The 118,643-nt window shown below is 46.8% G+C and overlaps 2 protein-coding genes and 1 pseudogene across 8 annotated transcripts; 1 reads left to right on the forward strand and 2 right to left on the reverse strand.

The window, feature by feature from the left end:
• The first annotated feature begins 20,563 nt into the window (after positions 1-20,563).
• LOC116236337 (bis(5'-adenosyl)-triphosphatase ENPP4) lies at positions 20,564-25,799 on the forward strand. 4 transcript variants are annotated; one of them, XM_031604938.2, is made up of 4 exons: positions 20,564-20,618; positions 21,155-22,016; positions 22,782-22,955; positions 25,186-25,799. In XM_031604938.2, exons 2-4 carry the CDS (start codon positions 21,197-21,199, stop codon positions 25,551-25,553), a joined length of 1,362 nt encoding a protein of 453 aa, XP_031460798.2. In that variant the 5' UTR covers positions 20,564-20,618; positions 21,155-21,196; the 3' UTR covers positions 25,554-25,799. The 4 variants fall into 4 exon arrangements, with proteins under 4 accessions (XP_031460798.2, XP_031460797.2, XP_089992779.1 ...); XM_031604937.2 differs by having other exon boundaries at positions 20,573-20,709; XM_090136653.1 differs by having other exon boundaries at positions 20,611-20,684.
• Positions 25,800-29,174: 3,375 nt separating this feature from the next.
• On the reverse strand, positions 29,175-31,246 carry LOC149919274 (ectonucleotide pyrophosphatase/phosphodiesterase family member 5-like; annotated as a pseudogene). The gene is made up of 2 exons (XR_016464858.1): positions 30,778-31,246; positions 29,175-30,052 (listed from the first exon to the last, which is right to left on the reverse strand). The product of XR_016464858.1 is annotated as an ectonucleotide pyrophosphatase/phosphodiesterase family member 5-like (transcript).
• A 3,410-nt stretch (positions 31,247-34,656) lies between these two features.
• Positions 34,657-115,429, reverse strand: RCAN2 (regulator of calcineurin 2). Of its 3 annotated transcripts, none has more exons than XM_031604935.2 (5): positions 115,277-115,429; positions 106,802-107,028; positions 47,786-47,959; positions 45,598-45,769; positions 34,657-36,812 (listed from the first exon to the last, which is right to left on the reverse strand). In XM_031604935.2, exons 2-5 carry the CDS (start codon positions 107,024-107,026, stop codon positions 36,652-36,654), a joined length of 732 nt encoding a protein of 243 aa, XP_031460795.1. In that variant the 5' UTR covers positions 107,027-107,028; positions 115,277-115,429; the 3' UTR covers positions 34,657-36,651. The 3 variants fall into 3 exon arrangements, with proteins under 3 accessions (XP_031460795.1, XP_031460796.1, XP_089992790.1); XM_031604936.2 differs by lacking the exon at positions 115,277-115,429 and adding an exon at positions 114,837-114,857; XM_090136664.1 differs by lacking the exons at positions 106,802-107,028; positions 115,277-115,429 and adding an exon at positions 69,005-69,375.
• Positions 115,430-118,643: the final 3,214 nt, after the last annotated feature.

Here is a 118,643-nt window from a genome sequence, read left to right on the forward strand (position 1 = left end):
AAATAATTCGTACACTCTCATTTTACTGCGAAGAATGAGCCGCTCCGCTTGGCCTATCGCTTTCTTGCAAGTCAGAGGCAGTGCAGGCTTTGAGTTACCCACAAGAACATGATGTACTGAATTCTGAACTCTCCATAGGCCAGGTCACTATAGTTTGAGGCTTATGAGCGATATAAATATGAGCACATCACGGCATGAATAAATGAGGACAGCCATCAGAAAAGGAGCCGTCACCTCCCCACGTAAGACCTCTATTGTAGGTGCCCCGACACACTATCAGCTTTCACTGCCCTGATCCAGCCTCACTTCCAGCAAAGATTTGTCCCCAGGGGGTGATGCAGAGGCCAAGCATCCCGTGTACCTCTATCGTGGAGCTCTCACCAAGAGGTATGGGTTCTGAATTATGGTCATTTGCAACTGCGTTCACTGTGTGTGGCTATCTTTGATGCAGCACTCGTTTAACAAATGGGAGCGACTTTGAAGCCAAAATTAAAAGGGATTAATTGAATAATTTTGATTTTCTTTTGAATTATATATCTCTGTCAAGATCTTGCTTGACCTTCAGAGACATCCACAAGGATTTGTCTCAGATACTTGGGGTCAGTCTGTGCTCCCCTTTGCTGCACAAGACGTGCAGGGATGTATGAAGTGCTTCTTAGCCTCCAAGCAGGGCTGGCTGAGCAGACATTTCCGCCAGCCCCAGGGATGCACAATGCCTCAACACTTGTTGGTTTGGCAGAACGAGGAGGAGTGGTGATTTTGTTCCCTCTTCTACGTCGTGCCATGCTCAAGGATATAGAATCATGGAGGCATTCTGGTTGGAAGGGACCTCCAAGATCCCCAAGCCCAACCCCAGCCACCCCACTGCCCACATCCCCCAGTGCCACATCTCCAAGGTCCTGGCAGCCCTATGGGGAGGTACCCCCAGCACTCCCTGTGCCATTGCCCCATTGCTCCTTCTGAGAACAAATTGCTCCTGATATCCAACATGGAACAGAAGGCGGCGATACAACAGCTGTGCAGCCTGAGTGTCCCAAGAAATGGATGTGATGGCAAAATCTGAGCCAGAAAAACTTGGCAGGCCCCTTAAATGTCGATTTTCAGATCTCTGACTGTGCATCCACCCCCCAGGCACTATAAACCCTATGTAGCCATAGGCTGCAGCAGCTCTCCTTTTACCAGACGATGGAGATGCACGAGTGCAGCTCCAATGGCTGCTCACCAGGAAGGGTGGATGCCTCACCACTTTGCTCTGCAGAGCAAGTTCTAGGCCAGGAGTACCACGTGATTTTTCTATATAATTACATTTTCACATGGATTCAGTATCAAACCTCGCTGCAACATTAATAAATGTTAACAGCTTCGAGAGAAAAACTCACTGCTGTTCAGTGTGAGGAGGGATTTCATTATGGATAATTATCTCAGCACTTGCATTCAGGCAGCCACAGCGAACCACTCGCAGGGAAAGAGCTCTTAAAATGTACAGAACCATCTCCTAACACTGCATTCAGTAAAAAGGCTTTGAGGGGACAGAGGTCTCTGCATTTTCTATCAGCCCCCAAATCACTGTTTCAATTCAAATCAAGAGATTTTTCTGAATGGGACTGGGAGAGCTCTGCAAGTGGCACTGCGGGGGATGCAGTGGAGAGCATCACAGATTGCCCACAACTGTGGGCTCTGTGTAACACAGCAGATGAAAGGAATGGAGACATCCTTGGCCCCTGTTTTTCAAAATGAATCCTCTGTAATATTACGTGTTGTGGAGAGATACAGCACCAGGTGAGCCATATACCCACTGCTGTTGACTCACTGATGTCGTTGAATGAAAACTGTGTGATTTTACTTACAGCTGCAGCAGAGCAAACAGCACATATCTCCGCCTTCATTTCCAAGTGCTCAAGTGTGTATATGGTAAATAAGCATTTAGGTTATTTCTGCTCACTTCTTGGTGTGCTTCTTGTCAGAAATTACGTCTAAATTAACTATAATGTGAAGCAGATCTACACAGCCAGGATGAAATCCCCCAAAGCGAAGGGTTGGCACACAGCACTGCTCCAATCCCTATTAATGCATTATTCGTGCAGAGAAAAAGTTCAAAATGCCACGTACACACAGATCTCAGGCTGGGTTTCCACTCTTCCCAGTAAACAAGGCCCAAAGATGGCACAATTGCTGCTGATTCCTTTGGAGACGTTTGTGCCTCGCTCTGATGTTTAGTGAACAATTTGGCTGAGAGCAGAAATTGCCTTCTGTGTCGATGCACTTTATTTCTGCAAGGCGAGGCCTCCGCACCTTGCTTTCAGATTGTCCATGACTCAGAGCAGCTCCCATGGTTGGAACACTGCTGTTAGAGGCATTCAGCTGTGCCAGCCAAACCCAATGTGCTCCAAGTGTGCACCATCAGGCTGAAGAGCGGGGCTTGTGGCTGTTGGCTCCGTGCTAAAGCCATCCTTAGATCCCAGTGAACAGTATGGGCAGATTCACAGCTCTGTAGCAGCAAATGTAAGCAGAGGCAGAGCCATATGCTGACCTTAAGCCTTGCAGCACAGTCTGCAACCCTCCTGTCCTCCCCGGGAAATTGCCCTCATTCATTTTTCATTTCACCTTTTGGTACTTCTGGGCTAAAGTTTCCATCAAGTTTGCCAGTGACCAAGCTCACTTACCTGGAGCTGTTATTAAAAGAAGGGTGGTTTGGTTTTTGTTTCCTTCAGTGCAAGGGTTCAATGTCTTGAAGCACCTGACGTTGGCTTGGTTAGATCTCATTTTCATTTTTGCTTAAGACGATGTAAATGGAAGCGGTGTGGTCAGCTGGGCACAGACATGAACCCCTCTTCTGCAGCTGTGCTTACAGGTTGTTCACATTCCCTGGTGATAACTGCCACCATGCACAGGTTCTTAGAGCTTGTGAGGCCACATCCCTGCTGTGTGCAGGTCGCCAACCAGCAGCCCAGGCTGCCCAGAGCCACATCCAGCCTGGCCTTGAATGCCTCCATGGATGGGGCATCCACAACCTCCTTGGGCAACCTGTTCCAGTGCCTCACCACTCTCTGATGGTCCCTGGTCACTGCTGTGATAACTGGAAGCAACCCCATAGGTGACTGAATAGCCAAAGCCCAGAGCTGCCCTCACTGCTGTATCCTCAGTGACAATTATCATAGAATCACAGGAACATAAGATTGGAAAAGTCCTCTAAGATCACCAAGTCCCACCCCAACCCATCCCACTGTGCCCACTAACCACATCCCTAAGTGTCACATCTACCCTCTTACTGAACACCTTCAGGGATGATAGCTCCCAAGAGATCTACATTAGTTTGAAAAGTCTTAATGGGATATGGAGCCCTTATTGGGCAATTTCAATCCATCCTTGGCCAAGCTGCAAGTGAGAGCTTGATGCCAGAAAAAATATACATCAGGGTGTTCATGATGTGAGAAAACCCAAGCTCCCTGGAGAGAATGGCATCAGTAAGAGGCTCTCAGGTTCTCTCTCGGACTCACATTAACACAGCCCCTGTGTTGTGCTTAGAAAGGCAAAGAGTTCAGGAGCTGAAGCCAGGTGTGCTGCAAAGAAGGATGGGATGGGAGCTCCCACCAGCACTGCTCCTGCTGGCTCTTCACAGAAAATCTTTAATCTATGCAATTACCAAACCAGCATCCTCTGCAATTATCCTGTTTGCTATGAGTATCACTCAATTAAAAAATAAATTAAATGGTAATTGAATGTTCTTATGAAAGGGAAAGTGGCCAAGTGGTTATAAGTGACCTTTTCAGATAATTAAGTGTATCAAATCAGAGCTGAAGGCAAGTCAGCCAGGTCATCTGCCAGTGCTGCAGGATATGACAAAGCTATTATATGCCAGAAAAATAAAACAAAACCTATAATTACACTAAACAGGAATCCACCCATCCAAATTCCATAGTACAAAGCTGCTCCAAATCAAAGAGGAGAACTCACAGCAACCGAAATGAATGCATGAGGGAGTGGTTATTGATAGGGCTGATACTGCCACCTATTTTTAGGGCTCACTAATGCTCTCCCTGATGACACTGCTTTCGGTTCCATGCAACTTCTGCCAGAAGTTAGGAGAGTTTTCCTGCTTTTTGCAGGGTGCTTCGGGCACTCACAGGTTTACCTCGCAATGCATTCAGTGCTGAGGCCAATGTTCCTGTCCCAGTGCCTGCAGCTTGGAACAGAAGGCAGCCAAAGCCAGAAGGGGAAGTGCAGGCACACTGCCCCAGAGCAGCAGCGGGGCTAAGAGCAGAGTCCTGGACGCTGTATGAGAGCCCCATAAGGATGTTTGCTTCTCAGAGCACTCAGAATCCCACAGGCAGACTGTGCTCTTGATGCATACACGTACATCCTCGCACACAAATCCTCCAGACACGCTTCCAAAGACACACCAATGGCCACCTGCAGGACAGCCTGCCCTTGGACGCGATTTGTTATTTTGAAAACCAGAACGTGAGTCACGCATCCTGGTGTCCTTCTTTGACAAGTTAATTGTTAAGGGGAATTAAGCAGCACAAAGAGCTCCTCGGCGCTCAGGAGCAGCGTCTCCTCCCCGGCCACAGCAGCCCGGTGCTGCCTCGGCTTTTATACCCGACTATTTTTAGCTGTTATCAGCTGCAGTGCCCGGGGGCCAATCAGCACCCAGTGCCTCCAAGAACTCCTCTTGGTCCAAACTTCATTCTCTGCAATCTAGGGAGGAGCCCAGCGGCCGTGAATTCGCTGCCCTGAACTTTTGCAGGTAGTTGCACGCCAGGCACCTGTTACAGGAGGCTGACCCGGCAGAGACGCACCCTGCCCACGTTTGGTGCAAACAGCAAGAATTCGGCGTGCCTCATTCAGCCCAGCGAGGTATGCAGCCCTGCAGCGTGGCACAGAAATGAAACAGTCTCGGTGTGGTTTTTTTGTTGTTTCTTTTCAGCTGAGGTGCTCTTTGTTGTGTCATTTTGTAGCTATGCACAGTAACCAGGAACTGCTGCTTGCTGGCTAACAATCCATGCAGCCACGCAGGAGGAAGGCGAGTGCCTCCTCAGCACGGGCTTCTAATGGATTAGCTTAGTGCTTTTTTTCCAGAAGTAGGACATTGAAGTGACTTCAGGCTTTAAGAAATTATTGGTGGGGTTTTGCTGCTTCAACCATAGAAGCACAGAAGGGTTTGAGCAGGAAGGGCCCCCAGGCCATCATGCAGGCCTGCAGTGCACAGGACAGCACAGCTCCTCAGCGCTCAGAGCCCCGTCCCCTGGCCTTGGCTGTGTGCAGGACGGGGCAGCACCACCTCTGGGCACCCTGTGCAGGGCCTCACCGCCTCCCTGCAAGCAGCTCCTTCCTCACATCAACCCAAATCCGCCCTCCTTTAGTCTGACCCCGTTTCCCTGTTCACACAGACCTGATAAGAGTCCATCCCTTCTCTCATGCAGCCCTGCAGTGCTGCGGGCCGCCCTCAGCTCTCCCCACTTCTCCTCATGACCCCAGGGCCGTGTTTGTCTGCCACTTAGTGGCTGATCTAGAAATCTCACAACATCATCAAACGATTCACTTAGAAAATACCACTGAGATGATCCAGTCCAGCCACCAACCCACCACCACCACACCCCTTGTGAAAGACCAAGGAAAAACACGTTCTGTCTCTGCAGTGTGCTTGGAGTGCCTCCAACACCACTAAAACATTAGAGTGGTCACTTCCTTAGGAAGCCCGTGCTGTGTCCCAGGGTTAGCACCTGCCTTCTGTGCCCAAAGGAGAATCACTGAACCACAAAATCACCAAGGCTGGAAAACACCTCCAAGATCATCCAGTCCAACCATCCACCTGTCACCAATATTTCCCACCACACCACGTCCCTCAGTACATCTTCATCTTCCGTCTCAACATGGAAACAACAGGGACAGAAAGCAGTTCAGGTCGGCATTCAAGCAATTTTCTATCTGATAGAATCATGAAGAACATACTTCCATAATTTTATAAGGATGAATCCCCAACTCGAGGCAATCTCCAAACCGCACACACAGTGTACATGTCGAAGGATCTTAATATCCTGTTGGCACTGGTGTACTTCAATACTTCTCACAATTGCAGCATAGATTCTCAAACTATTTTCTCCAGAGCTTATCTGGAAAGGTTCCTGCTAACAGATGTTAAAATTAAGAAGGCAAACAAAATCTTTTTTAAGTTTAAATGATTTCATCTGCTGCTCTTGTTTAAAGAGGAGCTGGCAGCATGGTTGAGGCACCGACCGGCCACGTGCCATTTCTGCCCAACAAAGACCTTCATGCAGGGAGGGGCATCCAAAGTATCAGAGCTACAGATAAGGATCCGTATTTATGGAGTAGAACTGATCCATTCTGTGGGCCACAGATCAGTGCTCCCCTGGTGGCCAGGTTTTTGAATCGAATCCTTTTTTAAAAAAACCCAGAATGGCATCAGTGGAGGTGGACAGAGATTAAATATGCAGATATTCACAGATAGGATTCCACTTCCGTTTCCTTCCCAAGCAATCCCTAAGCTCAGGGATATAGCTGGAAGCATCCATGTGCAGTGCTAAGATCAACCTGAGTGCAATCATACAGATAAGGGAACAACTATCTAAATTTCAGTTAGGGATCCAGATAGAAGCCCTTTGGACTTGAGGAAGTCAAAGCTCAGGACCAGTGAGTGCACAACAGGATGGTGGAAATTAGAGTCACAGAATGACAGTGTCCTCAGCTGGAAGGGACCCATGAGGAACACTGAGTCCAACCCCTGGTTCTGCACATTACCACCCAAAACACAAACCACATTTCTGAGAGTGGTAGGCCCTCTGCAGGCAGATGAGGAACCATTATGAAGACGTTAGGGAAAAAAATATTGTTTCTGAAAGGAAAACAGGTGTCAGGAGAAGTGAAAACTGGTGAAAGGAACCAAGAAATTAATGGATTTCTGTTCGACTCTATTGTGTGTTTATGTGGGGCATTTCATTTCAAACAGAATGGTGTGTTTACTTCAATGATGGTAGGAATCTTAAAGAAGTTATTAAAAGAACCCTTTCTTGCTTCTTGTTTAGTCTGCCCACAGAAGCAGAAGCAACAGGGCACAGGATGCAGCTGTGAGAAGTGGCACCTTCCTGCAAAGAAGTGTGCAAAATGGATTTGCTTAGTTGGTCCAAAACCACCTCAGAAAGCCTGAGCCTAAACTGACCCAAAAGTGCTGACTGAAGGAAGGAATACTAGCAGGGCATGCTGGCATGAGAACAAGGATGTATTAGCTGCACATGAATATGCATCATTTGGAAATTAGATTAAGATGTCAAACCACAGAGCAGTGTCACTCTGAAACAGCCTTCCAACCCAAGTAGCAACACAGGTGGACCCTGTTCTGTGTATGAGTTATATATGACACGATGAGGCTGGCAGCGAGAGCCAAGGATGCAATTTCATGCCCTCGCAAGGTCAACTCTAGATCCATGAACTTCCCTTCAGTTTGCCAGGAGCCAACACAAATCCTCTTGGTGAACATGCAGATTTTCACCTTTCTGTGCCTCATTTGTACATACATATAATCAGGGAAGTAGTAATTTTCTCTTGGAAGACTTGCTCTGGAGTTTTACTTCCTCAACACTTGTGGGTTGGTTGGATGTGGCTGCATGGAAGCTGCAACAGAAACCCAATAAACTCCTCACTGAATATTCTGCTTTTGGACACTGCTTGCATGTACTGAACCCAGACCTGTGCACTAACCAATTTCCTTCTCATCTGTTTCTAATTGTATCAGACCGTCTTCATCAAGGTCACCAGTGCTTAGCAACACTATCAGAGATGTACCAGCAGTAAAACATCAACAACAGTTGTATCACTTCTGATATGAAAAAGTTCACCCATAGGTTCAGCTATCAAAACCAGATAACATGTCAATGACTCACTCTGGAGTGATATACTTCCTCCTAATTTTTCTCCCACAGAAGGTAGTTCCATATAGCTTTGCAGTAAATTCAGCTGGCTCTTCTTTTCTACTCCAGTAGGATGGAAAGTATAAAACAAACATAGTTGAAAGAATCATACATGGAGGTTGCTGTTAATTAAATAATAATAATAATAATAATAATAATAATAATAATAATAATAATAAAAAGATAAGAGTTGCCTACAGTTAAAAAGAAGAGTGTTGGTTCTTAGTGTTGGCAGTGAGCTGTTACCTGCGCACTGAATGGCTGAGCCGTCCAACATCCCAAATCTGCTCACTGTTGCACTTCAGCTGCTGCTGAGTGCAGTCACTGCAAGTGAGAAATGAAGTAGCCCGAATAAATCAGCCTGGACCTTGTTTCCAGACTGAAAAGGATAACAAATATCTCACCTAGTGGTACTCCTAATTTGTCATCCATGCCTTGTGTTTAAGCTGCTGCCGGTGGCATCCAGTCTCCATGATTCCAGCGACCACTCACTGTAGGCAGGGAAGGTTTATGACTTGGTTTGAGGGCCTGAGTCTAGATATCCAGAGCCCTTAGAGTGGCCCCAGGATAGCTGAGAAATCCATAAAGAGATATGGGAGAGGATGCATAGGAGATCTGTGGCCTTTTGCGCAGGAAGCTGGAGGTCAGGAAGGAAATCATAAGGCACCTCAACCAGCACCTGTGGTTGGAAAGCCTAATGAGATTGCTGACCAGTGGAGCCTATGGAACATGTAACCATATCCTACAGCTTGTGCCTACACCTGATCACACAGGTGGACATCCCATTGCACCATTTAATTAACTTTCTGTTGCAAAAGGAGCTTAGCAGTCAATAGCTTATAGGCACCTTAAGTCAGGTAGAGCCCAACCCAGCCCTCTGTATATGAAGAAAACAAGGAGCAAAGAGGAAAAACAGCTTTCTTCTCGTGGTTACCAAAATAATTTACACTTATCATCACCAGCTGCTCTGCAGGGACTACGTATTGCTTCATAGTTTGAAAACACTGGTCTCAGCAGAGCCAGTTTTTAGGGATCACTTCTGAAATAAACAATTACAAATAATACAAATCACTCCATCTTGGGCAGAAGTCATTCCATGTCTGGCAGTGCTGCTATGCAGATGTCAGGGATAGTATCAATACAACAGTAATCAATCTAAAATCAGTCTTCTCACGGGTAACAAAAGGAACAAAAATGGTTGGAAAGGAAAGAATAAAATGGGCTGGGATGACAATCTCTATTTTCTGAACATCTACAAGTGAGTCAAAAAAAAAGGAAAATACATGGAAAAAAAGCAAGCATGCAAATCTCTTTTTAATTTTCCCTTAGTGTGACCCACAAATCTGCACTGTATTTGCTCTTGCTGCAGTCACTGTGCAGTAACAGCTCCCAGTGTGGGTCCATATTTGGATCAGCTGCTACATGGCTGTGCCAGCTCCATCAATCAACACGAGCCAGCCCATGGCCCGTAGATCAGTAGGGAGAAAGCATCAGTGATAGTGTTTTTCACACTGCATTCATAGCACAGTAATTCTCTGCCTGCAAAACCCTACTGTTTTCATTGCACCAGATCTCAAGAGATCTGAGAGAAACCTGACACTCTCGAAGTCAAACATCAGGCACAAATGGGCAAAAGTGCTGCTCCATAGCTGTATGCAAACAGGAGAGCACTGAGTGGCTGTTACAATCCACTGGGAGAACAGCAGAAGATGAACTTGGTAATCCTACATGTTAGAGGACCAAAAAATATGCTAAAATATAGCACATAAAGCATCCTGGCTAGAGGGTTGGGTAAATGATGGGTTAAAGAAGCACTTTCTGCACTACTTTTCTTGACACTGCTAAATACAGTGCCTACACCTGAAAACCAGAGCAGAAGAAATGCATAGGTGCATGGGAGAAGGCCTGGAAGAGGTCAAAAAAGAAACAAACCAAAAAGCCCACAGCACACCAAATCACTCCAAGCCTACAAGTCATAGCTTGAAGACAGGCTGAAGGAACTGTAGTTGTTTTGCTTAGGAAAGGAAAAAAAAAGTGGAGGAAATTCACTATGTTTTCTAATACATAATAACCCATTTATTAAAAAAGAAAAATAGCATGATGGAGAACAATGGAATTCTAACAAAGGAAAATATTTTCCCCCACAGAATAATTAAGCATTCACATCATCACAGAATGGTTGAGCTTGGAAAGGACCTCTGGGTCCATCTGGTCCCAGTGCCCAGCACCACAGCCAGGGGCTGCGGGAGATCCCCAGTCAGGACCCCCTCAGCTCCCCACTCCCTGTGCCAGGGCAGCCCTTGGGCTCCACTTTGTGCCCCCTCCCAGCACAGCTGCTCCAGGCCCTCCATGCTCCTCCCCAGTACTCTCCCCAGTACCCCCATATCTCCAGTACTGGGAACACGGGCGCAGACTGATCAGCATAAGTGCTGAATCTGCATCTCTGAATGTTTTTGAAGTCATAAAAGCATCAGTTAGAGATAACCCAGATAAGACTGAAAACAGGAGGACATGTCATACCCTCGATATTCCAGAGTGGTGTTCATATGTTTCATTGCACTTATAAACTTTTTTACATTCACGAGACTATTTGCAAAGAAAAACATTCATTATTTCATTAAAAATAAAAAAAGAAGGTATCACTTTCAGATATTGGACCTCCATTAGTCACTTCCAGTGACGGCTCTATTAGCAGGAGCATGCTGCATCTTGATCTGTAAATCTGTCATAGGTGGAGAGCTCTGAAAATTGTTCTTGGATCACAAAAATACATTCGTCTAAATATTGAAAGTAATAAAAGGAAGACCTCTCTCAGAGATGAGCATATGAAGAAATTTTATTGCCATCATTTGAACTACAGATGTCATTTTCTCTATAGCGTTAATAACCATCACATTTGCACTGCTGGGTAATGAAACGTGGCAATAACTGAAACAGCCTAAGTAAGCCAGATCAAGTAGGAGAATAAAAGAATTATGGCAACAACCACAACACCTTCAGCATTTTGTCCTCCCACTTGAGCTGGAAGAAATCCAAGCACCTCCACGCAAGTATTCTCTTTCTGTGCCTTATTAAGGTTACTGATGTGAAGGACACAAGTTGATTGGGGGTCTTAGAAGCACTCAAGCTCTTACCTTTACAAACATGAAAATCTCGTAATCTTCCTCGAAGTTGTCGTTTTCTCCTATGTTACTGCCATGTGGGAACTTGAGGGAGGTTGGAGAGGTGGAAGTGCTCTGACTCCGACGCAGGTGGAAACCTGGAGGACAAAACCCGCTGCCCTCAAATGTCATGGGTTTGTCTTCCTGAGCTGGGCTCAACTGATCCACGTCCTGGTACGGGTGCTCATCTGCAGCACTGTGCTCAGAGGAAGAACTACTCTCCCCATCAGACCCGTGCTGAGAAGCCACAGAACTGCTGCGGCTGCCCTCGTTGCAATCTTGACTAAGATCCATCATCTCTGGGATAGTAGTGGTGGAAGAGGGAGAAGCTGGATCTTCCGGGACACGCTCATAAAGATGACCCCCTTTGTCTTCCTCAGAGTCTGGCATCTCATAGATATGGGTGTCGTTAATGTTTTGATTAATGTAAGTAGCGGTCTGATCTTCCATGACCACTGGCTGGTGAGTTTACCTTCCTTCTAGCACCTTAAAAGTCTGCAGCTGAAGTGAGATGTTGACAGATGTCTGTTCCTTAGGAGGAAGCAAGGTCTGTGCTACGCTTATTGAGCGTTCTGCTACACATGACAGATCTCCAACAATCATTTACTAAGAGCTTTAAATCAACAACTACGCTTCCACTGAAGTAACAGATAAGGTTGTCTCACTTTAACTCCTTTTTCAATCTGGCTGCTGGCAACTCTGTCTTAGGGATTATCATCACCTTTTGTTCTTTCTGGTCAAGCACAGTGGAGAAAAAGCTGAAGCATCTAACCATGTTAGAAAGCTATGGTAAAAAAATGTTTATTCTTTCTCTTGTGTAAAGAGATAGAAAGGCAGGTCTTACTCAGTTGCTCATCTTCTCAATACACAAAAGCCTAGAGTCAAAGAACAGGGAAAACAGTCTGAGCAGTAGAAGCAGTCTGCAACATTTCAATGGTTACTTACAGCATTATCCATCAACCATGAGGGATCATGATAAAAAAATACAAATTAAAAAAAAAAAAAAAAGCATCGTCCTTGAGCATCAAACTTTAATATTGCATTAATTTTGACTGCATTTATGTTATGAATCTCCACGTTCGCATGACATAGACCTGAGTTTCCAAAGTTGGATTAATTCCAGTTGAATTAAAACAGGGAGAGGGGGACGTTCTGCTGGCCCAGCACGGTGAGATTGGGATTCACTATAAATGTAATTCCCAAGCAGCTGCAGGTTGGATTGCTGAAGTAACAGAGAGTGGTCCTAGGTATTTAGGAGGACAGATCATGGCTCCAGTCATCTCCAGATGGAACCACCAGGGAACTCATCATGCTTCATGCCATGGAGTAGCAGCTGCTGCATGCCTGAAATTTATGGCTGCAGTTTATTGCCATTACTCTGACATTGAACTTTTAAAATCACTAATAAAGTTAAATATCGAAAGCAATATAATAACTAAGATTATTCAACCGAGATTCACCTGCTAAGACTCTCAGATCATCTGGAAAGTGCTAAATCACTCTCAGACTGGTGTTTAATTACTGTAACAGTGAGGAAAAACAGTAGAGCAAAATTTCAGTTCCCTACTGGTGCCACCAGGAAGGATATCAGATATTATTGAGATCTTTCAGCTCACACCTGCACAAGTCCTAAACGAGAGATTGTGAAACACGTGCTGGGAAGTCCAGATCGCAAACTTCCAGCAGCTTTTACAACCATCCCCCTAAATGACTGCTATCACAGTGCTTAGTGCATCAGTGGAACTGGCAGATGTAACCTTCCTGTGCTGAGATGCCTCTGGTCGCTTTATAGCCAGAAAGTGCTGCTTCAGCTAAAACAAAGGTTAAACTCTGGTTGCACTGAAGGATTCTTGCTATTAACTGAAAACAAACTTAGCAGTGTTACAGACAGAACTGTGTTACAAAACTCTGTCTAAATGTTGCCTGGTTGAGGATTGTATGGGATTCCCTTCTTGCAAAGCTTGCCGCAGGAAGCTGGAGCCCTGAGAACCCTGCTACACACAAATCCACTTCCCTTATCCAATAGAAGGGCCTGTTGACAGTGGGTTGAGTGAAACTGTGCAACAGAAGGAATCATAGAATCATAGAATGACTTGGGTTGCAAAGGCCCACAGTGCTTATTCAGTTCCAACCTCTTCTATGTGCAGGTCGCCAACCAGCAGCCCAGGCTGCCCAGAGCCACATCCAGCCTGGCCTTGAATGCCTGCAGGGATGGGGCATCCTGAAAGAGAAGGATGCCCTCCTTGGGCAGCCTGAAAGAGAAGGAAGAGCAATCCAGAGCACAGAACTACTCCCTGTGTAACAGGGAAGGAGTAAGAACTTAAATGAGAGCCACTGAAAGTTCTTCTGCCATAGAAGCTGCTCATGCACAGCAGACACACACGGAACAGAACAAAAGTACACCTCCTGCCTCTTCTGCTTTTCTCACTGAGCCCTTTAATCCAGTGTTAGCATGCCAAGTTCAAGCTGTAACTCAGGGAAAGACAAGCAGCAATGACAGCCAGCTCCTCTAAATCACCAGCAAGGCACAAAACTTTAATAACAACTTTACACGTTATTGAGCACTAACATTTCTTCACAATTCATAGCAACACACCTTCATTTCTGAATATTGTCAAGTGCAGTCTTGATAAGCATTTTCCACTGACTTGCAAGCCTTTCTCCTACAGGGCGTGCAGGGTTCAGTATTCTGGGATGAGCAAACTTCCCTTCTTTGTCACCCTGCTGGCAAGTCACCAAGGAGGAAAGGGATAAGGGCACTCTCATGCCTCCTTCGGAGCCAAGCAAAGAGCAAAGTACGGTTGTACAGCAGTGCATCAAATAACTTTTAATCCACAGAAACACTGGCAGGGTGCAGCAGCACCTGCTGGAGGGTACACAATATCACAGGCAAAACGCATCACAAAAGTGCAGCATGCAGGCATTATGGAAAATAAAAACACTGGAGTTGGTTTAATTAGTCAGAACTGTGAGTGAGCTGTGTTCCCTTTTCCCTCACATCCCCACCAGGAGCACAGGGCCAGGGGTTGCTCTGGTGACAACGATACAGCTCTGCAGTGAGCACAGCTGCAATTCTGCATTTAGACTGGTAGAAACCAGGTGCTTTTTGAGTCACAGAATCACAGAATCACAGAATGGCCAGGGTTGGAAGGGACCTCAAGGATCATGAAGCTCCAACCCCCCACCAATGCAGGGCCACCAACCTCCACATTTCAGAGCAGCCCAGGCTGCCCAGGGCCCCATCCAACCTGGCCTTGAACACCTCCAGTGATGGACGGGGCATCCACAGCCTCTCTGGGCAGCTGTTCCAGCTCCTCACCACTCTCACAGCAAACAACTTCCCCCTCACATCCAACCTCAGTCTTCCCTCCTTCAACTTCAAACCATTTCCCCTTGCCTTGTCATTATCTATCCTTTCAAAGAGTTGATTCCCCTCCTGTTTGTAGGCTCCCTTTAGGTACTGAAGGTTGCAATGAGCTCACCCTGCTGCCTTCTCTTCTCCAGGCTGAACAAGCCCAGCTCCTTCAGCCTGTCCTCATAGGGGAGGTGCTCCAGTCCCCTGATCATCTTTGTGGCCCTCCTCTGGACCCTCTCCAACAGCTCCCTGTCTTTTTTGTACTGTGGGCTCCACACTTGGATGCAGTATTCCAGATGGGGCCTCACAAGAGCAGAGTAGAGGGGAACAATCACCTCCCTGTCCCTGCTGGCCACCCCTCTGCTGATGGAGCCCAGGATCCCATTTGCCTTCCGAGCCGCAAGGGCACACTGCTGGCTCATATTAAGCTTTTCATCTATCAAGACCCCCAGGTCCTTCTCCACAGGGCTGCTCTCAAGGCCCGCTCCTTCCAGTCTGTACGGATGCCTGGGATTCCTCCGGCCCAAGTGCAAAACCCTGCACTTTGCTGTGTTGAACCTCATCAGGCTCACTTGGGTCCACCTTTCCAGCCTGTTGGGGTCCCTCTGAATGGCATCTCTTCCTTCCACCATGTCAACTGCACCACTTGGTGTCATCAACAAACTTGCTGATTCTGTCATCGATGTCATTGATAAAGATGTTAGAGTACCGGTCCCACCTGGACACAGAGCCATTGATGACCACCCTCTGTCTGCAGCCTTTCAACCAGTTTCTTATCCATCGAGTGGTCCACCCATCAAATCCACATCCCTCCAATTTGGAGATAAGGCTGTGGTGGGGGACCATGTCAAAGGCCTTGCTCAAGTCCAGGTAAATGACATTGGTTGCCTTTCCCTTGTCCACCAATGCCGTCACTCCATCACAGAAGGCCACCAGATTGGTCAAGCATGACCTTCCCCCAGTGAAGCCATGCTGACTATCTCAGATCACACACTCATTCTTCATGTGATCAAGCATGTCGTCCAGGATGATCTGTTCCATGATCTTCCCAGGCACAGAGGTGAGACTCACCGGCCTGTAGTTCCCAGGGTCCTCCTTGCTCCCTTTCTTGTAAATGGGAGTGACGTGACCATTCCTCCAGTCATCCGGGACCTCACCTGACAGCCAGCTCCTTCAGAACCCTGGGATGCATGCCATCCGGCCCCATAGACTTGTACACATTCAGCCTCATGAGGCGGACTCGGACCTGCTCTGTCCTCACAGTGGGGAGGGATTTACCACCCTGGTCTCCACCTAGAGGTTTAGGGATGCCGGGCTCAGGGACATGAGAAGTACTGAAATCCTGGCTGCCAGTGAAGACCGAGGCAAAGAAGTCACATTACAGAAAGAGTCACATTATAGGAATTCACTGCTGATTTACAACCACTGCATTTCAGCTGTAGGGAAGATGGAAGCCATCTTTTACTTTCTGCTTTCAGTTTTGTAATTCAGATAGTGTCATTTGTCACTAAGTGTACCACTGGTCCTCCTGTGAACCACCTGATAGTACTGGTTCCTTGTTTTGCAAGAACAGAAACAACTACCTAAAGCATAAGCACAAGTTATTGCCAGCCATTAAAATTTGGTAGGTCTCATTTTTAGAAACTTTGGTTTACTTAGCTTGTCTGTCTGTTGTAGCATCTAGATTAAGCTGATCACTGATTCTTTCTGTAGAACAGTAGTGGAATGAATGAGTTCAGATGGAGGAAATTCTGTAAATGGTCTTTATTACTGCAGCACTCACTTCCAGGAATCCTTTAGGCAGCAACTGAGGAGCCCAGTAGTAGGCATTAAACTCATCCCAGGAAGCCAGACTTGCTCTGCAGAGATGCAGAGTGCTCAGTGCAGAAGGCTAAACACACACAGATGCTGGTTAGCACTGAGGCTGTTTGCTCAGAACACCTTGCTTTTACCCCAGGGAGAAACCACATCCCAGGGACAGCATCTATAGATAAAGTAAAAGAAGTAACAAATCAGAATGCTGAAGCTACTGCTGAAATGGAATCTGCTCACATTGGAATCCAGAATGACAGAAATGAGCACCTCCAGCTTAAATTATTTTAAAATGCCAAGCTGAAGACCAGGTTAGAAAGAATTTCCCACTCCTATTCTAGACACCCCAACATTTTTCTATAGCACTGGAAGTTTCAAGAGATTCCTCACTCATCAGTTCCACAAGTAATTTCAATAACTAACAGTCGTGCTTAGAAACAAAGGAGAGTCTCAGCCAGAATTCTGCAGGAAGAGGATGGCTATCACCACAAGTTCAGTGCCTCCATCACTAAGATCCTTCAGTTCTATTTGCTCTCCATGAAGACACTCACACGGTCCAAGCAAGGAACATACAGATCGTTCCTAATGACCCAAACAAACTGGGTTGTCTTTGCTTGTTCTAGACAATCTTTTTCCAGCCATGGGAGAGACAAGAAAATGGAATAAAACAAAACAGAGTTCTTGGAAACAGCTGAACCTAAAATTGGATGATGGCAAACAGTGTTTTTTGGTTCACTGGGCCTCAGGGATCTTAGCATCTCCATGGGCATGGGCCCTTTGCACTTGACAGCACTCACTGCAAAACTCACCACTACTCCTGGCCATTCAGAATAGTGCTTTTACAAACATGCCCTTTATGAAAGCTCCAGCATGCCCAAAGCTTTGCAATTTGCAGTCCAAGAATAGCATCAGACCTGCTCCATGGGCTCACAGAGGAAGCTTGTTGATCGTTTGCAGACATATTACAAGGAAATTGCAACTTCATTTTCCCTCCTGATGTGCTATGTACTTGGAAAATAACAGCAAGCCAACTTTCTTGCAACATTTTTACACTCAGCTTGTACATAAAAGGGGTTAGCAGCATCTCATTAGTGGGGTACAAGAGGTTGCGTAGATATGCTGAAAAATTCTGGAGTGCATATAGAGTGAGTTCACCTTCTGAAACACGTGCTTCCTCTTGCTTTCATCTTAACTGCTGAGCTGTGCAGCCACAGCAGCATTCTACTTCAGGTCTCATAAGGAGACAAAACAGAGAGAAGCACTGCAGGAGGCAGTGTCTTGGCGGTGGCCTTTGGCCATCAGGTGTGATCACACTGAGTCACCACGGCAGGGCCTGCAGCAGCGTGTGTTGCTCAGCAGCACTGGGCTGTGTGGTTGGCAGGGCCACAGATACTTCTCCACAGGGAAATGGAAAAAGAATACCAGATTATTTTGCACCAGACACTCAATTTGTATATTATAAATGACTTGTAATTAAAAATAGCAGGTGTTATCAGCCAGCAGACATTTCTCATCCGCTGCAGGGCCTCAACAATTATCACTGATTTGGATGTTTCAAAGGCCTTCACAGTGGTCTTTGCGTTCCTTTTGTACCACTTTGCTCTCCAGCTCCATGGTTACATTGGAATACCTGACAGCCTGAGAAATATTGACTTTACATTCACAACAGCTCCAAGGAAAACATTTTTATTTGACTTTGGAGCCTGGCATCCTTTCAATGCCCTTGTTTACTCCAAAATGCTGTGCCTGCAGGAAGCCCAGCAGCCAGGCTGCAGTGGGGCTATGGAACAGCACCCAGGTATGGCCCCGTCACACAGGGATGGGTACTGAGCCATCAGCAGCTTGAGGGGATGTGAGGCTAAGGGCCCCGCGCTGTCTCTGGTCTCTGTGTACAGCCTGTCCTTCAGGTTGAATGGGCACCAGCAGCTGAGTCTTAACTGCATCCTCCTGTGGGTGGAATTCTGATGAAAGCAGGACGGTATCCAAAGGGAGGTGGGAGGCAAATGGACGAGGCCAGGCTCTTCCAGGTGGAGTGCAGCGATAGGACCAGGAGCAATGGCCTACAACTGGAACGTAGGAAGTTCTGTGCTAACGTGCAGAAGTTCTTCACAGTAAATGTGACGGAGCACTGGCACAGGCTGCCCAGAGAGGTGGAGGAGTCTCCTTCTATTGGAGATATTCAAGATCCACCTGGATGCCCACCTGTGTGACCTACCGTAAGGTACTGCTTTAACAGGGGGGTTGGACTCAATGATCTGCTGAGGTCCCTTCCAACCCCTGCAATTCTGTGATCTGTGATTCTTCACAACGATAAAAGGTGCACTGAAATACCAAGACTGATTAAAGAAGTGAGCCAGCCAAACGAAGCTCTGTCAAATGGATAACTGAGAAACGAATGGAAAAATACAGAAAAAGTGTTTCTCTTTCAATATTCAACTTAATATTGCTTAAGTTGCTTAACATAATGAAAATGCCCTTTTGGGGGGGGTTGGAGTTCCATGATCCTTGAGGTCTCTTCCAACCCAAGCCATTCTATGATTCTGTCAATGCCTGAACTATTCGAGTGCAACACATTGTCTCCACCTGAACAAAAGGAGTTGCTTTCCCCTCACATCACTACCAACAGGAGTGCAGATGCCCACCTGGAAGCTAGGCGTGCTTCCAAATCTCACCTCCGTCGTTCCTTAAACTCCTCTGACACAAACAAGTGCATCTCATGGCTCTTCTGCTCAGCTCTACTGCAGCAGCAAATTAAGAGGGCACTGGGCAGGATTTCACACAGGCTGCTGCTCAGAGCTACAGCCTACGCAGATGAACGTGGGGTGAAATACAGTACAGAGAGGGATTAAGGTGATGAAACCTCTTGGCAGTGCCCAGTGTTACTTCTCTTAATATAAGTATACACAGAAATCCACGCCTTGTAGGCATATGTTGCCAATGGAACCAGACCTGTCCTGAGGAAGCAATGAGGGAAGAGGTGCCCCAGAACCACAGAGATGTGGCACTGCGGGACACTGTCAGTAGGTATGGGGGGTTGGGTTGGGCCTGGGGATCACAGAGGTCCTTTCCAAGCAGAAAGGCTCCATGCCATGTGGTAACTGCTGCCAGCACAGCTCAGAAGCACAGAGATGGTACAGTGAGCTGCCTTTGGGAAGCATCAAACTGCACACAGTGAATACTGCAAACAGGTCTGAGAGCAGACAGGTAAGGGCAAAGGAGATCCTTTCACCTCAGAGGGCCCACTGGTTCAGGAAGCCCATTGCCAAAGGTAAGTAAGTTACCTTCGATGCCTAAAATCCTTGCATCTCGGAATAAATTTGTAACAAGACCTCAGTCCTCATTATACAAAACTAAATATAATTGGATTAAAAGCTACACTTTACGTTTTCCTATGAGCTTTAATTCACTCACAATAAGTGCTTTGAAGCAAACACAGTAAAGTCACTGCCAGAGGACCTTCCCCTCACACACACAGCCACGCGGGTACCAGCAGAGCTGGAGCAGCACGTACAGCACCCGGCTGGGCCTGTCTGACCCTCATGTCTGCCGTGGGGCTGTTTTGGATGAAATTGAAAATGGAGTTGTGATTTCAGCCCTGTTCTGTTAAAGGACTCGTTTTCCTTCTTGCACAGAGGTGATTTCATTGTTATTCAGTGCCAGTAACAAGACAGGTTTTGCAGAACTGCTGATCCCTTCTAGCAGACAGGCAGAGCTCACCCTGCTCCCAGCACAGAAATCACAGAACCACAGAATCACCGAGGTTGGAAAAGACGCACAGGATCACCCAGTCCGACCATCCTCCCATCACCAGCAGCTCTCACTAATCCATGTCCCTCAACACAACATCCAACCGTTCCTTGAACACCTCCAGGCTCGGTGACTCCACAGCTCCCTGTGCAGCCCATTCCAGTGCCTGCCCACCCTTTCAGAGGAGCAGCATTTCCTAACATCCAGCCTGAATCTCCCCTGGTGCAGCTTGGAGCCATTCCCTCCAGTCCTATCACTGGTACACGAGAGAAGAGGCCAACCCCCCTCATCACAACCTCCCTTCAGGAAGTTGTAGAGCGCAATGAGGTCTGCCCTGAGCCTCCCCTTCTCCACACTGAACAACCCCAGCTCTCTCAGCCGCTCCCCACCAGCCCTGTGCTGCAGACCCTCACCACGTTTCCCGCCCTCAGGCTCTAACGCCCCCCCGACCCTCCTCCCAATCCCCGCTCCCCACCCCGCACCACGCCCACTCAAACCGGAGCCAATCAGAGCCTCCGCCGGCGAGCGGCCCGGCCAATCGCAGCCCGCCGAGGCGGCGGCGGGGCCCGCCCACCACCTCTCGCCGCGGCCGTTGGGGTCGTGCGGCGGCGCTGCCGGGTGCGTGAGGGGGAGCGGGAGGGCGCGCGGCCTGCCGCCGTCCTGAGGGCTGCGCGCACCGCTCGGGTCGGGGCTCGTCCGTTTCCTGCGGGTTAGGCGGGCGGCACTGCGGGCCTGGCGCCGGCGGGGGAGGGCCGGGGGGTGAGGGCGAGGCTGTGCCCCGAGCTGTCGGAGGAGCGCGGGACGCCGCCGGGACGTGGGGCCGGCCGTGCCGTGTGGGGCCGTCCCGCTGCGCGGCCCCGCTGTGAGCGCGGCCTGTGTGAGGGGAGCGGGCGGGAAAGCAGAAGCTGGGGGGGGCGAGCTGCTGCCTGCAGCCGGGTGGGGAGAAGCGGGGGACGGCAGAGCAGCCGTTCCTCGCGTTCAGCCCGCTTTGAAGGCCGTCTCCGTGCCCGTCTGTTTCGATACCCAGCGGCCGTGCTGCGGAGCTGGCCGTTGGTCGTTGTTGGGTGGTTGTGCAGCAGTCGCTGTGAGGACGATGTAGCGCTGGTTGTGTTACGGCCCTTCTGAATTATGGCTCGTCTTTTTCACCTCCTCAGGTGCGTCGGATTAATTGCTGGAGGCGTCTTGAGGCTCCGAGGATGAACGTGCTGGTAGTGCTGCTTGTGTTTGCCATAGTCAGCTGCTGCAGTCGGTTGGGCAGCTCAGCCCCCAGGCTGCTCCTGGTGTCCTTTGATGGTTTCAGGGCTGATTACTTGGACACCTATGACCTTCCTCACCTTCGGGAGTTCATTGAGGATGGCGTGCTTGTAAAGCAGGTTACGAATGCTTTCATCACCAAGACTTTCCCAAACCATTACAGCATAGTGACGGGTTTGTATGAGGAAAGCCACGGCATCGTGGCTAACGACATGTATGATTCAGATGCCAAGAAAAAGTTCTCGCAGTTCAATGATTCGGATCCCTTCTGGTGGAACGAAGCGGTCCCAATCTGGGTGACAAATCAACAGCAGAGAAATGGGACGAGTGCTGCTGCCATGTGGCCCGGTACTGATGTGAGGATTAACAACACGACCCCTCACTTCTTCATGAAGTATAACTTTTCAGTGACGTTTGAGGAGAGAGTGGAGAAAATTGTGAAGTGGTTGAACAGCTCTGATCCTGTTGTCAATTTTGCTACGCTGTACTGGGAAGAACCAGATGTGAGCGGGCACAAGTATGGACCAGATGATACTGAGAACATGCGCCGAGTGTTAGAGCAAGTGGATCAGCACGTTGGTTTACTTACCAGTAAACTGAAGGCATCGGGTTTGTGGGACAGTATCAATGTCATAATAACAAGTGATCACGGGATGGCACAGTGCTCTCCAAAGAAGCTGATCATCCTGGACAACTGTATTGGTCGTGGTAACTATACTCTGATCGACAGGAGTCCAGTTGCTGCAGTGCTGCCAAAGAACAGTAGGTGGTAGTTTTTGAAGTCTTGTCATGCTGCTGTGGTTCGCTGTCTGTTTAGAAATTACTTTGTTTCGGCAATCAATGGGCTGAGGGGTTTCTTGATAATGGTGGTCATGGTGCAGCTTATAGAGAACAGAGCTAGGCACTTGGTGTGCCTGCTCCCTTGTTGCTCGTGTATTCTGTCCAGTTGAGGCTTGCAAGAAGCATGAAATAAGCCCACAGGGTTATTCAGAACAAAAAATGTTGTTGTCTAAAACCAACCTGGATTGCTGTACAACTTTTATTTTTGTGAATGAAGCTTTAGCTTCTGTATCTGGAGGTAGTCAGTAACAGGTGTGACTCATGATGCAGCTGGTCTCAGCTTCCTCAAAGTGCGGCCAGGCTGAAGCAATTAGAGCAAACAAAACCATTTATAGATCAACAGAAGGTTTTATGCTCACTGCTTTGGATAAAATATTGGCTACTATAGAGGATGATATGCTTTCTCTTGATTTCTCTGCTTGAACTTTGCACCTCACTCCCCCAGAAGCACAGGGTAAGCTGAATTGTAGGTTCTCAGCCCCAGACACAAAACACCTAACTTCATGGGGAGCAAGCTGTGATGTCCACATTGGTGCATGTAGCATTTCATGAGGGATGTGGAACAATCACTGCCTTGTAAAAAGTCATTGTTTGTGGAAAAAAAAATGAACCTCAGGTTTAATGACAGATAATTGCAGTAAAAAAGACCTCATTTCCAGTTGTTTCACATGCATTTTTTCTTGACAGATAAAAAATACGTGTACAACTTACTGAAACAGTGTGATGATCATCACATGAAAGTGTATCTCAAAGAAGAAATCCCAGACAGGTTTCATTATCGCCATAATAAGAGAATTCAGCCCATAATCCTGATTGCAGATGAAGGCTGGACAATTGTGCAGAATGAGGCCCCCTCAAAGCGTAAGTGGGATTTCCCCATCTGAGCTCACCTGACTTAACACTGGTAGAGGGTTTTGCTTTGACCCCAGCAACCCATGGGGTGCTCCTGGTTTAGCAAGTGGAGTCTGTGCTTCTTTAGGAACATCTCAGACAGCATTTCAGAGTGTTCTCAGCTGGAACCTGGGGGCTTCCAACTGCAAAGGAAGAAAGGGTTTATGTTGAATATCAAGAAGAACTTCTTTCTATAAAGAGTTGTTCGGCACTGCCATGGGCTGCCCAGGGAGGTGGTTGAGTCACCATCCCTGGATGTGTTTACAAACATTTGGATGTGGTGCTCAGGGCCGTGATTTAGCAGAGGGCTGTTAGAGTTGAGGTAGGATGGCTGGGTTGTGGTTGGACTCCATGATCTTTGAGGTCTTTTCCAACCTGAGCAGTTCTATGATTCCATGATTCATTCTATTGGCTGAAACACTTGGCCACACTCAACTTAATAGCCTGAGATGCACCTCTAGGTTTCCCTTGCATTTTAATATTTCACCAATGTGTTGTTTAAATGTTTATATATAAAATATACATATGAAGGAGGGGAGAAGAAATTAAAGAGTGGGGGCAGGCCTGGCTGCTGCCAGGACAGAGCACTGTGCAGTGCAGCTCTTGCTGCCTCCCCGCTGCCTGTGCCCATTGTTTGCACAAAGTACTGCTTGTGATGGAGGCATGTTTGTATTCCACTTCTCCCCAGCATCTGCCACTCGTCTTCCCACTGACATTTAAGGTGTTGAAGTGTTTTCCAATAGAGCTCTCTTCTGTTTTCGTGCTCAGATTCAATTTCACATACCTAAAAATAGCTGATAAATATAGAGAGATAAGTAACAGCGCTACATCAGTGCTCACTTCGTTGAAGTGAATCACTTTTCAAAACAGCTATGGCTTCCTAGAAACAGGAAGGGGAGGTATTGGCCTGCCTGGCTGTTTGTTGCCCTTCTGAAGTGACAGCACCAGCTCTGTGCCTAGCACTGTTAGCACACACCTGCACTCCTACTTCCTTAAAGCTCCACTGGAACATCGCTGTTCAAAACAAGTAAATCGCAGAAGGAAAAAGTCTAATCAAGAAATGTAGGAGTGCATTAAAACAAGTTACTGCACTGTATTTTGCTTTTAACTTTGCAGTAACTGATGTAAGGGTGGAAAATGATAAAAGGAGTACTGAATGTATACTGCAGTGGTGAGTGTGATCTAAAGCAATAGGAGTCTGACATTTCAGATGGAAAGCTTTTAATGAAGCACTTAAGGAGATGACCCACAGAACTGTTAGTAAGAAATGAGCCATGAACTGAGATGCAGTCACTCATATCCTGTGCTGAGCGTGCTATGTGAGATTTTTGGTACCTGGAACAGGTTCTGCAGGTGTGTTGTTATTAGGAAATTGGACCATAGCTGTTGATACTTTACCAAAAGTCACAGTGTTTCTTACAAATCTACCAGATGCCCAAGTACCAGCGACCTTGCAGCCACAAGGTTTTGCTAGATGTTTGGATCTTTATCCCCAGGCTGTTTCTTCTTGTGGTATGTAGGGATTTGTTTTGATATGCATTCACCTGGTGTACCTAATCTGATAAGCAGGATCAGATAATATACTTGAACTGAAAGCCATTAATGAGAAGGTGCCTGTCTTTCAGGAAGTGCCTGTTGGCAAAGGGGAGGGTCTTTCCAAAATCTAAGAAATGCAAACTTGTGTTCCAACTTGTGAGTGGTAACACCCTTTTCAGCTTTGGCAGGAATGGGAGGGGGAACAAAGGTTAGTTGGGGTTCCCTGAAGGAACATTGGTATGGGAAAAGCTGAAGGTTGATATGGGAAAAGACTGCTGGGAGGGGCTGGAAGAGGGAAGCTCTGGGTTTCATCAGTGTGTGATCTGAGTGCTGCCCTTAGAATCACAGAATGGCCTGGGTTGCAAAGGCCCACAGTGCTCCTCCAGTCCCAACCCCCTGCTGTGTGCAGGTCGCCAACCAGCAGCCCAGGCTGCCCAGAGCCACATCCAGCCTGGCCTTGGATGCCTGCAGGGATGGGGCATCCACAGCCTCCTTGGGCAACCTGTTCCAGTGCCTCACCACCCTCTGCCTGAAAAACTTCCTCCTAGTGTCTGCCTCAGCCCTTGGTTAATGTGCCTTGTGCAGTGGGGGATGAAGGGGGAGGGGAATACTCGACATGCAGACAGAAGCTGCAATGTTACCTCTTGAATTTGCATTTCTCCAGTAGGTGACCATGGTTATGACAACACTCTCCCAAGCATGCATCCATTCCTGGCTGCCCATGGGCCTGCTTTTCGTCGGGGTTACCAGCAGAGCATGATAAACAACGTTGATATTTACCCAATGATGTGCCACATCCTGGGACTGACACCGCAGCCGCACAACGGCACTCTCAGCCACACCAAGTGCCTGCTGGTTGACCAGTGGTGCATACACCTCCCAGAGGCTATTGGGATAGTGATTGGGGGGCTGTTGGTATTGACTACCTTCACCTGCATTGTAATAATCATCACAAAGAACAGAGTAGCTTCTCCACGTCCGTTTTCCCGGCTTCAGTTACAATCTGATGATGATGACCCTTTAATTGGATAGCGTGTGCTGAGCTGAGCTTGGCTTGCAAAAGTGATTTCAGCAAGCACGTCTGATCTTGCACTGCAGGGCATTCTTTGATGCACTTTAATGGTATCTGTGTAAAATACTGTACAGCCCAAACCTGCTAACTTCTCTGTGTGTGTGTTATCTGATTTGTAGTCCTATGAAAAGATGTTCAGAAATCCTCAACGGGTTATTTTCTGCTGGAGGAAGTGCTTAAGAAAATAAAGATGTTTAATTTTTCACTGGAGTTGTTGAATGCTTTTAAAATTAAATTCCAGAGCTTCTGCTTCTGAACCTATGAAAGGTGTTCTCAGACTGCTGAATGTGTGCCTACAACAAAAGTGTGTGCTGCCCTACCTACCAGCTTGTGCTGGCCATCAAGCAAAGACTCCAAGCTTTTATTTTAAACTGGCAACTTAAAGGGAAAGGTTAAACTTCAGAGATGAGATGATGATCTTTGTCTGCAGTGTCTGTTTGGCGTAGGTTCAAAGCTGTGGTGAAGACCAGTGCCAGTGGTTTTCTCCTTTTTGACTGTCAGGTCCAGCAAGTTCCCATACACAAAAATGAGTTTGATTTAGAAAGCCCTTGTGGTACCTCCTCTCTTAGTGAAGAAAGAATGTGAGGTTAAACTGTTAATACAAACCTCAAAATAGAACTGTGGACACCAAGTCCTTTTTCTATGTTTGACAGTTTGAAGAACCAATGAAATGAGAGAGCTGAAGTACATGCTAGTATGCAATGTGGTTTCTTGCTAAAACTGACTGAATTTGGTATTAACTGCAGACTGCCTCTTAGCACCTGAGCACATGGACCTTGCAGATTTGAAGTTGTTTGCATACAACAAGAGATCAGGTTGGCATAGAAGTGGCAGGCATGGCGAGACTGAACTGTGCCAGTCCCACTCTCACCAGCTGTTGGTGCAGGTGAGGAAATGAGGCCTTGGCCCATTGCTCCAGGTCACACCTTTGGAAGAGAATTGCTACAGCTCCTCGTAAACCCTTATTTCCTCCTCCCTCTATCACCAAGATTAACTTGCTTTACAGGGAAAGTTCTACTAAGTACTAAACAAGGAACAAAGTATTCTAATTGCATAGCTGATTATTTTCCATTCCAAACAAAGTACAGCATGTAAGAGCATTGGGAATTCTTTCTAGAGCAGCTCCTTGCTGCTGTGCAGCCATGGAAATGGTGAGCATCCCCTTCCACGTGTCCTTCCTGATTAGCCAAAGCTTCCTCCTCATATCCAACCTAAACCTCCCCCGTCTCACTTTAAAACCATTCCCCTTGTCCTATCACTACCCACCTCACAAACAGCCGTCCCCCCTCCTGTTTCTATGCTCCCTTCAAGTACTGAAGGCCACAATGAGGTCTCCCCACAGCCTTCTCCAAGCTAAACAAGCCCAGTTCCCTCAGCCTTTCCTCATAAGAGAGGTGTCCCAATCCCCCCAGGTTCTGTTATCACTCTTCTTTATCCTCTCAGGAAGTGCTCATCAGTGAGCTGCATCTCTTCAGGCCTCATGGATGTGGTCACCAACACACACAATGACCTCACCTCGCTAAGTTTAGCAGTTTAAGAGCAGTTCTCCTTCCCTTAGCAATACAGGGTGTTTCCTATTCCATCAGGAATAGGATCCATCGCATCCACCTCCATAAATAAAATATACAATTACTTAAGTAACTCCACATATTTGGCTTCATAGTGTTTTGTTGTTGTTTCTTCAGTAGCACTGGTTGAGGTTGGGATAAGAAGTACTGTGCAGGGTCTCTGACTCAGAAGATAAAGCAAAACACTGTGATGATGGAACACTGAGACTGAAAATGACTGGACTCAGTGCACACAGTTTCCCATCCGTTCTCAGCCACTGCTAAGGTTGGCTGAATGTTGTGGCTGTTTGTGATGTAATCTGTCAGGATTACGTCCTTGTTACAGACACTCATGTTGGGGTGAGCACTGGAGCTTCAGACACCTCCTCCAGTCTTCCTTCAAGCAAACAAGCAAAAAAAACCATCAAAAGGTACTATGGATAGCTTTACCAAAATCACCTCTAGTGTAAATACAGCCTTCAGGAGAAAGAGAAGCACAGAATGCATCTCTGCTGAGCACATTGCTAGTTTCTTCCTTCACAGTGCCAAAGGGAGATGGCGCATTGTGTCCTGGCATCTCTGAAAGCCTGAGCGAACACTTTCTGAGTGAGCCTGGCAATTTATCTTGCAGGAAGCAGCAGATATTTCACCTCATTTGAATCCCGATTTTCATCTTCAGGTGGCGAGTTTATCTAACTCAGAACTAGCTGGCTCATTGCTATGCTTCATTTATCATCACAGTGCAGAGTCCTGCTGCCTCGGGCTGAGCAGAAGCAGCTCCTGTTAACCCTTCAGCAGCCGCAGTCAGCCCACACGTCAGGAGGAGCTGTGCTGAGGTTGCAGATGCTGGGCTGGCAGCACGTGGCCGCCATCCACAGGACAGGTGGGGTGGGAGGTGCAGGTGGCACTTCAGACCGTGCCTGGTCACCAACTCTGCATATGCAATCATGAAACAGCACCACTCGCTCCTTTGTACTCTCAGGGTACTCCTTTCCCTTCCCTCATCATCTGCTGTGCGGCGAGCAACAAAACCCAGGGGCTGTACTAAACAAGCAGCTTCCACCCCCAGATTCCCATGTGCTCATCTCTGGCTCTGAGCTTTGCTTTCCAGCAGAAGTCTGTGTAACAACAAGCTGGAAAGCCAGCGAGCAGAAAGGAGGAGTCGGGACGTGCAGCCAGGAGCATGAAAACAAGTTAGGAACCTGTATCTTTGAGCATGTTTCTTCCTCCCTAACAGTGAAGCACAGGCACAGCACAGAAATCCTGCAGGAAAACAGAGAATAGCATTATGTTTCTGATCTGAAACTGAGAACTAAAGAGAATCACTGAACTTGGACAGGACAAATGGAATAACTGTTGGAAGAAAGCACGGGGTCGATGTACCTGAGCCCTTTCAGAGCTGAACAAGGCATGAAGCTTAGTGTTTTACAGAGGAGTCCTGGCTGGTGCTGCAGGAGGAAGCAATGTGAGCTGTACTCAAAGCTAATGTGTGCTTACTGTCATGTATAATAGTGATCTGAACTCCAGGAAAACAAGCTCAGAGAATCGGGTTACACATCAGTTCTCCCTCCTGTACCAGAGACGCTGAAGTTTCCTTTTACAGCAGCTCCTTCAGTTGGTAATGAGAGCATCCAGGCCAGCACTGCTGTCTGTGCTCGTGGGAAGGGCTGGCAGAGAGCTGCCCCATCCCTGGAGGTGTTCACGGCCAGGTTGGATGGGGCCCTGGGCTGCTCTGAAATGTGGAGGTTGGTGGCCCTGCATGCCTCAGGGGATGGAGCTTCATGGTCCTTTGGGTCCCTCCCAACCCAAAGCATTCTGTGATTTGTGTGATTACCCAGTAGCCACGCAGTCCCTATGGATTGCAGCTCCCCATCTGGCTTCAGGTTACTGAGTCACAAATCTCATTCTATCTACGGCTCGAGCATGCTGATAGAAGGCAAGATCTGCGACAGTCAGTAGCTACCCATGCAGAACACTGCTCAGCCCTGGTAACACTTTCAGACCATCCCACTGCCCGTAAGCACTAAAGGACACGGGGCAGTATTGCTCAACAAGACACAGATTTGCTCGCTGTCCATTTTAGCAATGTAACTCAGGCTCCTGACAGAGCCAGCACCCCTGTTAAGGCTGATGGCATCACCGCTGCTATGACAGATTCCATTCAGGAATGAAGTTCGTGCAGTTCTAATGCTCAGTTTCTTCTGAGGATTTCAGTGCTACAGCTCCAGCCTTCTGGCAGAACAGCTGCGTGGGACAGCCGAGGACTTTGCACAGCTCTCTGCTCACACATCCTGATGAAGCCCAGTGAGCCCTTCTGAGGACGACAGTGACATTCTGTGATCAGTGGTGGTTATGACATTTACCACATTGCACAGCTTCGTTTTCTGCTCTGATATCAGGTATCCCACCTTGTGATCCACAGCATGAACTGCCTGTTCCATAAGCAGACTTCTGGGCCCAGGACACGGCCCATCTTACCAGGCTGCTCCCAGCAGATTCATTGTATGCCATATCACATGTAGGAAGGACTTCAGTATTTTCAGATGCTTTCGAGGCCACACAGCCGCTCTGGTTTTCTGTCCTTCTCTCTGGTTTGTCACCCATGCTGGCATGGCTTCTTCCCAGCACTTGGAATTACAGACCCCCCTTCCCTGAATGGAGCTATGGGTGTTGTTCAAAGCCTCATTCACAACAGGATCACACACCTCATTGGCAACTGTGCCATGGCTTTCTGCACAGAGACCCATTGCACTGCACAGCAATGAGGAAATCCTCTGTTAAGAACACATCAGTGATCTGTTTAACAGCAACACCGCTTTCTGTGGCATAATGAAAATTCAGAGTCAAGACCGCAGTTGTAATCCCATTGAAATCCATCAGAAGAGATCACCAACACCTTGGGGAGGTCCTGCCTGCAGAGAGGAATCACAGAACGGTTTGGGTTGGAAGGGACCTCAAGGATTACAAAGCTTCAACCTCCCCTCCACAGGAGCCACCAACCTCCACATTTCAAAGCAGCCCAGGCTGCCCAGGGCCCCATCCAACCTGGCCTTGAACACCTGCAGGGATGGACGGGGCATCCACAGCCTCTCTGGGCAGCTGTTCCAGCACCTCACCACTCTCTGTGTGCAAACAACTTCCCCCTCACATCCAACTGAAATCTGCCCTCCCTCAACGTCAAACCATTTCCCTTGTCCTGCTGTTATCTCCCCTTTCCAAGAGCTGACTCCCCTCCTGTTACAGGCTCCCTGGGGCTGGAGGCAGTAAGCACATGGAATCACATGGCCAGGCCTCTGCAGGAGCAGCTCAGGGCTGTGCTGGGGCACCTGGCATCTGCAGAGGAAAGCCGGGTTCGATTGCGTTCACCTGCCTGACAAAGTCACAAGGATGAGCAGCTGAACTACTCCTCACGTGCTGCTCCTGCTTGCCCTCCACTCACAGGAAGGAGGCCATTCAGACGCCAACTGAGCTCTGTGACACCCTGCCCTCCTTCCTCTGCTTCCCCTCGCTCCCAACACGCAGCGCTGCTGCACTGACCCCACACCCCTCACACAGCCGTGTGCAGCTGGGCCCTACAGCCAGGCACCGCAGCTCCAGGCGGCTCCAGAGCACTGCGTGGGGAACTGAGGCTGCTCACAGCTGTGCGTGGACCATCGGTACGTGGAGCTCAGGGCCGTGATTTAGCGGAGGGCTGTTAGAGTCAGGGTAGGATGGCTGGGTTGTGGTTGGACTCGGTGATCTTTAAGGTCAACCTGAGCAGTTCTACGGTTCTATGATTCCATCACCCGTCCAACACCACAGCACACGTGTGCAGGGGCAGCAGCGTGGATACAGACAGCAAACCGAGCGGCAGATCTGTGCGCGGGATGCAGGAGGCGGAGAGCACAGAGCTGGACCTGGGGCGTTTGCTCCTTAGCTAAAAATCAGCATCCGTCCCAACGCCGTGAGCCGAGGGTTGCAGCATTCAGCGCCGCGATGAATCGCCGGAAGCCGCGCCGGGGCAGCCAGAGCGCAGCATTGGCGGGGCTGCTCCGAAAGTAACGCCTCCTATCTTCTGACGTCGGCCCACGGCGCCAGAGGCGGATGTTGGTGGGACGGGACGGGACGGGCCGAACCTCCGCACCGCCGTTCCGCTCCGCGCTGCCGCCGTGGGACCGCCGCGTCCCCGCCGTGACCCGCTGACTTTGCGGCGGCCCCGCCCTCTCCGCTCCCAGTGGACAGCGGCGCTGTCAATCAAAACTGGGTGCCGGGGGGGGGGGAGCGCCCCCTGCCGGCAATGGGACCCGCGCAGGTGCCACGAAACGCCTCGGGGTGACGGGGGGTGCGGGGGGTCCGTGCAGCCTGCGGGGGGCTGCGAGTCCAGTCACACAGTGCGAGGTTCTGAGCTCAGCCGTGCAGTGCGAGGTTCTGAGCGCAGGGTCCCGACCCCAGGAGCTGCACGGATCCATGCAGTCAGGGGGGCTGGAGAAACCCACTGAGACGCCCAGCCCACCCCCTGCGCCCTCTGACTGCATCCCCCCGGGCTCTGGGACACCTCTGGGGCCGGCGACCCCATCGCTGTCCTGAAAGGGGTGAGAAGAAAACCCATCTGGAACATCACGGCTGTACGCGGGATGTTACCGATGTTACGGGGCCGTGCCTTTAGGGCTGCCTGCGGGCACGCTGCCAGCTGGGCTGGGTGGGAGCTCCCAGTGAGGTTCACACACGGGATGAAGAACTGCTGATTCCACCCAGATGTTTAACGCTGTAATAGTTTCACTGCAGCGCAGCGCTAACGTGAGATCCGTACAAACCATGTGGTTACAAACAGCACTCGTTGTAATGCGCGCAGATACGGCACGTCTGGGGACGGGAGCCGTGTGTGCGGCACGCAGCACTGCAGGACCATCCCTGAGCAGAGCCTCATGGCCTCAGCTCTATGGCCGCACACCTGGCAGCTGGGAAATCCCACGGATCCCAGAAGATGCACTGAATCAAGAACAGCCCCGTTTTGGTGGGGTCTGCTTGTTTGCTCGTTCTCCTTGCAAACACAACTCGCTGCTCGACACTGCAGCGCTGCTGTAGGGGCTCCATCTGACAGCACACCGAGCAGCCGCGGTGCATTTCCCAAAGCTGAGGACAAGGGTCTGTGGCTGCAGGGCAGCAGGACCGCAGTGCCGTAGCACAGGGGATGCTGCTGGCTGCCATCGTGCCTGGCAGCAGGGAGCTGCACACCACCCCCAGCACCCAGCACAAAGCTGGTCTGTTTGCCTGCACCCAGTGGGTGCCGCAGCCACACACGTGCACAGGAATGCCCTCAAACAGAAGCCCTGGGGCCCACGTGGCCCCTGTTACGAAGCTGTAAGCCTGTAGGCTGAGCACACGGCAGGAAAACCCTCGCAGTGCAGAGCTGAGTGACCGCCACAAGGTGGAACACGGGACACTGACACAGCAAACACCCGCTGCTTCCAGTGCTTGGGAGGCACAGCACCAACTGATGCAAGGCGCCGTCAACAGCTGCTTTCCATCTGTCACAATTAACGGAACCTTTTCCTGGACGTTTCCTCCGCTGCTCCCCACCACGCCGGCACACACAGAACACAAAAACCATCGTTTGCCATATTTATTTATTTATTTTTAAACTAAGCTCTGAATTATACAAGTGTAAAAGTGGTTAATTAGCCCATAGCTTTTTCACACTCCTATAAAACATGACTAAATAGAATATCTCCAAAGTATGTACAGTATGATGGCAAAGCTGTCGTGCTCCGTCCCGGCGCTGTGCTCGGCCCTGCAGCTCACAGTGCTGTGCACAGAACAAGCAGTCATTTGGCAGAAGGTCCTTTCCTGCTGCTGGGGGACACCAGGACAAAACCACCTTCCATCTGCGCCACGTGTGAGCTGGTAAGTGTTAGGTCTGCAGTGCCATAAAGCACTTTGCAGTGACTGTGCCTGTACTCTCGTTACAGGAAGGGATGCTCTTGCTGTGTTTTCCTGCTGAAAATAATCACAGAATGACAGAATGGCCTGGGTTGCAAAGGCCCACAGTGCTCATCCAGTTCCAACCCCCTGCTGTGTGCAGGTCGCCAACCAGCAGCCCAGGCTGCCTGGATGCTGGATGTGTGTGCAAGTGTGTGCGCCTACACTGATAAGAAGGGGGCTGCTTTAGCGTAAGTACAAAAATCAAGGCCACAGAAATTCTCCATTCTTTTGACTTGAAGAAAAGCAGACCACAAGATGCTGTTTCCCCCCATGCTGTAACAGTGCTGGCAGCAGCGTGCAGCTCGCAGTGCTCCCAGGCAGCAGAGGGCCCCAGCACATCGCACACAGACTCAGGCTGTGCCACAGAGCAGCAGCAGCTCCTCCACATTCCCTTCTTGTTTGCAACGCTGCCCTGATGGCACCCCCTAACGCCCGCACAACTGATCCCTGATGACCAGGTGGAAGTGGGACAGATGGGACAGGTGCTGAGCACACTTACAACAGGCTCGGAACTGCATTTCTCCTTCCAGGCTTTAATGAACAGAACTGTGTTCCACCCCGTCCTGGGTGAGCACTCCAGAGTTAACGAAGAGCTGCCATTGCATTGGAGCTGCTCTTACACCTGCCTGCACATGCACTTACAGGAAAGAATGCTTGAGACCCAAAGCAGGACAGATTTATGTCTCTGGAGGCCAAATTCCATCGTTCACAACCAAATCTCTCCTAGCTTTGGGTACATGGATGTCATGGCTAAATTCAGCCTCCGACATTTTTAGGTGTAAAGACCTGAAGTATCAGCTCTGGGGCAGATCCCTGATCACTGACTGATTGCTGAGGACGTAGGCATGCCTTAGTTTCAGCAGGGATGGAATTGCTTTCTTCAGAGTGCCAGATATGATGCTGCGTTTTGGTTCTAGGAGATGCTGGCAACACCCCGATGGTCACAGCTGCTGCTAACGGTGCTGCACAGAGCTGAGGCTGTCCACAGCAAAGGGCCCAAAGAGCAGGGAGGGAACAGAGTGAGGACAGCTGACTTACAGTGGCCAAAGGGTATTCCATCCCATATGACACCACGTTAGGGAAGGAGTTTGGAAGAGGGTGGGAGCTCATCTGGCTCTCCTGCACTGCTGGGGTCGAGCTGGGCATCGTGGAGGTGGTGAGCAACTCCTGGTGCACCAGCTGTTACTACAGTCATACACACATACATGCAGTCCTAACTGTTTGCCTTTGCTCTACCTTAGTAAATAGCTTTATCTCAGCCCACGAGTTGTGCTTGGTTTGCTTTCCCCATTTTCTCCCCAGCCCACAGGGAAGGGAACAAGCGAATGAGCGCGCGGTGCTGAGCCACAGCTGGGGCAAACCATGAGAGGCCATGAACCCCTTCCATACAGCATGCATTGCCAACAAACCTCCAGCAAACCTCCCTGTTTATGCTGGTATTGAACCAGAGGAGGTCCGAAATCTGTATGTTCTCATAACAGTGTTGTTCCTCCTGAAATGTCACAGGTGGCCTCTGGTGGTACGTTCAATAGGAACAGCAGATTGGAGTCCCAGGGCAGCAAGTAACAATTATTTATTTCAATCAACTCTAAATGAATAATTGGAGTGACGCCTCTGAGGAGTTACTTGAAGACAACTTTACTCTGACATGAAGATACTAACGTCCATCTTCGCTCAGGCTCTGCTGCGTTCAGCGTGCTTCTCTGAGTGCCACTCACACGACGATGCCCACAGAGTACTGACAGTTACCACGTTAGAGATACAGACTACGATAAGCACTAATTTCAACAGGAACACCGAGGAGCTGTGGTGGTCAGAGGACAAAGTGGATGAGGATGGTGAATTCTTCCTTCTGAAGACGCCCTCTCCATCCACGTGAGGCTGGCACCTCCTGCTGTGGCCAACAGCAGGACCTGCCCTTCTGCCTGGAGGCACTGCAGAGCCCACAGCACAGGGCTGAGCCGGCCTCAGTGCAGCCCGTAGGCTCTCTGCTAACTCAGGGTGGAATGGAGCCCTCCCTTGGAAAGCTGAACGTTTGGTGTTACGAGAAGAAGCCTGATTGCACAGCCTAAGCTGACTTTTTAGATCCTGGAATGAGCTTCCAAGATTCATTCGCTTACTTTAAAGGATTTTAAACCATGGGATCTCACTGCGCCGTTTGTAGTCATTTTGGGGAGTACAGCTGCAGCTCATTAGCTCAAAAATCCCACTGTATCTTACACATATGCTCAATTTTCTGCAGTATTAATTCCAGTGGAACTACTCATGTGCATAAATTAAGCGCATGCTTAAGTATATGCAAAATCTGAGCTCAAATGGCTAGAAAATATCTTCTCAACATGACAAATACATATGAAAAAAGCCATCATGGAAGGTGTAGCAGACAGGGAGCCCAGCATCTGCCTGCTGTCAGCCACGGTGACACACAGAACAGTTTCTGTAACTCAGGATACATTGCAAGTGAAAGAAACATGCGGGACAGAGTGAAAAAAGGGGACTCGGTTGCATGCAGTCTAATTTCAAGTGTGTCATTATGGTCCTGTTTTCTTTGGCCTAAAAAAATAAAGTAAGAAAAAAACCAACAAAAGAACACCAACATCTCCTCACCTCCACAAACCAAACTGCATACAGCTCAAGGAGGGCTTTAAAGCACAGGAAAAGGAGGGTGAAAAGAACTGGATCTTAGGGATGTAATCAGTGAGACTCAGGCCCAACACACGGCCAGGAAAGCATTCAGCCTCCACCACTGCTGGAACTTACAGCAGTGACACAGAGCAACGAGCAGACAGGCTCTCCCTCCTCAAACTCAGAGAGAAGTACCACTCCTACCTTTATGGAAGATAGAATGACAGTCCTTCCTGCTCCTCGCACACATGGCTGATAGGCACGGAATGCTTCAGCAGCTGCCTCTCCCCTCAGCCCACCCATCTCCACGAGGGCACAGCTCAGTGCTGCTGAAGAGGGCATTTTCCTGTTGTCTCCTAAAAAGCTTGCAGGAATGGCATTCCTTACAGAAAATTCCAGAGGGGTGACAAGGCCACCAAGCTGCGAGGAGATTAGAAACAACGCATGGCCTTCCCTTTAAAGACAAGGAGGAAAGGGAAAGACTGAGGTCTGCAGGGAACCGAGGGCAGAGAAAGAGGCTCCTTGATGAAGGGCACAGCAAGCGTTCTGGGCGTTTGCATCTCAAGCCTATCAGCCCAGTCACCCACTGTGAAGGATCTCTCTGGTGGTGTTTCAGCATGCAAATTACAGCTGTGCAAAACCTCAGCCTGAAACCCTCCCTGCTTCAGCCTTGCTTTGTCCTTCCCAGCAAATCTATTAGTTGGTGTGTGATATGGTTACATATTACAAAGATCTTTTTTTTTTTTTTCCTAGCCCTTTTGTTACATAGGCTTGATTACTGCACAGGGATTTCAATGAGCTTATTGTCCTGGTACTCAAACGGCAACGTCTGCCTTCGAAAATAAAAAGAAGAAAAGAAAAAGAAAGCAAACAAAAAACCCAAGAGCTGTGCTGGAGGAGAGAAGGGCTGCTGCTGCCGGGAGGCTCAGTTAGATACAGGAGGTGGAAGGCCAGGGCGCCGAGTTTGAATGATTTTTGGCTTTGGAGAATTCTTTGGGTCCTCATCTTCTTCCATGTCACTGTCGCAGACGTGCACTACCACGCTGGGGGTGGATTCTGTTCCTGCATGTAGCTCGTATTTCTCTCCTGGAAGCAGAGAAAAATAGTTAGATGGGAGGAAAATGGCCTGAGTAGCAGTGCTGGCACTGCTGGACTTCCACATTATGGTAGGGCAGTGTGCACGTGCTGCTCCTACCTACAGTGAGAGATCTGGGTGGGCAGATTGCACCCACCATCACTGCAGGTTGTGGGGATCTGCCCCATGCATGGGCACTGCCTGAAGGGCATCATAAAGGCTGGCAACAGTAAGACCAATGCAGCAGAAAGGAGCCTAGGGGAAAGCAGTCAAGGGTGGATAGAGATAGGACAAGGGGGAAGGGTTTTGAAGTGAGACAGGGGAGGTTTAGGTTGGATATGAGGAGGAAGTTTTTCAGCCAGAGGGTGGTGAGGCACTGGAACAGGTTGCCCAAGGAGGCTGTGGATGCCCCATCCCTGCAGGCATTCAAGGCCAGGCTGGATGTGGCTCTGGGCAGCCTGGGCTGCTGGTTGGCGACCTGCACACAGCAGGGGGTTGGAACTGGAGGAGCACTGTGGGCCTTTGCAACCCAGACCATTCTACAGTTCTGTGATTCTATAATGGTGTTTTGAACCAGCACAAGTGACCAACAGAAATGCATGGAGAAGGAACATAGAATTTCATGGTTGAAAAGAGGGTCTAGAACTGAACCTCAACCACTGGGCTGAAGGTGTAAGTAAACCTGTGGGTGGGGTTTTTTTTCTTTCAAAGCCCCATTTGGAGATCCATTGGGCTCTGCAGCATGCCAGCTGCAGACAGAAACATCATACATATCTGAACAGGGATCTCCATACACTAAAAATAAAGCATCACATATCAGGTCCAGATGGACTTAGAAATTCAATGCTCTTTATGTGGGGCTCTAACAAATTCTGTCTCCAGAGGTAAGGTTACACTCTATAAATGCTTACCAGCAGGCTAAATGCTTAAGCAGTACATTAGATTTTCAAACTACCTACATTACTACTCCAAGTCTCTAGCTGGTGAAGAAGATGCAAATGTCTTCGGAAGAAATGGATTCAGTGAGGTTAACTACACAAGTACACAAGCAAACAAAGGAAAGTTAGGATCAGACGTAGGGCTTTCAGCCCTGCATTTGTTCAGCTGCCACTACAAGTGTTGGACTGTACACAACGTGTAAGGAACTGGTTATTACCTTACAAGGAATTAATTTAAGACTATAAAGAAAAAAGAAGTCCCAAGAGTGAGACTTCTGACAGAATGAATTGGTCTTTTAAAAGGGTCAGATACCTATTAGCAACACTAAAAACTAGCAGCCATTCCACATGTTGCACTGTCATACCTTTTACATTGGACTGTATGTCATCTCTCTCATCTCCGAGACCCACAAGCTGCCTTTACATTCAGACAGGATTAACAATGAGCACACATATACCTCACAGCTGGATCATCTTCCTAATGCTGCTCTAAAGCAGTGGGACATCATCTCTGGAGGTTTTCAAGACAAGGGGAGATGTGGCACAGAGGGACATGGTGCGGATGGGCTGGGGTTGGACTGGATGATGATCAAGGTGATCCTGAGCAGATATAGAGACTGGGAGGAGCAGTCCTTGAGAGCAGCCCTGCAGAGAAGGACCTGGGGGTCCTGATGGATGAAAAACTCAACATGAGCCAGCACTGTGCTCTTATAGCTCGGAAAGCAAATGGGATCCTGGGCTCCATCAGAAGAGGGGTGGCCAGCAGGGACAGGGAGGTGATTGTCCCTCTCTGCTCTGCTCTTGTGAGGCCCCATCTGTGTCCAGGTCTGAGGCCCCACGGCATGCAGGTCTGGGGGCCCAAATACAAGAAAGACAGAGATCTGTTGGAGAGGGTCCAGAGGAGGGCCACAAAGATGATCAGAGGGCTTGCAGCCTTCAATACCTAAAGGGAGCCTACAAACAGGAGGGGAGTCAACTCTTGGAAAGGGGAGATAACTGCAGGACAAGGGGAAATGGTTTGAAGTTGAGGGAGGGAAGATTTCAGTTGGATGTGAGGGGGAAGTTGTTTGCTGTGAGAGTGGTGAGGTGCTGGAACAGCTGCCCAGAGAGGCTGTGGATGCCCCGTCCATCCCTGGAGGATAATAAATGTGGTGGGGGGGTTGGAGCTTCATGATTCTTGAGGTTCCCTCCAACCCAAGTCATTCTGTGATTCTGTGATTCTATGATCTTAGTGGTCTTCTCCCACCTTCATCATTCTGTGATTCCAAAGCCACTGCACACTGCGTGCCAAATACTCTAAGAGGAAGGTGAGGTCCCAGTATCACTAGCTGACCTGCACTTAGGTGCAGTAGCTCCTAAATACCTGCATACCTAAATGCAGCACAACTGGCAGTGCTCGGTGTTGTACATTAGAAGAGAGATAGCAGTCCCTACCTCAAAGCACCCATAACTTGCTCGTGTTCTTAATTTGGACTTGTATTTATTCCCAGCTTAGTGGCAGAGCAGTTCATGTTAGGAAGATGGTGTGGGTTTGGTCCTGCACTGGCACACACGGTTCTGGGTCTGTCATCACATGCTATTTGTGCTGGAAAGTTCTGAGTCCAAATAAGAGTTGGCTGGCTTGGGACTAGAGCACATGCTGCATTTTTGCCTAAAAAACAGAAGGCAACTACTGAATAATGGCTACAAGTCTGACATCTTGCTGTGAGAAATATTTCACTGCTGTGATACCATTAATGTTGACATTTAACTGCTCTATTTTTGGCAGCCTTTCCTCTGAATCCAAATTGAGCAAAGCATTACAGGTCTTGCTGATAGGCTAAAATATAAAAAGAGAAATAGCTCGGTTGTGCTGCGCTGAGAAATTATATGGTTTTTCTTTGCCTATTTTCCCTGCGGGCTTCAGCTAATTTCTCAGCTCTGGGCTGACGTCAATGCTGCCAACCTGCACTGAAGGCCACATTGGTCACTGTCAGCTCCCAGCAGCTCTGCAGGGCTGTGCACACACAGCACTGGGCCTCTCCTACACCAACACCACCAAAGAAATCAGATTCACTGCCCCCTTCAAAGGTAATCATCCCAGTTCAAATGCCACATTCTTTTACTGCTCAAACCCTTCCCTGAAGGGCTCTTTGCACTGAAAAAGAACAGTGGAAATAAGCACAGACACGAGGAAAAATATTCAGATGCCCCTGGCACAAGTCACTGCAACAGCAATTAATGTCACTTTGCAAATCAAAATGTGATGCACTCATAAATTGGGTTTTAAGGCATACAGTTATTTCTGAGCATAAATGAGGTGCACACTCAGTTCTGTACTCACAGTTATTCATGCCTGCAGAACTGTGGCTCAAAATGCAGAAAACCTTTTTATGGTTGAGCTGGGAACAGGACAGGAGCAAAAGGGACTTCTATGGAGCTGTCCCTCGTTGTAAATCTAAGTGCTGGTTGCAGAAAAACACTCAGGTAATGGATACAAAACACAAATTCAATAGATACGGCCAGGTTATCCCTTCCCTCCCGTTGGTTGTGATTATTTCTTTAACACCACCGCCAGCATTAAAAACTTACCTAAATCCACAGCAGATAAGTTGGCAGAGGAATGTGTGAATTACTGCAATCAACTCAGCCTTATGAGATATGGGCTGTCCCAGCTAAGGGCAGCAAGATGGGTCAAGCAAGAGTGACCTTGCTTTGATGATGCATCTCTCATCTAATGAGGCTCTTTTGTCCAGCAAAGAGAATGTTCATATACTTAATAATGAAGAAAGGTAATGATGTTGTGCAGCTAACTCATCCCTGATTCTGCCACGCAGTCAGAGGTTAATGGGTTCAGAGCTGTGCTCTCCACGTTCAATGGCATTAGCATCAATAAAACACCCTCCATGTGTAGCCCTCCCATCCATGTGCTGTACAAATAGTGCGGGGTGGGCAGCAGAGAAGCGATACACCATGCCACGTGAGCCCTCCCCAGGGAGGAGGAGCTGCTCTCTGGGAGTGTCACTGATGGCACAGAACAGCCTGTCCCTCTGCTGGCAGAGAGAGTGCTTTCTGCATGGTCAGTGCAGCAGCTCTCATGTACACAGCCCCTGGCAAGGGGAGCGAAGGGCAGCAGGAGCCACAGAATGGATCACAGAGGATGGACAGAGCTGGAATTTTCCAGCTTTTCTGTATCGCCCATCTGTCTGCCCCTCCACCTCCCTTGAATCCCAGCTGGAAGCTATAGGAAGTGTTCTGTCTGGAAATACCTGGGGTGGGTGGTGTGCAGGTCCACGTGAGGTAGTTCTGGACAAGGCTTCCTGCTTTTCTCTGCTGCCCCTCTGAAGCAAAGAGGGCAGAGCAGTGCAGGAGCTATCACCTGTAACCCTTCAGAACACACACAGTGGAGACTTCATTGCCTGGCTGTGTGTATTTTGCATGAGTGTTTGTTTGAGGGCATTCAGGAGGGGCAGAGCCTGCTGGGATACCAATGGAGACTGGGAAATGTGGAGAGAACCAAAGCTGGGACCAGCTTGTCTGTAAGGGCTAATGGAGACAGTGCCTGGCCTGCACTAGCTTTCAGATGGGGACTGAGACTTTGAAGAGGAGTGCTTACAGAAGGCAGAATGATATGAGGGAGCACAGGGAGCAGTTCAGTACATCAGACTGCAGGTGGCAAGGGGAGGCTGGGGGGCACCTGCTCCATGCTGTGCTGCAAAAAGCCAGGCAGGGCAGTTGGTGGGAAGGGGACAGATCTGGGGATCTGAGATTTGAGGAGGAAGGCACAAAACAGAAGATCCACGTGGTTGTAGTTTGAGATACAAAGGCTGAGCTGTAAGGAGAAGCAGCACAGGCTGTGGAGAATTCGGGGTAACGGGTTTGATGGAAGCCAAACAATAGCAGTGGGGAAAGGAAGAAAGAAATGTGTGCATTGGGAGTGGGCAGGGATGGGGGTAGGACTGCTCCCCTGAGAGGAAAGGACTAACTGCAGTGCCAGGAAGGGGGCTTGTAAACCACTGCACTATCAAAGGGCAGAGCAAACCTAGAGGCCTTTTGTCCGTGAGGAGAAACTCTGGAATATACATTGCCCTGAAGACAGTTTTGCCTTCTTGCAAATATTTCTCCTATAAAATTATTTCCTGTATTCCTCAGTGGGATGTCACTGCTCCTCGTTAAAACCTGCCAGTACACGAAGGCCTAAATTAGCCAGCAGCTTGATGGGTTGCAAGTGCTCCTGAAGGAAAGAGCTGGGCCTGGAGGACCGTCAGCCAACCACACCCCCAGGTGTGCAACATTTTTGCATTTTCATCAGTGTTAACCTACTGGAAATTCTCTCAACAGAGGAATTGTTTTCACTAGAGATTAATGATCCCACTTCTTTATTTTTTATTTATATCATGATTCTTCTGTACTGAAGAAGTTGTAGGCTAGCAGTCACAACCAGGCACAGAGAAGGTTCCCACCTCACTGTCTGAGCTGCTGCATTCTGTTGGTATCTCTTTCAAAACTCTGCATCTGCAGAAAGTAAAAAAATACACGAAGCAACCAGGAACTAAATAAACGTGCTGAGATCTTCCCTAAGAATTAAGTGCACCCTCACTGAGCTCAGCGTAATGCAGGAAGAACAAAATCCAGCTTCCTAGGTGTGTAGGAAAAAGAAGTCCATCAGCCCAGTGAGATGCTAGGAAGGCACTGCTGCAGCCACAAGGCTGCAGAGAAACACCTGTCCCCAGATGGAGCTTGGACAATAACAACACACAGCCAATCTGCTAACTCATTTCTTAGCTATTCATTTCACTCTGGAGTGAATCTCCCACAGTGTGTACCTGAGGATGGTTCGAATCCACACTGCAGCTGCAGCCATTATGGCAGAGTGCTGGGAAAGGAGATGACATGTACATGTGGAAGGGGTAGGGCTGCATTGGCTGGGGTCCCAGTGCTGTGTCTTACTTTCCCAGCAAGGTAAACAAGCATGACTCACATGCACATAAAGGCACATAAAGAATCACAGAATCACAGAATGGCTTGGGTTGGAAGGGACCTCAAGGATCACGAAGCTCCAACCCCCTGCCACATGCAGGGCCACCAACCTCCACATTTCACAGCAGCCCAGGCTGCCCAGGGCCCCATCCAACCTGGCCTTGAACACCTCCAGGGATGGACGGGGCATCCACAGCCTCTCTGGGCAGCTGTTCCAGCACCTCACCACTCTCACAGCAAACAACTTCCCCCTGACATCCAACTGAAATCTGCCCTCCCTCAGCTTCAAACCATTTCCCCTTGTCCTGCTTTTTCTCCCCTTTCCAAGAGCTGACTCCCCTCCTGTTTGCAGGCTCCCTTTCGGTACTGAAGGCTGCAATGATTCACCCCGCAGCCTTCTTTTCTCCATGCTGAACAAGCCCAGCTCCCTCAGCCTGTCTTTATAGTGGAGGTGCTGCAGCCCTCTGATCATCTTCGTGGCTCCTCAGGACCCTCTCCAACAGCTCCCTCTCTTTCTTGTACTGGGGTCCCCAGACCTGGACACAGTACTTCAAATGGGGCCCCACGAGGGCAGAGCAGAGAGGGACAATCACCTCCCTGTTCCTGCTGGCCACCCCTCTTCTGATGGAGCCCAAGATACCATTTAATTTCCAATCTGCAAGAGCACACTGCTGGAAGCTGTTCATTATTTACATGCTTAATTGAGTTTTTCTGTCCTCGGGTATTAGTTTTTACCAAATCATAAAATCACAGAATCCTAGAATGGCCTGGGTTGCAAAGGCCCACAATGCTCATCCAGTTTCAACCCCCTGCTATGTGCAGGGTCGCCAACCAGCAGCCCAGGCTGCCCAGTAATCAGTGTATTTAAATCAATGTAGTTAATGTAATATTCCTCACAAGTCAGAGTCACAGAATTCTGGCTCTGGCTTATAGAAACAATGAGTCCTTTTTGCTAGTTAAGGCATAGTTAGACTTTTCATTGTGCTGCTGGAATGAAAAGTAAGTGTAAGTGCTGAGAGGAGCACAGCACTGCCTGCCGTCCAGCTGCGAGCTCCAGCAATGTGATCCTGAGAAAAGCTTTGCTGGGATTTGTTTTTCGGTGAAATGCTCAACATAGTGAACACACAACTGAGACCTGCAAAGCTATTTTAGAGCCACCACTGCAGTTAACTAGAATTGATCTCTCTCCCAAGAGCTAAAAATAGGAAGAAGAGCACACAGTGACTTCTGCTGCTGCTCCCTGCAGGCTCCTTCAATAAGGCTGGATCTGACCTTCACACAGAGAGTGGAGCAATGAGGGATATTTCACATCCCACTGCTCTAGAACAGGGATTGATTTATTGTCCAGATAACGAGGGGATTCGTTTTCATGTTTCTATTTATAACACTGCTGCATCAAAGGAAAAAAAAGGAGTTCTTGTTTTCCTTTTGTTCAGCAGTTTAGTGGCAGAGCATCAATTCTGGGAGTAATCATCTGCCACATAGGACTAAGAGTTAGACCTGCCAGCCCTTGTCAGTGGTCTTCCAACCAAAAGGAAATAAAATGCAGGAATCTCCCCTTGGATACATGCTGTCCCCCTGGGAGAGATCCCATGGGAAAACAAAGCCGGGTGGTCCTGCGAGCCTGCTGACCCAGAAGCAGCTCCCTGCACCCCACAGCCCTGGTACACTGCCAGCCAGGCAGTAACACTGAGCTCAGGGATGAGGTGCCTGCAGCGGGTGGCTGCTCTCACAACAAGAAAGCAGCAGCAGTAGAGCTGCAAGGATAACTTTCATATCCCACAAGGAATTCAAAACTGAACTCAACCAAATCTTCATGAGCTCTTCTCCCCAGCCCATAAAAACTGTTGTTAGATTTGATCTAAAGTGCACTGGCACGGGCTGCCAAGGAGGGGGTGGGTCAACAATTCTGGAGATGCTCCAGAGCCATGGAGAAATGGCACTGAGGGACGTGGGTTGGTGGAAGCATTGGTGGGAGGAGGATGGTTGGGCTGGATGACCTTGGAGGTCTTTTCTGACCTTGGTGACTGTATGGTTCTATTCTACTTCCACATGAAGGTAATTCAGCATGCCATTTTTCCTTATAGGTTATGAAGGTAAATTAGACTAATTTCTAAATGATATTTCTTAGGGCTGGAACTTGAACATTTTCCATTTTAAGAATTGTAAAAGGGATGCTCTAACAGCACTCGAAGAAAGCTCTCCATAAAGACTTGGTAATTAAATTGAAAAGTAAATATCTCCTGTGAAAAGTTCAAGCTTCATCAGGTAAGCATTTTCTAAAGTCACAGCACCTTTCAAAGATCCCAACCAGCTTCACACCTTATCAGCTGGTGAAGACGGGAAGACAGAATAAATCTGTCTGCATTATCCATTCATACCTATTTCACTTTTTAGAGACTACACCTAAATCACATTCCTTCTGCATAACATTTTCAACAGAAAACGAGCAGTCCTGACAGAGCATTCCTGCAGGGACAGGGGAATGGTGGTCCTCTGTCATCAAACTTGTTAACATGAGACATTCTCCACTCTGTTGGACATGCAGTGATGCTTAAATCATTGAAGGAGTTTGCATGTTGGAAAGCACTACTGAGCAAGTGTGATTTAAAGCAAATTCTCTTCAGGTTAACAGACAAGCGTTTGTTCAACCCCTGCACAAACCATCAGTTGTCTCATCTAAACATAAAAGCAAGCACAAGAATAAACTGTGCAAGCAAGCTTCCATCTGCTATTCAAACAACACGTTAAGCAAAGAACCAGTTGGCCCAAATCAGCTTAACTCCAAAGCTGTAACACAACTTACAGGTTTTATCCCAACTGCCTCTAGTTATTCTCTATGCTGCTATTTCTCATTTGCTTTTTCCAACAGATTTTCACAGAAGGACCACAGGCTTACCTGGTCCTAGCTTAGAAACTGCATAAAGGAGGTCGTAGTTGATGACAGGTGTTGCATCGTCTATGGGCTGCCACCCTACAGGTGGGGAGGCTGGAGGCGAGATGAGAAACTGTTTTGCAGGCTGTGGCGGAGCCAAATGAAGCTTGTCTCCATCTGTCTCAGAGGTCTGAATCTTTAAAGCATAACAAATACACTGTTTAGTTTAGGATGGGGACATGGAACGATTACTCAAACCATACACTTCCAATCCCAAGTGCCACCCAGGCGGGGTTTCAGCATCCGTCTCAGCAGACGAGGCCTGCAGATGGATCTGCTCTCACCCTTACAGATGGTTCCCCTGCAGTAGATAGGCTGTGGGGGGCTGTTATGTGAGCAGAGCTGCACTGTTTGTGCCTCCTGTATGTGTCCTCTGAGGATAAGTGCAAAGCTTTTTCTGTTTCCACAGCTGCTAAGTTCAGAGACTCGTGAAGCTCAACAGAGCTCTGCTGGTTTAAGGTCCTAACTAAAAGCAGATACAGATGAGAAACCACCAATTCCTGCACCAAGGCCTTGTCCGTAAGTTCAGAAAACTTTCCGAAGATTTGGTATATGGAGATGGAGTGATAAAGGAATCTATCATGTTCCTCAGTCATTTGCAAATCATTATACTCATTTTATTTCCATCCATCTTAAATTATCTAGTTTGATTCTTGCTTTTCTTTGGGGGGTGTTATTAAAGAAGCTTTGGCATAAATGAATTACACCACAGCTACAGCCATAGCTGAGCAACTTCATAATCAACTCAGAAGCAATACTCTGGATTCACATGAAAGCAAGTTCAAGATGAACACCCTGCTACATGTGAATGGATTTTGTGCTGCTCCACTCCACGCTCCCCAGTACTTCTAGTTCTGGAAGTGCTTATTTGTTCTGGCTCAGGTCCATACAAACACACGCTGCTCCAGACACTGTGCTGCTTCCAGTTATTCATTCCCTGGACACAACTAATAAGCTCTGAGATCACATGCACTGGAGAACATAGAGAAGATGGCTTCTAAATGGCTTTGCAGGAAACCAGTTTAGACATGGAGAGTAGTCACTATTATGCATGATTTTGTTTTTCTTGAGTTATCTTCCTGTTAACTTCTTGATCGTCCAGTTGGAGTGAAATAACTCCTGCCTGCCTACCAGCAGGTTTTGAAATCTTTCAGAAATAAATTCTGAGCCACATCTAGGAGATTAAGGCATGTAAAAGGGGATTGAGATAGATTTTCAACACCTGCATCCAACTGTAAGATCCTCTGAACTCACCCAACCCACTGTGAACACTGGGCTTTTTACAGCTGTAGTTTCCCACCTTCCTAAGAAGGTTCTGCTTCAGCCAAGGCTCAGATCAGCACTTATCCTGCCTCAGTTTAGAGATTCAGGAATTTATCTGCCTCTTAGTTTTAATTAAGATCTTCAAAACAGATCCTAGAAGCTCTGAAGGACTAACCTGGCAGCTCGAAGCACACGTGATTACTTCTAGGCACTAGTCAGTATCCCACAAACCACAGAGGCCATATGTTAACATATGTTTAGAAGAGATTCTCAGCTCAGGATGCTCAACCTCCGTCACCCTTCTGTGTCCCAGCTGGGAGATCTGGGCTCCTCTCCCGTGGCCAAGAAGAATGGAACCTTCCCCTCCCACTTCCATTAGATGGATCCAATCATGTCCCCAGGCTGGGACACTGCTCTCTCCCTCCTTTCTCCCTTTCACTTCAAATTAAGGAGGTTTTTATTTTGTTGTTGGATTGGGGTGGGGTTTTTTTGTTGTTGGGTTGTTTTGTTTGTTTGTTTTTAATAAAAATTCACATTCAGTAAGACTTTCTCCTTACTTCTGCCTAACTGTGGCTCAAGGTTCTGCTCTTTGGACCTTCTTCTTTCATGAACCATTATGGTTAGAGTGTTACCCACAGCATGCATCAAATATTGTACATCAGTTCTGAGCTGTGGCATTGTGCATTGAATGAGCAACCTGTGCTCCAAGTGATCTTTTCAGTTAACTGCAGACCAACTGGGCTGGCACAGCTCAGGCAACATAACGATGTTTGAGTAATGCTTTAGCAGAAATACTGGGCAAGGGAGAAACATCTCTTGTTTTGATTCAGCTTTATTGGACAGTATCTCTATAAAGGCCACACACACAGAAGTAGATAGATTTCATTACCTGCGCAAAATACAACTTTAACTTCTTTCCTCTGAACTGTGTTTCATGCAGCTCTATTCTGGCACGAGCAGCTGATTTGGGACTACTAAAATTTATCCGCACGCGTCTGAAGCTCTTAAACAGCTGGAATGTCACACAGTCGTCGTAGGCACGGAACAGGCCTTCAAATTTTTCCTGCAAGTGAAAAAGAAATAATGCTGAAGATTAAGTTTGTGTTGGGTGGCATCAGTCTGTGCTAAATCACGAGCTGGAACTCGGTGACAGCTGTTTAGGCAGCAGTGCTCCTGGGGGGTGGCTGCCCACTGAGGAGTAAAGGCTGCGCAAGAAGAAGCTATAGAAAGCACTGGTCTGACAGTGACAAAATCTGGAAAATACTGGGGGAAGGAGGCTTCAAATGGAGAGCCCACCAGCAATTAAACCTCTTGTGAGTGTTGAGCAAAACTGTGATAGCACAGCAACTTCCCAAACAAAGCTGCAATGGACATCCAAGTGGAAGTGCCAGGCAATGTGATCTCACTGGGACTGAGTAACAGCAGGGTCAGCAGACAAAGTCAGGCCTGCTGTAACTGAGGGTCACTTCCAAATCTATGCTGCTGGCACTGCGAATCATAGAACCATAGAATGGCCAGGGTTGGAAGGGACCTCAAGGATCACGAAGCTCCAACCCCCCACCACATGCAGGGCCACCAACCTCACATTTCATAGCAGCCCAGGCTGCCCAGGGCCCCATCCAACCTGGCCTTGAACACCTCCAGGGATGGATGGGGCATCCACAGCCTCTCCAGGTGTATTATGTTTTTCTGGATGTTCTATCATTTAACTACTTAGAGCACAGATGCACCTATTCCTCAGAAGTCACTGCAGCAGCAGGAAAAATAATTAGATAAAACTGAAAATAGTGACCTGTTCTAGGGTCCAACTTCAGGCTTAAGAATGTTTAGCTACAGAACAGTGTGTTCAAAAGCACCTGACATAAATATGAAGATTTTAGCGTTGCGTAGGGAGGTCTGAGATGGACAGAACTAGAAATGAGCAGAAAACTCAATTTATGTCATCTGATCTATTGATACTGTTCTCATCTGTTAATCTTCCAAGCAGGACCAAGAGCCCAAAATGCGTTAGGAAAACGTATCTGGAGCTGTGAAGCTGTACCTGGGACACTAACAGAGCGGTGGGAGCCCCATGTCAGCACAGTATGTTGTCTGACGAGTTAACCAGGAGAGCAGATCACAGCAAGGAGCATGAAACTGATGTGCATGTACCAGATCTCCTCTCATTCACTGCCAACTCTGTGGTCTTCTTCCCCAGAGCTGATATTCCATCTCTGGCATCCCTTCAAAAGAAGCTCCCCGTGGTCTATTAAGCTTTCATGATTTTCATTTCATTTTGCCTGACCTCACTCACCTCTTCCTCTCACCACAGAGGATAGCTGGGAGGAAACAAAGCGCTCGGTGGTTTGGCTGAGGGTGAATGAAGGCACACAGTAATGCCACAAACAACAGGAAGCTGATAGGTTTGCACAAGCAGGTCTAGTCCTATCACCTACCATTCAAACCGCCACCATTTCACACCTTGGTTTGACATGGGTTGTTTTGCTGCTTTTTTCTTTCAGTTTTGCACAATTCGATTTTCCTGAGCTGAAGTCTACCTCGAGTGGCATTTGTCTCAAGATCAGCCCAGAGCAGCAGCCCTCAGCCCTGCCATGCTGGGAGCTTTGGTCACAAAGGTGAAGGACCCAGGGAACAGGAGACCAGTGTGTGCAGAAGCCTGCAAGCTCTGCATCATCTACATAATTAGTAGCAGTGAGAAGCTAATTAAAGCTTACATCTGAAAGCTGCCTATTCTGTCTGTTTCACCCTTCTTAAGTAGTGTTGGTTCGTCCATTTTACAGCACCTTAAAGGAAACAAACACATGCAAACACACACAGGAGACAACCAGTGCACTACAACAGCAGTCACACTAGCTAAAAGTAAGCAGCAAGGAGAACATTTCCTTGCCCCCTGCAGCAGCTCTGCTTAACCACAGGTCAACAATGAGAAAAACATGAACTAGGGAAATATCTCTCCATTGCAACTGAACAAAGTAGGAAAACTATTTTCCCTTTACCAGCACAGCAGTGCTTCCTTGCACTGGGCCCTGAGCAGCCAGCCTATGGCAGGGTGAGATTGGGGAGCTTTAAGGTCCCCTCCAACCCAAGCCATCCTATGATTCTGTGGTCTCAAATGTGGGCCAAGGGCAGTGAGCAGAGCCAATGTTCTGGGCACAGCATTCTGAACAACACTGAGATCCATCAGGCACCACAAGAGACAGATGGGAGCACCTCCAAATCAAGCTGATTAAGGACCAGACACCAAGTAACACTGGGAGAACATTAAAGCACTGTGGACTTTATTCTGCTTGCTTTTCAGTTCAATATTGGTACAGCTTTAGAGATCTCATTTTGATTAACAGGCCCAAAAACACCAGGGAGGGAGGAGAGACTCAAGCCCTCTATTTGCTATTAACACAGAGCAGCCTACCCACAGTGCAGGCACATCTCCTGCACCCACTGAAACTGCACAGCACATTAAAAAGATCCACACGTCTGAGGTTTTTGCACATTTTCAGCTGATAATAATAATGACCTCAGCAGAGGTCATTAATCATCAGCGGCAGCTAATGGGCCTCAGCTGCATCTTGAGCCATCCCAGCTCCTCCCAGCTTGATATTAATTCCCAGGAAATGTCTTATGCCTTAATTGCTATGGCCTGTGACTTCTTATATCTGCTCAGGGTGCTTATTTGGATAAAAGTCTTTCAGAGCCATCCTGATCTATAAGAAAATGTACCACATATGCTTTAAAGACTTAAGCAAATTCTCTCCCTTTCAAGTTTGGTGGATAAATAATTCAAGGCCAACAATCATCTCAATCCAAGACTTTTAAAGTGCTCTTAGGATCCAGGATTGTTAAAAGGCTTTTAAGAAGTCTCTGAACTTCCAGTACACTTTCTAAACTTCTTGAAAAAAATAATACAAGAACATCCAAGTGGAAGTAGTGCTATTGCTGTACTGGAGTAGGAAGTGAGTGAAACAGCTTTACACAAAGCCATTACACCTCATTAAAATTACAGCTTTTGTTGCCTGAGTCCCAGAAGGGTTAAGCCAAATGGGAATAGGTTCAGATAAAGGCTACTAAGTTAAAAGAGCAACTCACTGAATAAGAAATTAAAAGGCTTGGCTTATTTAGCAAAGCAAATCCTGAGAGGAGACCTGACCGTCATCAGCAATTTACCAGAATGGCGCAGAGGGCAAAGAACAAGTACTGAAATGAAAGGCTGTGTTGGCATAAAGCAGGCAGAAAGGTTGCAAACATCAGGATAATGGCTCAGAAATGGCCTTCCAATTACAGCAGCAGCAGCAAAAGATATTTCTAGGACTGAATCTGGTTAGATTGTGTAAGGGACTGTGACAAAGTACTGGAAAACATGGCTGCCTGAATTAGAATTAGAATTAGAATGGGGCTCTGCCACAGCAAGTTCCTTCCAGCTCTACAGCCCTGTGATTTATTTCCAAACATTCCTTTCATGAATAGCTCCACTGCTATTGTGCTCATTCAGAACAGAAGCCAAGGCCTAATTCAAATCAATGGAAGTCTTTCCACAGACATCAGTGCACCTTGGATTGGAGCCCTAGAACTCAGCACACAAATGGCACGTTATTGTTCAGCGTGTTTGCACTCATTATCACCGCTGTTACACATTGGATTTAGGAGGTGGCTGTGATTGAAAACTTCAGTCTGATCCTTGTTCCTAGAGTTCTGTAGGCAAACAAGGCAAACATTTTTCAATTACTTCCATTCTTCATGTTCATTACATAAAAAAGAATCGCAGAACCATAGAATGGCCTGGGTTGCAAAGGCCCACAGTGCTCATCCAGCTCCAACCCCCTGCTGTGTGCAGGTCGCCAACCAGCAGCCCAGGCTGCCCAGAGCCACATCCAGCCTGGCCTTGAATGCCTGCAGGGATGGGGCATCCACAGCCTCCTTGGGCAACCTGTTCCAGTGCCTCACCACCCTCTGGCTGAAAAACTTCCTCCTCATATCCAACCTAAACCTCCCCTGTCTCACTTTAAAGCCCTTCCCCCTTGTCCTATCACCATGCACCCTCACAAACAGCCATTCCCTCTCCTGTTTATCCGCTCCCTTCAAGTACTGAAGGCCACACTGAGGTCTCCCCACAGCCTTCTCTTCTCCAAGCCATACAAGCCCAGTTCCCTCAGCCTTTCCTCACAGCAGAGCTGCTCCAGCCCTCTGACATCTCAGTGCCCTCCTCTGGCCCCGCTCCAAGAGCTCCACGTCCTTCCTGTGCTGGGAGCCCCAGGCCTGGATGCAGCACTGCAGATGGGGCCTCACAAGAGCCGAGCAGAGGGGGACAATCACCTCCCTGTCCCTGCTGGCCACTTGGCCAATCCAAGTAACTGATCTTGTATAACAACCAAGACATAACTTACAAGAACAAAATATGTTTCTCCTGAATTCTGTACTTGATATCAGTTTCCCCAGAAGAAACCAATCTCTCAGAACTCAATGCCTTCTGTCTCCACATAGCCACAGCAGTGCTAACACTGCACATCTCTTGATGGCTCAAGATGGAAGATGAAATTGGACAGGCTGTGCAAAGGCTGTGCTCTTTCAGTCTACAAACAAAGCCACCCTACGAACGAAGCAATTCCCAGTTCACAGCACCTAGGACGGGTGGGCTGGCTCAGCCCAGAGGGACAAGACAGTCACTGATGCAGAACACTTAAATAATACTATATGTCACTTTGATACAACATACATCCCATTTTCTAGGATCATATACCATAATATAAGACACCATTTCCAACAACTGGAAGTAATTTCACCATTGAGATATGCTGGTGCCACTTAAAGGGCACTGAAATGGGCTGATGTGGTTGTGGAGGCTCTTGTCCTGAGACCAAGGAAGATGGAGGCCAGCTGGGAGAGCGACTGCAGGATGGTGAGCCTGTGGCAGGAGGCAAAGATGGGTGATCTCTGCTTGGGATACAAAGAATAAGATGCAGCAGAAACATGTCGTATCTGAGAAAATCAGAAATGGTGAAGGGATGGAAACAAACCGCATTAAAATAGCCAACAGTGCTGGTACGAAACAAAGACCACCAATTAAAAGACTCGGGCTCAAATTCAGAAAGTTATTCAGCATTAGGTCTGTAAAATGTGAAAATGCCAATGGCCTAGAGGCATTCAAAGAAGGCTAATTACTTTCATGAAAAGGTAGGAAGAAAAGATTAGGGAACAGCAATATACCTTTATTTTCTGAAGCCCATAAGAAGGGACTCATTTCTAAAATTGGTCTCAACAGAGCTGCCAAGAATTCACTTCACTTCAGGAGCTTCGAACAGTTATTTCATGAGTCACAGAAGGCAGGGAAGCAGTCTGATACAACTCAAGTGAAGGGTGAAAACACATTAAATGGCAAGAGCTCCTGCAAGCAGCCAGTGTGAGCAGCAGCCTCATCAACAGTTGTGTTTTCTGGTTCTAAAAAAGTACACCTTTCAGTGTGGTCTCATCCTTATCCCTTTAAGAAATGACATGGGGAATAAAAGGGTTATTAATCATGTAGAGATCACCTTAAGGCAGATGTGTCCACACCCCAGCTTTCCATTTCACCTCCCACCAGAGGAAGCTATAGGCAAAAGTGTGAGGTCGTCCTGCTTCCCTCACCGACAGGACGGAGTGTTACCACGTACAGCACTCAGACTGGCACTGCTGCCCGACCCTGCAGAAAGTTTCTGCTGTTATCAAAATGGATTCCTCGTAATCCAATATTGTTATTTATTTTAAACTCAGTGCTCAAATCTTGCAAAACTGCACAAGCAACCAGTACACCAACACACAGACACAAGTCTCCTACCCCTTCATACAGCCTGTAGCTCTGTGCTCGCCCTTCTGCAGAGGGGTGGAGGTCAGGTGAATGGTGAGCCAAAGATGAAGTGAAGCAGTACAGATGAAGTGAAGCCAGAACAGCCAAGGCTGCACTGTGGGAAGGGGAAGTTAGAAACAAAGCAAACAAACAAATAAAACAACCAACAAACGATAAATCTTAGGTTAAATCAGGACTGATTTGTTTGTACTGCTGCAATCCTACTAATGTTGCAGAGGATCTCAATGCCTTCAGGTCTTGCTATGGGATAAGAAAGAACACACGTTTTGTATTCCACCTAATGAGTGACCTTACTGCTGTGCTCTTTGCAGTGAACCAGTCGTAGCCAGAACACACACCAGCTGCAAAGCACGTTGCAGGAAGCCCCAGTCTGTGCATGCCCTCACGTGTGTGTTGCTGTGTTAGATGAGTGCTGCGTTGGAGGACGTTATGTAGCACTGGAACATCCTGAAGGCTGCATTCAGGGCTCCCTCACTGCATGTCAGAGCATTCTAATGCCAAAAGGACTAGTTAAGAGGTTTGCAGAACTGTAGGGGTGGGAAAGGACCTCCTGGGATCATCCAACCCCAGCTAACACAGCAGGCTTTCTGCTTACACATTCGGTGTCTTGCTTTGGAAAGGGACTTTGGGAAGACGTAAGACATCACACAGTGTGATACGAACATGTGCAATTCGGCATCTCCCCAAAGATGGTGCTGACAAACTACCAGGCAGGAAATGTCAGGCTGAAGAAGCTGGAGAGTTCCACCTCATGCTGGTGCTGGGGCAGCAGGAGCACATCTTCCCGTGTCAGGGCAGCCTGGCAAGGAACAGCAGCACTGCACAGCTCCTGGTGAGCAGAACGAGACAACCCTGCCTCTCCAAATCAACTGAACCAAACACATTCACACTGCACTTCCAACTCATCGGCACAGCGAAAGGGACAGCGATAATATCTGCCCCACAGCTTCATGGAAGCAGCAGTCGCGTTGCAGAAGTGGCAGACAAATGTCAGAGGCACAGGATTTTGCTGCGTTGCCTTTTCTGTTTTTAACCACCTCACATCCCTGTTTACCTCAAAGTGACGCACGTTCCTCCCGCTCAGCTCCACTGATCTGGAAACCAAAGGCGCCTTCAAGATGAAATAAACTGTTCCCGTGGCAATGCCAAGGGGGTGATTTAATCTACTTTGGAGACTTCTCAATTCAATTTCACACCCAATGATTGAGCTAAAAGAAAAATCCACGCTTTACGTTTCTTTTTTTCATAGGAGCGCTGCAATTTCGCTGCAATTTCACTGCATTGCCCACGACAGCTTTGGGAATGCTCCACGTTTGGAGCGCTCCAGTTCCAGATGCCACATTAGCTTCCTGAAATAATGGAAGCACTCTTTCAAACCATCTGGCCGTGTGCCCACGATATAAATAGAGCTCTTAGTTCTGCCCCCGTTCTAGGAAGCAGACATCGCTCTGTTCTCTGATTGCTGTGCTGGACGCTGTTTTGGGCAGCATTCCTCTGGCTTTATTTGTTTATGCGTGTATTTGGCAGGGAGGAAAAAAAAAAAAGGAAGAGCAAGTTTGGGAAGCACTGAAAGCAATTCTTGCATTTCCAAAAAGCAGCTTTGCATTTTGGCTTGAAAATGATAAAAATAAAGATAGTAATCTAGCAGTAAGCAAAGATTCCAGCAGGCTGCCCTCAGTGGTTTGTGCTTTTGGGCTGTTTGCTTGATTTTCTTAATTCTTTTATTTAAGAATTCAAGCAATAAAAGAGAAAATTAGGTATAGAGTGAACTCCAAGGAGCTGTTCTGCATTGGATTTAAGAACGTATCCAGTAAGACACCAGCTATCAATTCTGTCTTATTGCTGGAGACATTTGAACCCAACAGCTAATTGGCAGCACAACAAACTGCATATATCTAGCCTGCATCAGTAATTCTTAAATTACCTATTACCTTAATTGAGCAAACAAAGGTGTGGAAGAAAAATGACCTCAATTAGAATCATAGAGTAGCTTAGGTTGGAAAAGACCTTAAAGATCATGGAGTCCAACCACAACCCAGCCATCCTACCCCAACTCTAACAGCCCTCCGCTAAATCACAGCCCTGAGCACCACATCCAAATGTTTGTAAACACATCCAGGGATGGTGACTCAACACCTCCCTGGGCAGCCCATGGCAGTGCTGAACAGCCCTTTCTGTAAAGAAGTGTTTCCTGAGATCCAACCTAAACCTCCCCTGGACAACTTGAGGCCATTTCCCCTCATCCTGGCACCTGTCACCAGTGAGAAGAGACCAACCCCGCTCTGCTGCAATCGCCTTTCAGGTTCTGGAAGAGAGCAATAAGGTCTGCCCTCAGCCCCCTCTTCCCCAGCCTAAACAGCCCCAGTTCCTTCAGTTGCTGAAGGAATCCTTCAGTGATCTTTGAAAACTTAAGAATCACCTCAGCCCTCCATTTTCCACGTCCATTCAGGAGCACACTCCTTCTATAAGCACACAGAAATCCAGTTGGAAAGCTGGCTGGTCTAGAAGCTCCACCTCTGCAAAGATGGCACTGTGTTGGAGTGCCAGGGGATGCAGTCAGAACCCCAATGGACAGAAGCAGAATATAAGAATGAAATGAAGAAAACACACAGGAGCTGAAGAAATTTGTTTCATTCATGCACTTGGAGATGTTGTAAATGTTGTAAAACATCCATAAAATACATGCTATTCATTCCCTGCCTTTGCCAACCCAGTTAAGTAGAAAAATAAACATGAAAAAGCCATGGGACAGTTTAAACAAATAAAATGCTTGCCTTGCCCATTCCTGATTTACTGCTTCGCCTACAGTGATCAACATTTACAGCTTTTCAGCTGTTTCTCATCACAGTCATAGGGAATGCTCTTTCTTTTCCAGTCCCAGTGCAAAATGCAAACAAATGCAAACTGTGCTAAAATGGTTAGAAATACAGTTTCAGCCTTTCTGGATTCAGAAAGGATAGAAAGCCTGGAGAAGAGAAGGCTGCAGGGTGACTCATTGCAGCCTTCAGTACCTAAAGGGAGCCTACAAACAGGAATGGATTCAGTTCTTGGAAAGGGGAGATAACAGCAGGACAAGGGGAAATGGTTTGAAGTTGAGGGAGGGAAGATTTCAGTTGGATGTCAGGGGGAAGTTGTTTGCTGTGAGAGTGGTGAGGTGCTGGAACAGCTGCCCAGAGAGGCTGTGGATGCCCCGTCCATCCCTGGAGGTGTTCAAGGCCAGGTTGGATGGGGCCCTGGGCAGCCTGGGCTGCTCTGAAATGTGGAGGTTGGTGGCCCTGCATTGGTGGGGGGTTGGAGCTTCGTGATCCTTGAGGTCCCTTCCAACCCAGGCCATTCTGTGACTCTGTGATTCTGTGAAAATCACAAAATCAGTGCTGAAAGTGACCCCCTATTAAAAGCAAACAGGCAGGACAGGAGAAGAAAACCTCTTGCTCCTTCATGAACTGTCTAGATATAATACTTAACAACTGGAAAAATGTAGAAGGAAAAATTCCTGACCCACTAACACACGTTCTTAGAAGCTCAAATCTCTTCTGAAATAGGCCTTCAAAAACAATAAAGAGAAACAGCTGAGCAGAGGCAGAAACGTAGCAATCAGTTTGCACCCAAGGGCTTTGCATCTCTGCACCAAGGCACAAAACAAAGGCCTCACCTCCTCCCCTGCCTTTCTCTATAATTACAGCACAAAACACACAGCACTGTGACCACAGCCTAACACTCCCATTGCACTGTTTTACTGTTCCGTATTCTTGCCAGACTGCCTGGACCATCTGTCATTCTGTCTTATACTTCGTTTGTAAGTTGTTCAAGCAGCTCTGTTTGCTGTTTACATCTGAGCAGCTCCTAAAGCTAAGTCAGGAGCCTCAGTGTACAACAAAACACAGCGGCTGCTGCCAACCAAGGGACTCAGTGCAGCATAAATTACAAGTGAATGGTGTTTCAAGGCTAATGCTATGCACAAGTGTTCTGTGTCAGTGCCTTTCATCAGAAACAAATGTGTAAGGATGAGGAAAAAAGAAAACTAGGAAAAAAATCAAGTTTGGATTGGATAAGAGCAGGGGTGTACAGAGATGAGGTGTTGTGCTTATACACACAGCAAAGAGAGATGGGAACCCCTTCCAGGAGCCATTCCAGAAATGTTCTGCCCTGTGCAGCTCAGTGTGGGTGATGGAATAGGAGCAAACTGCTCCCACAGCCATGCACTGTGACCCAATGGCACCAAAGCAGTGCTGCCTGATGGGCTGCATAAGCTCGTGGGGGTTCAGCAACACATGAGAAATGCTTGCACCACAAACCAGCACAGCTGCCCGCATTTGTGCCTGGTTAATACAGCATGCCTCTTCACATTTTGCTAAAATGTAAAAAAAAAACTATCAATATCATTTTCTTGAGATACTTTTCTTTGTTCTAGCTCTTGTTTCCTTTTGCAGATACTGTGGTGGGGGGTTGGAGCTTCATGATCCTTGAGGTCCCTTCCAACCCAAGCCATTCTGTGATTCTGTGATCTGCATGAACAAAGATCATACACTCTTCACTCTATGATGCTTTTACATTGTCACTTTAATATCAATTTTTCCACTTTCCTATGAAAAAAAACAATGCTTTCCAGTTTGAGTACACTTTGGTGAAAAAAATGTGATTTGTACTTTGTGAGGTTGTTTTATTCCCAAAGATAGGTTATAGCCTTCGGAGGACTCCAGCACCCTGAGCTGCTACAACGTCACCAAGTTGTTCTGTATACCTAAATGAATCACAGAATCACAGAATGGTTTGGATTGGAAGGGACCTCAAGGATCACGAAGCTCCAACCCCTCGCCACAGGCAGGGCCACCAACCTCCATATTTCAGAGCAGCCCAGGCTGCCCAGGGCCCCATCCAACCTGGCCTTGAACACCTCAGGGATGGACGGGGCATCCACAGCCTCTCTGGGCAGCTGTTCCAGCAAAATGCACTATTTGAATTTCTAATACACAGTGCAACAAGGAATCAAGCTCACAAGCTCAGAAAAGGGACTTGTGGTGGCTGGAGGAAGAAGGCTTTGGGCGGTGGCTTCCTGGCATTAAGAAAGAGTTACCAGGATGCCAGGTCAGGGCTACCAGTGTGTTCCATGGGGAACACAGAGGCAGTGGTTTCTTCCTGCCTCAGTGGCCACGAGCACTGACCACTAGCAGACAGGATACAGAGTAGGGAATTTCAGTCTTGCAGTGCTATAATTGTTTTAGTGGGCAGATGGAAGAAACCCCAGGGTGAAAAAGCAAACATTCCTGACCAAACTGCTCCCATGTCATCTTTCAACCAACTGGATAATTTCCAGTTGGCACAGATTTTGTTTCGAAACAAGAACTGGAAAGTAGACTAATCCTATCTTACAGCTAAAAACAGCACTGCTTTTCATCAAAATCATTTTCATTTCCTGATGTGAAAAATATATCAGTAGCAGCACGATATTAAAAAGATACCAGACTGGCATTATGAAACCAAAGCTGCTCTCTGTTAAGGCTTGTATCCAGAGCTGTTAGGGAGGCAGCAAGAAGGCAACAAAGGCAGTGGCTGGCAACCAGAAGGGTAACCAAGTGGGGACTCTGCTTTTTAGTAATAAAACCAAGTAGGACATTCATATAGGTGGCACCTTGCAGAGTGCAGCTTCTTGCTGCAAGGCACTGTTTGGCTATGTCTTTGTCTCCTGAAGTTATCTAATGGCACCCAAGTCCATAGTGTGCATTTCAAGGAGTCTGACTTTGAAGTAAGACTTCCAAAGTACTTGAGTTTGGTGCATCTACATTGTAAGTGACATAAAAATCCATGAGAACAGCAAGTCGAGAGGGTCCCATTTGGCCCAGCCTGGTGTGCATGCACCCACCTGCAAAGCCCTGTGCTGCTGAGGCCTTGCTCACCAGAAGCTCCAGAACAGAATTCACACTTTTCAGTCTCAATACGAATGGAGCTAAAGGTACAAGTGTTTCCTTAATCAGTATGGAATACTGAGATTTAATTAAGGACAAACTGTCAACTAGAAGTGAACCCATTCAGCCTGTAAAAGTCCCTCAGCACAGCCACAGACTCTCTAAGAGGTACACAGATCATAAGCACGGTAGATCCAGTCTTGGTACAGATACACCTGCAATTTGATAGAGAACATGTAGGGTTAGATAAATGAAGTGCTTGAAAGCAATAGTAGTGTCTTACAGGTGAGTCACAAAACAGTCATTGAAAATATGCTTATTTGCAGCTATTGTCTGCTATGTTTTACACACACTTGGCACATTCCCATTTATCAGTTTTCCCATATCTACACAAATTACTTTTACCACAAAGTAAATTCTCCTTATTGAAGACATTGGAAACTTTCTGTGCGTAAAATCCTTCATGCCCTTCTGCTCTTCTTGTTTCACACTATATACAATAGTTACAGCCTAAGCAGCACTTTTAGCAAACATCTAACCAGTGACATTCAGAAATGTTCTGTTATGTTTTGGATGCAGCAGGCACTGGGTCATCTGCTTCAGGACTGCTACTGGATGCCAAGCAAACGTTTTCATTTCGCAGCACTTAGTGACACTGAGGTCCTTCCCCTTAGCCCAAGAAATATCACTGCTTTGGGAGCCAGGACTGTGTGCGGCTTAAATCACTGCTGTAAATCACTGTCGTTTTTCAACACTTCCAGCCTGGTTATCTGCTATGAAAGCAAGACATAGACATCTCAAAACCTTTCATCTTTATTCATTCACTATAAAAAAAAATCAACCTCCCAAATCTCTAAAACTTAAGTATATCAGTAATTTAATTCTGCCCAACAGAAGCAGCGTACTTGTTACTATTACGGCCCCTTGTTTGGCTTTGATCCCAGCTGTTATCATTAGTAAGAATGTATTTTCTTTTTCCTTCAGTTCAAGGATGTGGTGCTGGTCCAGGGCCCAGCAGCAGCTGCAGGAAGCCAGCCGGTCGCACAGCCCTGCAGTCCAGCTGTTTGTAAAGCTAAAGGCAGAGCTTCTCACACTTGGTACTTTTCTTCTTAGGATCTGTAAACAAGACAACGATGACATCTCATTTTACAGACCAAAAATATACATCTGAAAAGCCTAACTAGGCTGAAGAGACAACAGCCCATCTGCAGCAGCAAGCCTCAACCATGCTGCGGCCACATCAGCAAGGAGCCCAGACTGACCAACTGCTGCTCCACAGGATCACAGTGAGTCCAAGAAGGTTTCAACACTACTCACAGCTTGACAGCACATTCAGAAAGTGCCTGCCTGCTGCAAAGTATCCCGAGCATCAGGAGGGGCCACGCCCCCAACCGCAGTGACTGTTTCACAAGCACTGCAAAGCCAGTGCTGGCACACTTCTGCTTTAGGCATTGTTTAAAACCTGTGCGCCCACCTTATAGGAGTTATAAAGTGATGTTACTGCAACAGTGACAAGCTGAGCAGTGTGAAAGCGTTAGTCAAAATACCTACTTTCCACATCTGCTTTATACCACCTGCCCAGCTGCCTTGCCAAAGAACAAAGGTGGCTGATTTCACAGAGTCACACAATCACAGAATGGCTTGGGTTGGAAGGGACCTCAAGGATCACGAAGTTCCAACCCCCACCACAGACAGGGCCACCAACCTCCACATTTCAGAGCAGCCCAGGCTGCCCAGGGCCCCATCCAACCTGGCCTTGAACACCTCCAGGGATGGACGGGGCATCCACAGCCTCTCTGGGCAGCTGTTCCAGCACCTCACCACTCTCTCTGTCAAGAACTTCCCCCTGACATCCAGAGGAATGACATCAGAGGGATGTCATTCATTTATCTAACCCTTTGTTTTTATTGTTAGCCCATTATCCGTCCAACTCTTTATACAAACACACGAGAAATTGGTCATACATGAATTCTCTCTGCAGCACCATGTGCTGTCTTCTTGCTGTTAGTGGATCTGCACACTGTGCTCCTCTTTCCTCTTAGGCATTACAGAACTTTTCTTGCCCTCCTTAAAATCCACCAATATTTGAAATCCATTTTGTGAGGCACTGGAACAGGTTGCCCAAGGAGGCTGTGGATGCCCCATCCCTGCAGGCATTCAAGGCCAGGCTGGATGTGGCTCTGGGCAGCCTGGGCTGCTGGTTGGCGACCTGCACATAGCAGGGGGTTGGAACTGGAGGAGCACTGTGGGCCTTTGCAACCCAGGCCATTCTGGGATTCTATGATTTGTACACTAGATTGTCACTTCACATATAAATCCTTGAAATGCTGATCTAGCCACAACAAGTTCATACTGTATGTCCCATCTGTCCTCTGCATCAGGATGGATAATCTGCATTACACACTCAAAAGTGCCTTTTTAACTGCTAATTCTCGTGCCCTCCTTAGCGCTTGGATAATCTGCTCAGGAGACACTATTCAGCAGCTCCATAAGATTGGAGAAGATGACTTTACAAAGAAAATAACTTTCCTCACCCATCTGATCTCAGACTGTCTTTTCAAAAGCTCACTTCATCATCTTTTCCATCAGAAGTACTTGCCATGAACAGTTTTTTCCATTAACTGCTAACAATGAAATCTGAAATCAAACACAAATTACCTACATCCATTTGCTGAAAGTAGTGTCACCCAGAACACTCTCACAATTTGACGCATTGCATCTCAACCTGTTTGGAAACTTTCAAAAGTGCATACAGAGTGTTGTTTAGTAGTAGTATCAACTAATACATGAGATGATAACAAGAAGGGAAAGCAGTTCCTCCTCACATTCTGGAAAGATGAAGCAGAAAGGAAGACAAAGTAGAAATGCATTGAAAATATAAGAGGTCCTGGTAAGGCTTACGAAGTACGTTCTGCCACAAGCATGTGTAGCTTCATTCAGCCCCATCCAGCTGCTTAGTCCTGTCGGAGACACGTAATGGCAAAGCCTTCTGAGCAGCAAGCTGAAAGGAGAGGGGCAGCAGCCAAGGAACACTGCATGGAGGTTGTTACCTGGAGGCAGGAAAGGAGCCTCCAAAAGGTGCTGGGACACTGATGAGCTTTCAAGATTAATTTACTTATTCACTATTTATCAGTGATACTAACCTGCTTGGAACCAACATAAGTTCACAGGCGAAAAATCCTGTTTAATTAACCTTACCTCCTCTGACCACTCTGCTGACCAAGGGAAGTCAGTTGATGCCATCTTTTTACATTTCACTAAAGCCTTCCATACTGTTTCTGACAGGATCCTTCTGGGAAAAAAAGGCCAGAGTACAACAAGGCAAAGACCTGTGGTGGGTGATGGATGAACACCTGGCTGACAGGCTGGGCTACAGAGGTTCCAGTAAGAGGGTTACATCAAACTGGCAACCAGTGTTGGGCTCCTGCAGGGCTGCATTTTAGGGCATCTTCAGGCTTTTTATCAGTGCCTTGGATGAAGGGCTTGAAGGAAAACTGGATAAGGCTGGATGACACTAAATTGAGAGGAGCTGCTGACTCCTTTGAGGAAGAGGCCTTGTAAAGAAAACTTGACAAGTTGCAGGCCTGGGAAATCTGCAGCTGGGATGGGGCAACCCTGGTGATAAGTACAGACCAGGGGATGAGAGGCTGGAGAGCAGCCCTGCTCCTATGGCAGCGCTGAGGATCAATAAATTCTTTCCTATGAGAGTGGTGAGGTGCTGGAACAGCTGCCCAGAGAGGCTGTGGATGCCCCGTCCATCCCTGGAGGTGTTCAAGGCCAGGTTGGATGGGGCCCTGGGCAGCCTGGGCTGCTGTGAAATGTGGAGGTTGGTGGCCCTGCCTGTGGTGGGAGGTTGGAGCTTCATGATCCTTGAGGTCCCTTCCAACCCGGGCCATTCTGTGATTCTGTGATTCTGTGTGCTCAGGAACCAGCAGGGTGCTGAGGAACCAGCAGGGCCAGCCCTGCCTTGGGAGCACCAGAGCCAGCACTGCCAGTGGGCCAGGGAAGGAACGTCCCACTGTGCTCTGTGCAGCCTCACCTCCAGCACTGGGTGCAGTGTTGGGTGCCACAGTCCTGAAAGGACATGAAGCTGTGAGAGAGCATTCTAATGAGGGCTACAAAACTGGAGAAGGGCCTACAGGGGACACGTGAGGGGTCCCCTTGGGCTGGTGGGCCCCGAGCATAGCAGGCTGACAGGAGGCCTTTCGGCAGCTGCAGCTCCTCACAGGGAGCGCTGGGACACCACACTCAGCAAGGTGGGCTTTGGGGTGCTGTGTGGGGCCTGGGGCTGGAATCGATGTCCTTTGGGGGTATGTGGTGACTCTGAGATCTGGTTTCCCACAGCACCATTTGCTGCGCAGGATCCTTCACTGCTTACTCAGTCAGAGCTAGTGCTGTCAAGGGCTTTTCTGAGCATCACCAGAAATACCAAATGAAGGCAATTAAATGTGTCTTAGGAACACTGATGTTATGAGAAAGTGATCTGCTGTCAGGAATTAACATGAACAAAGCAGAAAATAAACTTCTTATCTAGACAGAGAGCATAGGCTGGAGTCAAACTTTATAGCTGTATGTGCCTTCAGATGCACTGCCAAGGAGAAAAAGGGGGAGAGGTTTACTATTTGTCCAGAAAAAATAATAATTAAGCTTACACATGCAGCTCTAGCACCAGTCTAAATATGTGGATGGACAACAGAAAACCCTGCAACAACTGAGCAGTAGTGAGCAGCAGTCAGTCACTTTGCTTGGGCAGCTTCTCAGCCTTGGCAATGTGTGTTATTCAACTGTCTGATAAACCCTGCTACTCTTTTTGCTCAGCATCTCTTCACAAGGAAGAATTCACTGCTTGAAATCACACTGTCATGGTTGCTGCATTCTGCAGATGATAATATCTTCCAAAGCAAATATGTTGCTTGGCATGCAAATGATGAAAACTTAGCAGATTATTTAGGTATTAAAGGAAGAACCAGCCAACCATAAAGCATATCCATTAATCTACAGATAAAGTGTTTGTTAAAATAGAGATGGAACAGATGTTTGTCTGAAAAAATGCAGCTTCTCTCAACATCAAACCTTAGGTCATGTTAAGAAGCAACAACTATTGGTAATGCTTGAGAGAAAACGATGTACACACACAGGCCTGCAGAGGAACATCACTCCACATCACTACAGACCTGAAAACAGCTTAGCCCAGCAAAACTTCTTTGGGGAAAAGAACCTCCTTGTCTCCTTCTTCCCACAAAAACAAACCAACTAACCCAGAAGATCTGGGTCCTTTACTTGGATCATAAAAGATTTCACAGATGGCAAACTTTATATAAAAATAACTATCTGGTACAGAATATAGGAACAGAAGAGGTTATAAAACAGGTGCTAACAGGATTCTTTTGGTAGTCATGCTGCTGTTTGCTTTCCTCCTTATCTCTAGATTGTTGGAGTCTTATCACTGTGCGGCAGTCTCTTCCCATAAATCAAGGTTACACAGCTGAGGAGAAAAATCTGAAAAAGGGAATGCAGAAACTCTGCAGACAAGTCCTGCTTTCTGCCATTGGGCAGCTGCAGTACCCAGAGGGGCAGCAGCACTTTTCTCTACAGCTTTCTTCACTTGACTCTAACCTAAGAGCACTTCAGCTGCAAACCTCAGAACATCTCTGAATGAGTCACTGTTACGAATGGAGAACTGAAGTGGTGCTGAAAAACCTCAAGAGCCAAGGATCCTTTTGTGCTAGAAAAGCATTTAGCCATACATTTAAACTTTGCACAGCCAACCAGTTCCAACCCCCTGCTATGTGCAGGTTGCCAACCAGCAGCCCAGGCTGCCCAGAGCCACATCCAGCCTGGCCTTGGATGCCTGCAGGGATGGGGCATCCACAGCCTCCTTGGGCAACCTGTTCCAGTGCCTCACCACCCTCTGGCTGAAAAACTTCCTCCTCATATCCAACCTAAACCTCCCCTGTCTCACTTTAAAACTCTTCCCCCTTGTCCTACCACAACCCACCCTCACAAACAGCCATTCCCCTCCTGTTTATACGCTCCCTTCAAGTACTGGAAGGACACAATGAGGTCTAAATTACATTACTGTCTTCAGATGCAAATTCCATCAATCTGTATCATTAGTATGCCTTCTGTTTCCTTGTACCTTGCTGTCTCTATCACATCATGTCGCCTGGCAGAATGGCACGTGTGAAAATAACTGAAGATCATGAAGATGATCTTCTGATTCTGTGGGGTAAGAATTAATAGTATAAAAGTCTTGCTTAGAGTAATAAGTATGAGCTTAAGTTCTCTGCCAGTGTTTAAGTACTGTCTAGAATTTCTCTGCTAGAAATAAGATATTAATGAATTAATTACGTATGTAATGAACATGATACAAAATGATCATAAAGGTGCTGAAAGAAGAATGACAATTATCCGGGTGAACTACAAAGCAGAACTGCACTCTGTGATTTCTATGGCTGTCTTGAAGTTTGCTAATTCCTGACATACACAATACAGATAGCAGCACCTTGATCAGCATGACCTCATTATTGGGCTACAAAAGGCAACTCAAAGCAACAGCAGATAGAAACCAAAAGGCCTGCTGCATGGCTTCATGGATGGCAAACCATGGGTGTAAGCAGAGCGTCCAGCGGCCAGTTTCAGGGCACCCATACATGCCTCTGTTTGTAGAAAGGATGAGCCACTAGATGTGCTGAAACTACAAAGCTTTGCCTTCTGCGTTAAGTAATTATTCTCCTGTTTCAGAGGCCAATTGGAAAAAGAGCATTTCTGAGTCTGGCTGCCAGATGCTAAGGGCACTGAGCCTGCAGAATTAAGGTCATTTCCATGGGTGGAAGAGCAGCAAGAAGCCGAGCAGCTTGCTCCACTCCGAACCCCGCAGTGCAGTCCTGTACTTCTGGGCCACTGCTCCAGAAAGCAGCAGCCCCAACTCCATTACCAGCTGCTCTATGGAGCAAACACAAGCTAAGCACTTCTACTGTTGGCCTGGGGCCTGATTGGCTCTGGGCAGCCAGGTCTGCAGGTTGGTGACCCTGCACATAGCAGGGGGTTGGAACTGGATGAGCACTGTGGGCCTTTGCAACCCAGGCCATTCTGTGATTCTATGATTCTATGTAACTTCAGTTTTCAGTACTTGGGTCTTCCAGTTGAATGCAGGGACTGCTGTGCTTGCTTTTGATCTTTTCTCTTTTCCTTCCACGCCCGTGTCTTCTCTCAGAATGGCCCTTCGTAGGGTCATAGTTTAGTGGGCATGGTGGAGAAGGGTCGATGGTTGGACTAGATGATCATAGAGGTCTTTTCCAACCCTAATGATGCTATGATTCTTCCTTTCCAACCTTAAATCTTGATCCTTTATCAAAGTCAACACAAACACGGTGCAATCGCTGTCAACGTAGAAAATGGAACAGAGCCCTTTTTGCAAACAAAAACACCAGTGTCTTTTATGCTGAACTTGTTGTAGTAGTTCTCCCCACCTTTAAAACACCAGCAGCGCTCAAACTGCAACAAGGAGGATGCCCACACTGCAGCCCTGGTGCTGGGCCCCGGCTGCAGCAGCACTGCTGGCTGCCTGTGACACCAGTTTGAAGGCTGGTAGGTGAAAACTGCTCTGCATGGAGCCGTGGGTCAGCGAGGAGAGGCTGCTCTCAGCATCTCAGCCAGACGACTTCGAAGTCGACTTCCTGTTCCTAAGCTGCACTGCAGTCTGCAGTGCAGTCTCCGATGTAAATACGCCCGGAGCCTTTGCACTCCCTTTGAACTCGGACATCAAGAATAAGACAGTTTTAACCAAAGCAAACAAAGCATGGAAAGTCCAAGTAAAACGGCACACGAAAGGGATTTTGGTTCCCACAGCATCCCTGTAACCCTTTAGTTCACTGTTATCCCGTGCACTTCAAGCCATGCTTTCCAGATGCTGAAGTTTAAATCAGGTTACTGTAAGTCTCATCAAAGTCAATGGAAAGCTTTCTGCTGATTTTATGGAATCTAGATTTGTACTTCTCACTGCTATTATTCCTTATTCAGAGGATACAAGAAGATCCCTACACCTTGAATTTCTTGCATAGCCTGCTGTCAAACGTGGCACTAAAAGGGCCGCTCCAGCTCCGAGGCTCTGTCAGTGCAGGTTAACTTCTGAATTTCTCAATTTCAGTCTTTAATGTAAGAAGGCAGTACGAGAACACGCATTTTACCACTCAGAACAGCCCGGGAAATGTGTCCCGGTGCTGGCAGGCCCATCCACCTCAGCCACTCCTCACAATTACTCTCAATCAGTTTCATCTCTGAACCCAATATTAAATTGGAAAGAGAAAGCCTTTGAAATCAGCAGGATTCCTTCTGGAACCTAAAAGCATTTGTAGAAGTGTGTGTGATACCTAACAAACCAACAGGAATAAAAATCACAACCTCTTGCAAATGAAAACGTTTTTTCCAGATATTTCCGTTGACTTCAATGTATGACTCAGAGTTAAACAGAAGAGGGGTTCTGAATCTGACCTCAAATTTGTACAACCCTTTCCCCCCACTTCATTATTTTCATACGAGGAGCACAGCAATCAGATTAGAAATGAAATGCCATCTGTATGTGCCCTTTAAATAAAGTGCTGAGTAGCACTGTATGATGCCTACGAGCTCTTTCAGATGATCTGTGAAAAGCATACTTAAAATTCCTCTTTCAAACTTAATTTGCAGTGGTTTTCCCGCAGTAATGTAATAAATGAGAAAGGTAATTGATTTCAACAGTAAGCAATTACATCCAATGATTTTTCTACAGCAGATGTCTAATTAAGGGACTGTGAGCCCAGCATACCAAGCGTTAGAATGAAGCCCTGGGTTTGAGGTATTCACACGACAGGAAGATGCACAACTTTCTGTATGCTGCCATGCTGCAGATGCATCACTTGCCACTAACTTTTAACCCTTCCCAGAGGTGCTGCTCTTGAATGCTTGGTTTGGGTGTGAAGGCAGCGAACAGCTGCTGCTCAGAGGAGCAAAGCCACCCGAAGGTGGTCGATATTGATAAACAACATTCTCGGCATGGCTGATCTAAAAATAGCTGTACAAAATTAACAATGAATGATTCGTTAGGAAGATGAGGCACGCACACACACAGATGTCAGTTACATAACCCGCTCTGATACCGGTACGGAGCAAACAGCGGGCTCTTCTTCCAGCTTTGCAAAACACCGTGCAAAGCAGCACATTCCTCTCCCGCATCTCTCTCTGCTAATTAACAGACTGTTTAACTGCGTGCCTTCTACTACTGCAGCAGAACCTCACCTGCCTCCTCACCCTCAACTGCTACGTACAAACTCCTATTGCTCCCCGAGGGTTTATAGGAAGCATCCGTAACAAAAGAATCGGAGCTGCGTACCTGAACCTCTTGGTTGGCAAAGATCTCCACATCGACCCCACAGGCAACCAGAGTAGAGACATCACAGTCCATGCTACGGGCTGGCATCCCCCCCTGGTGCACACAGAGTTCAGCAGCCTCAGGGGATGGAGCGGTGGGAAGAAGGCAGGAAGCTTCGATGCGCTCCTGCTATGGAATGGCCCCAGATTCTGGGCTGGCTCCGGCCAGCTGCTCCCGGCTCCGTGCCTCCCTCACAGCCAGCAGTGAGCAGGCACAGCATAGTAACGCTGTGCACAGCCCATCTCTCACGGCAATGACATCACCGCCACCACTGACATAAGCTACGTCTATTTTTTCAGCCCTTTTATCTCTCGGCAGCACAGTGGATCAAATTGAACATGATTATGTGCTAAATCTGAACTGGGACTAAATCAATTCAAGCAGCGTTCGCTGGCAACTGAGTCATAGCTGTTGTTTCAGCTGAGTGCTTATGTTGGCAAAAAAAGGATCGCCTGACACCGAGAGCTCCGCTCCGAGTGTAAATTAATCCAGCATTTCAAGCTACCGGCCTTACGGTGCCATTCATTACTTCATTATACCTTAAAAACTACAGCAGAGCGCTAACGAAAGACAAACAAGAAGACAGCCAGCGTTCTGCTTTACTAGCTGTCTTTGTCATCAGGCAGGCTGCAGAACACATGAGATCAGTGAGCACTCAGTGCTGTCATCGGGAGCAGTCAGCTTCCTGCACATGGGATCCCATCACTTAAACACACACGTTGCACTGTGACTCATCTTCAGGAAGATCAGAGGCACGTCTGGCTGCGCTTCGAACTCAATGCCCCTTCCAAGAACAGAGCACAGAAATCTCCCTTGAAATTGGGATGTCACACGAAGAACCCTTTGCACCTTCTGCCCTTACAGATGCTCCTTCAGCATCTAGCAAAAGTTTTAGATCCACTGGTTCATTAGGACTGCTTGTGCCTTGTCAGGTGTGCTGTTTGCAGCAGTCAAAGATGTACTGTGAAATAGAAGTCCTGACTTTGTAAATGTTTGGAAGTCGATCTTTATCCAAAAGTTGCAATATTATTTCTGCTCTTACTTTTCATTCTCACGATCCGTAAGTTGCTTTCAGGTATTGCAGCCCCACATATGACACTGGAAATGGGAAATGGCTTTAAGTTGAGGGAGGGAAGAGGAGCACAGTGTGCAGATCCACTAACAGCAAGAAGACAGCACATCGTGCTGCAGAGAGAATTCATGTATGACCAATTTCTTGTGTGTTGGTATAAAGAGTTGGACGGATAATGGGCTAACAATAAAAACAAAGCCATCCCTCTGATGTCATTCCCCTGGATGTCAGGGGGAAGTTGTTTGCTGTGAGAGTGGTGAGGTGCTGGAACAGCTGCCCAGAGAGGCTGTGGATGCCCCGTCCATCCCTGGAGGTGTTCAAGGCCAGGTTGGATGGGGCCCTGGGCAGCCTGGGCTGCTCTGAAATGTGGAGGTTGGTGATCCTTGAGGTCCCTTCCAACTCAAACCATTCTGTGATTCTGTGACACTTATGGCCATGTCAGATTAACAGGCAGAATTAAAATATTTAACTAGTGCAGGGTATCATACTGAAGAAGCAAACACACTTAGTGATACACAGCTCACAGCACACAGCTCCATGTGACACCATGCACTCACTGAGCCTCACTGCCAGATGCTGCAGTTTGTGCCACTTTGGGAGGGTGCACACAGTTTGCTCTGGATATTCAAAGCCTGTTGTGTAGAACTAGCTCCGATCTTTGCAGAAGCACAGTCAGACAGGGCTGCAGCCTGCTATGTGCCTGCTGAAATTCAGAACAAAGACACCTGCACCAAAATGATGGCACAGACATAAGGAGCAGGAGCTCAGCTCAGCTCACACTGCCCAGCTCCCCGTTCCAGCTGGGAAGCATAGGGAACTTCACGTTACCTAATGAAAGAACCTCTGCAGAGATGTCAGCTCCTCACCCCATGAGCTGGCAGTAAATTTAGATGCTGATACAACAAAGCTGATACCTAATAGCAGCACTTTCTGTTCCAAGATCTGTTCAATTCTTTGCCCAGTTTTTTCTAACTTGCATTTATAGTAATCCCAACCAGCAACAATCACAAAGGAGGATCCAAAACCAGAACAGAAACATATTTCAGCACTAAAGACCCAAGAACATACAGACAAACAGCAATGGCACAGACAGAGCAAGGCAGCAGAGCAATGGACACAGCCCATCATGGCAACCAGCTGGTTTGTACACCACCACTGCATCTCTTCGGGTTTTTGCACAAACCACAGTAAAATATTTTTAGGGAAGAATGTGAAGTTACCATTTTTGTGCCTGTTAAGAACTTTGATTCATGTATTTGAATATCATATATGTGGAATCTCAGAAAACAGCGAACAGACGCCGGAGCGAAGTTCTAAGTAGGCTGCAATGGAAAAACCACGTCATCAGGAAAGGGAAAAGTTACTGAGTGGTTTTCCAAGAGCTGGAAGGAAGTGCTGAGAGCAGCGATGAGTCATGTGTATGTGAGCCTGGTGAGACATCCTCAGCATGGCCCAAAGGAGGAAAAAAAGTAACAGTCTCCAAAAAGGAGATAGCACAAGGGGGAATGGTTTTGAAGTGAGACAGGGGAGGTTTAGGTTGGATATGAGGAGGAAGTTTTTCAGCCAGAGGGTGGTGAGGCACTGGAACAGGTTGCCCAAGGAGGCTGTGGATGCCCCATCCCTGCAGGCATTCAAGGCCAGGCTGGATGTGGCTCTGGGCAGCCTGGGCTGCTGGTTGGCGACCTGCACACAGCAGGGGGTTGGAACTGGGTGAGCACTGTGGGCCTTTGCAACCCAGGCCATTCTGTGATTCTGTAATTCTATGAAAAGGGAAAAGATATCAAGAATCACATAGTGCTGATTGCCAAGCACTGGGAGAGCATCCTCAGCAGTGGCCCAGTGTGCTCCCCCAGAAGTGACAGAGCCTAGGTCACAGCACACAGCTAAGCAGCACAGCTTCCTCACATTGTCCTTTTCTTCCCCTCTTCTCCATCTGCCATCTACCCATTTCAGCAGTGCATCTCCTTTACCTTATGAAAGCTGGTACATGGTGTGCAAACTGCTCTGTTCCTCTGCGTGATTACTCCTGCATTCTACTATTCATCCCTCTTCAAAATAGAATTATTGCAATTTTTCCTCTCTATCATAGTAAAGAAACCTTGCTGAGATGGCAATTACTTTCATTTTTTGTCCCTTCTCACCTATCCCTAATCATAACCTAGATTTTCCCTTACAAGCCCACTGGGGTACTTTTGGAGCTCTTTACAGAAGCTCCCCAGTTGATTCCCATCTCAAAACCAGCGATTACGAGGCACAAGAACTCTACAGAGCACTTCAGGACTTCAACTTCCATCTCCCAACATACGTCATGTTCTACAGCACTACACATTTCTGCTTTTAAATCAAGAAACAATCCCTACCTGAGATTTTTAGGCATGCAAACTCCTTATAATCTCACCTAATGTTAATAAATGTTCATCTACTTTTTGAACTGTTAGATTGATATTGTCTGTTGCCCCCAGAGCAAACTTATTTTTGAAAGGTTCTATCAATGAGAATCATAGAATCATAGAATGGCCTGGGTTGCAAAGGCCCACAGTGCTCATCCAGTTCCAACCCCCTGCTATGTGCAGGTCACCAACCAGCAGCCCAGGCTGCCCAGAGCCACATCCAGCCTGGCCTTGGATGCCTGCAGGGATGGGGCATCCACAGCCTCCTTGGGCAACCTGTTCCAGTGCCTCACCACCCTCTGGCTGAAAAACTTCCTCCTCATATCCAACCTAAACCTCCCCTGTCTCACTTTAAAGCGATTCCCCCTTGTCCTATCACCATCCACCCTCACAAACAGCCGTTCCCCCTCCTGTTTATACACTCCCTTTGAGTACTGAAGGCCACAATGAGGTCTCCCCACAGCCTTCTCTTCTCCAAGCTAAACAAGCCCAGTTCCCTCAACCTTTCCTCATAAGAGAGCTGCTCCAGCCCTCAAATTGAGTTAAAAGCAATCCTTAACTCTGGGTACAGCATTGCTACATTCAGTTCAGCAAACTCCCAGGAAACAGTAAAGCCCATTTTCATGCATAATGCAAAGTCTGATATTTGACAACCAGTCATTGATACAGACACACGTGCACCTGAGCACACCTGCACAGCCTACTCTGAAAGGCGGTTCTCCAGCACGGTTCTCTCTGTGGCTGTGCTTCTACCCACAGCATTTGTCCCAACACTGGTGCAGGAAAGCCCCTCTCTTGTTGGCAGGTGCTAAGCTGGAGGATTTGGGGATCACGTCCATCCCATCAACCTTCACCGAAGAGCCAAGGAGCAGGGATGGAAGGGCATTTTGGAGAGCAATGCCATCTCAAAGTACACAACTGTAAATCTGTCCTCTACCAGCCATACGCTGGGCTTGGGGTGACAACCACTGCTCCTGGGAATGGAGAACAAGGAGAGTGTTATGAAAAGGCTTTCAGAAGCTTTGTCATTTGTTTCATGTTTCGACAATAATGACAATTGTGTGCAGAATTAAAGGGGCACTGTGTGTGCAGATATCCCAGGGGAGTATTTCAGAGTGGAAACTGAGCAGATCTGCTTGTACATCTACACAGAAATACAAAGCTTTTACAGTGACACACACAGCCACCAAACGAGTTCTGGAACGCTGAGAATAACGCTGACTAAAGGTAAATCCAGTTGTTATTTTCCATCACAAGACCCAGCACAATGCAGTAACATCCCCAGGCTCTCCGATGATGAACACGTGATGATGGAGTCCCATACCTGAATCAGCAGTCCCTTCAGAAAGGCAACAGCTCCCAAAGCTGGAAGGCAATGAGTCACGTTGTTGTAGCCAGGGTCAGCCCCTCCCCTGTGCTCTGCGCAGTGTGGGACCACTTTCTGCTTGGTTTTACCACAGTTTTAACCACAGCCCTGCCTGATACATACAAACAGTGCCCCAATTTCAGATTCTTCAGCTCAGCTGCCAAGTCCTTAAAACAACCTGCACAACATCTTGACCCCCTTTTGCAAGCAAACCATTGCTGATTGAGCCTTAGGGAGAGTTCACCGTAACAGCAGCCACGCTGTAACAAAAATACTGCCCACATTCAGAAGCCAAGTGGCTGTGCTCATTACCATTACATACAGCAGGATTATTTCTGTTGCAGCTCTGCTCACAGTCACCAACCATGCTGTTTGCAGTGCTGCACAAATCCAGCACAATAACATGGAGCCCTACAACCATGGCCATTGGTGCCTGAATGGGATCCTAAAATAGACTCGCATTATGTCTGACTCAAATGTTTTCAACAATGTGCAGCTCCTTCTCGTTCAGCCTACCACAAAAGTCAAGGTGTTTAAACCAAGCTCTTGTGTGTGTCCATAGGACAGGATTCTGTTTGTGAAAGGAGCCTTCTATTTATTCAACACAAAAACAAAACAAGGAAGAAATGCTGACAACAGAAAGACTTCAGCAACATAAAATAACTATTTTGGAAAAAAATGTCCAAAAACAAACACCCCCCCACCAACCCAGATCCAAACAACTGCAGATTCTGTCTGCAGCTGAAAATCAATTCAGGCAAACAAAAAATTCCAGGAGCAAAGTGAGCACCTCCAAAGAGCTCTTGCACAAAGACCTTAAGTTAAACTCTAGAAAACAACAAGAAAGTGCATTTTTCGTCATTCTTTTTTACCCTCTTTGCACTGAGCACTGGCTTGTGCTAAAGTAGATCACCCTCTAAAAGGATGGAAGTAGCAGATAAACCCAGCCAGAGGAATGCACTGGGAACACATCAGAACATGGAACCCAGGGTCTCAGTACCTCCAGCTGTGCTACAGCTTAAGCTGTGTGTAGATGTGGGTGACAGGCTGGGACTTCAGGGCACTGGGGCCAAGGAAGCCATGAAAGCCAGTGGGATACAACATTACCCAATGCTGGGCCAGCCCTACTAGATTAACTCACTGTTACCTGGAAATAACATTCCCATTCTTACCTTCTAAATGTAATGGTCACCAGATGTTACCAGTTATACCTCTTGTTAAGGGCATTTTAACATTTGATGTATACCCATTTTAACAGATTAAAACCCCAACACTGCATTAATAGCTAGTAATGAATTTTTCCAAGAGCAGAGTCAGTAGTTGCAACAACAAAGTATTAAGGCTGAGGTAACTACCTGCATAGGGCTTCTCTGCCCTGGGATCCTGGTAGTTGCCAAAACTACCAGGAAGACTGAGATTGGATGTCAGGGGGAGGTTGTTTGCTGTGAGAGTGGTGAGGTGCTGGATGTGGAGCATCCACAAAGAGGCTGTGGATGCCCCGTCCATCCCTGAGGTGTTCAAGGCCAGGTTGGATGGGGCCCTGGGCAGCCTGGGCTGCTCTGAAATGTGGAGGTTGGTGGCCCTGCATTGGTGGGAGGTTGGAGCTTCATGATCCTGGAGGTCCCTTCCAACCCAAGCCATTCTGTGATTCTGTGATTCTGTGACTTCACCAATTTCCAGATGAAATAAAGTTGTTACAAGAACACAACAGCAAAAAGATACGAAATAGAGCATCTTTGAATATCTGAAAGACTCTAGGTGAATTGAAAGTTTGAATAAAGAGCATAATTTGGGTTGGAAAAGACCTCTGAGATGGCTAAGTCCAACTATCAACCTAGCACTACCAAGTCCCCCACTAAGCCATGTCCCTTATGCCACATCCACACATCTCATACATACCTCTTCTTTTCCAGACTAAGCAGTCCGAGCTCCCTCACATCATTTTCCAGCCCCTTCACCAACCTTACTGCTCTTCTCTAAATGTGTTTCACCAGCTCTATATCCACCCTGTAGTGAGGGGCCCAAAACCAGGCACACTATTTGAGATGCTACCAACAGCTACATAGCCAGTGATCTTTCCAAGATGAGTTTGATCCCCAAGCTAAAGTTCCTAAAAATTCTGAATTAACAGTAATTATAGGGGATGAAGGGGGGAGAGGTGGGGGGGCTTTGAATCACCTCTTCTCAGAGCAAATAATCACTCCTATTGTTTGAAGGCTTTTAAAGATGTGGAGTTTGGGCCAGAAAAACATGGAAGGTTAACTAAACGTAGAATGAGCCCAAATCAATATGCTTCTTTGTAAGTACATAAAATCTAGAGTTTAGAGCATCTGTCAGATGAGCCATGTCTGGGCCATCCTTGATTCCTTGGAGGGGAAACTTTTCATAAGTAACAGTTTGATGTTCTGTAAGTAACAACTTCCCATCCCTCACACCTACAGCTCTCAGAATCCAAGAGTCAGAAAATAAATCAAACATCAGGGAATACTTCCCTCCTTCAGTAAGCACTGAGCAACTTCATGTGCCACATTTGATAACGTCAGAATGCTTCAGTGACTTCAATGATTATCACTTAGCCAAGATGATTTTGTTGTCTTATTTAGGAACACACACGTTTTAACTGTGAGTCAGAACTGTACAACCACCTTTGATGTCGCAGAACCGTGCATAGTCCATAGCTTGCAAATATAAGGGCAGGGGAAGAAGATGAGTGGTGCACGTGGCCACTTTCAGCAGACAGAAGACAAGTCTCTCCCTCCCCAATGCATGCAGGGCGGTGGTGCAGTGCTCACAGAGAGGCTCTGGAAGAAATGGATTCAGCTCCTGACTGCACAACCTATGTGACCTTGAGCAGGAGGTGCAGGAACACATATTCAGAAGAGCTCAGACTCCTCGTGCTTTATTTGGACTTTAAGCGAACGTTGGGAAGGACAGGTACTCTCCATTAGTAGACATTTAATGGATGATGCTGGTTGGAATAGGCCTGTAATGCTCCTGCCTAAAAATGTGATTTACTGTTACCCATAAGCTCTGTTAAAGGTTTCAAAATGCATTTTAAAATCCTTTCCATTTACTCTCGCTTGTCTCCGACCAGCAAGGGTATTTAACATGGCTGTATGTTTTCCTTGTCATTTGAGATGCTCCATCACAGCAAAATGCCCTTGAAAGAGGAGCCTGGAATACCAATGCTCACAGCTGCGAGACACCAGCCTTATCTCCCAGCAGCAGCACTGCACAGGACACGCAGGTGAGAGATTTAATGGCTGTGCTGAGAGGAAGCAGCGCCTGCTGCCAAGCCGGGAGCAGCAGTGCAGTTCAAAGGGAAAAAAATAAACTGTCACACAACATGCAGCCAGACACCAAGTAATGAAGCAATGAATAATGGATTTCTGAAGTAATTGCTATTTTCTCTTCGTATCATAGGATGAGTTGGAAGCGGGTATTCGTGTTGCTGCAGCACTTTCTTAAATCAGATGGTCTCTTCTGTAATATGCCTCGTCCAACTGCAGCCAAAAAACCCCCAATGTGAATACTCAGCATTTACTGAGTAATGATATTTGTTATTTTCTTCGTTTCAGACAGGATACACTGCCTTATTAATTTTCCTTGCTATTTTTTCTGATTTGCATTCATGTGACAGATGGAGATTAGCTGATACAGGACCCATACTGAGGTGCAGCGTTTCTCTAGTGCCTCTGGAGCAGCATACAGGTGGTGGCTGGAGAGGAAAAAATCTTCATTGCAAAAGCCAATGTAATTTTTACATGAAATGGTTTTATTTGAGTCCATCTCCATGATCTCATCCTCATCATCTCACAAACACAGAAGAGACAGAAACCACACTGCAAATCATCACGCCCTTATGGCTATAAGAAATCACAATCAGTTTCCCCTTTTTCCTCTCACTAAAAGAACGGATGTTTCAATAGCTGAAATTTGAGACAGAGCAATCACAGAATCACAGAATGGTTTGGGTTGGAAGGGACCTCAAGGATCATGAAGCTCCAACCCCCCAGCAATGCTGGGCCACCAACCTCCACATTTCAGAGCAGCCCAGGCTGCCCAGGGCCCCATCCAACCTGGCCTTGAACACCTCAGGGATGGACGGGGCATCCACAGCCTCTCTGGGCAGCTGTTCCAGCACCTCACCACTCTCACAGCAAACAACTTCCCCCTCACATCCAACCTCAGTCTTCCCTCCCTCAACTTCAAACCATTTCCCCTTGTCCTGCTGTTATCTCCCCTTTCCAAGAGCTGACTCCCCTCCTGTTTGCAGGCTCCCTTTAGGTACTGAAGGCTGCAATGAGCTCACCCTGCAGCCTTCTCCAGACTGAACAAGCCAAGCTCCCTCAGCCTGTCTGCATAGTGGAGGTGCTGCATGCAGCCCTCTGTTCATCTTTGTGGCTCCTCTGGACCCTCTCCAACAGATAAGGATCAAAACCAGTCTCCCATCCCTCTGGTTTGCACTTTTTACTCACTATTTATTTCATTACTTTTTAATATAAAAATCAAGTGGTTTCAGAAGATGCATATTTAACACGGCTCTAAATCACTTGGTCATTGTGCACTTTGGTTCCCTTTGGAGAAAACAATAAAAGGAATCATGATGTGCTTTCAATACTAAATTGACAGAAATTAAATAGCAAGTACATTAGGAAATACAAGTAAGTGACAGAGAATTGATCTTACTTCAAAGTGCCTTACCTACAGCTAAACAACCAGCTTTCTTCTGAAGCATGGAGCTGCAATGAATTCTAATGTATTCCATTTCACAAAAGAAGAAAAAAAGCTTCCACATGAAACTTCCAATTCATTCTAGTTCTGATAGCCTTCAGGAGGGAGAAAAAAAGGAGAACACTGGGAGCCCCCACAGTGCCAAACTCGGGCTGCTGAGTGTGGAGCCCACAGTGGTCCCTCCTATGCCCTACTCGTCCCTCCCAGCTCTGGATATTCCATCACAGACTGTTTGGAACACCAGCACTTGTGACATGGTTCTCTCCTGTTCTGAGTTGTGCTCCCAACCTCATCACAGCTCACCTCACCTCATATCAACCAGTATACATTCAGTACTTTTTGTAGTTCAGAGAATCACAGAATCACAGAATGGCCTGGGTTGCAAAGGCCCACAGTGCTCCTCCAGTTCCAACCCCCTGCTGTGTGCAGGTTGCCAACCAGCAGCCCAGGCTGCCCAGAGCCACATCCAGCCTGGCCTTGAATGCCTGCAGGGATGGGGCATCCACAGCCTCCTTGGGCAACCTGTTCCAGTGCCTCACCACCCTCTGGATGAAAAACTTCCTCCTATTTCTTCATAGCTCTTCAAATTCTCTGTAAAAATGTAGTAACAATTTAACATATATTTGTTGTTTGTTGTAATCTGTTACTAAGAATTTAAGATAACACTCCATTCTAGTCATACAGATTAGCCCATCGCTGACTTCTTTGTAGAGCTGGATGGGGAATTCACAGCTTTCCCTCACACAGGGAGCTGAAGTTCACTGTGTAGCTACAGATCACTCTGTTTTATGCTGGCTGATATCAGACAATAGCAACCACTTCCCACGGCAAGGATATACGCAGCAGCTGATGTGGATTTATGCCCCTTCTACGTCACTCAGTGTATCTCAAGCGTGGTTACGTCTCTATGACATAAGGATGTAACTGAAGAGTCACAACCCAGGAGACATTCCTTGAAGATAAGTGAATTAATACTTGAACAAAAAAATAATTCCTTATCTTCTGAACGAAGCAACTGAAAGAGCTGCATATCCCCAGTTCAGTCTGTGCTCTTATAGCATCTTAAAATATTATTGTAATGTCTGGCTGCTGTTTACAAAATATTTGATGTACACCAAATACGCAGCCATGTTTTTAAGGGGTGTGTGTCAGACCATGCTCAGTAAGGAGATCCTATAATAAAACACAGTTTGCCACAAGGCAGAGGCCAGCCCCATAGCAGAACCTCCTGATGGATGGCTACTGAAGACTTGTGTGGGTTCGATGTCTTGAAGAGTGCTGGGCTTAGGACAACGATTTGCACACTGGCCATACAAAGAGCATCTCACAAAGCACTCAGAGCCAAGCCCAGCAGCCTGGCTGTGAGCCAGGAAGTGCAGTGCTTGTGGAAGGGGCAGGGCACAGGCACAGCCCTCACCATCCCATCCCAGCAGGGCATCACCCAGCAGGGAATAAAAGACTGAACTCTTTACAAGGGTAGATAATAGCAGGACAAGGGGAAATGGTTTGAAGTTGAAGGAGAGCAGACTGAGGTTGGATGTTGGGGGGAAGTTCTTTGCTGTGAGAGTGGTGAGGTGCTGGAACAGCTGCCCAGAGAGGCTGTGGATGCCCCGTCCATCCCTGGAGGTGTTCAAGGCCAGGTTGGATGGGGCCCTGGGCAGCCTGGGCTGCTCTGAAACGTGGAGGTTGGTGGCCCTGCCTGTGGTGGGGGGTTGGAGCTTCGTGATCCTTGAGGTCCCTTCCAACCCAAAGCATTCTGTGATTCTGTGATAAGACATTCATTCACAAAGCTTCATGATCTGCCATTCTGGATCAAAGCAGGAAGTTGAGACTGCAAAGATATGAAAGAGCAGAAAAATGACCGACTGGAAAAAATATCTATATTAAGCTCTGGTTATATGTGAGACTAATTACAAAACTGTAAAATAATGCTAAACCTTCTAAATCTCTCTTGGCATTTTGAGAGAATGCAGATAAAAGCCTTTCAGGAAGGCAGGCAGAAAAGTATTGAATGCAAAAGAATGCCACAGAGTCCTCAAGGCCATGCTAGGCTGGAGATATTTTATTTTTTGTAAATGTCATTTTAAGATCTGGAAAAATGATGTATTTATAATGCCTCACTAATCCACCACCCCAGCCCTGAGTCCGTGACTTTTCCTCTAAAGCCTCTGAACCATTCCCAAGCTATGATAACTGCTGTGCTTCCATTTACTAAATACATTCTTCAATTTATTGAGATGAAGAGAAGTAATTATTTTCACTGGTTTATTTATCATTATATACATTTCTGGAAGTTAAACATCCATGCAAGCTTAAAAAATTATTTACAGTTTCTTGCCTTCTAAAAACAGAGACAGAATTATGGGTTAAGCACTATTTTGATGCTACTTCTAGAGCAGGAACTGAAGCGACACAGAAACAGTAGTTTGAAAATGAGAATGGAGATATCTTTTCTGAACAGCAAAAATCAGCATCCTCAGAGATGTTGTCCTCCTGCAGACAGCTGCATGCTGGAACCAGCATACACTAATAACATGTAATAATAACTAATAAGAATATAGGCATATTGATAGGAATATAAACTAAAAATGAATTTAGATCTGGACAAGCAATACCTGTGAAGTGACAGAGTTCAGTTGAACAGAACTTTCTTTTCATATCTGCTTTCTCTCTAATTGATTCTAATTGGTTCATTTGTTTGATGGGAAACCACCCAGAAACTCAGAACAGAACTGTAGGGGAAGGTCACATCTTGAAGATATTAAGTTGACTGATGAAATTGTATAAAAAGGACTCACTGAGGCAGGACACAGTAGAAACACTTTCTGTTCGGTCTTTCTTGAGTTGTCACCAGACCTCCATACCTGCTTCACACCACAGGAACTTACTGTACAGGTAGGTGACACCCTGCTAAAAGCCAGGCACAGTCAGAATCCTAGGGGACGGTGGCAGAAATGGATCTATGACAGAGTCCAGTTTTCAAAATGGCAGAGAACAGAGAGCCAACAGCAAGCTCCTTTCTTTCTGGGGCCTCATACGTCACCAATGTGGGCTGTGTAGGACTTGCTGCAGGCAGTGAGCCAGTGGGAACTGATGGAGGTGGGGAAAAAACATCCTGTTATTTGTAAAGTTTTCTCACTAGCTCATCATGTTTCTTACATTAGGTCTGAGGTCTCATTATTGAGTTTTCTTCATTTAGTGCATTATTTACAAGTTGTAACAAACATGGAGGCGAGGCTGTGGATGCCCCATCCATCCCTGGAGGTGCTCAAGGCCAGGTTGGCTGGGGCCCTGGGCAGCCTGGGCTGCTATGAAATGTGGAGGTTGGTGGCCCTGCCTGTAGTGGAAGGGTTGGAGCTTCATGATCCTGGAGGTCCCTTCCAACCAGGGCCATTCTGTGATTCTTTGAAGAGGTCACTGCAAAACATACACTTGAATTTCAACTTTTACTGCCTTAAAAAAAAAAAAGTCTCTTTCTGAAGAGTCCTTAACAGATACTGTCCAACAGGCTTTATTTCAGATATCTAAGAGGAAGACCACATACAAGAGATCACTTGATCTAGTACTAGACACACAAGTTGTTTGTTAATACAGAACAGCTGCCCCATCCCTGCAGGCATTCAAGGCCAGGCTGGATGTGGCCCTGGGCAGCCTGGTCTGCTGGTTGGCAACCTGCACATAGCAGGGGGTTGGATTCTAGGATTCTCTGATTTTATGAGAATGAGAAAGCCCCAGCAGTAGTGAAGGCACGACAGGTAGTACAGAGAGAGCAAGTACTGGATTGGAGGGAAACTATTAATAGCAATTCTATTGAATTGGATTATCAGGAGGGATTTTATGTGCAATGCTAATGGAAACCCACACACAACCTATGACAACCCACGCAGAACAAAGACACCTACAAAGCTGCCGATGGCTTAATGTTAGAGGAGTATCCAGAGCACCAAAGATCAAGATCAGGACTACAGGTTCACTGCAGCAGCACTGGGAGAGTAACAGAAATCAGTATTTGCAATAAGGCACTGCAACCCCAGGCTTCAGCAGCAGAATGCTTCTAGGTGAGGAGACAAAGCATTATGCCATCTCATAACTTGAGCTAGCTCAGTAATGAGTTCAGAGAGCTATTATGGTGGTAGAGCAAACATATATACTCTTGCAATTAAACAACAAGCTCTAAGATGTCTATGGGACCACTAGTAGGACAGCACTGGCATTGCTGTTAGAAAAGACAAGGAGCTGAAAAAATTAAACACGAGAGAAGAAATGCAGAGTAAAGATGGTGATAAACTTGAAAGATAGTGATGAAATAATGGCATGAATATGTCAGAGAGCCAGAGCTGGAGAAAGGAGCGTGATCAAGCTCTCTTCTATTTCTTTCTATTTCATTTCAGGGAAGTCATCCTGCCCTGTACTCAGCACTGGTGAGGCCTCACCTCGAGTGCTGTGTTCAGTTTTTGGGCACTTCAGTACAGGAAGGCCATGGAGGTGCTGGAGCAGGTCCAAAGAAGGGCAACAAGGCTGGGGAAGGGCTTGGAGAATATGGCCCATGAGGAGAGACTGAAGGAACTGGGGCTGTTTAGGCTGGGGAAGAGGAGGCTGAGGGCAGACCTTATTGCTCTCTTCCAGTACCTGAAAGGTGATTGCAGCAGAGCGGGGTTGGTCTCTTCTCACTGCTGACAGGTGCCAGGACGAGGGGAAATGGCCTCAAGTTGTGCCAGGGGAGGTTTAGGTTGGATATCAGGAAACACTTCTTTACAGAAAGGGCTGTTCAGCACTGCCATGGGCTGCCCAGGGAGGTGTTGAGTCACCATCCCTGGATGTGTTTACAAACATTTGGATGTGGTGCTCAGGGCCGTGATTTAGCGGAGGGCTGTTAGAGTTGGGGTAGGATGGTTGGGTTGTGGTTGGACTCCATGATCTTTGAGGTCTCTTCCAACCTGAGCTATTCTATGATTCTATGCCTCTCTGCATCATCAGAATCATGGCCACAGTGATTCATAAAGAAGAAACCCAACAGCAATTTCTGATAATGAAAAAGCATGAGAGAAAGTGTGGGAGACACAAAACCCAGGCTGGTGGTCAGCTATGCCAGGAGTTGGCCATGGCCACTCTGCTTCTTCCAGCAGCAGAAGCAGAAGGAAAGATTGGTTCTCCAAGCTGAAGTTTGCTTAGCATAGAAGGTGATGGACTGTCCAGCTCTGACACCTGGAATCAGGGCAAGGACACTGCAACATATTCAGCATAAAACAAAAAAGACATCACAGAAGAAACAGGAATTCATTTTCAGTCACTCAAATTTTACATCGCTAGCAAAGCACATGTGGATGAGAAAGTCCATTGAAAGAGGCCAACTGGATGTAGGAAGGCAGGTAAGCAGTGGGAAGCTGGTTCTGTCAGCAGCATAAAAGCTGAAGCTGAAGGCAGGCTAAAAAAAGGAATGTTCTGAGACAACTGAAAGAAGGTTCCTACCACAAGAAACAATGGAGCGGAGCAACAATAGCTGATGTATCATCAGCAAATTGGGAACACAGCATTAACTCCAACTATAACGGAGCTTATTAATATAAGGAGACAATGGAAGCTGTTTTATTTCCACAGAGCCTGATTTTAGTTTGAGTAAAAACCCCAAGAAGTGCCGGATAGAGAAGTTCACAAATACATGCAATAAAATTATTCTGATGCCCACTAAATCAGTACAAGTAACGGATCATTTTAAATTAATTAGTCTACAATGATTAATTTGCACGGGTGCAAGCAGGCTTTGGTAGAGTACGTCTTTAGATAAATAAAAACCTGGAGGCTTTAATGTAGGAAAACTCGTTCCCAACACCCGAGCCATTAACACAGGTGCTCCACAGCACCGGCCCCATTGCACAGCACTCACCAGCTGGGCTCTGTGTGCCCATCACACCTCTGTAACCCCGTGACCCTACTTCCTGTCCACTCACCTACTGCACCCTTCCTGTCAGTTTGCATATAAGGATGCTACAGAAGACAGTGTCAAAAGCCTTACTGAAGCTGGGATAAACAACATCTACCCCTCTTCTCTCATCTATTGAGCATATCACTTCTCTACAGAACGGGCTGCTCAAGCTTCATTTCTATATACTCAGCATTTTACACAAAAGTTTGAGAAATGAACCCAGTCTGATTTACTTTTCTCTCCCCACTGGCTGCCTTTCTATCCCCACAGCTTTCTAATTCATTGCTTATGTCCTTAAGCCATCTTATGGCTTAAGATTCAACCAAGTGTAATCTAGCACAGTAATGCCTTTGCAGATGTCTCTTCAGCAGCCCCACAACACCATATACTCAAAGTTACTTCAACCCAACTTCACACTTACCACACAGCCTTTTTCTCTAGCACACTGACTGCCAGTCTTCCTCCTCTGCCCGTCATCCAGTGGAGGCGCTGACTCTGGGTCACACACCCTCCAATGGCTGGACTGCATTTCACACTCAGCTTTCTTAATGGCTGTTTACGAGGGTGGATGGTGATAGGACAAGGAGGAATGGTTTTAAAGTGAGACAGGGGAGGTTTAGGTTGGATATGGGGAGGAAGTTTTTCAGCCAGAGGGTGGTGAGGCACTGGAACAGGTTGCCCAAGGAGGCTGTGGATGCCCCATCCCTGCAGGCATTCAAGGCCAGGCTGGATGTGGCTCTGGGCAGCCTGGGCTGCTGGTTGGCGACCTGCACACAGCAGGGGGTTGGAACTGGATGAGCACTGTGGGCCTTTGCAACCCAGGCCATTCTGTGATTCTATCATTCTATGCTTCTGGGTCACTGACTGCTGGCCTGGATGCTCAGCCGGCCATCAGCAATTTGACTAAAAGCTGCATTTTGTTTTCTGAAACATTAGGAAGCAGTGGAGTCATCGTCCATGGAGGTGTTTAAGGAAGGGCAGACACAGTACTTAGGAACACGGTCTAGTGGGCAATATGGGTGGTAGGTGGATGGTTGGACTAGATGATCTTAGAGGTCTTTTCCAACCTTAATAGTTCTATAATTAGTTTGTAAACATGCATGGAATGCTGATATGAAGTTCCCACATAATGCAAGACTATTTGTCAGAAAATGACGTCTCTCTCTCCACAGCAATTTAAATGCAAGGCTGGAAAACACTGAGACCATACCAGAAACTGCACTTATTTCTGTTGAAGCAGCTATTGAAAAGTAAGTTGTGACTTATAAACAGCCCAGAAGGCTGAAAAGGAAACACTGCAGTGATCAACCACTCATTTTCTTAAGAGCTTAGAAAACAGTAATAATAAAAAAAAAGAGGTGAGGGGAAAGATTATTCTCTGAATAGAATCAGTCTGAGTAAGCCTGTTCTTTAAACAGCATTACACATTGTTACACATTATTACACACTGGGGGCAGAAAAAAGGAGCAGCGTATTTTATTTCTTATCTAGTGGAATACAATATGGATTTTGTGCCAGGAGAGGTTTAGGTTGGATATCGGGAAACACTTCTTACAGAAAGGGCTGTTCAGCACTGCCATGGGCTGCCCAGGGAGGTGGTTGAGTCACCATCCCTGGATGTGTTTACAAACATTTGGATGTGGTGCTCAGGGCCGTGATTTAGCGGAGGGCTGTTAGAGTTGGGGTAGGATGGCTGGGTTGTGGTTGGACTCGGTGATCTTTAAGGTCTTTGCCTACCTGAGCTATTCTACGGTTCTACGATTTTCCAATTGAATTCTTTCCTATTCCCTCTTTCCTTACCTTAGCTTAGAAAACCAGATCCTACTGGTACCACTGTTCCACGCTTTCCTTCCCTCCTCCCACACCTGTGCAAGGGCACAGGCAAGGAGCCTCATGCTGTTCTGACCAAGCCTTCTGATGGCAGCTAAGGCAGCAATGAAACCCATCTGAAATTTCCAGTGTTTTCAAGTGAAAACCATCTGACCATCCAGCTCACATTACAGGGTCTAGTAGCTCGCAGAAAGCAAACTGAGCTTTCCCACCCACAAAAAGCACACAAACACATCCCAAGCACACAGACACAGCTAACACTTGGCATTCCAATGTAACTCATCACCTGTTAACAGGCAGTCTGAGAGCTTGGAGAAATGCCAGCTTATGAAAGTCCTTACCTAACAATCTAATTTGTAAGCTGAAGAAGTACACACATGTTCTGCATGAACAGCTTAATGTGGGCTGAGACTGGATGAACTGACAGGCTGAAATGGTAATAATTGAGTGCTGAACACTCATTTGGCAACTAGAACTGTGCAGAATATCACTAAGATCAGTATCAGAGCAGACTATATTCAGTATCTTCTGAAGCACTGGGGATAATGAGACAAACAGCAAATCTGTAGAAAATGCAAATTATAATAAAACTGAGTAAAATAAGGGGCAAATACTTAAGTTACAATTTTGGAGGTCTTGGTGGGGCACCACGAGAATATTTCTTTACTTGAAAAGCCCTGGAACATGTCCAGAGAAGGACAGCAGAGCTGTGAGGGGTACGGAACATGAGTGTTCTGTGGAACAGAAGAGGGAACTGGGATCGTTCAGTTTGGAGAGGAGCTCAGAAGAGCTCTTATTGCTCTCCACAACCCCACCTCACCAGGGAGTTAACTTCTGCTCCCAGGAAACAGAGATAGGACAAGAGGGAATGGCCTGAAGTTGCAGCAGGGGATGGCCAAGCTGGGTATCAGGAAGCATTTCTTCTCCAAAGGAGTGGTAATGCATTGGAACAAACTGCCCAAGGAAGCAGTGGGGTCACTGTCCCTGCAGATGTTTAGGTCAGACACAGCACTAAGGGACATGGCATGGTGGACAGTTGGACTAGATGATCTTAGAGGTCTTTTCCAACCTTAACAATTCTATGAACAGTAATGTAGCACAGGCATCAAGTACCCAGAGAGGTTAGAGATTTCTGGATATTTTCAAAAGCTTACTGAAAAAAAAAAAAAAAAAAGAAAAAGAAAAAAGAAAACCATAAAACAAGTCACAGTTGAATGTAGCTAGAGATGGCTAAACCCCACATTCATCAAGAGGTCAGCCCAGATGACATCCTTTCCCACTAATGTTTCTATGAGTGCATGAAGATGCAATTCAGAACTTAGTGCTCAGGGCAGCAATGGACACAGTGCATGTCACTTTGTTCAGGTGAATGAACACTCATTCTCTCAAACCCTCAAACTCAAAAAATAATTTAAATGTCAAAACCTCTCATTGCAGATTCTTTATTACTTACACGGGGAAAGACAAGGAGGTTTGCTTATTGCTTTCTCAATACATTAACAATACAACAGCCTATACAAGGTTATTGTAAGTGGCTGTTTACGAGAGTGGATGGTGATAGGACAAGGGGGAATGGCTTTAAAGTGAGACAGGGGAGGTTTAGGTTGGATATGAGGAGGAAGTTTTTCAGCCAGAGGGTGGAGAGGCACTGGAACAGGTTGCCCAAGGAGGCTGTGGATGCCCCATCCCTGCAGGCATTCAAGGCCAGGCTGGATGTGGCTCTGGGCAGCCTGGGCTGCTGGTTGGCGACCTGCACACAGCAGGGGGTTGGAACTGGGTGAGCACTGTGGGCCTTTGCAACCCAGGCCATTCTGTGCTCCTCTGATCATCTTTTCACCTACAAGCTATAGCCTATTCCAGTACTGCCAACAGCATAAGACATACATAGAACTGAATGTCAATGAGAACAGGTTAGATTACAAATAGAACTATCACTTCTGCAGTGAGGAGTTGTCTCCCTACCTAGAAATATTCCATGCCATCACTGCTGTGCTGCCCTGTACTTGTTCAAGCTTCTTGTTCTCAATTTCAATAACCTCACCTGCTCCAGTTATGAGCCTGGTTGCAGTTCAGCAAGCCAACTCTAAATTGGCTTACTTAAAATTACCTGACTTTCTTGCTAGCCAAAGGAAAAAAAAATAATCAGTTTGATTCTGTATTAGGATTCTTTTTCTGAAGTAGGCATGTTGATACCCCATGTACATATATGTGCAACATGCACTCAGAATAAGAAAAAACATGAAACTGATGGGAAGATTTACCTTCTGCCCTTACATTCTTAGAATATTAAAAACACCCACAGGTTTTCCACACTCAGTTGATGTAAATGTGAATTATGTTAATTTCTTCCACACAGAGTAAAGCCATTCTTAAACAGAAAGTTTGTAATTAAATAGCCCGGCTGCACATTCATTGAAAAGTTAAGGATGTATAAATACAACATAACATCAAGATCACTTAAGATGCTTCAGAAGAGTATGAGTCACATCTACCTAAAAAAAGGATTCCTGGCATCACTACTTGTGATTATTAATTTTAGTCTTGCTCATCCTTCTAGAGCCTGCCTAGCACAGCAATCCCTGCTGGAACAGCACCTAATGCATGGCCCCAAAGAGCACAAGTGACAGACAAGGAAAGTTTCATTGTGTTTCAGTATGTGAAATAATCAGAGGCTAGAAGTGAGACTTTGGCTTGGCGTTTGGAACTCTGGAGCCAGGAACTGAGCATGAAGTATTTCTATGTGTAGAACTTCTATTTGGCATACTACTGGTACACCAACTTCTACAATAGCACAGCTGGGAAGGGCTCAGTACAGCCACTTCCCACTTACATACAATTAATCTATTACAAAAGACAGAAATTGATATCAGGGACTTACAGGAAACGCTCCCATGCAGGCAGTGGTGCAGTGCCAACTGCTCAGTGATGACAAAATCCAGTTGCTTGGGGTTTTTTGGTGGCAATGACTTTTTTCCCCTCAGTCCACATATGAAACAGAGCAAGTTTATGAAAAGGGTTTTGCTACAGCATCTGTGAAGTGACTGTGTCCCAAACTGCTCATCTCAGTTCCTTCATGTCACTCTGCACAAGGGTTAAATGAATTTGCAACAACAGAGCTTAACAGCTTCCAGTACAGGGCAGTGAAATTCAATCACCACGTCATCAAAGAGGTAAGTCCTGATTGCAAGGATTGTAATATTTTATATAGCCTTTAATGTTATTTTAGTGTTACATGTAAGCTACTGATGTGTGTTTCAGGAAGCATGGGCACCCCACACTGCTCCCCCAGGCAGAGCCAGGAGAACACAAGCAATACATTGCCGCACTGGGAACAGGAGGCACGAAGAGATGATAAAAATCTGGGTTTTATTGTCTTTGAAAGGCAGTCCAAACAAAACCCAGCCTCCTTACCTTGCCTGCTCTCTCAACAAAGAAGCACTCAGTCTTTCCATTTTGTCTAAAAGGCACTGTACATTTCAGAAGATGATGTACTGCTGCTATGACACTGATCCCACTTAGCCAAGCCCACGTGCTGCTCTACCCCATGGAATCAGAGAAAGACAAGGTTGGAAAGGACCTACAAGATCATCTCATCCAACCATCCTCCCATTACCATTGCTGCCACATCTTTTATCCATCTTACCTTGCTGTCCAAGTAACCCAAGTACTTCAAAAAGACTTCACCGAAGACGACACCTAATACGCACAAATGCGGATAAGATTCCAATTCCCTTCATGCGACAGTGTTACCTTTTTAAAAAGAAGGGGAAAAAAGAAACATGGGCTACTTGTAATAGCAAGACATGCTAAGTGCTTTAGATAACCCTCACAGCACACCTACCTAACAACATCCCCGTCACACTAGGGAGGATAATAAGAGAGCTCTCTAGCACACAGATGAAGCAATGTCAGGATAGAAAGATAAAGCTGTGAATGGAAGTTGGGTCTCAAATCACAGACAGGTCTATGATTGCTCAGTTATGCTTCATCACCATGGCATGGACTCCAAACTATCCACTTACTATCTATCTGGGACCACTTACTTCCTAGGTGCAGGTAGAAACACCCTTGTGTCAGTTGGTGTGAGGAACAAAGCTCATACAACCAGTCACATCTGTGATTTGAATGTGAAGTGCCAGTAAGAAGCAGAAGGAAGAAGCTCCCATGCCGCCTCTCCAGGCCTTGGAAAAGGTCCTTATCTCCACCTTCTGGTGAGCCTTTAACACACATCAGATTCCAGCAGTGAGAAGGAAAACGCACCTCAGAAGTCAGCGAAGAGTTCCCATTTATTCTATTGATGCTGAGAAGCAGATAGCTGCCCTCAGAAAAACAAGTGACTGCATTGCTTTCCTCAACTGCACAGACCTTCCTGCTCACACCAGGAGAAAGCAATACAGAGAGACTGCAGTTGCTTTAACATGGCAGCATAGCCATGTTGGTGAGGCATGAAAACAAAAGCCATTTGAGGTTCCAGTTTCAAGGGGAAGTAACTTGTTTTCCTGTAAATAACACGCTCCTTTGGACATTTTTAGGGCTCTGAGGACTTTTTTTTTTTGTCATTTCTATACAGCACTGCCTCAAGAATATGCTCAAAACCATTCCTGTTCAGATCAGATGTCTTTTTACCTGCTGTAAAGCAACCAGCTACTAGCCACACACCTCATGTTAGAAACACACAGCTTGAAGCACTGCAGAACCTTTAACTTGGCCAAGTTCAATGATGTAACACAGAATTAAGCCTTGGGTTAGAAAATCTCCAGCTTCCAGACTCAGCTCACTGTCACCAGCAGAGCAGTAAAGCTACTTTATACAAAGTTAGCTGCCACAGCAGGAGACCCACAAAGCCTTGAACAGATACAAAGACACGAGCTATACACACACAGAGATGAAACAGGAGATACTTAAAAACGCATTAGGATTCTGAGCTCAGCAGACAATTAAGTATCAAAAGCAATTTATTAATATAAAGCACTAAGAAGCAAATCGGTTTCCTGCAGTGATTATATCAATACTTGCTTTTTGGAAGACTGCCTTCAGCACTGCAGAGCACTTAAATTTCACTTGTAGAAAATGTTCTGTTCAAACCCTGTAGGTGACTCCTACAGCTCCAGTTCAAACAGTCCAAGCTGAGAGTCATTTTATTCAACATCTTTGCTGTGAGAGTGGTGAGGTGCTGGAACAGCTGCCCAGAGAGGCTGTGGATGCCCCGTCCATCCCTGGAGCTGTTCAAGGCCAGGTTGGATGGGGCCCTGGGCAGCCTGGGCTGCTATGAAATGTGGAGGTTGGTGGCCCTGCCTGTGGTGGGGGGTTGGAGCTTCATGATCCTTGAGGTCCCTTCCAACCCAGGCCATTCTGTGATTCTGTGATCTGAGCAGCTGCATAAGCTGTCTGAAGTTTCACATAACTCAAACTTCACATCTAAAACTTACCATGACGACTTGTACCAATAACATGGAGAAGCTTAAAAAAATAGATTTTCTAAGTATCACATCCCATTAAAAAAAGAAAGTGTTTGTATGCTTCTCCCAACACCCATTTTTTACTTCCCTGTGCAAGTTCAGTGCTCACTTGCTGTGTGGGCATGTTGCCAACAAAGCACAGTGACTGGCACTGATGGTCTCCAAGGATCAAGTTGTACTGCCTTCCATCAGGGTGGGCCTTTGCAGTCTGCATTCAGCTCTTCCAGAAGTCCTTAATGCAAACATGGATTTGCACCAGGGTCACAGAAAGGTGATGTGCCCATGCTTTGGTTATGCACAACTCTTTATTACCATTCCTCTACTAGATGGTTTTAGAATGATGGTCCCTATTTCACATGCAGTACTTCCATGAATAACCAGCTAAACCCTCACCATATGTTCAATTGTGCAATCCCAAGATATCTCATAAGAAATCTCCAATTAATCCAATAGGCTTAAGCTGGTATCAGGACACTAGAGCTACTTCTACAAGAAGAAAATTAAGCAATACTAAAGCCCGTTGCGAGGGCCTGAGGCCCACCATCAGGGAGCAACAGGAGCAGAGCTGCCCTACGGCAGAGGTTAAAGCAGAGGGTGAGCAGCACACAGATTCAGTCCTCGAGGCCCAGTGCCCAGCCCTGCAGCACAGAACAAGCAGGCAGAACAGGGCGCTGAGCACAGCCCCCAGCAAGCAGCAGGAAGGTGTGCAGATCCACACAGGGAGCAGCAAGAACAGAAGACTGAGACAGATATGCTAAAGCTTTTGCAGTCCTAAGTCTAACAACACCAGCCCAAGGACAGGACTTGAGACAGCTAAACTACAGAATCGTTCAGGCCAGGAGAGAAGGCCCCATCCTGGCCCTAAGCAGAGCTCTTAGGCCAGTAAGCAGAAAGTGAGGCTGGTCAAAGTAACTGAACCCTATGCTGTTAAGTCTTGCCTTCCAAAATGGCTATTGGGAATGATCTCAGGGCACACATAGACCCCCAGATTATTCCTGGCAGTTGCAAGGGAAAGCACTCTTCATCCTCAGCCAAAAGCACATCATGAACCATTTTAACAATTCAGTTGAAAAGATGATCTCACACTACAGCACTGGAACCTGTGCCAGAACATTATTTGATTTACAGCAGCAACGTAACCTGTGACTACAACATATTACATTTCCACGCCCATTAGGATCAGATTTCTTTTCAATAGATACTCAGTGACATTCATTTGGGTGACACAAAGTAATACATCAATTCAGATTTTAAAGACAGCCATATCAAGGAAATCAAAACAATTTCCCCTTAGAACTGATCTAATGAACATGCTACAAACTAGTCTAGGATCTACTGAAACTCTCTGTTAAGTTTGCTCCTTCTATGAGTTCTGTTACTAAACCAGATATCGCCAACTATTTACACAACAGCAAGGTATTAAGAACGACGTTCCTTAAATCAGTACCTGTTTCTTCCTTCTTTCCACAGCTGAAGAGCTATGCAGTGCACGCAGGAGACAGCAGATGGCACCCATGGCATTTGGTGAGCCCACAGCACGTATCTGCTGATGTCCTTCAGCTCACACACTGCTAGAACTCACAGAAAGTGTTGTTATTTATTGTCCCAGCCAGGATTTTCCTTTGTACCGTATGAACAAACTTAATTTATGACCATTTCGTTCATCTCCAACATTAAAGGTGAATTGCTGAAAGTAGAGATCAGAAGAAACAAAAGGAACAGTGCATTCCACATCCATAACTTTAATCTTTATTTCCAGAACATAGATGTTTTAACAGTTTTTTTTTTGTGAGAATCCTAGTGTCAAATCTTCTCCCCAGCCTTACATACCTAAAGATATGATGGCAAAAAGAAAACAATTCAAGTGCATCGTGAAGCTCAGAAAAACTGGACTCTGAAGTTTCTCCTAAAGATCAGTTGTGCAGGATACTGACACAACCCAGGTTTCATTTACTTGGTGTTAGCAACCTATGTACTACAAGAAAGGACTCAAAGCATCTGTACATCTCCAGTGAGGAGTCAGATAAAACCTCAGTTATAAAACTTCAGTGGTGGTGCATTAAGACAATTAGTCATGAATATGAACACGTCTCTGGGAAGGACTTATGAAAAGATACCAGCTTTGTTACTTATTTGAAACTGGACTAAGAAAGGGGAGAGATTATTTTCCTTGTGTTGTGTGTGTCCCCCTCGAAGTGCCAGAGGAGGGGCAGCAATTGAGTGCTGTGATCAGCAGCAGCTGCAGCACAGAGCACACAGCAGGCAGCGCAGCACCGCCTGCAGGGGAGCGGCTGCAACAGCAGGGCAGAACTGCAGCTCCAGATGTAAAAATGGGGGATCTGCAGAAGAGAACAGGAAGGACAGCCTAACACTGTTCTGTGAGATGGTTTTGCAGTATTTGTTGACAGAAATTAAAGGAAATTGAACTGTCCGTGACCGTCATCTTTAAGGCAGACAGCAAGAAGAAGCCATGCATATGTATTCAGAGGAACTGGACCACAAGAAACACAAACACAAGTGAACAAGGGACTCGCACATTATTTTATGACTCAAATTCTCTCTTTGCTTGTCAAACACAGATTCTTAGGAGAATCTACCTGAAGGCTTTGTAAAGGCAAGAAAGTGAAAGAAACTAATGTCAGAAGAATGCATGCTAGAGTACATTAAACACGCTTGAAATGGCACAGGAGCTGCCTCAGGTCTAGAGCCTGTGCTGTGACAAGGCTCTCTGTACATCAATGAGTTCCCATAAACTGGAGAAACAAACCCAAAAAAACCCACTTGTTTCCAGAGCAGCATAAAGCTGATCCAGCAGCCCTGTGCCTTGATGCAGCACAATCTGAGCCTGCCAAACAGCACTGCTTGAAGTGAAGGGAAGTATTGCAGTTCAGCCCCAGCAAACTGCTTCCAGTCAGGGACAGCACTGGGGATACACAGATCAGCACTCTGAGCAGTCACAACGAATGGACACAGAAGAGGTGTGTTGTCTGTTGCTCCCCATGGCTTTTAGAAGCCAGCCTCACAGCACACACAAGTTGCTGAGGTGTTAGAAAGGGGTCAGCTCTCACTCAGAGCAGGGCTGGACACTACACCCTCAGCATCTTGTTGGTTCTGTTCTTCTATTGTAGGCCAATCACACCACCAAATGCAGGAGGAAACTATCAGACTGCTCTGCAATATTAGTTACAGTAACATGAAATGAAATGCTTCTAACTGATTGCATGCAGCAGTCTGACAACCTCCTCATGCTCTTCAGGCTAATTGCAAAGTCAGTTAAGAAACAACACGCACTGATTTGAATCCACCCTGCTGCTATGTAATAGATGCCTTCATTACTCCCTTGCCAAGGATACTGTAATTTCTCTTTCCCCATCCTACTGTCATCCTAACCTCCAGCTCATCTGTCTTTACTGCCTGGAAAAGGTTTCTCTCATCCCTCTGAGACGCACACATTACAGTTACCATCTTTGCAATGCCTCTGTATTAAGTTTCAAAGCACAGGACAGAAGTCATGTAATTCAAGCAGGGTAAAGTGTCAACAGAATGCAGTCAAATTCTAGTAAAGAACCTCTATCATTACAAGTAACCACACTAAAGCAAGACAATTGAAAAAAGTGCAAGATACTTCATTTTAAACACCATTCATAGACTGTACTGCTTAGGAAATGAAGAAGTGGAACAAATCCCCACGGTCAGAAGCGTATCACTTATATCTGTTACGGCTTACACTGCATGAGGACTGAATCCCAGCATAATTCCCATCCCGAGAAATGCCAGCACTACTGTGGCAAATCCTACAGCATCCACCAACCTGAAAGAAACATGAATTTACCTGTCTGGCACAGAAGTGTTGCTAAGTGCACAGAAGCAATTGCTAATTGCTTTCACCTTGATTCAACTCTGGATTTGCTCTCTCATGTCTCTGCTCAGACCTGTGGCAGAATTTGTCTCAAGCAATGCTGCAGCCTTCAGGCTGACAGCTCTCTTTCGAACCTTGCATGACCTGAACCTCTTAGTATCCCTTATTTTTCAATACTACCTGCCTTTTCAATCTTTTCTTTTTTCTTTCAAGCTCTGTAAAGCATTGTTTACTAATTACATTAAACTCCGGTTCAGCAGTAACTTCTTTTTAGGAAACATTTGAGAAATCCCCTTAAGTTAATTGGTTAGAATTGTAGATTTACCATTTTGAATGTGATTAAGCCAGAACGTAGCTACTTTGAGTGCAACATCTGTATGCATTAGTAATGATGGCTGACCTTCACTTAGAAGCCTTTTCCTTGGGCCAGAAAATTGATATCAGAATCTGGGGATGGATTATAGTACCTCTGATGGCATTAAAGCAAAGAACAGCTGCTGTCCTAACCACATTAGGATGGCTTTACTGCACCTTTTGATTAGCTAGAAAAACAGGTTTCTGTTGACTCCTGAATGACAGTTTGCAGGAGAAAGCAGAGCAAAACTGCTTTCCATTATTAGCAGGAACCAGTGGATGAAACCGTCGGTTTGTTCCACTATGGACAATATAAAGGCTTCTACCCCCTCTTCCTTTTAAAAGATGCAGTACTTGCTTGCATCAGCAGATACCAGAAAGGCTGACTTCCTTAACAAGCACTGTGCCCACAGAAGTTTCAATTAGATGCAAGGAAATTCCCATAGAAATTATTGCTGTGTTTTACTCCAGCAAGTGCAGCCTGTCACCTCTCTCTCCTCACCTTTAGACTGCTTTACAAATAACATGCTGCACACCTTCCAACGTCTGCCAAGGGAACAAACAGAAGGTAAAAAACACACCGGGACCAAAGCTGATCAAGAATTGCAAGTACAAGTACCACCAGTTACAACATATCACACCTTCTCTACCCTGGTAGATAGGAAATAACATGAAACTGGGAGAGGAGATGGCTGCTAGCTTCTCCTGCATGTCATCCCTGCCATAATCATAGAATCACAGAATGGCCTGGGTTGCAAAGGACCACCAGGAAGGTCTTAGCATGTTACCACTGCTGGTCACCAGGCAGTCTGGGGGATCTTAAGACCAGCCACGGTCAGTAGCCCACAAAGCATACTGCGTCTGACTGCATGGAGATGGAGTTCTGTTTTCTGAGCTCCTCACCGTAGCTCCCTGCTGACCTACGAGTACAGCACAGAACAACAGATATAAGGGGAGCTGTTACGCCAGCATCCCACACCATCAATGTGTGTAGTCAATGCTGCTCATAGAATGGCCTGGGTTGCAAAGGAGCACAGTGCTCCTCCAGTTCCAACCCCCTGCTGTGTGCAGGTCGCCAACCAGCAGCCCAGGCTGCCCAGAGCCACATCCAGCCTGGCCTTGAATGCCTGCAGGGATGGGGCATCCACAGCCTCCTTGGGCAACCTGTTCCAGTGCCTCACCACCCTCTGGCTGAAAAACTTCCTCCTCATATCCAACCTAAACCTCCCCTGTCTCACTTCAAAACCATTCCCCCTTGTCCTATCACTATCCAAAAATAATCCTGGAGGGAGAAGCACTATTCTACCTCCATACAGTCAAACTCTCAAATACCATTGCACAGGATAATCAGAAAAGTAAAGACAAAGAACTCTACCAGCCAAAATCCTTGGTTGAACTCTGGTCCTGGCAGGCGCTCACAGCACACAAAGAGGAAAGGCACAGCAGCCACAGCCTGACTTCCACAAAGATCAAAAGGCATCTGAGTCCAGGCATTCTGAGCCACCTATTACAGGAGACAGACAACTGCCAAGTGCAATCTGAATCTACGTTTGTCCAGTGTTCAGGGATCTGTGGATCCAGCCAACGCACAGTTCATCCTACAATGCCCACTGTGCCAAAGGAAGTAGTTAAAACAGGAGTCATTCAATACTGTCTTGTAGATTCAGACCTTGTAACTCCCTTTGGCTCCCAGAGCTGTTTTCTCAAGAGCCAACAGAAGGTCCTCCTAAATCCTGTACGCGTATTCACCTTAAGGTGTCTCATTACATGAAGTTCTCAATATTTTAGCAAAGCTGATAAGAAAATAATATTCCTGCATTAAGAAAAAATAATAATAATTTTAAATACCAAATAACCTGAAGGGACCTTTCCCAGGAACGATTTCCCACCCATCCCAATTCCATGAGATAGCCTTCCAGTCTGCACAGGGTAGAGCACGACCACAAGAAGTTGATACTATAATTTTTTACAGAGCTGCTTTTAGGGATAAAAGTACATTTCCAAATTTAAAGAGCAGGCTGTAACTGCAGGCTTATGTGGTCTGGAAAGAACATTAATCAGTTTATTTCTGTCATTTACAAATGACTAGTATAGCTAGATGTTTTGGAGCTCCAGATTTGAACTGCAGCGAACACAGGCCCACCCTTCACCCAGCTGGTCCCAGGCCAGGAACGTTCTCCCATCCAACCAAGGGCATTTGCGCTCCCAAGCACCCAGAATATAGATGGGAAAATAACCCCAACTACTATAAAAAATTATTAGACAGCATTCACATTACAGGCAGCAGCATTTCAGGCCCAGAAAGACTTGTTACTTCAGTTAGTGTTTTGTTTATTTTGGTTTTGTTTTTTTCTAAGAACTTTTCAGAGCAGGAAATAAATATTCATTGAATTGAGGAATATTTGGAACTTGCAAATTCCTGGATACAAGCAGAATAATTTTGGCTAAAGGCACCTTCTAATTTCAGAAGAAAAATAGGACATATGCACAGACTAACCTGACCATACTGCTTTCACTGTGCAGCCTCTGTATGCCCAGTGTGCCCTCATGCTATCAAACCATGAAGCTGATGTACAGCTCCAGAAAAACTATGCAAATGTTGGAGGCTGCAATAGGCAGAACCACCTGAAGGGGAAGGAAAAGGAAGGAATGCTCAAATCACAGTAACTACTCCTTATAGTCCCACCAGAAATTCTGCAATCGCTTCAAAGAGGTGTCAGGCCCCATAAAAACATAAGTATATATGCATATACACATAAGTATGTAAGTACTATAAGTATATGTACATATAAGTATATAAGTACTCTGCTCTTGTGAGGCCCCATCTGGAGTACTGTGTCCAGGTCTGGAGCCCCCAGTACAAGAAAGACAGGGAGCTGTTGGAGAGGGTCCAGAGGAGCCACAAAGATGATCAGGGGACTGGAGCACCTCCCCTATGAGGACAGGCTGAGGGAGCTGGGCTTGTTCAGCCTGGAGAAAAGAAGGCTGCGGGGTGACCTCATTGCAGCCTTTCAGTACATAAAGGGAGCCTACAAAGAGGAGGGGAATCAACTCTTTGAAAGGGTGAGTGACAGCAGGACAAGGGGAAATGGTTTTAAGTTGAGGGAAGGGAGATTTAGGTTGGATGTCAGGGGGAAATTCTTTACAGAGAGAGTGGTGAGGTACTGGAACAGGCTGCCCAGAGAGGTTGTGGATGCCCCATCCCTGGAAGTGTTCAAGGCCAGATTGGATGGGGCCCTGGGCAGCCTGGTCTAGCATTAGGTAGGATGGTTGGTGGCCCTACGTGTGGCAGGGGGGTTGGAGATTCACGATCCTTGAGGTCCCTTCCAACCCCGGCAATTCTGTGATTCTGTGTTTATATGCAGCCATATAAGAGCTGCTTTTACTACCCTCAGCATGTTGTCTTCTTAGTAGCAACAAGAGCTCTAATAGCTTCCCTACAAATACCTGTTAAAATTCTGAATCAGCAAGCACCAGACAAAGCAATTACTTTCTTCCCCCAAACAAGAATGAACATGTAAAGAACCCAGATGTCAGTGACTTAGTCTCACTATTTCCCTTCCTCTAGGAAGGCCTTAGCATGTTACCACTACTGGTCACCAGGCAGTCTGGGGGATCTTAAGACCAGCCACGGTCAGTAGCCCACACAGCATACTGTGTCTGACTGCATGGAGATGGAGTTCTGTTTTCTGAGCTCCTCACCATAGCTCCCTGCTGACCTACGAGTACAGCACAGAACAACAGATATAAGGGGAGCTGTTACGCCAGCATCCCACACCATCAATGTGTGTAGTCAATGCTGCTCATAGAATGGCCTGGGTTGCAAAGGCCCACAGTGCTCCTCCAGTTCCAACCCCCTGCTGTGTGCAGGTCGCCAACCAGCAGCCCAGGCTGCCCAGAGCCACATCCAGCCTGGCCTTGAATGCCTGCAGGGATGGGGCATCCACAGCCTCCTTGGGCAACCTGTTCCAGTGCCTCTCCACCCTCTGGCTGAAAAACTTCCTCCTCATATCCAACCTAAACCTCACCTAAACCTAAACCATCTTATTGTCCTCCTCTGGACTCGCTCAAAGAGCTCCACATCCTTCCTGTGCTGGGGCCCCAGGCCTGGACACAGCACTGCAGATGGGGCCTCACAAGAGCCGAGTAGAGGGTGACAATCACCTCCCTCTCCCTGCTGGCCACCCCTTTTTAATGCAGCCCAGAACACAGTTGCCTTGCGGGCTGCAAGCACACACTGCTGGCTCATGCCCAGCTTCTCACCAGGACCCCCAAGTCCTTCTGCACAGGGCTACTCTCAAGAGGCTCTTCATCCTGTCTGTATAAACACCTGGGAGGTATTTATACACCTCTTCCTTTATACACTAACACAGTCCAGCAGATATATCATTGGAAGCTAACTGAGATAGATTTATAAACACTGAACAACAAGAGCTCAGACTGTGAAAAGAACTTCTATCATGGCCCAGAGAAGCTGTGGATACCCCATCTCTGGAGATGCCCAGGCCAGGCTGGATGGGGCCCTGACCAGTCTGAGCAGCTGGGTGGCGATCAGCCCAAGACAGGGTTTAGATCTGAAGGGACCTTTAAGATCCCTTCCTTAAGTCATTCTATATTCTATGATCGTGGGGCTCAATTAGTTACGATTATCACCACATCAAGCAACTTAGATGGGATCTCTGATGCAGACCAGAACAGTTCGTAGGTGTTTGTAGCTGAAATACTGTATTGCACAGGTATGTATCACAGCAAAATATTTGAGATTGATTACACAATAAAATTTAAATGCCACAGAAAGTGAGTTATTAGAATGAGTCTCAGAACATGAACAGCCTCCTATAGCTGTAGGAGAGAGCACCCAATAAGTTAATGCCTCAGTGTACTGGGTGTGTGTGGCAAGGTTTTGATAGCAAGGGCTGCAGGAATGAGCAGAGCTCAGCACTGCCTGCTGTCAGATCAGAGCCAAGTCCAACAGGAAGCCAATCTTCGTGATCATTAAGAAATAAAAGTTCTTAGATGTTATTTCTCAGAACCAGCTGCCAGAGAAGGGCATACAACAGGATTCCTAGACAGCAGCCATGAGAGTCTATGAGTCACAAAGTGCTGAAGCACACTGCTTCTGCAGCTTTTCATTTCTTACTAGTAGATGCATATACAGTGCATTATTTTAAAAACAGAATGAGAGGGAATAACACTCATCCCATTTACAAAGCAGAACAAAACAAAGCAGGCAGAGATTTCACAGCACCAGTCACAGCCTGCTTCGAGTGGCAGTTTCTGATAATGTTATCACATCAGCAGATAACCTTAAAAGGTAGAAAAACTGAAAGTAAAAGAAAGCAACAGTGAGTACCAAGAAGGCAGAATGACGCCTGCATTCCATTCCACCCTTGGAGCGGTGACTTCATCTTTGCTAGGGTGACTTTCCACCAAGCCAGGCTTAAATCCTAATATTAGAATAAAAAGAAGTGTGCCACCCTCTAAATATAATGATGACTCAACACCTAGAGGCTTCAGTGATGTAATACAGCCAAAAAGATCCTGACTTCTCAATCTAGATTTTCAAAGTGAAGACAGAAGGAATAGATCTTCCCCTGCAGAAACACAGCCTGCCTCCTGGAGTGTCTTTCTGAATTAGCCTGTGCAAAGGGGAACCAGAACAACATTACATGCATGGCAGCAGACACACCGGCTCCACTTTGTTTAAAAGGCACACAGAACAGACAAACCCATTTCAATTATATGCTTTGGTGTCAGAAAGCATCAGTAGGAAGTTTCAATTCCAGAATTAACATGTAAAGTGAAAGGCAACACAGCAGACCACTGAGCTGTCCAGTGTCTTTTAGCGCACTATAAACATAACAACTGTAGCATGAAAGTCTGCTTTGTTGAGAAAGCTGAATGCAAGAACAAAGGGGGAAAAAAAAAGTCTTCCTAAATATAGCTACAGATCTCTTAGAGCATCCTCCTTGGACAAATTGTCCAGCACTCATTTGAGATAACCTTAAATCTTCTTCCAGACTCAAGTTCAATAACCTGAGGCAATAAAATCAAAAGAAGCCTAATGTAGCATTCTGTATTAAAAGCAAGGAGCCGTCCAACAGCTAACAGTGAAAACACAAGGTTAAAAAAATCCCTCATGAGAGCAGCATGCATGCCCAGGCCCACATCCATTCAGCTTCTGGAAATCTTCAAGGAGGAGACTCCACAGCCTCTCTGGGTACCTGTGCCAGTGCTTAGTTACCACCTATGCAATACAGAACTGCTTCTGATGGGAGGGGAACCTCCTGTGTTCCACTTCGTGCCCCCTGCCTGTAGGAATCACTAAACAGAGCCCGATTCATCCTCTGAGGTGCTGGAGCAGGTACAAAGAAGGGCAACAAGGCTGGGGAAGGGCTTGGAGAATATGGCCCATGAGGAGAGACTGAAGGAACTGGGGCTGTTTAGGCTGGGGAAGAGGAGGCTGAGGGCAGACCTTATTGCCCTCTTCCAGTACCTGAAAGGCGATTGCAGCAGAGCGGGGTTGGTCTCTTCTCACTGGTGACAGGTGCCAGGATGAGGGGAAACGGCCTCAAGTTGTGCCAGGGGAGGTTCAGGTTGGATCTCAGGAAACACTTCTTACAGAAAGGGCTGTTCAGCACTGCCATGGGCTGCCCAGGGAGGTGGTGGAGTCACCATCCCTGGATGTGTTTACAAACATTTGGATGTGGTGCTCAGGGCCGTGATTTAGCGGAGGGCTGTTAGAGTTGGGGTAGGATGGCTGGGTTGTGGTTGGACTCGGTGATCTTTAAGGTCTTTTCCAACCTGAGCAGTTCTATGGTTCTGTGATTGGTTTTAATTAAACTGGCAAGAAAAAGCACTTAATGGACTTCAGCACCGTCACGATAAGTCAAAGGTTTGAAAAACAAGTAAGCATTCTTTATCTGGAATAACTACCTGCTTTTACTGTTGCTTCTTCCAGCATCAACCAAAATAGTGAAACTCTACTACAGACTCCAAACATGTTGAAGAAACACACCTTCCCCACATGTGAACATATTCCAATGGAGACATTTGAGTGAACACTTCCCAAGGCATTACAGCACCTAAAGAACACCCTGACACAAAAAGGCCTCACTGTGGCAGAGTGCTTACCAGCATCAGCCTGGAGGAATTACACAGTCACGTTACAGTAGTTTCAGAAAGGATTTACACAAAATAAAATACAAGAAAAGCACAGGAGAAGTGCTATCATCTGGAAAGCCCAACAGCTACCAGCAGCAATTAGCTGCTAAAACAAATGTATTTCCATGCTCAGGAGCAGGGTTGTGCCCTTGGGCTCCTCACCCCAACAGCTCTGTTCAGATAAGAGGAGCAGCACCTCTCAGTCAGTCACATTATCAGCTAAAAATAACAGCACAGTTCTGCCACACCTCACCAACATGAGGAGTCATGTCAGCTTCTTTCTAAGAGATGTAGGATAAACTCCAGGATTTAGGAGTGATTTCATTCTTAAAATTCTTAAAAATCAGACTTCTAAGATTCAAGTAAGGCAGTGCTGTACACTCAAACAAAAATCTGCTCCTTTCATTACACAGGAGAAAAAGGAAAAATACAATGATGGGGACACAGCCAAATCTGATCCCAGCTCTGCAACAGCCCTGTTAATTAAACTCTCCAGGCCTTTATTTTTCAGTATCTGTCCAGAAGCATGGTATTTTCCAATCATAAAGTAAAGAATATATAATGGTACTTGCTGTAAGGGGAGACTGGCCGTGATAGATGAACTAGATGGCTAGATGAACTAGAGGGAATGGCTTCAAGCTGCACCAAGGGAGATTCAGGCTGGTCATTAGGAAATACTTCTTCTCTGAAAGAGTGGTCAGGCACTGGAATGGGCTGCACAGGGAGGTGTGGAGTCACCGACCCTGGAGGTGTTCAAGGAACATCTGGATTTTGTGTTGAGGGACATGGATTAGTGAGAACTGTTGGTGAGGACGGTTTGACGGGTGATTTTGAAGGTCTTTTCCAACCTTGGTGATTCTGTTAGGTGTGCATCTAAACAGAACAACATTCCTTTAGCTGGAGCAAGCTGTTAGTGCATTGAAGATGGCAGGTCCTCCCCTACAAATCCTCCAAGGGCCATTATTATCAACCCAGCTGTCCAAAGCACTCTCATAGAATGACAGAATGGCCTGGGTTGCAAAGGCCCTCAATGCTCATCCATTTCCAACCCCCTGCTCTGTGCAGGGTCACCAACCACCAGACCAGGCTGCCCAGAGCTGTCTGGTAGGCAAGACAGAAGACTTCCAAAGCAGCACTGTACAACACATGATGCTGCTGCAAGAGTGTACCTGGGGCAGGATGTGGTAAGGACAGATGGAGCGAGGCAGCTGATCCTCAGTGCAGGGCTACATGTAGCCATGCTTTTCCTCCAGGCTGTTATAGGCCTATACCCAAGCACAAACCAGAAACTACTTTAGAACTGATACTACTTAAATGCCTTTCAATTAGTAAGTGCCTTAAATATTCTAAAGATGGGTATTTCAAAGTAAGTGTCTTGCTTAGATACATGTTAAAAGCTTCAACTTGACAGCTCCTATGACACATTAGGTAACAGAATTTGTTACAGAAGCTGTCAGAGTGAATTCTTTACATTAATCTTGCTGTATGTATGCCAGAGTCACATATATACATAAACTTTGTTCACGCAGCAAGTTCACAGGCCAAACCAAAATAACCATTCACACTAACTTGCAACTTCTCAATCAAATATACCTCTATTTCCCTCCTACAGGTGTAGGCCACGAGCCACAAAGTCAAAGATAACACTGCAACATCTTCACCTTCTGCAGAATGGATTAAAAACAAACCTACTGTAGACTACAGTCATCTTTTCAGAGAACATTTTACAGCAGTAAAAATATAGCGTACCTCTATATATTGAATCAATGCATAATTGATGATATAATTCAGACGTATTAATTAATTGCCATTGAGAATCTGAAGTTGACAACATTTCTTCCTGAAGTCATGCATGCCATTATGCTGAAGCAACAGTTAATAATAGAAAGGATTACAAGTACAAATCGACCAGGAACACAAGTATGAGTTCTACAGCAATAATAAAAACCATAATCGACTCCCCAGGCCCTTCGAGTTAATGAGAAACCTGGAGGTAATCCCATCTAGTTAAATATAGCCCTCCAGGAGCTACTGCTTACCTGCCAGCAGAGCTGTTCAACCCATGGCATTGACAGCTTATGGCCACACACACAACAGGATGCACCTCCACAGCCCAGCTGCTCTAAGACAAATCCTTAAGTCCTGTAAGTCCACAGGGATTGCTCTCCCACTTACTTACATAATCTCCCATTTCATTTTCTGACTAAGCCACCACTGGAACACAGCTCTCAAAAAGGGAAAGCTTAGAAGCAAGCGGGGATAAAAATCTGTGCTGAAGGAAGAGAAATTCCCTAGTTCTAGGCAGGCTTTTGTTGTCTCCCTTTCAAAATGTACTTTCAGAGCCTTTGAATGCCAGAACTATCTGGGAAAACATTCCCAAACCTCTAAAATATGCATTATGACCTTTAGGAAAGTTGAAGCTATTTAACAGTTCGTTATGAAATTCTACAAATTAGCAGAGTGCAAGTTGCTTACGAGCAAAAGGATTTTAAAGGGGAAAAAAAGATTCATCACTTTTCCAAAACCGCAGTTTAGTTTGTTTGTGGGATTTTTAAATACATGAATACGATCACTTTGTTTAGTCCTGTGCTGTCTGAACATTACTCCCTTCTCATCTGTATTACTCAAAGATGACATCAGCATGGAAAACAAAGAGGTCTGAAAAAATACTCCAAAGCACTGCAAGCAATGGCAGGAGCACAGCCTCACCAGGAAGCTCGCTCAGTATCTTTGAATGAAAGGACCCCCTAAAAGCCTAGTTCTGATTCCCTTTCATGTGGTAGTCTTCCCACCATAAGAAAGACTCACCGCCCATCCTAGCCATGCTTCAGCCTCACCAAATCTGCTCTGTAGCTGAAGCCCAGCTTCACTGCTGCAAGCTTGTCTCCAAATTGACTTTTCTGGACAAGAAACTTAAATAGCCTCACATGTGCCTGTAACTATTAGCCCAGACCGACCTCATTAGACAATAATGCTCCAAATGATCAGTTTTATTTTCCTGACATCTCCCTCAGGAAACATAATAGGCTTAGAAATCAGACCTGAAGACATACTGCAGAATGTAGGAGTGTTTCTGTCTGATTGGATGAAAATAATATGATTTTCTTAAAACAAAAAACAAAAAGCAACTATTTTATTTCAGACTAATTGCAAAGTCAGAAGATATTCTTGTGCTCTTTAATTTGTTGCACTAGCATTCATTCAGGTCCTCCAGGTAAGATACATAACTCAAAACACTTGAGAAGATACAGGAAGAGCAGTGTCCTGTTACAGTGGTATGTGATCAGCAAGGGGAAATGTCTTTCATGTGTTTAACTTTGCCACCTCCATCACGACTGCAATTACTGTTGCTATAGAGACATGTACTCACATTTTAGTATTCTACAAACCTGAACCACCAAAAGAAAAACAATGTTCATTGTAGTTGGCAAAAAGGCTTTTAGGCTCTTGAATGTTATTGCCCACCTCAGAAAAAAACTCATGCAAAGAAGCTGGATTGGATACAACAGACAGAAGTATTGCTGGTTCCTCAAAACTGCAACAAACACAAATATCACATAAATCATATGCTTCTCTTATACTGAAAAGATGGAAACTGGCACTGTACCTTACTGTCCATGCTTTCAAATACAGACTGGTGAACATTACAAGCAAAGAGAGAATTCGGGAGGTCGTTGAAGTCAATGATTTCATGAAAATCTTCTTCCGTGAAACATCTCTTTAAATCGCTGTCACCATTTATAGAGTAGAGTAAGAACTGTCCTCCATCCTCTGCGATGCAGCCATAGTGCCCAAGGCCTCGCATTCCAAACAAGTAGGAGTCACCCCTCATCCCTAGCAGCAGGAAGAAGAGAGACACAGTTACACCACACTTAGCAATAGCACATACACAAGAACAGAAATTCATAGTTCAGGGCTTAATTTGTAGGATGTGTATCTCGGGCTATTTCAATACAACATGCGAAACTGAGCACCAAAACTGGCTTCACGAAGGCTCAAACAGGGACTCTGCTTTAGGTTCATTCTCTGGCATGGAAACAACCTGAGCACATCAGCACAAGCTGCTGAGCACAGCCAGAAACGAAGCCTGACTGGAGTTTCACTCACCCTGTAAGAAAAAAGTATGTTTATTTGTGCCTAGGACACATTTGTGCCAACAGGAGTCCTGTTTGTTCCAGAGAAGCCAGGCTAGTGCTTCTGAGCTTGCTCAGAGACAATAATGCATTGGATGAGACTAACAGAAAAACAAGGAATAGAGACAACCCTATTGAAAAGTAGCAATAATATAAAAACAGCACAACTAAGAAACATGATTACAAAGAACAAAGATAAATGCTTCTGCAGTTCCAGGACAGAACATATACTGGTTTTCCATGCCCATTAGCAATTCTTTTCTTTGCACATTGATGTCACTAGGAAGCAAACAACAAGGTAAGCAAAGGAAAAGGACAAGCCATGTGATAATTCTCACCACCTTTTAGGATAACCCTGCCAATTTTGGAGCCCTTACTCCCAAATCCGTCATGGTACAGATATTTCTATCTGTACTTCGACCATTCTAAGGACACAGAAGGAACAGGCCAATCCACCAAACACTGTCCTTACCACTGATGCAAGAATAAACCTCTTAACAGAGAAAGGGGAGAGAAAGGAAATGTCCATATAAACGCTGCTATTTATTGCGGCTGCCATAGACAGTCCCTATAGAGGTGTATTAAATAGCAGCTGTAACCTGCAACCCCTCCAGAGCTCTCTAACAAGCTGACTGGAGGCAATGCAGAAGAATAATTATTTCCCTCCTATTGATGTTTCTAGCAATAACAATATGTAGTCATTGACTTCTCCTAGCAGGAGTTGCAATGACACAAACACAGCGTGCTCATGTGTTTCAGATTTGCCCTTCCCATACCGCATACTTGCTATTCTCTATTAATAGTTGTAAATATTGCTTCCATTGCATTTTGCAGAACTGCTGTCCAAAATTGAGCTCTACACTTTATTTAGGCTTAGTCTCAATGATTACAGAGCTCATTTGCCATGCTTGTGGCTTTCATCTAACCCCCTTCCTGCTGCAGCTCAGAAGTGACATCTGATGACCGAGCACATCCTACTGTAACCTCACGTTACAGAAGTGCCAGAAATCATTACTGCTGAAGTCTCAGGGCTAATGACAGAAGTCCTCAAGGAAACACACTGGAGTCGTATTCAAAAGAGTCGGCTCAGAGCTGAGCCCACTTGTATTCTGCTCTCACAGCACATGAGGAAGCCCAATTGGCACAGCCTGTATTTGAGCAGCAGGGTTGGAAGGTACCTGCAGAGATCATGGAGCCCAAACCATGAGCTCACACTAGAACTGCGCAGACCTTTTCCAGAGGTACACCCCCACGTATCTGTTAAATACTGAGCAGCAGTACTCACAGTGCATGTAATGGGCTGCACAGTAGGTCACAGGATCTTAGCTGCACTCCTTCTCCAGGCACCAAAAGTCACAGCTAACATTAGAATGGTTTCTGAGCCCTGCATTCCTTACGTTTAATTTGTGAGGGAGGGGTTTAAAACAAAAAGGATGCGGTGCTGTAAGGAAGTAGGAGTAATAAGCTCAGGCTAATGATCTCTTTCACAGTGTCACCCTGAGGACAGGTTCCTCAGCTCTCAGATGCACACCAGCATTTTTGCCAGCTCAGTCTGACATGAGCACAACCACTCTCAGCTTATCTCAGGTTAGAAACTTGCCAGTGAGGGTGGGCTCTGATTCCCAGCAGGCAAACGGCCTGCAGTTGGTGAAGGCACTTGAGAAGCAGCGAGGGGCACTCTGAGGAAAAGCCTTCTTCCCCACGTGCAAGCATTGTGCTGGAAGAACCCGCTCAGCTGAGGGGGACTGAAAAGCAACCTTACACAGCAGACTGCAGAGGATAAAGGCAATATGAAGCAATGCTTAGAAGCTGTAGGAACTCCAGTGTGAATTAATGCTAACTGGGCTTTCTAGTGATGAGGAGGAACTGACACAGAACCAGTAGGAGCAAAGCTTAAGTTCTTGGCCTCTTTGCTAAACAGCTTTCTTCCTTCTACAGGAGAAATATTATGTTTGCATTATGAAGTACATAAAGATATTACAAAGTAGAAATTGAGCAAAACCACAACAGCAAGCAGCTAAACAGAACAGAATTTTGAGTTGTGACAATCAAGTTTCGGTTTATAAGCATCTGAGATTGTAACAGGGAAATAAGAATAAAACACAGCAGGTGGTTCTGTCATATACAGGCATCAAAGCTCCACCTGAGTCTGCAAGGTAATAAACATTCTTGCAGTGTGACAGCAGTCTCATTCTGCCAAAGTCTTTATGTAAAAAGAAAGGTTGCTCCTTTCTCTCAGTCAAGTGCTGAGGCAGATTTCTCAGTAGGACATGAGCTCTGGGCAAAGGCAAGCTCTCTAATGAAGGTCACTGTGGTCACTGTCCTGCATGCCTTTTGAGACCTCTTTTTAAGGATCTGGAGGCGCTGGGGAAGTGCATGTTCACACACACACACCCCTTCTGTACTTCAGATGCACCCAAAGTGCTGACTGATCTTCCAAGTCATCAGGCTTTTAGACCTGGCTATTAAATCCTCTGCCCAGTTTCAGATGGATCCTGCACAACTAAAAACATCTGCATGAAGTGACTATCATATGGTAAATTTTGCAGGGTAAAAAGAAAAAAGACATAGGAATGAACAACATCAGACAATTAAAATAGAGATCTCCCAACCAGGAGGCATACATGCTCCCCCAACAAAACAAAGCACCTATGATCCTGAGCCCGGTGACAACCAGTGAAGACAAGAGTGCTTGAATCAACAGCATGTGCTGGTACTCCTCAAACCTCCAGCTGTATGCAGACAAAGCAGCACTGCTGCTAAAAGCTACAACCCAACCATCACCTGGGGCTGCTCACTTCCAGCCCCAGCTTTCCATGTGGAAGCAGGCCCCCAACAATCTGATACTGGAGAAGGATCCAGTTCATGGCATGACCATACAACTCAGTTCACTTGAAGGAAGTTTAGTGGCCTGGAACAAGGAGAAAATTGGAGGCTTAATTCCACTAGGGTGTTAGCTGGCTTGACGTACTACATGGCTGCAATAATCATTAAGGTTGGAAAAGTCCATTGAGGGCATCTAGTCCAAGCACCAACCCACCCCCAGAAACCATGTCCTCAAGTACCACGTCAAGAAAGATCCTAACAAAGGCCAGGATTTTATTTTTCAGCAACTGATCCACTTAGAGCATTCATGAAGTTATGAGCTCAGTTTCCAAAGCTCTGCAATAACTGTCATAATAAAACATCACATGAGAAATCACTTTCAGCCAGACATGAGCAGGAATTCTTACTCATCCTAACTAGCATTAGACATGCCTATAATACCAGCCATAACTATGTGTCCTTCCTTAAACCTACCTAACCCCTTAAGACTCAAGTGTTCTGTTGTTGCTGGTGGTAGCTTATGGATTTTTTTTTTTTTTAAATTTACTCAGCCATTTCACAAGTCCCTGTCAAAAAACTCCTCTAGTTACTCTAACACTTCAGAACAAAAGAATTTACATTTCAAGTCCCTTAAACCAATTAACTCTAACTCATGTTTACTGCATGAGCTGAATCCTAATATGAAGTCAACACATTTGAAAGTTGTCTTACATGCAGCAATAACACAATCACTGGAAGCTGCTCCCATTTACATCAGAGCTCCTTCTGAGAAAGCTACATTTCCCCTCACGGTCCCATTTATACTTTCACAAAAACCTGGGAAGACATTGCCTTAAGGGCATCATAGAATGGCCTGGGTTGCAAAGGCCCACAGTGCTCATCCAGTTCCAACCCCTGCTGTGTGCAGGTCGCCAACCAGCAGCCCAGGCTGCCCAGAGCCACATCCAGCCTGGCCTTGAATGCCTGCAGGGATGGGGCATCCACAGCCTCCTTGGGCAACCTGTTCCAGTGCCTCACCACCCTCTGGATGAAAAACTTCCTCCTCATATCCAACCTAAACCTCCCTGTCTCACTTTAAAGCCATTCCCCCTTGTCCTATCACCATCCACCCTCACAAACAGCCGTTCCCCCTCCTGTTTATTCGCTCCCTTCAAGTACTGAAGGCCACAATGAGGTCTCCCCACAGCCTTCTCTTCTCCAAGCTAAACAAGCCCAGTTCCCTCAGCCTTTCCTCATAGGAGAGCTGCTCCAGCCCTCTGATCATCTCAGTAATCTGTATTCCTCAGCTTTATTTCTGAATTTGAATTTTGACTCTAAAACTTCCACTCAGAAAATACACCACACAGAGCATCCCAACAACTGTAGCAATTATCCCAAGGCAAACCAGCACCCTGCAAGCCTCCCATGCAACCCCCCCTTGGACTCCTGCTGTGGGATTTGGGCATAGTCTGCATCACTTCACACCAGTAGCAGTGATTCCAGAATTTCTTCTCCTGTGACCAAGGGGTCCATGAGCTCGTAATTAGCAATAGCTCTAAATACCAAGCGTGAGAGGTTTTCACCATCCCCTAACGTGTTTCAATGGGCCAGTTGCTTAAATATCAGCACATACGTATAGATTTACCCACTGTATTTATGGAAAGTAAGAAGGCATTTCCTTGGTGACCGTTTTCCTGTCCTAAGAGTTTTTAAAAAGAATCCCTTTGGGACACCAAGAAACAGGCCCATAACTCTCCAAATTGCTAGGAAACTTTACTTTTATTATTATTGTTAAACACTGCTTGCCATGACAAACAACATTCTATTTTTACTCATAAAGCAAACAAACTGTTACAAATGCAAGCTTTAAATATAATCACCATAAACAAAAAAGTATTATTGAGTCCTGACTGCAAACCTGAAAACAGCGATCTGCAGGAACAGAGAAACTGGGGGAAAAACCAGAGCAATGTAGTTGCATTATTTTTCTAGAAGGATTCAGAGAAAGCATAGGATTTCACCTCAGCTCCAACTTAAAATCAGTAACTTTTAGCCTATTTCTAAGAGATGGAAAAGAACGGTTAATCCAATCGCCTCCCCTTGGAAAGTTTTCCTGAAACGATTAGTTCTTACTTCAAATATTCCCCAAAAGCAGAAGGGTTAGCAGTCTGAGTGCCACCCCAAGGACTCAGCTCCTGCTGAAGGCAGCAGGGCCAACACAGACTTGCAGGAAGGCACGGAAAGCCCAGCTAGCAACAACCCACTGAAACATCACTCCTTCCTGCTAAATGAGCACCGGAGATTGGTGTTACCTTCGCGTGGTGCTAATTCTTCACTGGGGATTTAAATGGAGACATTTTAATTAGAAAGCAGAATGGGAGCTCCTGTGACAGGATTAATGAAGTGCTGCAGGTTAAGCGCAGCACAGACCATGGCCATCCCTTCCCTTTGCCTTCTCCCTCAGCCTGCCTGGCCCACAGCTATCCTCCTACACAATGCAGATGACTGCTGTATTCCAGCTCCCACTTGGTCAGCACCACAGCAAACAGGGCCAGCCTCCACTATCCCGGCTACAGAAGGGGCAGAGTTGAGAGGAAGAGGATTTTTTTTTTTTTAATGCTAACTGGTACAAATCCCAAATGTTCTAATCCTTCCATTGACATTAGAGCCGTATTAAATTTAGCTGAGCCTTTGTAACTATTTTTGGAGGCTTTTAACATCCAAAGGGACTATTCACTTTTATTCATCTAAAGCAGGCTGGCCAGCTCAAGCTGTTCAAGACCTGCATGTTGCTCAACAGAATCGAGTGTGCCTCCCACACCAGGGCTGCATCCTACACCTAGTGCAGGAACCCAGCCAAGCACTCTGCATCTCCAGCCATGGAGGAAACAAGGCAGCAGACAGCCCGTGCTCTGCCCTGCAGACAGGGCTCCAGCCCACTGCCACAAAGGAAAATGGTACCTAAAAAACCAAAGTCAGGTGTGAAGGGACCTCAAGGATCACGAAGCTCCAACCCCCCACCAATGCAGGGCCACCAACTTCCACATTTCAGAGCAGCCCAGGCTGCCCAGGGCCCCATCCAACCTGGCCTTGAACACCTCCAGGGATGGACGGGGCATCCACAGCCTCTCTGGGCAGCTGTTCCAGCACCTCACCGCTCTCATAGGAAAAAACTTCCCCCTGACATCCAACCTCAATCTACCCTCCCTCAACTTCAAACCATTTCATCAGACACTAAAGGTCCCACGGTAATGTTAATGTGTTCAAACAGAATCATCTTCCCCAAACTCAAAGGAACCAGAGCAAGCTTTCTGCTTACCTTCACTTGGCCCCTGCACTGTTCTATTATGTGATCCAGTTGTAAAAGGGTGGACAGCCTTATACCACCACAGGCCTTCAGCCAGATTTGTCATCTCACACGGAGGGCAGTATAACAGCCCTTCATATATATACCACAATTCTCACCAAGACCTACTTCCTTTTCCCTATGAGGAGCAGAAAGGAAGAAGCCACGAAGTCAGAGCAACATGAAACTGTTCAGGGTGTTTAGTGCTTAGAAGAGACTCTTAGGTACATGGTTTTAAGAGGAAGTTTTTCAGCCAGAGGGTGGTGAGGCACTGGAACAGGTTGCCCAAGGAGGCTGTGGATGCCCCATCCCTGCAGGCATTCAAGGCCAGGCTGGATGTGGCTCTGGGCAGCCTGGGCTGCTGGTTGGCGACCTGCACACAGCAGGGGGTTGGAGCTGGATGAGCACTTTGGGCCTTTGCAACTCAGGCCATTCTGTGATTCTATGGTTAGTGGGCATGGCTTGATAGCCATGGACTAGATAATCCTACTGGCCTTTTCCAATCATAATGATTCCATGAGTCAGACACCATGATGACAACCAGTGTGACAAGCGCCCAAGAACCGAGCCATGGACTGCTGCATGCCAGCAGAGCACACGTCCCACATCGTGGCAGCCTGAGAGCCTGCTGATTGCTGTCATGTTTAAAGACTCAAAATAGGTGAACAAGGAAAATGCACTCTAATAAACAGTGTTTTTCAGAACAAAGAAAATCCATTCAAACCATAAAATCGCGTTAAACACGAATAAAACTTCAGGTATAACTCAGAATAAAATCTCAGTTTTCTTTGCTGGTGCATATCATAGAATCATAGAATGGTCTGGGTTGCAAAGGCCCACAGTGCTCACCCAGTTCCAACCCCCTGCTGTGTGCAGGTCGCCAACCAGCAGCCCAGGCTGCCCAGAGCCACATCCAGCCTGGCCTTGAATGCCTGCAGGGATGGGGCATCCACAGCCTCCTTGGGCAACCTGTTCCACTGCCTCACCACCCTCTGGATGAAAAACTTCCTCCTCATATCCAGCCTAAACCTCCCCTGTCTCACTTTAAAGCTATTCCCCCTTGTCCTATCACCATCCACCCTCACAACAGCCGTTCCCCTTGCTGTCTATATGCTCACATGTACCTAACTTACAATGGGAAAACCACCACAACAAACACCTTCTGCACAGCATCACACAGAGCCCCTGGATGTGCCCGTGCCCTGCGGAGCTTGGAGGCAGGCAGAGCTACAGCACGGAGCTGACAGCTCCCTCGGAGGGGAGCAGGACTCCTCCACACAGCTCCTGCACTTCGATAAAGTTAACGGGTAACAGCACTGATAACGTACCAAAACCAGAAAGCCCTCTGCCACTCTCACCCAACGAGTTCGCTCTTTCTGCGAGTTTTGTCCGCTCCCGGCGCTCAGCCCTCCGTCAGCTCGCGGCAGACGGGCACCCACAGCTCCCAGCTCTGCCGCAACGGCCGGGCAGCAGCGGAACGCACCGACAGCGGCCGCGCATCGCCGAAGCGCTTCTGAAGGGACGCACAGAGCTGAGGGACCCCGCGGAATCCCCGGGGAGGGAGCGGAGGAAAGCGGCCCCGGCTGCGGGCTCTGCCCGGCTCCACGCAGCGCCCCGCAGGATCGTCCCGCACGCGGCGGCCGCCGCCCGACCCCCGAGCCCGACGGAACGGCCCCCAGCCCACGGCCATCTCCTCGCGGCACGGCGGGGCCGGGGAGCGGGCAGGGCGCTTATATAACGGGATCGGCGGGACAAGGCAGGGCTGCCGCGAGCCCCGCTGCTGCCGCCCGGCCCTCACCTGCTGCCGCTGCCGCTGCCTCGGCCTCCCCGCCGCTGCCGCCCCGTCGCCGCCGCCGAGCGCCCCGCTGCTGCCGGCCGGCCGCGCCGCTGAGGCGAAGGTGGACGAGGAGGCGGGAGGGAAGGGGCCGCCGACACCCAATCACCGAAGCGCTTCGCCCTAATGGGCGTGCGGCGCCGCCAGTAAGAATGCGAGGAGAGAGTCAGCCCCGCCCCCCAGCCCACTGGACACGCCCCTCTCTGTCCGCCACTTCGCACCGCGCCTCGGACAGCGGTGTGCGCGGCGGCGCTTCGGGCGGGAACAGGTGGGCGGGAACAGGTGGGAGGGGGCGGAGCCTCAAGGCGGGAAAGTGGGCTGAGGGGGAGATGGGGTGAGGATTAGGAATTGGGATTGGGATTGGAGACTTGGATGTGGAATGGGGATGGGGATTGGGGATTGGGATTGGGGATTGGGTGAGCGGTGAGATGAGGGATATGTGAAGTGAGGATGGTGCAGAGAGTTGTAAAATGGGAGAGGAGAGGAGAGGAGAGGAGAGGAGAGGAGAGGAGAGGAGAGGAGAGGAGAGGAGAGGAGAGGAGAGGAGAGGAGAGGAGAGGAGAGGAGAGGAGAGGAGAGGAGAGGAGAGGAGAGGAGAGGAGAGGAGAGGAGAGGAGAGGAGAGGAGAGGAGAGGAGCCAGTATTTGGAAATGCTTTTGTATACATCCAGACATTATTGCTAAGATGAACAGGGAGAAAACTGCCACATTCCACTCTTTACAGTAAAAAATGTCCTTCAAATTATTAAATACTAATCAATGACAACGTTTGGCAACAGTTACAGGGGTCAGTGTCCCCTGTTGTAAGCAGTAACGTTTTCCATCAGAAGCCACCCAACAATACATTATTTAGACATGGAGAAGTAGTGCTGCAAAGTCAGAGTGAGAGCGGCTGCGAGAGCTTCGTGGGGCCGGCGGCCGCCCGCTTTGGCCCCAGAGCCGTTCAGGCCATGCAGCCTGAGTGGGCACCCTGTGCTTCCAGAATGCTGTGGGCATCTTCCTACAGCCCAGGCAGTTGCAGAGTGCCAAAATCTGGAGGAAGGTGAAATTATGGAGAGAATACCCAAGGAGGTGATAAAACAGCTGCTGGTGGCGTGATTTGTGAGCGGTGCTGCAGCCCTGCTCCCACGGAGCTGAGTGGGAGTTTGGTTACTGATATCTCACAGCGCAAGCTTAGGCCGTCTCATCCCAACCCTGTGCTGCTCATTATCTTCAGCTCGCACCTGCTTCTTATCTACACATTTCATCTGGAAGCAAAAGCAGCCTCTCACATGTACCGAAGCAACCACAGTGAATTTCAGCACAGCAGAAGTACTGTGAGCAGAAGCTGACCAGCAAAACATCAGCATTAACTCGCTCCTGCAGCCTTTCAAGGGCCACTTTTTCTCTTTTCAGAAGAAATGAGGAACGAATGTCACACAGTCAGCAGATTTTCAAGGAGCGTTCCTTATACATCTCCGCTCGCTGTGTTAATCCCAAATTCTTTGGCCAGATATGGATTATGATGTCTTGCAAATGGTCAAGTCCAGAGATTAGAGTGGCTAAAGCAAGTAAAATTAACATTGGCTATGTCAGCATCATTACACCCTTGACTGTTTCTGTTACTCTTTTAGAATATAAAAACAGTTGGATCCGTCCAGCTCTGTGTCTTGTCTCAGCAGCCAAGGCAGGATGCTTAACGAAACACTGTAAAAACAGACCACACTCATCTTTACCTTACCATTTCCCTAATGAGCTAGGGACTTCTAGGTTGTACAGACTGGTACCAGTGCTGCCAGTGGTCCTGTCCTCCCCGAATTGCTCTTTGCTCTTTCTGAGCCCATTTTTGGCTTCGCTTTCCACACTGTGCCGTGCCACGGTAATTCTTCACTGTGCAAAAACCATTTGGAGTCTACTTCCTGACTGTTTTATTAAATGCGCTTTTGTTGTGAGAGGCAATAAATGAGATTTCTTTTTTTAACCTTCTCTCCATCATTATTTTACAGATTTTAATTGTATTTCCCTTCAGCTATCTCTTTTTCAAGCTGATATGGTTTTCTCTGCTTCCTATACAAAAGCTGTTCCATTTCTTATTGTCCTTCTCTATATCCTTTCTCTAGAACTCCAGAACTCCCAACCTGGCTGCAGGACAGCCCCTGTATTTGGGTCTGCTGTCCCCAAACCCAACCTTCGGTATAGCCCAGCTGTTTCTGAGCATTTCCAGGGTGAGACTGAGGTGGAACAGGAGGCTGTGCTTTAAGGCAATGAGAACAGGAACAAGGACTCAACATTTTCCACCCACTTCTGAGAATGCCTGAAGAAAAGGTCTTTTTTATTTGAAATTGCAAAAATTCCATATCCAACATCAAATCCAACAAAATAGAGCTGTATTATTCTACAGCTAGCCATTGGTTTTGAAGACAACAAAAATGCCATGTTCCAATTTCTGCTTAACAGAAAGATGACTTTTTTTTAGCTTGAATGCATGATAGATCAAGGAATAAAATGAGTTTGACTTGTAAAACAATCTCCATTTCAAGAAAGAAAAGAAAAAAAAAGAAAACCAAAAGATTTTGATTTGTAACAATACCACCCTTAAAGTGCAAGCTTGGTTCTCTTAAATCTGACGCCATATGACCAGGGACACAGAAGCTGAAACGTGTGAGGTGTTCACCTATTGGTCTCCTGTATCTTCTCAGCAGTCACCCCTGTACAAAGTTAGGGCAGTGCAGAGGGAATTGCTGACTGTGTATCTATCTGCTTCCAAAGCTCCAAGCCCCTCGCTGTGTGAGAGGGGCTGACAAGCTGCAGAACAAAGGTGTTAAGGAATCTGCTTCCTCATTTCTTGAAAGAATCATCTTTTCCTCCTGATGGCCTTTTCTCAGCAATCTTCTCTCTGCGCTCCTACACAAAAGACCTTTCCATTTGATAACTGGTTCACTATGGACAAGGTCTGTGCGAGCTACTGTGCACGTTCTAAAGCAGTCTTGGAAGTATAGTCACAATCCAACAGCATGGTCTTAGCATCAGCTCACATTCCTTGGGAAGAATTCCTTCACCCAGAGGGTGGTGAGGCACTGGAACAGGTTGCCCAAGGAGGCTGTGGATGCCCCATCCCTGCAGGCATTCAAGGCCAGGCTGGATGTGGCTCTGGGCAGCCTGGGCTGCTGGTTGGCGACCTGCACACAGCAGGGGGTTGGAACTGGGTGAGCACTGTGGGCCTTTGCAACCCAGGCCTTTCTGTGATTCTATGATTCTACAAAATGTCGGTTTGCTGCCATGTGTTAACACGTGGAAGCACTTGATTTCTAGGATTTACCCAACATACAGGAAGCTAAAGCATCTGGCTTGTC

Source organism: Phasianus colchicus, chromosome 2, assembly GCF_987193195.1.
Source record: "Phasianus colchicus chromosome 2, bPhaCol1.hap1.1, whole genome shotgun sequence".
Taxonomy (NCBI): domain Eukaryota; kingdom Metazoa; phylum Chordata; class Aves; order Galliformes; family Phasianidae; genus Phasianus; species Phasianus colchicus.

What these genes read in the sequence shown, in the direction of transcription:
- RCAN2 (XM_031604935.2), bottom strand. Translation starts at nt 107,026, where the DNA reads ATGAGGGGTGACTCCTACTTGTTTGGAATGCGAGGCCTTGGGCACTAT. An exon ending in TTGAAAGCATGGACAGTAAG is followed by an intron (nt 47,960 to 106,801) that starts GTACAGTGCCAG and finishes TTTCACTTGCAG; the next exon opens with GAAAAATTTGAAGGCCTGTT. An exon ending in TAAAGTTGTATTTTGCGCAG is followed by an intron (nt 45,770 to 47,785) that starts GTAATGAAATCT and finishes TATGCTTTAAAG; the next exon opens with ATTCAGACCTCTGAGACAGA.
- LOC116236337 (XM_031604938.2), top strand. Translation starts at nt 21,197, where the DNA reads ATGAACGTGCTGGTAGTGCTGCTTGTGTTTGCCATAGTCAGCTGCTGC. An exon ending in TGCAGTGCTGCCAAAGAACA is followed by an intron (nt 22,017 to 22,781) that starts GTAGGTGGTAGT and finishes TTTTCTTGACAG; the next exon opens with ATAAAAAATACGTGTACAAC. An exon ending in GAATGAGGCCCCCTCAAAGC is followed by an intron (nt 22,956 to 25,185) that starts GTAAGTGGGATT and finishes GCATTTCTCCAG; the next exon opens with TAGGTGACCATGGTTATGAC.